Source organism: Odontesthes bonariensis, chromosome 3 (genome assembly GCF_027942865.1).
Source record: "Odontesthes bonariensis isolate fOdoBon6 chromosome 3, fOdoBon6.hap1, whole genome shotgun sequence".
Classification (NCBI taxonomy): domain Eukaryota; kingdom Metazoa; phylum Chordata; class Actinopteri; order Atheriniformes; family Atherinopsidae; genus Odontesthes; species Odontesthes bonariensis.
The window spans coordinates 14,834,988-14,978,414 of NC_134508.1; the positions used below are offsets into that span (position 1 = coordinate 14,834,988).

The 143,427-nt window shown below is 41.1% G+C and overlaps 8 protein-coding genes across 11 annotated transcripts; 4 read left to right on the forward strand and 4 right to left on the reverse strand.

Annotated features, from left to right (window-relative positions):
• Positions 1-5,925: 5,925 nt before the first annotated feature.
• Positions 5,926-12,290, reverse strand: LOC142376834 (interferon-induced GTP-binding protein Mx). 2 transcript variants are annotated; one of them, XM_075460432.1, is made up of 12 exons: positions 12,012-12,290; positions 10,305-10,442; positions 10,037-10,191; positions 8,377-8,515; positions 8,093-8,291; positions 7,935-8,013; positions 7,726-7,848; positions 7,494-7,635; positions 7,260-7,418; positions 7,058-7,134; positions 6,729-6,968; positions 5,926-6,625 (listed from the first exon to the last, which is right to left on the reverse strand). In XM_075460432.1, the coding sequence occupies exons 1-12, from the start codon at positions 12,196-12,198 to the stop codon at positions 6,401-6,403; spliced, it is 1,863 nt and encodes a 620-aa protein (XP_075316547.1). In that variant the 5' UTR covers positions 12,199-12,290; the 3' UTR covers positions 5,926-6,400. The 2 variants fall into 2 exon arrangements, with proteins under 2 accessions (XP_075316547.1, XP_075316548.1); XM_075460433.1 differs by lacking the exon at positions 12,012-12,290 and adding an exon at positions 10,537-10,678.
• Positions 12,291-14,342: 2,052 nt separating this feature from the next.
• Positions 14,343-22,467, reverse strand: LOC142376835 (interferon-induced GTP-binding protein Mx-like). Its single transcript, XM_075460435.1, has 12 exons — positions 22,198-22,467; positions 20,693-20,833; positions 20,424-20,578; positions 19,590-19,728; positions 19,318-19,516; positions 19,152-19,230; positions 18,933-19,055; positions 18,643-18,784; positions 18,332-18,490; positions 17,907-17,983; positions 17,535-17,753; positions 14,343-15,034 (listed from the first exon to the last, which is right to left on the reverse strand). The coding sequence occupies exons 1-12, from the start codon at positions 22,382-22,384 to the stop codon at positions 14,762-14,764; spliced, it is 1,893 nt and encodes a 630-aa protein (XP_075316550.1). The 5' UTR covers positions 22,385-22,467; the 3' UTR covers positions 14,343-14,761.
• Positions 22,468-28,242: 5,775 nt separating this feature from the next.
• synpra (synaptoporin a) lies at positions 28,243-46,336 on the reverse strand. Of its 2 annotated transcripts, XM_075462040.1 has the most exons (6): positions 46,215-46,336; positions 46,012-46,077; positions 31,942-32,066; positions 31,451-31,649; positions 31,105-31,296; positions 28,243-29,806 (listed from the first exon to the last, which is right to left on the reverse strand). In XM_075462040.1, the coding sequence occupies exons 1-6, from the start codon at positions 46,230-46,232 to the stop codon at positions 29,555-29,557; spliced, it is 852 nt and encodes a 283-aa protein (XP_075318155.1). In that variant the 5' UTR covers positions 46,233-46,336; the 3' UTR covers positions 28,243-29,554. The 2 variants fall into 2 exon arrangements, with proteins under 2 accessions (XP_075318155.1, XP_075318156.1); XM_075462041.1 differs by lacking the exons at positions 46,012-46,077; positions 46,215-46,336 and adding an exon at positions 38,176-38,248.
• A 15,396-nt stretch (positions 46,337-61,732) lies between these two features.
• Positions 61,733-67,569, reverse strand: zbtb49 (zinc finger and BTB domain containing 49). Its single transcript, XM_075462042.1, has 8 exons — positions 67,517-67,569; positions 66,957-67,143; positions 65,744-66,864; positions 65,576-65,622; positions 65,414-65,487; positions 63,751-63,833; positions 63,433-63,594; positions 61,733-62,901 (listed from the first exon to the last, which is right to left on the reverse strand). The coding sequence occupies exons 2-8, from the start codon at positions 67,106-67,108 to the stop codon at positions 62,180-62,182; spliced, it is 2,361 nt and encodes a 786-aa protein (XP_075318157.1). The 5' UTR covers positions 67,109-67,143; positions 67,517-67,569; the 3' UTR covers positions 61,733-62,179.
• Positions 67,570-67,817: 248 nt separating this feature from the next.
• Positions 67,818-70,511, forward strand: lyar (Ly1 antibody reactive homolog (mouse)). Of its 2 annotated transcripts, none has more exons than XM_075462043.1 (8): positions 67,818-68,276; positions 68,379-68,493; positions 68,594-68,701; positions 69,037-69,117; positions 69,337-69,652; positions 69,746-69,820; positions 70,033-70,118; positions 70,250-70,511. In XM_075462043.1, exons 1-8 carry the CDS (start codon positions 68,155-68,157, stop codon positions 70,385-70,387), a joined length of 1,041 nt encoding a protein of 346 aa, XP_075318158.1. In that variant the 5' UTR covers positions 67,818-68,154; the 3' UTR covers positions 70,388-70,511. The 2 variants fall into 2 exon arrangements, with proteins under 2 accessions (XP_075318158.1, XP_075318159.1); XM_075462044.1 differs by having other exon boundaries at positions 69,761-69,820.
• A 3,966-nt stretch (positions 70,512-74,477) lies between these two features.
• tmem128 (transmembrane protein 128) lies at positions 74,478-92,192 on the forward strand. The gene is made up of 5 exons (XM_075460436.1): positions 74,478-74,638; positions 76,722-76,854; positions 77,095-77,256; positions 90,319-90,427; positions 91,317-92,192. The coding sequence occupies exons 1-4, from the start codon at positions 74,539-74,541 to the stop codon at positions 90,416-90,418; spliced, it is 495 nt and encodes a 164-aa protein (XP_075316551.1). The 5' UTR covers positions 74,478-74,538; the 3' UTR covers positions 90,419-90,427; positions 91,317-92,192.
• A 5,482-nt stretch (positions 92,193-97,674) lies between these two features.
• Positions 97,675-106,571, forward strand: otop1 (otopetrin 1). Its single transcript, XM_075462045.1, has 6 exons — positions 97,675-99,579; positions 99,801-99,937; positions 100,285-100,343; positions 100,553-100,683; positions 103,349-104,256; positions 105,156-106,571. Exons 1-6 carry the CDS (start codon positions 99,207-99,209, stop codon positions 105,324-105,326), a joined length of 1,779 nt encoding a protein of 592 aa, XP_075318160.1. The 5' UTR covers positions 97,675-99,206; the 3' UTR covers positions 105,327-106,571.
• A 5,078-nt stretch (positions 106,572-111,649) lies between these two features.
• Positions 111,650-113,070, forward strand: drd5a (dopamine receptor D5a). Its single transcript, XM_075462046.1, has one exon. The coding sequence runs from the start codon at positions 111,686-111,688 to the stop codon at positions 113,066-113,068; it is 1,383 nt and encodes a 460-aa protein (XP_075318161.1). The 5' UTR covers positions 111,650-111,685; the 3' UTR covers positions 113,069-113,070.
• Positions 113,071-143,427: the final 30,357 nt, after the last annotated feature.

A 143,427-nucleotide genomic window follows, 5' to 3' on the forward strand; every position in this document is an offset into this window, starting at 1 on the left:
GTCCGGGCAAGGGTACATGGTGTCCAAAAATATTCATCATCATAGGGGTTTTATGAGCTGTATCCACTGTATCCACTAAATGCGCTACTACAGACAGGAGTGGAATGGCATTGGTCAGAAAAATGTGAAAAGGCATTCAATAAAAATGAATTGAATTGAAATGAATTGAATTCGCAGAAACAAAAAGACTAATAACATCTGACGAGCTACTTACCCACTATGATCCATCTAGACCCATCCGTCTAGTATGTGACGCGTCCCCTTACGGCATTGGTGCAGTCTTGTCGCACACGATGGATAATGGACTGGAACGCCCAATTGCATTCGCGTCAAGGTCCCTTTCAAGTGCCGAACGCAATTATGCGCAGATAGACAGGGAGGCCCTTAGCCTAGTATGGGGTATCAAAAAGTTCCACCACTACCTCTATGGCCAAAGGTTTACCTTAGTGACTGATCATCAGCCCCTAGTGTCAATATTCAATCCACGGAAAGGAGTCCCAGTGATGTCAGCCGCGCGACTGCAGCGATGGGCCCTGTTCTTAGGAGCACACTCGTATGACATCGAGTTCAAGGGGACTAAACAACACTGCAATGCTGATGGCTTGTCACGCTTCCCACTGTCAACATCTGTGGAAGAAATGCCATCAAATCGTGACCCGGCTGAAATGTTCCACACAACACTGGTGGACCAGCTGCCAGTTACAAATGCCATGATTCGAAAAGAAACGCGGAATGACCCAACACTTTCAAAGGTGTATGACATCACAGTACAAGATTGGCCCGCCTATGGGAATCCCTGCTTTCCTGAGTTTTCGGCAAGACGTGACCAGCTGTCAGTCTCCCAGGGAACCCTGATGTGTGGATCTCATGTGGTAGTGCCCTCCAAGCTTCGCACCAGAGTGTTGGACAGTCTACATGAGGGTCACGTAGGCATGGTGAAGATGAAAAGCCTGGCCCGTAGCTATGTATGGTGGCCAGGGATAGATAAACAAATCGAGGGCATCACCAAAACCTGTACAGGATGCCAGAGCATTCAAAACGCACCGCCACAGGCTCCCCTACATCCGTGGGAATGGCCGTCTGCACCCTGGCAGAGAGTGCACATTGATTTTGCTGGCCCATTCATGAACTCTATGTTTCTCATATCTGTGGACGCTCACTCAAAATGGTCAGAAGCAGTCCAAATGAAATCCACAACATCAGAAAATACTATTTCTGTCCTGAGAACCATCTTCGCCAGGAATGGCCTGCCTGAGCAAATTGTAAGTGACAACGGCCCACAGTATACTTCTGAAGAGTTTCAAGATTTCATGAAAAAGAATGGTATCAAACATTTCAAGTCAGCACCTCATCATCCAGCAACAAATGGGTTAGCAGAACGGTTCGTACAAACATTCAAAAAGTCCATCAAAGCAATGACAAAAGAAGACATCTCTCTTCAACACAAAATTGACAATTTCCTTCTGGTGTACCGCAATTCTGTCCATGCAACCACCAATCAGACACCTGCAATACTGTTCATGAACAGACAGCTGAGATCTCGCATTGACCTTCTGAAGCCAAACCTGAGGAGAGAAGTGCAGAACAAACAGTTCAGCAGCTTTTCAGGTGAAACAGCAAGAAGCTTCGATGTGGGACCTCGTGACTACCGAGGGGACAAGTGGACGCCTGGGAAAATAGTCACTAGGAGCGGCCCTCTGATGTACGAAGTGGACACTGGCGAGCATACCTGGAGACGTCAAGTGGATCAGCTGTTGAATGCACGTCCACCTGATCCTGGAACCAACTCTGGACACAGTACAGTGATAAGTTCACTTATGGGACTTAAGGACTGAAAAAATAAATAAATAAATAAATTTCAATATATGTTAACTGATTGACGTATTGTGTAAATGCATTGGCAATGTTATATGTTACTTTAGTTATGTAGCATTAATCTAAAAGGGGAGGAGTGTAGTATATAAAGTGGATATACTTAATTCAGCGGAACCATCCCCCTGGCTACTGTGTTACCTATAGGTTATCTGCCAGCGCATTGCTATGTAACATTGAGACTACAGTAAAGTCATGTTCATTCTACCTCCGAGTTGAATCCTTTATTTTCATATACTATGTTGGAGTAAAGACACAACAGTGTGTCACCATAGGGATAGTGTCATTCAGATGATGAGTCACATATTGTGTCACCAAACATGGTGGTCAGAACTCTGCTCAAATAGTTTTTGCTTTGGTTCACCTTTGGATATTTTCTGAAATTGTAAATGAATTCATGATGACTTCCTAATGGGTGGAGCGATGCTGAATTGTGTTTCAGTCGGTTCTATGTCTACAGAGAACATATGAGGCTCTTTCAGTCACCACTGACTTCTTGCTCACACAAATCTATTTGTTCAGTTACTTGGTTTGTTTAGTGGGACAGCCAGACCTAATGGTTGACGGTTGTGAATGGGGTTTATAATTACAAATATCTACAATTCACTTGCAGATATCTGCTATGTGAATTACGGATATCTGTAACTGAATTACGACTAGTTGTAATTCCAGTTTGAGATATCTACAATTTGGAATTTGGTGGAAAATATTTCAAATATTTCCCTGGGTGAAACTCCCAGGGTGGCGTTGTCTGGCAACAAAATTAGAATCTTCACACTGCTCTCACCCATACATCCCTCCTCGTGCCGCCATAAAATAACTTACCGCTTCCTCTTGGCAGAGCCACCCCTGACAGCGCCTCCAGCACAGAGCTCTTCCCCGAGCTTTGGTCTCCTATCACGGCGATAGCGGGCAGCGCCAGGTCCTTCTCTACTCCCAGGGAGCGGAGAGAGTCAATTAAGTCAATGCAGGGACGCACTTTCTCCTCATACTGTTGGTTCAGAGAGTTCATGATGACTGCCTTCAGACAAAATAAATACAAGCGTAACGCAAGTCTCTCACAGGGCACTGTGCGTGTGGCTTGTACGTTAGAAGCACACTAATAGGATGAAACCGGAAAACAAGGCATCAAATTGTAAAGTTAGGTTTCGTTTCCCAGCAATGCAATACTCTATGAAGAGGATGAAAGCAAGACACGTGTGTTAGCTGAGTAATCATGGACTATTCACTTCACTTCAGTGTTTAGAGATAAATAACTTAAAAAGGCCAGGCAAACATATTGCACTATTAGTGGTGATTATTTTCAGAGTTGTTTCATGGAGGTGAAAATAGTTCTGTAAAACCTGTCCTCTAAGAAAGTCTGTTTCGTTTCTTCCTTGCACATCATTTCCCCTGCTGTTGATGAGGAAACGTAACTCTGCTACCAAGAAATAGAGCTTTGTTCAACACAACTTTGCGTCATGAGTTACACACAGTGAAACGTTCTTTGTGTTTCTTGACTTCACTCTGTAACTTTTAACAAAGTGAGATATGTTTTAATATGTTTGCTACATTAGTCCAAATTAAAATCAAAAAGTGAAATAAAAGTATTTGATATAGTATTGGAAATATAATCAGCCACGCCAGTCCAAGGTCTGCACTCTGGAGCAGGTTTTCTTTAAGAATATCTGTATAAATGGCTACATTCACATTTCTGTTGGCTTTGTCTTCCTGTCCTTAATTCTTGTTGAGAAGCAGCCCCAATCCATGATGCTACCACCACCATGCTTCACCATAGACATAGTGCCATTCAGATACTCATAAATCTGCTCAAATAATTCTCGTTTTGTTTGACGTTTAGACCTTTTTTTTTGTGGGCTCTGTTAGTCTTCCAGAGTCTTTCGCAATTTTGACAAAATCCAAATTCGGGTCGTGTCTTTTACTCAGAGGTATCTATCTCATGATGAAGTCCTGATGGTGGAGCTCTGCTGAATGGTTGGCCTAATAGAAGGCAACAACAATTATTCAGGTTACAAGAGTATCAAAACCCAAAGCACTGTGTGGCCTCTCAGTCTATCAAAAGCACATTATGTGTTGAACCAGAAAAACGGTTTAGTGATTTTGCTTAGGTTTCATTGGGGCCTGCCATAGCATTGCATAGGAGAGCACAATGCATGGCAAGGCACCTATTACTATTCCGTTGGCAAAAGTCTATGCGATTTAACATTGAAAACGTGTCTCTTTATATATATATTTATTCTTCCGTCTACATTAATGCACATCCCAACAATATATATATCAAAACGACCGGCTCGATGAGTTTTCGCAGGCTATTACTTTTACTGAAGATTGGAGTTACCATGGCGGCGTAATAAGCAAAAAACAGCCCCCCAAAGCCCCCCTAGGAATAAACAAGGGGGATGACCTGGAAAAATCATAAAAAACCCAAAATCTTGAGTAGTTACTGTGTCATCATGCATTAACCTAGAAACACCATTCAAATGTCAGTTTGTAGATACGTCCGTGCTGTGTTCAGAAGTGAAGACGCCATGTCGATACCTGCTACGGATTTCCCACAGCATGCCTCCAAGCGACCCAAAGTTTTGGCCAAAATCTGTAAAATTAGAATTTTTAGAGCATAACTGCCATTTCATTAGAGTGTGGGAAGAGCAAGAGTTCTGACCTCAGATTCTTTTTCGAATCGCCCTCACGCCTACAAATATCGCTCCAATGCCATTATGTACTGTCGTAATATAGGCACGCATGTTGGGATTCATAAAATGTTTTCATATTTCATCTTGGGCTGACCGTTTGTTCGTAGAGGTTTTTTGGCTCTGAGAAGCCTGAGTCTCATATAATTAGTGTAGCAGCAGCTGGGGCAGCTTAACTGTCAGTTAATTGAGGGAGATTAATTACCATAGAAACAAGGCTATTAGTGGCCCAGCCAGTTCTTTGAAGTTTCAACAGCACAATTAATCAGTGGGCCAGCTGTTTTTGGGCTGTTTGAAACTACAGGTTGTGAAGAGAAAATTTCCTACAATCAAAATGGCTGAAGCAGACAGCTCAATGTAACCCTACAGAGACACAGAGCTGCTTGTGAATGTGATGAAGACGAGCTGATGATGTCGAAGAGCTTCTGGAGGTCTCATTGCTCTGCTTTTCATAATGAACAATGAAGCACATTAAACAACAGCCGTGATTGGTTGAGCGATACGCACACTTTGGCAGACCCCTTCTAAATTTCTTCAGAAATTTTCTAGTTTCCTGTTATTGTTGTAGTTTCAAAGAGGATCAAACCAAACCACTATATACCTTGGCTAATTTACAAGGTATTTTTTTCTTTACTGTGGCAGAACAAATAGAGTAGCCTCAAAATTGTGATTTCCAATTTCCACTGGTACCCATGTCGCCTTCATTCGCCACTGCTTTCCAACTTTCTCCTTTAGCCCATGGTATTTTTCTGTCATTTGAAATATCTACATGTCACTTCTGCAATCTGGATCTGGACGTTCTCCACCACCTTTGATGGCATCTCCCACTGACATTGGGATTTCCAAACCGTACTCTGTACAGATGTTACTGAACACTATTCCCACCACTTGGACAAGGTGTTCGACATGTCGTACCTGCCTGTATCTACCTACCTGGGCTCCTGTCTGCTGTGGTAGATAACGTCTTCTATTGCTCTTATACCTGTTAAGCTGCCATGATTAGTGCCTTTGTGCTGTTTTTCAGACCTGCTTTTTCTAAGTACTGATAGGACTTCTGGATATCAGCCACTTTTCATCCTGTTGGTGGTACATGCCATGCAGAGGCTTATTCTTCCATGCTAGTTGCTTTTTTGGGTTTTGGCTACCTGAGACTGTGAGCAGTTCATCATTGGGGGCCATCTTCCTGAAGTTTTTTTTCGTTCTTTGTTATTTTGTCCCGGTTAGTTACTGTGATGCCCACAAGCCCCCAGCCTCCTTACTTGAATTTTCAATATACAACATTGATAATGTTGTGTATAAATAGAAATGGGTCTCACCAAAATTGAAGCAGAAAAGTTAAGCGATGCAAATAATTCACACTGACTTCTCTGAAAGACTAAATAAATCTCTATTGATACAAATTGACAAGAAAAGAAAAAAACTACAATGAACAAAATAGATTTGGTTTGATACATTTTACCCGTGACAATGGTTTTAATGCTCTGGAATATGTCAAAGTCCCCAGCTGCAACTAAATCACCCATCTCAGAAATATGGACCACGATGTGAGGTGAGGTCCTGGAAAAGATCTGCAATACAATGCATTAGATATGCATTTTGAGTTTTGCAAGGAATGTAGTAGACTACTTTTTTTCTCAACAAAAGGAGTAAATAATCAAGAAGTCCTATGTGCTGACATTGACTTGTTCAGTCGTGATTTGACTGTAAATCAAAAGCAAATTTGTCCACTTTACATTGGACACAATAAAGAAATAAAAGTAAAAGAGTACTACAGCAACAGTCATGCTATGTTTGACAAATAAAAGGTACAGCAGGCTGATGCGAAAAGGCCTTAACCTCTAGAACTCCACCAAGTATGCACGGGCCTGCATGAGGCGTTTGAGCCGACTCTGCAAAGCCGCCCTCTTGTTGCAGATGTCAAAGTCCTCCTTCAGTAAAAACTCCAAGTTTTCCTTGTCCTGAAGCATCTGAAGCATCTCCCTCAGCAGTTGGACGGCAGACTCCTGCAGCATCTCGTAGCGGATCACCAGGGGGATCTGGTCAGCCAGACGCTGACCAGCAATCTGCAGGAGAAGGCAGAAACAAGAGTTTGAGCCATTTAATGATAATCGTACAATCTGTCATAAATGACAGATCTTAAAAGAAATCATTCAAAGAAAGACTTACTTTGTAATAGGATTTAAGATGCAACATCAGTTCTTGAAGCGTTGCGTGATTATCATTGCTGTAAAAAAGGCTCGTTTCAGAACTCGTATCTTCCCCGTCCTGTTCCTCCCTCTTTCTGTCACTCAAACTGACACTGTAGGTCTGGTCCTGGGAGTAAACGAGCAGCTCCATCTTAAACTGAGTCCTCAGCAGGGATTCGGCAGTCGACTCTTTTTCCTGCTTGATGGATTCAATCTTTGCCTAGAAAATGGTGTAAATTATATTTTGACAGCCAAAACACTAAGAATGACAAAAACTGGACTTGGGCCAAACTTAAAGAGGCTCGTTACCTTGGCTGTTTTCATGAGGTTAGGAAATCCAGTGAAGCTAATGTGAGCCAGCTGTATGAACACCTTCTTAACAGCATCTGGAGGAAAACAAAATAAAAGTTACAAATAGTTTCTCAAATTCATCTGAGTAACAAAGCATGCTGGACAAAAAGAACAAAACAAAAACGTACAACTATGCACTAAGAATAATGTGAACACAAACCTCCTATGTGCTTAAGTTTCATGATTGCTGGTTCTTCCAGCTGTTTGATCTGCTCCTTAACCATCACCTCAAAGGTCTTGTAGTTGATAAAGCCCGGTAGTTCCCTTCCACGGTACTTGTCTTCATATTCCTCAACCTCTCTTTCTATTTTCGTGTTAACTGTGGTCAATGAAAGATCATGTCAGCATTGTGGCAACGAAGAGCTGTTGACCAGCTGAAAACTAACATACTCACAGGTTTCCCCTGAGTGGTCCAGGTGGGCCTTCCATTTCCCAAACTCCCTCCTGAGTGTAGAAAACACATTGAGTCTCTCTCCACACTTGAGTTCCTCCCCTGTGGTCAGACTGATGGCATCCTGAGTGAACGCTGTCACTTTCTGCAGCACAGACATGCAACAGGTATTTCAGACCAAAGAATTGGGATGGCGAAAATGGAGCTGGATTAAGTGTTACATAAGGCAGCTCACATCAATGAGGAAGACAAGTCTCTCTGCCGGCTCAGATGGAGGTCCGTTGCCGTAACGATCAAGCTCTGCCTGGGTCTGTTTCAGTTTTTCCTCTATCTGCTCCTCCAGTCTGGGCAGAGATTTCTGGAAGTCACACGACAAGAGTCAAACACCTGACTGCTCGTGATTAAATAATTCAAATAATTTGTTGAGATGAAGTAGTAACTCACCTCGATGTGATGCACCAGCTCCAGTGTGAGTTTTTCTGCCAGATTAGGTACAGTAGCAAGACCTTCATTGTAAAGGGTGCTGCAGCAAGAATAAAAAGCTAATGAATTACTCAACCATATAGACGGTGTAACAACTTTCCTAAAGCAAAAGAACTTACTTGAAATTTGCATGATTTTTGAAGAAGTCCTTCTCTCTCTCTATTGCTTCAGTGAGAGAAACCTTCTCTGTGATCTCCTTCTGACCCCTGCACTTGACGATCATGTAGCCCTTCGACAGCTGGATGACTTCATTATGGACAATTTCAACCACTGTCTCTTCTGTACCTTTGTCCACCAGGTCAGGCTTGGTCAAGATACCTGAGATGGAGAAAGAGGAATATCTACGAGTTGAGTATCTCACCTAAAAGCCAGAGTGTCCATTCCCTAAATCACTTCAGTTTACCCAGAGTCCTCTCTCCATCAGGATCCACCTGCTGTGCCATCATCAAAGCCTCTGTGGTTGCTATGTCAACGTTGCATGGCACCACCACCAAGCTGATGGTTTCTTGTTTGGTGATGAACTTCTGGATCAGTCGCTTTATCTGAAATCAGCAACGTATATTGTGTAAGTTAAAAGGTTGATAGCGATTAAGTGCCAGCTCCACTAGCTTTTCTTCCTTCATAGATCATTTAACATACATGGACATGCATTACTGATGTGTCCTGGGATCATGGTGCGTTTGCAAGTAGTCCTACTCCACCCACTTCTTACTTCTCCTGAGCCACAGCCATCTTGAGTCTACCTGTGCTGCCTTGGTTGCTGACTTGATAGAAACTGGCCTACTGGCCTAAGAACTCTCGAGCCTGTGTACCCTGTGCATCTAACCTGCCTGATATCTCCACTCATAGGCCACTTTATAAGGCAAATTCGCAAAAATCTAACATTATGACAAAAACGTTGAAATTCTATGTCAATTCTATGAAATTGGTAGCCTGGCTGACGCGTCCACAATCTCAATGAGATGGTGGTCTGGGAACTAGGTTTGCATTTTCTCGTATTTGAGGCGTGGTTTACGAATGCCTAGAGCCTTTTATTGGGCGCTACGAATGTCTATCAAATGACGTCAGGTTCTTCCCATGCTGCTTTGCGCGCGATTCATAGCCAATTGTATCACTTATACCAGATGACGACAGAAATTCGACAAGGAAGAAGAAAAAAAAGTTAAATAAAAGTAAACTTGCGCTCTAAGCTACTTAAATTGACAACAAAGTAGGCCTATATGCTATATTCTAATTGAGCAGCCTTGCTTTGTTGTCTACAGTAGTAGATCAACCCTCATCTTACTTTGAAGCTCCCAGCTCCCAGAAGTGACGTTGACGCAGCTTTAGCAGCAGAGAAGCTATCAGGCTTGTGTTGATAATAATAAATTCCTGGACTATGTACAAACTTCCAAATGCATCGTTTTGTGAGTACAGACCATATTTGTACTACTGTAGAAGTTTGGTGTCATGGCATGTGATTTTAGTGTGGTAATTTTGGAGATACTGCCAGGGTCCGTTAGCGCTTGTACTAAGCTATTCGGGATAACTCAGTAACTCAGCTGATGTTCAGCCAATGAATCTACTCCGAAACACTTTCTAAGGCTGCATCGAACGGTAACGTTGTGTCCGCTGTCATGTTGGATTAACACTCTACAAGCTTCGGTGTAGCGCATAGACGTCGTCATCGTCTTGCTACCCCCCCGTTCTGTGATTGGTTCCCAAACTCTGGCAAAAATAAGGGCGGTGGTTTCCAGGCTGACTTTGCAGTGAGAATGAAATCGAGCGCAAAGCAGCATGGGAATTCCCAGGCTATGAAATTGGGTGCTTTTTGTTCAATTTAACATGAACATTAACATTAACATGATATTGTGACCCATTACGCCCTCTTGTGGCCTAAATTATAATTACAAAAACATAAAGAAAAGTGTTTATGACATGTTGACTACTGGCAGGAAAAACAAGTTTGATAGATTTCTATCCTCTTAACCTGGTTAAATCCCAGCTGTCACTGTCAACACTTTTCCCTTGGAACGATGTGCTGGCAAAGAGACTGAACCAGAGGAAACACTGAACTTGCCGACCTGATCACCGATGTTCTCTGGTTGTCCTTTTACAGCCACCCTGGCGATGCCGGGCAGGTCAATGAGAGTCAGGTCTGGAACGTCAGGAGAAGCGATTTCCAGACTGATGAGGTCATCGCTGATTCCCACGCCGACTCCAGCCATTTCATCCTGTGCTGGAGGAAGAGGACAACGATGGAGGTTCTTATCAGTGTATCAATAAGACCCAGGGGCTTTTTTTTTGTTCAGTGTTTTCATCGAGATATTTAAAAATGATGCACTGTTATACCTTCTCTAATCTTTTTCTCCACAGTTGCAGGGTCATCAATCTCTTCCTCAAAATCATTGTAGCTTATCTTTCCATACCAGTCTTGTCCTTCTTTCCTTCTCTTCATCTTCAGTTCGAGAGGGCATCTTGTGACAATGCCTGGAATAATCATGAGCCAAATGCAACAAAGAGAAAACATGTGAAGCGAAATCAACAAGTAGATATGTTTATCTATTTCTGTAGTGCGCCTCACAATTGACTCTTGGGGTCTGTGAAAGGTGGAGGCTTCAATTCTCCTGTCAAGCCTACACACATTCGGGTCACTTTTACTCATGGCTAGTTGTCACAAGCAAGTCACAAGTGACTCGAATTCTGGTGTGAAAGCATTAAGTCAGGGCGGTCGTGGCTCAGTGGTTAGAGTCAGTCGTCCAATAAATGGAAGGTTGGCGGTTCGATTCCCTCCTTGTCACGGCTGAGGTGCCCTTGAGCAAGGCACCATGCTCCCTGGGTGCTTCATGTTGGCATCTGTCTCTGAGTGTGTGTGTCAACAGGTGCCAACCTGGATGGGTTAAAAGCAGAGGACAAATTTTGTGTGTATGCATGACCAATAAATTGGATCTTAATCTTAATTTGATTCGAGTCTAAAGCTGGATTTACAGTTGACGCGTAGCTCACGGCTCGGCCGACCTGTGACGTCAAAATGACGTTTCAGGCCTGGCGCTTGCCTTGAAAAGAAGGCGCGGCGCGTTGTCGTGCACCAGACGATTTTTGTAACTTGGATGCGCCGAGAACGACAAACCGGATGGACCAGTTTGAGACCAGGAGGTGCGTTTGTACAGGCACCTGTACGAAACTGCAGTGAAACAGCACATACACTCCCAAAACTCGTGGACAGAGATTGGCAGAACTTTGGGGAAAGAGGGAGAGTTCTGTAAGAATGTGTGGAAGAAGCTACGGGACAGATACGTGAAGGCAAAGAAAAGGGCAGAGACTCCAAGTGGTAATGGCGGGGGCTTCAGACTTTCACCTCTATTGACTGAACTGTCTTGGCTCACGAACTTCATGAAACACAGAAACGCACTAAGCATTTCATCTTCCAGATACTGCAACGCGGGGGTGTACCTAAACACCGGAACGTACCGAAATTATTGTGATTATAACACCAAATTATTCCATAAAATATGAAAAGTTGTTCAAAACGTTACCTTGGTTTAGGTAACTTTTACTAAAATAAAAGCTTACCTTTTCAACATTCATTACCAATTACTATTAATTACTGGAAAACATCCATAAATATCAAAAACACATCAGCAATACCACAATAGTAAAAAACAGTTTGGTGTTATAATAATTGGATATTACATATACAGATGACTTCTACAAGAGTTCTTAATGTGTATCTGGCTAAATCTGGGTCCGTTTCGGTACGTTTCGGTGTTTAGGTACTCCCCGACGGGGAAACCACAAGCCCCTCGTTGTCACATCTTCCACGTTTGTTTGAAGCGTACCGATAACCCCTCTTTAAATACTAAAATGACACAGCAATGGTGGAAACGGGGAAACATTGTAGGATATACACGGACAGAACAGATAGTTATTTTTCATTTATTGAATCATTCTTCCTTCTTGAAAATATTTTGCTGCCTGTGTCCCAGTCGACGTCACAGCACCTGCTGGCTCTGGCTTTGATAAATAGAAAAAGGCAGTTACTAGTTTGCAATAACTTACCGCTTCCTCTTGGCAGAGCCACCCCTGACAGCGCCTCCAGCACAGAGCTCTTCCCCGAGCTTTGGTCTCCTATCACGGCGATAGCGGGCAGCGCCAGGTCCTTCTCTACTCCCAGGGAGCGGAGAGAGTCAATCAAGTCAATGCAGGGACGCACTTTCTCCTCATACTGTTGGTTCAGAGAGTTCATGGCGACTGGTTGTCTTCTGAAAAGAAAAATGGAATTCAATCTTAACGCAAGTCTCTCACAGGACAACCCGTTGTGTGACTGCTCTGATGCGACTGGTCTGATGAAGCACAGAGCGCTGCAGGGAATTGGAAAGTTAGGTTTCGTTTCCCGTCATTGCGGCAGTTTTAAACTAAATGAAACCAAACCACACAAGTAGCTTAGTTGGATGGTCGGGGTCTGTCCACCTCACTTCAGTGGTAGAGATAAAGGGCTCTTGAAACGGTGTGGCAAACTTATTCTGGTGACAGTGGTGAATATTTTCCAGTTGTTTCGTGGAGGTGAAAAACATTCAATAAATATTTTCTTATTCTAATTCTTATTTCAGTTTCATTTCTTCCTCGAACACATCTGTCCTTACCTGCAATTTATGGGAAAACGCAACTCTGCAGCCAATACAAAAAAGAAAAAATGACAAAGGGAAGTATGTTTTTAGAAATGTTTTGGTTAACTGGGCTCACTAAAAGATACCTTATTCAAACCCTTGAGTTAATTATATGCTGAAGCCACCTTAGGAGCAACTTTTGTCTTTGTCTTAACACTTTTTGCGCTCTTGGATGTGAGTACCTGCCAAGTATTTATACCGTTCCGTCATAGATATTCAGGGATATTTTGGTCTTGACTTTGGTGACTCAGTAACATTCTGAGACTTATCCTGAAGCCACCATTGCTGTTGCGGCTGTATGCTTTGGTTCACTATTGAGCAGAAAGATAATCAGTTGCATCAGCCACAGGTCTCTGCACTCTGCAGCAGGTGTTCATGAGGAACATCTGTATAAATGACTACATTCACTCTTCCCTCTGCTTTGTCTCCATGTTCTTATTTCTTGCCAAGAAGCAGCCCCAGTCCATGATGCTGCCATCACCGTGTGTCACCGTAGGGATAGTGTCATTCAGATGATGAGTCACATATTGTGTCACCAAACATGGTGCTCAGAACTCTGCTCAAATAGTTTTTGCTTTGGTTCACCTTTGGACATTTTCTGAAATTGTAAATGAATTCATGGTGACTTCCTAATGGGTGGAGCGATGCTGAATTGTGTTTCAGTCGGTTCTATGTCTACAGAGAACATATGAGGCTCTTTCAGTCACCACTGACTCCTTGCTCGCACAAATCTATTTGTTCAGTTACTTGGTTGTTTTAGTAGGACAGCCAGACCTACTGGTTGACGGTTGCCGAGGCTTCTGTTATCCTAAGAACAATGAAAGCCTTATTAAAAGTATTTTTTTTATCCCAAGTACTGACATTTGCTCAACAGTTTGTCAGTATGAGTGTTGAGACTTGTGTCACTTTGTTTGTTAATATTATGCAAATTACAGCGTGCAGGTGCCAAGCTCCGATGGGCTCACACATTTCAAGAGCCCGTATGATTGGCTACCGGGGAGTGGACTTCTTGATAAAGATGTGGGATGATGACAGCTGTGGGACTCATCTCCCTCTCCTCCCAACCAGCTGCACTGTTGCTACAAGGCCTCTTGATGTGTAAACAAACTTGTATCTTGTAGTTTGTAGGGGTGGGCTGCCATATTATTTCCTTGAGTTTCTCCTGTTTTATTAGTCTAGGGAGGTAAGTGGTTTTCTTTTGTTTGGAAGTTGCTTTGTTTAGGTCAGCTTCCCTCTTCAAGATAATTTTATTTGTTTGTTGTTTTGGCCTTGGCCCATCCTGAATCCTATTAGTCCTATCTCCAAGTTGAAATTTTATTTCTTATCTGATTTATAAATAAACTTTCATGTTAAAGTCTAAATAATGTCTCCATGGCTGCTTGAGGGTTGAGGAGGGTTGAGCCTGAGAATTTATGTTTTTTTTCTTGTCTTGTCTTGTAGTGTGATGTACAGGATTTTACATGTTCATTTTTCTTTCTGTCACAACCATGTTCATATGTCACTTTTCTTAAGTTTACCCTAGTTAGAGACTCATGGATTAGTGGCAAAAACCACATGTACTGTCCACAGTTTGCATAGTGGAGAAGTTTGAGTGACATGTTTGGTGTTGAACAAATTATAATATTTCTCAAAACATTTTTCTTTGTCAATATAATAGAGCTTATTAAATCCCTTTAGAATTAACTTTAGAATTTAAGAAAAAAAGGAAGGTTACAGCTTTTTTCTTGGTTTTCCACTTAACTTTATTTTCAGTATTGATTACAAATTAGGGTGAACAGGCAACTGGTTTCATACAACACAATAACACAATGCAAAAGCAAACAAAAACAGAAACAGAAAAAAAACACAATTTAGAGAAAAACAAAACTTTGTTTTTCTTTTAAAAAAACCTTGCCTAAAACATCAAATCCTTCTCAGTTGTTCTGAGCTAATATTTGACATGGAACACGTTCTGGCACTAACAAAAAGCAGAAACAGCATTAAAACAAGCAGATTGCACTTTCATGAATATTCTTTTTAATAAAGAAAAACAAAAGATTTTGCTTATGTCCAATTTCAGTATGGCTGAAAAACCAGAGTGAGCTCTGACTGAAAGCTAAACTTATCCTTGGTAACATCAGTCAGATTTATAGGCTTCTGGTTTCAGTCACTGAACCGCACTTGTGTTGTGCTGAAGTCATATATGTTCATAGTAAATTCTCTTAAAAGAATGCGTGCCTTCGACAGACGTTTAATGCTTTTCTGCAGGTGGACTCTGTTGCTTTTTATGCCACCATCCTCTTGAAGCAGGGACTCCATTTTTTCCTTGTCCTGGAGCATTTGCAGCATCTCTCTCTGCAGCTGGGTGGCAGACTCCTGCAGCATTTGATAGTGGATCACCAGGGGGATCTGGTCGGCAAGACGCTGGCCAGCAATCTGATAACAAGGCAGTGGTGAAACAAAAAGCTAAGTCCTGTTCGCTACCAAAAAAATCTCTTCTGTCTGTAACATGAACATAAACAGTAGTATATCTGAGTTTGGATTATTCTACAGGTAAACATGTTTTTGATCAAAAGCTGTTTGAGATTTTCGAGTGTACTTCATAATCTGCAGTAAAATGTATTTTAAAGTTTTTTGAATATTGTTTAGCCTGTTAGCCAACAGTTAACAGCTTTTTCTGGATTCATCTACAAGTGAATTTTGGGATGTTTCACTGTCCTGAAATAGAGCAGGATATTAGAGGCAAAATACAAGTGAAATTGTATCGAGCCAAACTGCACGCTTTTCTTTAAAAACTGATGTGTGAAGTCATATGAAAGGAAGGTAGAGGGGTGGAAGCTTTTTGTTATTTTGGACAAAATTAGAAAAAAAACTCTTGATCCTCTTGCAGAGAGTGCTTACAGATAAAGCTAGTATGCTTGTAAGAGGAAAATTAAGAAAAATGTATGTGGCATTACTCATAAAGCAGGAAGATCTTCTTTTCAGCTTGCAGAAATCTTTACTGCATCCAAATAAAATACTAGTGTTTGTCTTACTGGATGACGCTGGCAGCAGGACTTGTTAATTTTCTTATTTTACTGTTTGACCGGTTCCTTTGCTGTTTCGTTGCCTTGAACTTTGACGTTCATGGGACCTAAATCATAAAACGAAAATCCCAACAACGAAGTTTATTTATGTCATAAAGCTGACAATGCAAAACAGAAATTAAAAAAAGGTTGCGGTTATGCAGGCAAGTTCCGCCCAGCACCTGTGTGCCTGCAGATGTGGCCTGCACCTGACATCGGGAACACCGCACTCCAGCCCAGAGTCAGACCCTGAACAAGGAGGAGCTCCCGAACAAGTTTGACACACTGTCATGCTGGCTGTCACACATAAGCGACTGCAACCATTCCATTATTTAACAAATTTCTTTTCACATCCATGTATTCATTCATGCATGTCTTTATTCAATATATATGATGATATAGAAAAAAATATTTAATATTCATTTGTAACATTGCAATGCCCGAAACTTTTTTAATTAAGATTTGAAATACTAATTTGCTGAGGTGCAGACACAGTGGACACTGGGCTTGTTTGGGAGGTACCGCTGACTTGCATTATTCCATGACTGACAAGCTATTTTAAGATGGTTTCATGCCTTGGAGGCACAAAAAAAAGTGCCAGATTTTTCAGTTGGTCGTGACTTCAGACACCGAAATACGTCCGCTCAAGAACAGAAAACTAAGTAATAAAACCTTTTTGAAGCTTCTCTCTAACCTTCACTACTGGGGTTTATTGGATAAGACTGTAGACACATGCCCAAACAACAAGATTCAAGTGCAGATCCTGTGATCTAAATTTTGCTCTTTGCCCTTGTGGTGAAAATGCTGAGATGGCTGTTAACATTTAATACTTTAGCAGTAAGTCAAGGCAAGGCAAGTTTATTTGTATAGCACAATTAAAAAACAAGGTGATTTACAGATACATTAAAACAGAAGAAAACTAGACCATTCAGAGCTTTATAGACCAGCATCAGAACTTTAAAGTCTATCCTCTGATGGACAGGCAGCCTGTGTAAAGACCTCAGAGCTGGACTGATGTGCTCCACTTTTTTGGTCTTAGTGAGGACTCAGCAGCAGAGTTCAGAATGAGCTGCAGTTGTCTAACTGACTTTTTAGGTAGACCTGTAAAGATGCTGTTACAGTAATCAAGCCTACTAAAGATGAATGCATGGACTAGTTTTTCCAGGTCCTGTTGACACATCAGATCTTTTAACCTTGATATATTCTTAAGGTGATAGTAGGCTGACTTTGTTACTGCCTTAATGTGTTTTTCCAAATTTAGGTGTGAGTCCATCACTACACCCAGATTTCTGGCCTGGTTGGTAGTTTCTAGGTGTATAGATTGAAGTTCTGTGGTGACCTGTAATCGTTTCTCTTTGGCTCCAGTTTTGTTGTTTAGCTGGAGAAAGTTGTGGCACATCCAGTCATTAATCTCCTCAATGCATTTACCAAGAGCCTGTACAGGGCCTCGGTCTCCTGGTGACATTGTAATATATATCTGCGTGTCATCTGCATAGCTATGGTTGTTTATTTTGTTGTTTTTTTATAATCTGTGCCAGTGGGAGCATGTAGATGTTAAACAGAAGAGGTCCCAGGATAGAACCTTGGGGAACTCCACATGTGATTCTTGTCTTCTCAGATGTAAAGTTACCTATTGACACAAAGTACTTCCTGTTCTCTAAGTATGTTTTGAACCAGTTTAGTACAGTTCCGGAAAGACCCGCCCAGTTCTCCAGTCGTTTCAGTAATATATTGTGGTCAACTGCGTCAAATGCAGCACTGAGATCCAGTAAAACTAAGACTGCATCTATTTACTTTCTCATATGACTGTATAGACTGTAAATGGTGTGAACTGCAAGCATAATGTGCTGATGTATTTCAAAAACACTTACTTGGTAATAGGATTTAAGGTGTTTCATCATCTCTCTCAGGTTGGCTCCACCGTCGGGGATGGTCATGGGTTTGACGATGCTTTCGTCCCTCTTCCGCTTCCCTAACTTCTTGCTGTATCTGGAGTCCTGGGTGTAAACAATCATCTCCATCCTAAACTGAGTCCTCACCATCATTTCTGCCATATTTTCTCTCTGGCTCTGGATGGCTTCAATCTTTATCTAAACCACACAGAACATTTTTTGTTGAATATTTTATTCACTAATACTCTTTTTAGTAACATAGTCCTGGTCAGATGTATTAGTCCCGTCCAAAGTGTACATCCAGAATTTGAAAAATTGCAGATTAAAAACGAGTAAGGAAAAATTCGATACCTTAGCCATCCTACTAAGATTAGGCAGCCCAACCAAGCTGTGGTGTGCCAACTCAAACAGCTCTTTCTTCACAATTTCTAAATATGTGGAGAAAAAAAAAAAAACTTAATTCAAACACAAACAAAAATACATAAGAAACTGGAAGCTATAATGTGTGAGGTGAGGCTACAGTTATAAGAGTTATACTGCCATTCCAATTCAATGAAGAACACTGTCACTTCTCTCATGTATCAATTTACAAATATGCACACAGGTTTGGTCAATTTTGGGAGGGCAACACAGCATCACACAGCAGTTAGTAACTGACTATTCACATGATACAACTCTAAAATCTAATAAAAAATTTGTGTTGCAATCAAAACATCAGTCTATGTAATTAAAATGGATAATTGTAGAAATTATAGTAGCAACGCAAGAGGACATGCCTGCCACCTCCTTCAGTTTCAGGACAGCGGGCTCTTCAAGCTGTCTGATTTGCTCCTGAACCATGGCCTCAAAGGTCTTGTAGTTGATGAAGCCCGGCAGTTCTTTTCCACGGTACTTGCGTTCATATTGAGCCACCTCTCTCTGAAGATTCCAATCGACTGCAAAATGGTCACAGTACAATCACTTCAGGTTGTAATTGCAAGTGGAAAAAATGCCCCATTTCTCACAGTGGTTTAAACTGTTTAAACTATACACATTACTGTGTAGAATGGAAGAATTAGTAGACACATTAAGTTGTTATCTCACTCACATGTGGTTCCAGAGTTATCTATGATTCCTTTCCACACTGTAAATTCTTGTCTGAGTTTAGAGAAGATTTTGGACCGGATTTCACATTTTAGTTCCTCCCCTTTGGCGAGATAGATAGCATCCTGTGTAAATGCTGTCACCCTCTAAGAAAAAAAAAACAAGTTAAAAAAAAAACAGGAAAAATTATGCTGGGGTTTTTATTTCTTCTTTTTTCTTCCAGAAGCTCGAATTTTGGTAACACTTTTAGATACAAAATGTAAAAAACGCTTGCTAAACGCTGCTAAAACTCACATCGATGAGGAAACCGAGTCTCTCAGTGGTGTCAGATGGAGGTCCACTGCCCAGTTTGTCCAGCTTTCCCTGAGTCTGTTTCAGCTTTGTCTCTATCTGCTCTTCCAGTCGAGGCAGAGATTTCTACAAATCACAAATCAACAGCATGTATGTAAAAAGTATGTAAAAATACCTGCAGTGACCCACCCATTAATGAATAGAAGTGAGAAATATTGTCACCTGGATATGATGCACCAACTCCAGTGTGAGTTTTTCTGCCAATTTCGGAACTGTGGCCTGACCTTCATAATACAGAGTCCTACAATGCAAATAAAAGGTACAGATTACGTGTGAAATGGCAGCCTACAACACTCATTTGTATGGTTCTTAAATGGAGTGAGCTTACTGGAAGTATGGGTGATCATAGAAGAAGGCTTTTTCTCTCTCTATTGCCTCAGTGAGAGAAACCTTCTCTGTGATCTCCTGCTGACCCCTGCACTTGACGATCATGTAGCCCTTCTTAAGGGGGATGACCTTATTCTGGACAATTTCGACTTTCTGCTCTTCTGTGCCTTTGTCCACCAGGTCAGGCTTGGTCAAGATGCCTGAAAGAGAGATTGAGAATAATTTAATAAAGAGTCTAGTCGTAACTTTCACCTCTAAATCCCTTTTATTTACCCAGAGTCCTCTCTCCCTCAGGATCCACCTCCTGTGCCATCTTCAAAGCCTCTGTGGTTGCTATGTCCACGTTGCATGGCACCACCACCAAGCTGATGGTTTCTTGTTTTGAGATGAACTTCTGGATCAGTCTCTTTATCTGAAATGAACAATTCATATTGTGTACGTTGTAGACTAGTTGCAAATATGCTATTAACTACAAAAAATATGAACTGTATAACTATCAGACTACAAGTTAGTCAGAAACTGCTATGATCGACTAATGAGCAAATATAAAACCAAAGGCAGTCACACGGATGGCTTTGTGATGCTTACATCTTTATATTAAAAAAACAAAACAAACAAACATTACATTGTTGACAATGGAATACAATCGTTTAATCTTGCCACTAGCTGTGCTTTAAAAACATAGGTTACCCACAAATCAGATATTCCAGGTTTTATTACTTTTGTAAAACTTAAATGGCTGTTCACATTTGGTTTAAATTTGTGTCCGCAGAGCTTCCTGAATGACCATTTTGTATATGGAAATTCCTATGTAAACAAACATGTAACCTACATCACAGAGTCAGCTAGTTTGTGATCTTGAAGAGCTCATGGTCAGTACAGCTCTGCGGATAAAGAGGCACACTCTGATGCATTTAACCCCAGAAATTCTGATTAGGGCTACACTGCCTGTCAAAAGAATGACAGAAAAAAGTAACTCTACAGAATCAGGAAACCTTAGGGAAGCAGGCAGAGCTAACATTCACAGTTTAGGTGTCACAGATCCAAAGATTCCATCTCCCCACTCCTTATTCAAGACATTTGACTGTAGATCAGAATATGGCGTACCTGCTCGCCAATGTTTTCTGGTTGTCCCTTTACAGCTACTCTGGTGATGCCAGGCAGGTCGATAAGAGTCAGGTCTGGAACATCAGGGGAGCTGATCTCAAGACTGATGAGGTCATCGCTGATCCCCACTCCCTTCCCAGCCAATTTATTTTGAGCTGAAAAATATAGGCTTATATGGTATGTCATGTAAACAACATATGGAACAAATACCTTTCACCTCCCTCGGTCATAAATCTTCATCACAGACACTATAACTTTCTGTACTATACCTTCACGGATCTTTTTCTCAACTTCTGCAGGGGTTTTTATCTCTTCTTTCTCACAGTCACGGTAACTTATCTTTCCACACCACTCCTCCCCTTCTTTTCTTTTCTTCATCTTTAATTCCAAAGGACATCTTGTCACAATGCCTTTATCCAAATGATGAGACAGGGAGGGGAGAGTTGGAGTTAAATCAATTGCATATGAAAAAGAAATTACACTATAAAGCATATATATTTCACACTCAGCTGCTATAGGTGTTTGGGACCCAGGATGTTTTGGTTTTTTTTCCAGTCTGGTGCATTTTCATTCAATTATTTTTTGCAGCCATTGACAAAACTACAACAACAAACGATTTAAATCGCAGTTTTATGGGGGGGGGGTTTCATAAATAGCAAAACAAAACTAATAGCTTTCAATATGTGGCAGTATGCAGTGATTGGTCCAAGTGACTTTCAGCTGGGTTCGGATCCCAGCCAATCGCTGCATGAGAAAGCCGTATAAAGGCGGTCTATGGCAAGCCATTTTAACATTTAAACTGGATATGTGTTGCAGATATCTGTAATTCAGTTTTGCCTAGTCAAAAAGAATATTTCAGATATCTGCTACATTCTTTATATCCACAATTGTCATTTCAGATATCCACAAATACATTCTTCTTAGGACAAGGACGTCACTTTTGCCATGTGAATGGGATTTATAATTACAAATCAGTGGAAAAAAATTCAACATCTAAAAAAAAAAATTCAGTGGAAAAAAATTCAACTTCAAAAAATTCAGTGGAAAAAGAACCAGACTTAACATCTGGGTAAACAGGGAGAAGCAATTGATCCCTGTCTCAATTCATCAAACGGCAGCCAATCAAGTTATGCTCCATTGAACGGATCAGCCATGTCCACCAACGCGGGTGATGGTGCTTCGGTGAGTGAGTTTACTTTATTTGCCATTTGTGTTAGTAAAATTGAGTAATAGATAGCTGATCTGTCCAATGGAGCGTAACTTGATTAGCTGCCGTTGTTGAGACAGGGATCGATTGCTTCTCCCTGCTTACCCGGATGTTAAGTCTGGTTCTTTTTTCACTGAATTTTTAGATGTTGAATTTTTTTCAAATTCAAAGTCTGATTTTGATGCTGTAAACATTCAATATTAGAAATTCGTATTCAAACTCTGATGGCACAGAAAAACTTCAATAGATAGGCCTATCTACAACGTCATTTTGCCAACCAAAACTTAATTTAAGATATCTGAAAGGGGATATGCAGATTCAAAAGGTTTTCATCCTTTTTAAAGTAAAGTGAATTGGAACCAATAAAATTATATTTTGTATTCTAAACTGCGTCTCCTCTTTTGCAACGAACCTGAGTGCCTCCCTTTCTGTTTTTTGGGGGTGGAAAATATTTCAAATATTTCCCTAGGTGAAACTCCCAGGGTCGCGTTGTCTGGCAACAAAATTAGAATCTTCACACTGCTCTCACGCATACATCCCTCCTCGTGCCGCCATAAAATAACTTACCGCTTCCTCTTGGCAGAGCCACCCCTGACAGCGCCTCCAGCACAGAGCTCTTCCCCGAGCTTTGGTCTCCTATCACGGCGATAGCGGGCAGCGCCAGGTCCTTCTCTACTCCCAGGGAGCGGAGAGAGTCAATTAAGTCAATGCAGGGACGCACTTTCTCCTCATACTGTTGGTTCAGAGAGTTCATGATGACTGCTTTCAGACAAAATAAATACAAGCGTAACGCAAGTCTCTCACAGGGCACTGTGCGTGTGGCTTGTACGTTAGAAGCACACTAATGGGATGCAACCGGAAAACAAGGCATCAAATTGTAAAGTTAGGTTTCGTTTCCCAGCAATGCAATACTCTATGAAGAGGATGAAAGCAAGACACGTGTGTGAGCTGAGTAATCATGGACTATTCACTTCACTTCAGTGTTTAGAGATAAAGAACTTAAAAAGGCCAGGCAAACATATTGCACTATTAGTGGTGATTATTTTCAGAGTTGTTTCAGGTGAAAATATTTCTGTAAAACCTGTCCTCTAAGAAAGTCTGTTTCGTTTCTTCCTTGCACATCATTTCCCCTGCTGTTGATGAGGAAACGTAACTCTGCTACCAAGAAATAGAGCTTTGTTCAACACAACTTTGCGTCATGAGTTACACACAGTGAAACGTTCTTTGTGTTTCTTGACTTCACTCTGTAACTTTTAACAAAGTGAGATATGTTTTAATACATTTGCTACATTAGTCCAAATTAATATCAAAAAGTGAAATAAAAGTATTTGATATAGTATTTGAAATATAATCAGCCACGCCAGTCCAAGGTCTGCACTCTGGAGCAGGTTTTCTTTAAGAATATCTGTATAAGTGGCTACATTCACATTTCTGTTGGCTTTGTCTTCCTGTCCTTAATTCTTGTTGAGAAGCAGCCCCAATCCATGATGCTACCACCACCATGCTTCACCATAGACATAGTGCCATTCAGATACTCATAAATCTGCTCAAATAATTCTTGTTTTGTTTGACGTTTAGACCTTTTTTTTGTGGGCTCTGTTAGTCTTTCAGAGTCTTTCGCAATTTTGACAAAATCCAAATTCGTGTCGTGACTTTTACTCAGAGGTATCTATCTCATGATGAAGTCCTGATGGTGGAGCTCTGCTGAAATGGTTGGCCTAATAGAAGGAAACATAAATTATTCAGGTTACAAGAGTATCAAAACCCAAAGCACTGTGCAGTCTATCAAAAGCACATTATGTGTTGAACCAGAAAAACTGGTTTAGCAATTTTGCTTAGGTTTCATTTCCTGTTACTGTTGTAGTTTCAAAGAGGATCAAACCAAACCACTATGTACCTTGGCTAATTTATAAGGGCGTGTCCTCTTTACTGTGGCAGAACAAATAGAGTAGCCTCAAAATTGTGTGGCAGACATATTGCTCTGGCTGTGGTGATCATTATTTTTAAGCTGTCTATGTTATATTTTTGTGGATCTGTAGGCCTAAGCTATAATGCTTGCTGTGTGAATTCACTTACAGACCTATCTATCCCTCAAGCCATGGTTATGGGAGCATTTTTTTTTTTTTTGTCATGCCGAGAGGTTAAACGGGTAATGAGTTATGGCACCTGGAGTCAAAAGGGAAGCTTTGACCTCAATATGACAGTTGCAGCTGATCGCATTCACGATTGAACCTGCTAAATACAAATCATTTACAAAAAAAAGTTGTCGAAAATGCAACGAAATCTTGAGTTTGTAATTTGTTTGTTTATCAGAGTATAAAGAAATAATTGTCTGTGACTTCACTGACCAACTCCGTTTTTAGAAAATTTGAACAAATCTGGAATATGAAGGAAGTTACACTCAAAAAAAAAAGTTGGGACAGAGATGTTTACCATTCTGTTACATCACCCTTCATTTTAATAGTTTGGAAATTGAATATGGTAATTGTTGCAGTTTTTTTTATGGTGAAATCCATGTCCATTCTTGCTGAATATAAGATTTTTGCTACTCAACAGTCTATAGTCATAGTTGTCCGATTCTCCTCTTCATACATTTTTATTTGGAGGCAGATGCTGGAATGCAAGTCAAACACACACATCATTTGTGAAGCTATGCTGCTGTAAGTCATGCAGATTGAATTATCTGCATTATCCCACTGAAAACAACTTCCTTCTTAGGAAAATACATTGCCTTAATGGCAGCATATTTCCCTCTACAATTAAAATATATGCTTCTGCATCAATAGTGCGTTCAAACTTATGCAAAACACTGACGCTGTCAGGTGTGGGTGTGGCAGGACACGGACTCCAGAGGTGTATGGCAAAAACTGGGTTTTATTCACAAAGTTAACAAAGGGCGTGAGGCTGAGCCGGATGACAAAAACCACTTACAGTATCTTATCTTGAGCACTTATCTTGAACGTGGCATGAGGGGTGAAAATCAGAAAAAGGATTTCACAAAATGACAGGTGTCAGGTTCAAATACCTACAAATTCATAAAGAAGAGAGAGAGAGAGAGAGAGAGACGTTTAGGATTTTTTATACTCACGAGGAGAGCTGATGAGGAGACAGCTTTTCACAGCTTCTTCCTGATCACTCTGCTGTTTCCTCATGCCTCCTCCATTTTATTCAGAAGTGGGTGTGTACAACAGCTCTCAAAAGAGAGGAAAGGGGAATCCAGTTTCAGGCCGCATTCCTTACAGTGGAATTTACGACCTTCACACAAATGAGCAAAGCACAACTTTGCTTAAAACTCTTAATCAATACAAAAGACAGAGTATATGTGGGATAACTAACATAAAATGTATTTACAACTCAACAACACGAGAGCCTGGGAACTAAATACTAAACTGGGAGTGATTGGTGAATGAGTGCAGCTGGGGACAATGAAAAACAGGTGACATGAGTGAAGCTAATGAACTGAGTGAGGGAAAAACAATGGCAAAACATGAACTCAAAAACCAAGATATAAACAACCTAAAACATGATAAAACATAAAACTAAAAACATGGGGAAAACACCATGGACGTGACAGACAGTGTAATCCAATCTGTCCAGTGCATGGCTCTTCAAATGAGTAATTAAGTTGAGCTTCCTTTTAAAGCTCTTCCCACTCATCACCCAAGTTTGGATTTATTCCATCCTGAATGACATGAAAGTAGGATGACACCAAGAATGTTCGCATGATTCAAAGATGTTTGGAAATATGGGTCAGTTTTAGGACACTTTTTTTTTCTTAATATATGCCATTTGTTTAAATTAATAACAATTAGTGTAAGCTTTGTTACACAGTTAGGGCCACACACCCGATATCTGGAGTGTAATTTCAGGCCAGGGAACCAGTGGTTCGTGTTCAGGTGGCCTAGAAATTGCCAGTTTTGGCAGATTCACAGGCAGACTGACTGGTTTCAGAAGTGTTTCCATGCATGCTCACTCGCATGCTTGAATAAATTCCTGGACCTATTAACCGTTTTGCTTGCAATATATATATATATATATACATATACATATATATATATACATATGTATATGTGTAACGCGGAGAGAGGAGGGAGCTGGTTAGAGAAAAGCCAATAAGTTAATTTGTCCAGACAAAAAGGTAATGATCAGTTCTTACCAGGTCCAGGTGAGAATCCAGAGAGAGAGAATATTGGCTGGGGTGCTGAATCGGTGGCAGGACGAGCAGGCAGGTAGGTGAAACGGCAATCCAACAATGAATGCTAAGTCCTTAGCATGGGAATGTGAGGAGAATACATGACGAAAGAGGCGAGGCAAGGACTGCAATCCAGACAGGGCTTCCTTGAAACCTGCTCAGTCCCACTGAAGGCCCAGAAACCACAACAACAACAGCCAAGCATGATAGGGACAGAGAGTTCTGACAGATGTTCATGAACGACAGAACTATGAAAAAGTCTTGATCCATCCTTCATTTCTTTATAGATCACCAGGGAAATAGGAAATAGGTGCAGCTATATACTGAATGTATATATGTGCAAACATGAATGGAAATAAATGGTCCATTTTCTTTTTTTAGGACACACTGCACACCATGTGGTGATATGCCAAGTTTTTTGCTAATACCTCTTTGGGAATCATCTTTTTGGTGCAGAAAATATTATTTTATCTCCAAAGAAAAAGTTTAAAAGACCTTCAGAAAACCTTGAGAACTATTTTTCAAGACCACTTTACAAGATGACAAGAAAGGCTGGCTGCTTGTAAACAGAAAAATGAGGCCTTTGGACAGCAGTGCACAAGCAGAATTTTCAAACCACTTCTCTGAAAGTCAATGTCATTTTAAAATTGGACATTTGGTCAGATGTTAGCTCTTTTTTTTTTTCCCAAGACCCTGCGTGGAATATTCTAAATGATCACCAGCTGCATGGTGGATCTCTAAGTGAAACATGTAATGACATTTTCTCCTGTGAAATGACTAAACTCATCATAAATTGTTATTGAAAACCAGATCAAATCATAAGCAGTAGTCAAAAAAACTGAATACAAACACGCTGACTCTTTTTCAAGTCTGAATTCCTTAAAGTTTTGATATATTTGTACGGTTAAAGGGGTATCTGATTGTAGTTGCATTATTGTGACTTTGAGTCTTATTTACATAAGTGTGCTCAGTGTCAAAAAATAATCATTTATAAATAGACATTTATTCTACTTGATATTTTTCTTTGTTATTTATTTTGTCACCTCTTAGTGCTTGAAGGTTCGTAGCCACCTGGACTGCTCATATCTTCACGTATATCTGTATGTTTTATCTGCATAATAATAGCATGACATTTCATATTGTTGTGCCAAATCTGAGTTACAGTGAGGGCTATCACATTGATGTTGAACAGAAGAAGACTGTGAATGGAGTCTCTGGGAGTTCAACCCAGCTGCTGTTCCTGAAATTAAACAATCAGTTTAATAGTAAGGATCCACTGTAGCCACAAGATGGCATCCTTATTCCAGGCTGTGTTTTCTCTTGCTGTTATGTTGTGCAGTGACTCTAATGGTGCTAGCATTAATAACAATTATAGGAACTTTCTGGTGCTTTGTACAGGGCTCTAAACTGATTCTACATATGGGTCAAAGTTTCATTTTCCAATCCATCTCAGAGGGAAATCATCTTTTATTATTATGTTGATTAAATTTACAATTAATGAGAAGTTCATCTGTGGGAATTTCTGTTTTTCTTAGCAAGAGTATCCCTCTAGGAGCTCAAGGTTGCCACTGTTAAACTAAAAAATCTAAACTATACTTCATACAACAATACAATACACATTAGGGAAGCTTCCTAACTACAAATATTAGTTAAACTCTAATGAGAGATTAATCTTGTCTTGAAAATTCTGTAAATTTTCTAACAAAAGAAAAAGGGCACAGCGTGCTTCTCAGTTTCACTGGAAAACAAGGTAACAGGTCAAAGGATGGAGACCAATCATAACCATCAAACAACTCGATCTGAACCAATGTACAAAGATGAGCAACTGGACAAATCAGTAACTCTTTATTAGCATGAAGTTCTGTAAAATATCATCCACACTCATGGAGCTGTACACATTAGTCATGGAGGTCAGACTATCATACATACATGAATGTTTAATTTACTTTCTTGCACTAATGCAAGCCACATGCGCTGAAGTTCAAAACACAGGGTTGCACATGACAGTATTGTAAACGAACAGGAACCAAGCATCTCTGATCATGACCTTACAGCACATGAACCGCAGAGACTTTTATTGTTGTTCAAAATATGAACTGTGTTGCTAATGTGCAGATGAGCCCACTTTGTACTATTTTTCCTGTTAGCAATGTGGCACTGATGTTTATTTTTCTGCTGTGCTTTTATCAATGCATATTGATACTCATGGACATGCTTTGGAGATGTGTAACTTGTACTTAAAATTTCAAAGCAGTCTGTGGAAATCATAGAAAAGTCATTTGTAGCTGGAGCGGCCACTTGTAAACATAAAGGGAGACAAGCTCCCTCTTCAATATTAAAATCATAGCGTGGTAGCATGTGCAAATAAAAAATAAAAAAAAACATGGAAAGAGAAACTATGTGGTAAAGCGGGTATAATCTTTTTTTTTTATTTTTTATTTTTTATTTATTTTTTTTTTTTACACTAACCCTGTGCCATATACAACCCCCATTCCAAAAATGTTGGGTTTGCTGTGTAAAATGCTAATAAAAACAGATTGTAATGATTTCTTTGCATAATAAAATCTTTAACCTGCATTTGTGGATGGCACAGTGAACTGTGTTTAGAGACAATGACTTCCTGAGCTCATGCAGGGATTTCTATGACAGAATCAGGCCTGTTTTTAATGTAGTGTTTCCATTATTGACTTTCAGCGGCAGCCACATGGCGGTGTGGTGGTCGCCTCACAGCAAGAGGGTTCCTGGGTGTAATACTGGCAGGGGCCTTTCTGTGTGGAGTTTGCATGTTTTCCCCATGTATGTGTTTGTTCATTTAGGTTTACTGGTGACTCTAAATTGGCGCCAGGATGAGCGTGGATGGTTGTTTGTCTTGTTTGTCTCTATGTGGCCCTGTGATGGACTGGCGACCTGCTCAGGAATGACAGCCCCCCCCCATGACACCGAGTTGGATTAAGCAGGTGTAGAAAATGGATGGAGTTTCAGCTGTGTCCATGACACACAGAAATATCTCTAGATTAGATTTTTTTTTTTTGATGAGTTTATGTATTGTAGATGATGGAATATTCAAAGCCTTAGGAATTTCATGTTGAGGAAGATTATTCTGAAATGACTACACAGTTTGTAGAAATTCCAGATGAGCTAATATCTTTCATGGAGCATGGTAGCATGTCTCACTTTAAACGTTTTCTATGTTAAAATATTGGTTTATGAGCTATGGAAATGATTGCATTCTGTTTTTTTGTTTACGTTTTACAGAGTCACAACTCTATGTGAAATATGTAAACTTTCAGACATTAAATGCAATTTCTTTCCCTCCTCGTTTCACAGAGAGCTTACCAGCACACGTACAACATCATGCACTTTGAAACTTGTACATATAACATTTTCTCCCTTCAAGACAGAGTTTGATCTGGTTTAAGAGAGACATCCAGTCAAAACAATGTGTGTCAATAATCAAGCACAAACAGAGAAACTGTCACAAATGTGATTGTAACTACTAAAAAAAATACAACATTTAGCAAACACAACCGTTTGAGACTACCTCTAAGAATTTTGTACAACACCCAACAATACTTGTATCTACAATGGGCATACTTTGACACCAATGGTATGACCATTCTTTTGTTTTTTTTTGCACACAGATGACAAACTCTAACTTGCTCCTTTTCCATCGCCCAAGCCCTGCCTTTGTTAAAGATGCACAGGTGCCGCTCCCAAAATGACAAGGCACGGCTACATTTGATTGGAGTAGGAGGTGGGCCCTCCCACCTGGCTGTACTCAGACGACTGATCAAGGCCTCCCTGGGAGTTGTAACTTCCTGACTGCTCAAAGCTTCCCTGGTTGGAAGGCTGTTGGTTAAAGGTGCCAGCCTGTTTCTCGGATGTGCCGCCTGAAAACCTCGAAGCACCCTTGTGCCAACTGGTCTCCTTGAAGACAAACCAGATGTTTCCAGCCCAGAGAACAAAGTTGAGAAACCCAAACACCTGAAGAGAAAGAAAATGACACAAATCAGACAAGTAGATTCTTTTTTTTTTTTTGGATGCAACGTTGATCTTCAACTTCATCACAGTACAACAACAGAGAAAATTCATTCAAATCTTAAAAGATTCTTTAGGAGCGCTTTCCTTTTTAGAATAATAATGTTAATAAATGTTTCTCTTTCTGTTCTTTCTCTGTTATTTCCAATCTTTTGTGAACAATGCAATTCATTAATTATCATATTTGATCATGTGCACATTAATTTTCTACTTTGCACTTTTCACACCCAACTCACTCCAACCACTTTTGACATTTTAAATGACTTCATCACTTTAGTTTGTTCACTTTCTTTAGGGATTCCCACTCTGGCTGACACCTCTAGCTATGTTTAAAGTGGCGCTTGAGTTGAAGCACTTCAGTCCTTAATAATTGATTTATATATCACATGACTGTTAACATGTAAAACGCCCAACTGAAGTCTGATAATCATGCTAAAATCATAGCAATGCTTCCCTGATATGCTTCCCTGATATTCCCATCCCCTGATATGACCCTGTTGTGGAGTCTATAAAAACTATTGGCTGGGCAGCTCAATAGGTTACGAGAGCCGATTATGAGGGAAAAGTTCTCAAGTTCAGTTCCAGAGGAGATTGTTTCCATTTAGAATGCCAATCGTTGTGACATCTGGGCTTTTGCATGTCAATGTTAACTCAACATCTTCAAATCTTTCAGTTTTAACCCACAAACTTTTTTGGCACGTAAACCTAAAAATATCTGTGGGAACATGACAAAATACACAAAGAGTTCAAAAACTTCAAAGAGCCAGTGCTTTAGATAAACTTCAACGGATAATTTCCAAGGAGCATGAAAGAAATTGGCACTTGAACTTAAACTGTCCTTTTAAAACCTTTCACTGTGTCCTTTCTTTCTTTCCCCACTATCTAGGAGAGGCATCCGACTGATGTCAGGACAGCTGAGTCGCTGCCCATTTTTCGCCGCAGGCTGAAAACCCATCTCTTCAAGAAACACTACCCTGATCCGCCCTCTTAGGACATCACCTGTTTCATCCTAGCTCCTTACGCACATATTTGTTTCCTAAATTGTCTTCCCATTTGTCTAGGTACCTGACTTACCACACTTACTCTAGCACTAGTTATGCTCTTAGCTGTTTGGTTTTGGAAGGAAATGCACTTGTGATTTCTTGTGACCTGAAGTTCTTTTGCCTACCAATGTGGAACACACTTATTGTAAGTCGCTTTGGATAAAAGCGTCGGCAAAATAACCGTAATGTAATGTAACTTACCACTGAGGTGTTGAGACCGGACCAGCGAGGTCCATGCAAAGAGCCGCACTTGTTAGTCTGGATTTTGCAGGCGGGGATGAGGAGCTGCACCTCATCTGGATCAGTGGCCAGTTTCACATCAGACAGGGCTTTAGCCCAAGCAGAGGAACTGACCAGCCACATGAAAGAGAAAACTACTGTCACCACAAAGTCCTGAGAGAGAGAGAAGAGACAAAGGGTGTGAACAAAGTCAGCACATGAAACCAAACCATTGTTTTGTCATTAGTCTGTGAAAGTAGTGTTCAGAGGAGTGTTTAGGATTCAGCTACTGTAAGTGTTAATGTAAGACATCAGCCAATGTACTCACGATGAGCGGTCCTCGACTGTTTTCACGGTACTTGTTCAGAAAGAATATGTAGACGGTGGTGGCCGTGAGTGAATATAGGAAAGCAAAAACTGCGATGGTGACAAAGAACTCAGCAGAGGAAGAAAAGTCTCCAATGAGGAACACTCGATCCCTCCTCGTGGCCTCACACATGGGTGCTTCAAAGGACACCTGGTGCAGCCTGGAACACACACAGGACAGTACAGTGGTGAAACCCTAAAGAGGTCCCACTAACTAAGAATACAATGTTTTTTTTTTTCACAGAAACAACTAGAATATTATCAAACTGCTATACTTCCCATTTAGCAAATGGTGCCAAACCATACTTTAGTGTAATTCTTATGTGCTGGAGTTCTCAAATAAAAGTTTATGAGACTATTGCTGCTCGAGTTCACAAGTTTGAAGGAATAGAATTAAGCTCGCATCATGATCTAGCACAAACTGACAACCAGGCACAGATGAATCCCACTCACCTAAAAGGATAACCAAAGTCAATGCCGATGCTCAGGTTGCTGCTTGCCTTCTCCATGCAGTCCACACTGACCCGCAGCTGGCCCGAGTAGCCACCACATGTCGCAAAAGCAAAGATGGCAAAGAGCTGCAGAGCCACAAAGAAAAGAAAACTACATTAAATGACTGTATGACTAGCATTTTCTGTAACAGTGTCCTATGAACCACACAAATCAACCTACTAAACACATGTTAATATTGCACAGGGTCAGTTTCAGGGCTCTTAACGCGTGACTGAAAACCTACAGTACATGTCCCAATTTGATAAACCCATTTTAGTGGAAGAAATCATCCCATTACTCAACTTCTTGACAGTCTCTCTGATACAGTCAAGTATCTGATACTGTTGCCATGCTTGGGCTTTTTATTATGCATAAATAGTGTTTGAGGGCTTATTTTTGTGCATATTTGTGTTTTGTTGATGCTACTTTTCTAGCATCCCAATGAATGTTACTGCATTATCGTCTTTTGTGTTACATGTTGTTACAGCATGACACTGGCTGAAATCCAAATACACAAAAGATATTTTTGCTAGTTTTTTTTTTTTTTTCTTCTTTTAATTTTGCAAGGCGTTTTGAACTAGTGCGAGTAACCAAAACAATGTTTGGGCTTCAACTCTGGTCAGAATTGATCCGTTTTTTTTTTCTACGCAGATTAATAGATCACAGTGTTACCTTTTTCTTTTTTGTCCACTTGATGGCAGGAAAACATTTACTACAAACACTGCCAACTTTGAAAATTTACATGTATATCGTGACACATTCACACGATTTGAGAGAAGCACTTATATTGATCTGGAGTCAAGTTGAATATTCAGTCGCTTTTAGGGCTACTTTGCTCACCATTATCCCTCTTGTGGAAATATGATGCTCTCAAGCTGCTGTAATTTATATAGAAAAAGAGTTACACTAAAATGTTTCAGCTTTGACAAGTATTACAGCATATATATAACAACTAAGCTAAAAGGAAACAAAAAGTATATTTAGTGAGCCATGAGTCGAGTCCAAAAATCACTCTTACACTGGGTCCTGGTGCAGGCTTGTTATACCAGTGAATGGAATATAGCATAACCTCTAACTTGTATGACTTGTAGGAGATGCCAGGGTATTTTTTTGTTTGCTTGTTTTATGGGCAAAACATTATATCGTGATTAAAATTTAAATACTGTTTTCTATATATGAGGGAAACTGATTCCATAAATGTTAGCCTAAAATATTGGAACTGGAAGGACCCTTTCAGTGTTTATTTCCTTCAACAATCTGCAGAAATCATTTTTTTTATTTTATTTTACTAAATGCTATGATGTCAAATTCCTTTTTGTAGCGCCCCTTTTCTTCTCATTATTACATGAGCTCATTCTTGAAATTGACGGCGAAGCACAAATTGATATGATTTGTTTTCCCTTAGAATGAACATTGTGAACCACCATGAACTTGCAAAGCTGAAGGGCACAGGCCAAGGTCAGGATCATTCAGATGAACATGATTCTCATTAATATCAACAAACATGAACATGCAACAAACAAATAATCACACACACACGCACATCCTCTGCCTTCAATACGCTTGCGTGGCTCAGTTGTCCATAAAAGCCTCCCATGGCCTCAAGAGTTCTCACAACCATAATCACTGTAATCAGAGCTGACGCCTGGTTAGCATGAACTCCCCTCTCCCATATTGCAGGCAGCTGTACATGCAGCTTGCCAGCAGCTGGCACGGATATATATCTCTCAGCCTTAGTGAACCTAACCTCTGGATGGCACTGTCAGATCACTAGGATGGACTATCCACACTCATTCTGGGAATGTGTGCGAGCGTGTTCCTGAGGTGCATGGAAATTAGTTGTGTGCATGCCACGCAGCACAGAAGTTTTATCTGAAATGAACTACAGTCCCACTGTTTCATGTCTAACCGACATTCTGCAAATTCTACCAGGTCTGTGACAAAATTGCTAGGGTTTTGAAAAGGTTGAAATTGAAAAGGTTTTTCTTTTCTTTCTTGCTTTAACAATAACGGCATTTATCAAGTGTTTAGCATCCAGCTATGAAGGCCCACAGAAAGATTTACAGTTAACAAAAACAATAACTACGATATTAGTCATAAAACAGTACAGAAAAACAGAAGTGAACATGCTGCTTGTAACTGTTCAATTAGGGGATTTCGGGGTACAGTTTTACCATAACGACAAAGAAGAGAATTCATTGGATCTAGCTGATCATCTTTGTCATCTCTGACCATTATTGGAAGGAATTTGTTTTCTTTATAAAAAGCATGTTAACAAACTGCTTCTGTGAAGCTGTGAAATCAAACACAGAAAAGCAACTTGTTAACCTACTATGCATTCCTATAAAATGTGGGAAGAAGACAGTGGGGGCAACCCACAAACAACCCATACAGGCATTGGAAGAAGAAAACTAACCGTGGGGTAACAGTGCTAGTAAAACAGAAACAAATGCAAGTGTTTTGAGAAGTTGGAGCCTTGAATGTGTAAGCCAATACATATATTTCAAGAATTCCTAGACTACTACCAAACATACATATTTTGTGGTCACTTACTCCTTGTGGCCTAAAAGAGAATGGTGTTGAGTCGAGGAGGCCCCTTTCCATGCTGAATGCACTGTCAAGTTCTGTTGTGTTAGGATGAACATCTTCTATTGTCCACAGTTTGCAGTTGAATAGACTTAGGGTCTGAACAATCTGAAGTGCAGTCTCCTCACAATTAAGATGATGTCACAACAGAAAAGGGACACACGCTTCAATCAAAATAAATTCTTTACAACTGTAGTTGTTTAAAGGCTAAAGTGGTTGCTGATAGCTCACAGGGGAGTGAATCCTGACTGCACAATACTGATGCTTTGTCGGGCTAATCTCAGTCAGAAATGAGTACGTTTGGTCTGGCAGTGTTAGGTCGGCCCAGATGAAAGCCAAATTCTGGATGATAAACAAAGCACTTCAGTGTCTACTTGTTTCCTGCTGCTTTGGGCCTCAGGTGGAAGCTGAATGCTGTTTACCAGACTGACACAGCTGCAGCCTCTGCCGGAAACCCCTCTACTGAAGTGTTTATCACTGATCTGCTCTGCTTAGGCTTTGGTCGGGTCTGAGATGAGTCTACATAAAAACATGTTTTGCAAATTCTCAAATGCGAATAAATCATCTTCCTCTAAAAGAACTGATACTTACTGGGCTTATGTTAATAAATCAAATGAACAAAAATGACCAGAGGAGTGAGAGAGTAGATACTCCCTTCTAATTATTGCAAAGACCCACAGATACACATCTCTCTGTATGTCTGTCTACTCTCTCCCACAGCTGCCACCTCTGCCTGTGAATTTCGGCCCGGGTTTGGCCCCTCTCATTTCTGGCTGGGGCCTTTGAACAGGAGAGCGTGGCATTGTGGAAGGAGGGTGCATGCTAAGCCCTGTGCTCCCTTTTTATTATCTGGTTCTCCCAGCTGGGCTCCTCTGGGAACAAAAGACAGAGAGAGGTGGAAAAAGTGACAAGGAGAGAGGGAAAGCATAAGAGGGAGACAGTTATGGGGAAGACGAGAGAATAGCCAGAGCGCAGGAATGAAACCCGTCTGCAATGTAAACATAGCTTTGAAACGTTTCAATAAGCCTTCATCTGAACTGACCTACATAGCGCTGAAAATTGCAGTCCTCATGTGAAAATCCTGATATGATTTCAAACCATTTTAACCCCTCTTGCACTTAAAATGGTGACAAATGTAACTGCTGATATTATCTGCAGCCTTAAATGAGTAGGTACTGATAAGGACTGTGTCTGGTAATGTAGCTAGAGCAGGGTGGCAGGCTCCAGTAAAGATGTGAGTGAGCACCGAGGAAAAGTGGAGGCTGGCTGAGGATTATGAAAATGATCCATTGGCTTCAGGCTTGACCACCAGCGATTCAGCCAACTTTCTAGTACACACAGTCTCCACTGGTAGTGTAGAAACAAAAAAGAATCCGGCATAAAATCAAGACAGAGAAAGCAGCAGAGATGCAGGACTGAGTAGCTTTGTAAAACAAAGACGACGTGGCTGCAAAATAAATAAAATAAAGACAAAACTTTTTTTACTATAAAGTGGAGTCTCATTTCACAAGAACATGATACAGGCGGAGGTGCTGGTTGAGGAGGTGTGGATCAAGTTAAGTGGCAAATGAGCTAAATGATATGTTGGCTGATGAGCTCCACTTGACATTTTCACAAACTTCCTCCAGACGCTGCACACACACCCACACCGTCCACCTGCTCTATTCAAGTCGATACGCATTGGTGTGGCATCATTTGGCTGCCTGAGGAGGAGAAAAATGTTTTGGATGTTCATCTGTCTCACTGCTGGGTTGGTAAGAGAGAAAAAACATCTAGGGCACTCTTTGTGAATCCAGAAAGAATAAGCCAGATCAAACAGAGAGCCATACAGAGATTGGGAAACGATGTCTTGTCTCTCATTTTGCTTATCAGCTGCTTCAATTCTAAAAACAACTACGTAGATTGAATAGTTCTAATAAAAAGGAGGGAATACACATAAAACTTATTAGAAAGGGACACCAGTGAATAAAACAGTCCATTTTAAGTCCTCAACAATTTCAGTATGAAAAAATGCTCAGTCATTTCATGCACGTGCCACTAAACCTGCACTAGCTGACAACGGAGGATCTGACATCATTCACAGGTGACTGGTTTGCAAGAGCTGAAGAGATAAACAACCATAATGAGGAAACGGTGAGCCAGTGTGTGGAGTGCGGTAGAAAAAGCTTGAAGACATCTTATGTTTCTGATGCTCTGTACCTGAACTTAAAGATAATATTCAAAGGAAACCGATCAGAAAAATATTACGTTTTTTATTTTTTAAAACGTGACCAGGTCAATGCAAAAAGGGGAAAAACTGACCACCAATTTTTCACTTAAACTAAAAGTATGAGCCAAATAGCTGCACAGAAAAACTGGTTTGAGCTGGAGTGCAGATTTGGATACTTGTTATAGCACCAATCATCGAGGTCTATGGTTTTGGTTCTTTTCTGCCCTCTTCTACTAAAAGTGACAAAGGCTTTTCTTTTGTTATTTTTTTCTTCCTTTGCTTGTTCGCTGTATTTTTGATTGCACTTCACTTGCATTCCATTCGTCATCACATCTGTATATATCTATATTTATACTGACAGGTTTTCTTTCGTTCCTTAACAGCTCCTTGTCTTAGCTACGTAATTGTAACCCTAGCCCATTTTTTTGTTTTTAAATTAAGTTAAAGACAAATTTTTTATTTAACTGCCTGCCATCATGAGTCTGGAATTTCCTTTAAATGAAGATCCAAAACCACAGATTGGCCATAGGAGCCAATAATGTTACTAATGCCACCAAATGTAAAATGAAAATGTTGTGTATTTTCATGCTTGTGTGTAGATCCAGTATTTCTAATGATTTAGATGTCCATGCTTGCGTTTGCATGGCTGCACGTGTGACTTTGAATTAGAATAACTACTCACTGCATGTGTGCATTGGCGTGTTAAAGAACCTAGATGTGTGTGAGCAAATAAATATATGTGGATATAGAGATAAGAAAATATCTCACGCGCTCTTTTATACCCGCAAATTAGGTACAAAACAAAAAGACAAACACGAATCAGAAATAGAAGCACAATTAAAATGAACTTTTGGATAATCATTTGAAGGATAACCCAAACTAATGTGAGATATGGTTTAAAAATAGTTTAATCAAGTTTTAACCTGCTAAAATGTTTCCCCACCAAAGTCGAGTTCAGTTTTTGATTTTTCAGTTAACTTGATAAGAGAAAACCTTTTTTTTCTCACAAGGTTTGCCCAACCTATAAAAACACATGCGCTTATGCTGTGATGATTAAACTTAGCTGCTTCTTTTGCCAAAAACGCCCACTTCCCTGACTATTCAAGCTATTAAACAGGGAAGTAAAGAGTAGAAAACCTCAGTGGAAAGCTGTCTGATCCTGTCACAAGGGGTGGGTGCAAAATAACTTAATAGCTGGACGCACACACAATGGGATATGACAAAGAGTATTTTTCTTTTAATGTAGCTTGAAGGCGAGAAACACTGCAGGATTTGTCAGCATGTAAGTTAGCAGGCACACCGGAGTTGGGTCTGTGGCAGAGGGGAATAGGATACATGAATAAACAGGCAAGGTTTGGTCAAATAGCACGTTCCAAAGTTTGAGGCCTTGATCACACTACCATACAACGTAGATTAACAATCAGGCGATGAGTGGAAGGAGAGTCCAGGTTAAATACTGTCGTAGATGAATGATGATGGTCAGGTGTGCAGGAGAAACTGGGACAACCATGCCTGCTTCTGGGAGGGTACACAGAGTTGATGCTCACGCTCACAGACACACAAGACAGAGGGAGGAGAGTAGGAAAGACAGAAAAGGTAGAAGGAGGGTCAGCACCTGGGACGGCAAGGGGACCATAACAGATCCATGCTTCAGAGGAAGCTTCAGAGGCTAATCCTCTCCTACAAAGGTTGCACTTTGTGCCAGGAACAGCCCAGATTAATCTCTCCTTCTATCTCTCAGCTGATGAACCATACACGAAGGATGTTCATTCAGCTTTTTTATTTTGTTAAAAAAAATGAACAAAACACTGTTAGGTAATAGTTGAACACTTTTTAACACTTAGCTGAAAAAAATCTTTTTTTTTTCATATGATGTAGCGAAAAAAACTGAAATAATGAACTGAAAAAAAAAGACTGCTGATACTGAAATATCATAGCTGACTTCACCATTTTAGACAAAGAGTGGACCAATTTTCAGATATGGAGCAACTGTGTTCATCCTTCAACTATTTGTGCAGTGTGTCTTGTTCGATCAGACATGCCCTTCTTAAAGAAAGGACAGTTTAATCTTTTCCCCTTCGAGAAAAATATGGAGGACTGTCAACTTCAGGTTCAGTGGGAAACAAAGGTTCAAGTCAGATCAGATGTGTCAGTGAAGGCCACATCGAATCCAGGAGCTCTCCGGTTACCAAAACTTACAACCCTGCCAAGCTTGTTCTAAGATCAAATTATTGTCTGAAAACACAAATATTCTACCATCATCTTTTATTCTCATAAGGATATTTTCCGATGATTAAGACACAAGAGATATACCATCTGCTTTGTGAATTTTCCCATCTCAAGGTGTCAAAACGGAGTCGATCGTCAGTGTTAAATTTTAATTTTCACTTTCTCTTTAATGCACTGACATGCTCACAGTGAAAAGCTGATTCTCATTGCGGAGAGCAGCGCAGCAACACTTGGAGAAGCCGGAGGTGAACACATAGTAGAATAGAGCAGAGAAATAGTCGCAGTTTCATTGGATCTATTTCAGGCGATGCAGACTAATTAAAAGGTGCCTGGATTGGTCCTGAAACTGATTGGAAATCCTCAAACTTTAGCTACTAACAAATAAGAGTTGTTTTGCTGAAGAGGATTTTGTGATTGTTATCATGAATTGCTCACTTTTTGCAAACAATTTTTCTGAGAAGGATGAAATGAGATTCTCACTAGTATAGAATAATTATTAACTGACTGAATCTGAAAGTCATCGGTTCTCTGATCCACTCACCCAAAACAAGTGGATACTGCTTAAAATGTACTGTTTGCTATACTACGAGTCATCTTTCAGCATTAACATGGCGTTAAGTTTTTTTTCCCCAGCCTCGTGTACCTCATGTGTTGAGGGTACACGAGATGAGATGAGTTATTTGAGCGTTGAAAAACTCTGACCTGGCAAGTCTCTTGTGATAAGTGTCAACAGCTGTCGCCAATCTCTCTGCCTCTCACTTTCACTTATTTTCCTCATGCTCCTGCACAAATGTTGTGCAGCAATCTGTCGAAGCCAATGCTCTGACAGATTACCAGAGTGATAGGTCAATGAAGAAATGGACAAAAAATGACATTTGAAAAATAGACAGAGAAGGAGCGAGACAGAAATACACAGGGATACAAGAGATGCATCTAATTCTATTTTTGCCGTTGTATTCAAAACGTGTGTAACCTGTGGTGTGCATTACTTGCCTTTGACCTTTTTGCATCTCTCAGAGTAATGGTCTGGTTAGTCTCAACATTGCAAAGAATGAAAATAGAACTCATTTTGCATTATGTGTGATTCAACTCTAAAATGTCTGGCACAATTAGTTATGTTTTAACACAATACCAACGAGGAAACACATCAGCAATGAATACTATAGGAAGGTTTGAAAAAGCCATTTCTAAAGGCTTTTATGTCTATGTTAGCTGAGACTAACTGTACTGTGCTGTGTGCAACCAATGACAGACCAAAACAGAAGAGATCCTTGGTGTGATAAATCCAGTGACCAGCGGGCAGGCTTAATGTCCGATGTTAAGGCTTAATACTATTTTTTATCTAAAATATGATTAAACATTCAGTGCATGCACATTGAATCATGAAAAAAAAAGTCAACTGTGCAGTGTTGGTAGTTGCTTGGCATTGCCCCCTGTTGGGTCTGTTAATATTGCAGTTACAATTTTGGCAATATGGCAACAGTCTCATGGACATTTTTCCAGCTCAAGACCTGTGGAACAATGTGCTTTTAACAGTTTAGACCAAGGTGGAGATGTACAGCATATCCTCACAAACACCTCATACAAACTGTCAAGCACAGTGGTGGAGTGAAAATGATTCGGGCTTGTTTTACAGCCACAGGACATGGGCATCTTGCAAGACCGAGTCTAGAGTCAAATGAGAGGCCATTTTTCTGACAGCTAAGGTTTGGCTTAAACTGGGTCATGAAACAGGGCAAACACAGCAGCAAATCTACAATAGAATCTCTGAAAAAAAGAAAATAATCAATTTGAGGCAACCAGTAGGCAGAAAATAAATGCCTGCAAGCTTCAATAAAATGAAGCAAAACTGTAAAAAAATGGTGCAACAACATACCTCTGCAGCGGCGTGAGCGACTGATTAGGTCGTACAGAAAATTATTATCTTGAATTATTGTTTCTGAATGTCTACCTGCAAGCTGTTGAATCATGGGGTGTACTTAGCATTTCACCCATTGCTTCTGCATTTGGCTTAGATTTTGTTAAACAACTAATGACCCTAAAGTGTCATGCATTATGAGGTTGTATTTCCCTAAATGTAAGACCTGGTATGGACCTGATGATTCTTTTTAATGTTCCGATACATAAAACTTTCAGTACAACAGACTATGTGCATTAATCTAGGAAATATTTCCATTTTAGGAATTAAGATTAATCTATAAACGCTATCCCTGATTAATTCAGCATATGCCATTACATAGCATAACATTTTGTATCATGTAAGTATTTGATGTCATGCATTGTTTTGTGCATGCCAACAAAATATTTTCTTTTTAAAAAAAAAATCATTCTTGATGACTTTTAGCTTGAATGTGTAAAGCTAAACCTTTGTAAACCTTTGGAAAGAACATATATCACTAGTTCTGTAACTATTTCTAATTTAGATTTATATTCAGAACTGTAACAAAAAGGCCAAACCCCAATGATATTCAACTTACAGTGATAAAAATCTTGAAAGTTTTAAAAGAAGCTGAAACTAGTCGATATTTGAAAAATCACTTCACATTTAACCAATCATAAAAAAACAAAAAATTTGGTGACTAATTAGATTTTAGACCCATTTTTTTGTTTGCATGTAATGTAACTTGTTAGCGTATGCATTATTGTGTGTAGATTAAAAATAATAGGAGGGGGGGGGGCATTCTTTATACGAGGTTAGATATCTTCAATAAAACTGAGCTCAAAATGTTAAAAAGTCAATTTGGAGGCAGTTTTGAAATTGCTTTTGCTAACTTCCTTACAGAGCATCAATCCTATTTACACTAACACACGCTACAGCAGATTAAATCAGGAAACGGCAGAGGTTTTTTCAAATGGACACAATGACAGCCTAAAACTGAAAAACTTGCCTTTTTAAACTTCTTAAATCCAGGACAATGTGAATTTCAAGACCTCAAGTCGGACAGTTTAATCATCAAAACTGCAAACCCCTCAACATAGTGTCTGGAATAACCCTCTATCTGGTGGCACACACAAACACACAATTCTCTGATCCCCCCCCAAGGGAAAGAAAACTGGAGTACAGTAGCGCAGTGATGATGACATCATGGAACAGTGGGTCAGACATGGGTTTTGTGCGAGAGGAGGACCTTTGCTCATAAATTAGACTGTACTTGTAGAAGCGCACTGTGTGACATGGCTCAGTAGCCATGCGATGTTTCTAATTGTATTATGTGCTCAAGCAACTGTACAATTTTCCTCTCCTTTTCCCTTTTCCAGTCTCTTTCTCCTGCATGCTTGAGCATGAAGACAGAAACAGCGAGGAGTTAGGGCACATCTCAAAGGACAGCTTCTGCGTGAGTTGGTCAACATTGGATTGGAGGGGACCTTACAGCTGTTTGGAGCAGAATATGCCAGCCGCTGACAGCTTGCCAAACATGCTAAGAGCCTGCACTATATTTGTATGGCCTTGTCATTACCAAAATGGATTCCCTATGCCCTGACCTTTATTACTATTTTTTACAGCAAATTTTTAAACCTTATCATAACCTACTACTAATCATATCCTATCCCTAACAACCAGGGTGTTGCCCTAAAACAGGCCTTTAAACGTGTGGGGTCAAACATTTTAGTACTCACAAAGCTGTCAGATGTTTTTAAGTTTCACAGTAAAACACAGGTAATTGTCTGACAACATGACTGATTATGAATGTGCCTCCCACTTGTAGAGATCTAGCGCCAACTAGTAATTGAGGAAACCTACAAGTCTACAGCATCATCTTGACTAAGGTTGACATAACATTTAAATAACCTTTTCTTTGTCCACACACAACCAATCATTCTTGCAGTCAAGAGTTCATTAGCAGCCAGGTAAATGTCACAGCCTAAACAAAAGAGTTCAATGCCTGGAGGCATGTAAACAAAACAAAGTGACACATCTGTGTCTGCTGGTCTCGTACTGTGGAGAAATTGTACTGCAGGCCTTTAGATTATCACACGAGGGTATTCTAAAAGTAGAAAATACAGCAGCAGGTATGATTTTACAGGCGCTTGCATGAGTGCAGACTGAAGACGAGATGCGGCTTGAACGTCACTCACCTTGCAACACAGCTGAGATTTTGCGAGAGCTCAATCTTGAGAAAATAAATCTTGTCTGGCTCTAAGCTATCAGTTTGTGGGTTGTAACCATGGCAACTGTCAACAACAGCGGCCTTTATTCACTAACCGGCCTCATTAAAACACTTTGTTGATCTGGTTGGTTGAAGTTTGCTCATGACAGTGATAGGTAGATGCTTCGTCCAATTAGCTGCTGTGATTCTTGGGAGAGTTTCCAAAAGGTGCTTCCCCCTTTTCCAGTGTTTTCTACAGAGGACTTCCAGATTAATCATCTGGCACATCAGGTTAGAAAACCAAAATGTTGAAAGTGAGACATTTGACTGTTTCCTGAAAAGTATTAGCTCATCTTCAATTTGTTGTCTCATAGAAGTTAGGACAGGGTCATGTTTACCACTATTTTGTCCCATTCTTGTTTGATATAGGATTATAGCTGTTCAACAATCCTGGTTCTTCTTGGTCTTATTTCGTGCTTCATAGTTGTCCAAATGTTTCTCATTTTGGGAAAAGTCTGAACTGCTGGCTGGCCTGTCCATCACCCAGACTCTTCTGTTACAAAGCCATGCTGTTGTAATAATTGCAGTAGAAGGTTTAGCGTGGGCTGTACGGTCGTGTGGTGGTTAGCACCGTCACCTCACAGCGAGAGGGTTCCAGGTTCCCGGCTGTGCGGAGTTTGCATGTTCTCCCTGTGTATGCGTGGGTTCTCTCCAGGTACTCCGGCTTCCTCCCACTGTCCAAAAACATGCATGTTAGGTTAATTGGTGTCTCTAAATTGTCCCTAGGAGTGAGTGTGAGCGTGTGTGTGGTTGTTTGTCTCTGTGTGGCCCTGTGATGGACTGGCGGCCTGTCCAGGGTGTACCCCGCCTCTCGCCCAATGACTGTTAAGATAGGCTCCAGCCCCAGCGCGACCCGACTGATGGATTAAGCGGCTATAGAAAATGGATGGATAGAGGTTTAGCGTTGTCTTAGTGACGAATTAAAGGACTTTCCTGAAAAAGCTGTACTGGGAGCATGTGTTACTCTAAAACCTGTATATTCATTCCAGTACTGATGGTGTCTTTCCAGTTGTGCAACTGAGATATATCATCAGAACAGTGCTATTGAAGACAGTATCACAATCTGGATGGTCCCTCTTCCCGTCAATTCAGAAGACACAGCTTCTTTGATTGGAAACGTTTCTAAGACTTTGATCTGTTTGGCCACAGAATAGTCTTTTTACACTTCATTTTAGATGGAGTTTATCTAAAATGGAGGAACATTATTCTGTAATTACGCAGCAATTTGTAAAACAGGTTTTTTTTTTTAGATTACTGAACCTGCCTCTCATAGGTGCTCTTATTTATATACTCACTATATCCCATACCAATATTCAGTTATACTCTGCTGTAGCCTTTGTGTAATATTCAAAACATTTTTCTTTCTTTTTCTTTTTATATCTATTTGCACAGCAGGTCCTTCTAGATGGTGAAAAATGGCCATATTACTGCTATAAAAAAGCGCATCAAATATTTGTGATGTTCAGAGTTCCATAATGAAGAAAGTGGATGTGTGGATGTTGTTTTGTGAGAAGCTTCATGATATACTTTTGAGATATCAAAGACTATACTTATTTTGTAATGCAAGAACAGGCAATGTTGCATAAATCGACCCGGACAAGGAAGCAAAACCTTGAATAGTCAAAGAGAATTCAAGATAGGCAAAGGTAGAAAACAGGATTCGGCATTGGTTAGATTTTCGCCAGATGGAAATAGCTGATAAAGAACAAAAGTCTTTGGACTGACACTAAAGTTGCAATTAGTCGACTCGTATAGATGCAGTTTGTATAGTGGGGTGGATAGCATTTGGAATGGTTGCTCTCTCCAACTTGACCGCTAGATGTAAGTAACTTTCGTGATTTTGACCATATCTGTGACAGAGAGTGTGATAGAGAGAAGATGGACAGAAGTTTTTACAATAAATCATTTATTTAACTGAACTGAAGGGCAACAAGAGGATAAACACCAGAAGATGATAGTGTAACTGTCATCATACGGACGCTGATTTGGATCAAACGCTTGTTCTTTGGCTCTAGCCCACAAACGCCCTGGTGAACCTGGTCACATAAACAGCTGTATGTAACCAGCCATATGTAACAGACATCTGTGCCCCCCTGAAAATGTCTGTTGTTGAGAGCAGGGTTAATCGGTTCAGTCAATTCAAAAACCTTAAATGTTTTCATTTTTTGAAAATGAAAACATTTTTTGAGTTTTTCTGCTGCATTAAGACTCGCACACATGCACAGATAAACACTATATGAGCCAAAGATGAATACCCTCATGGCTACCAGTCATTTTTCTAAACTCACATCAAAGAAATTTCCCTTATCTTTTTTGGCTCGGGGCTTCTTTGCACTGTGTAATAAACACAGAAGTCGAAAAGGGGGAGCAAGCTTTGATTCAGTCAGAGCAGGGACACCCATTTCTTACTGCTGATTCCGGTTATATCATCTCACTTGGGGTAAATTGGGAATTTTTTAAATTTTTTAATTATTATCTATTTATTTTTTTGCATAGGGTTGGCACGCGTCGCTTTAATTAAAAAAGCCACAGAACATATGACGGTCTCCGCTGGCTTGTAGTTCTCACGGAGCAGGAAATCCTTACTTAAGCCATTTAGTCACGGCGAAAAAGATCACAGTCAAGACTTGGTTAAGGTGTGGAAATAACACAAACACCACTTCTTAGGCAATAACACCCAACAGATGCAGTAAAGTTTCATCACACGAACGTGCAAATTTCATCAAAACCAAGCGTTCATGCAGCGTTAACAAAAGAAAAAAAGTCAGCTTCAGTGACAGCGCTCAGCCTGAATTGGCTTTATGTATTTACACTGCACAATTAAGACACTGCGTCCAAAATAATTATGTTCCAACTCACCCATTCCAAAACACGGATAAATCCCAGCGGTAATTTGAGTACTTGAAATGTCCCCACAGATGCAAGCTGAATAAAGACAACGAAGGAGGATAAATATGCACATTTCCAGCACTAATTAACGACACATTGGTTAATTGGGGAGGTAATTAGCAACACGGCATTCATTTTACAAGATTTTCTTTTTTATTCGCTTTTTCACTCACCTGATTGGTGGCGTCCATGTCAGCAGCAGGAGACTCTGTTTCGTACTTGTTTGAATGAACGAGAACAACCTCAAACAGAAAGCCAAGAGACCCGACTGATGTGTGTGTCGCGCGTAAACACTCGGGGCTCGGATTCCGACTGTCCGGAAAAGCCCGAACAGCCGTCAATTTTCATTGTTGAGGGACATTGAGTAGGTTACCATGGAGACAGGCACGGATTGGCTTCCTGGAAGAGGTGTGAGGTTTTTATGTTTTGCTACCGTAGGAAACCTGTTAGTTAGTTTCTCAATTAAGCAGTAGTTTTTTTTTGGTTTATGTTGTATATGTTGTATGTGTGATTCATATGAGGTTTGTATATGGTTTTGCTTGGCCTTATGCAGAGTTGTAAGCAAATAGACGTTTTCTTTTCGAACTGAGTGAGATTTAATCCTGAATAAATGGCCTTAAATCAGTGTTAAACTTTTGTGAGCTTATATTGTTGATGAGGCTTATTCAATTGATTAAAAAAAATGCTGGAATCAATTCTGGATGACAGCAATACTGCAAGTATCGAATAGCCAGTTATCTTTGTTATGATTATTATCATTATGATTACTATTATCATTGTTAATACCAACTGTTTGGGGACTGACATTGTACGATCTGTGACAACCAGGAAGAAAATTGGGGCATCATTCATGCATGTTCTTTTTCACGTGTACATGCATGCAAACAGGTCACTTTGAATGATGATCCTTGGCTGTCTTGTATGCCGCTTGTATCCAGGTCCACAGGGAGTTGGAGCGGATTGTCATCTAATGAGCTTGCCAAAGCAAAGAGAGAGCAAGCGTGAGTCTCACTGCAGGCAAGATGATAGAGAGCGAAGAGGGTTTCCCCGAGTCTGCTCCTTCATTTAAAGCCAAGTGCAAACTGCTTTGACAGTGTGGTTAATTTTACAACATCTCTCCGATCGTCCCCCTGCTTACACACACACACACACACACACACACACTCTGCCTTAAGGGTTCTGTCCTTGCAATTAGGGAATTGTTTTTCGTTAGGATCTGTTTCACATAATAAGCTGAGGTTTTGCTGCAGGCTTCCACGAAGATTTGTCATTTGATCTGGCGTCACAATTAGAAAACATGAAGATTTAATTTAGTTTATGACATTTTACGATAAAACAAAGGCAACATCAAACTTCCACCATCAACGTTTCTGCTATGAATCATTTTGCTACTGTTATCTTATCCATAAAGTACCAAAACTAACAAACTTACTTTTTCAACCAAGAAGCATTCCTTAAGCAAGCATGTTAGATTGACCTCATATTGCATCTGTACCTTGCCTGGAAGATTTTACCCAGTAAAAGCCTGAGGCTCACAATAGACAGGTGATACTTAGTCACGGTTTCATGCACAGTTGACTTGAGCTTACAACTTCACTTGGCCTTATAACTGGACCAATATTCAACAGGGAAATTGAGTTAGAAGCTTCTGTCACATATCAGTTGTGCCTTATTGTCATGATCATCTGTGGCTGTGTTTTGAGTTCGAGGTGGGGCTGGGCAGGTCTTCTGAAAGTCTGGGGCGGAGACCTGATTGTTCCTGCCACCACACCTGTTCCTCATCAACCATCACCAGGAGATGCTTATAGGAGCTGCAGGAACAAACAGTCTTTGCCAGATCGTTCCCACTTTACCGTGGTAATTCGGCCTCTCCAAGGTTATTTGAGAATTACTATTTTCCCAGCGTTGCTTACCTTGAACCTGTGTTTTCAGTACTCACCCATCTCGTCATCCTCCGTGTCCAAACTGCATCTCACCTCCCAAGATTGGATCTCCAGCCTGTCTTAAGGCCTGATATAGTCTTGTGGTCTAGGAGTAGAATGAGAGTCTATTTCATAGAGCTGACTGTTCCTTGGGAGGAATTGGTAGAGGAAGCATATGAAAGGAAAAAGCTTAGATATGTGGAGTTGGGGGCAGAAGCAGAGCAGCGAGGATGGAAGGTTAGAATTTGTCCAGTGGAAGTAGGATGTAGAGGATTTGTTGCAAAGTCTGTTGTCTCATTGTTGAGGGAGCTGGGTGTAACTGGACAGAGTGTGAGAAAAATAGTGCAGGAGGTTTCAGATAAAGCATTATAATCCAGTCAGTGGATTTGGATAAGAAGAAGCAATAGCAGCTGGGGGCCCAGCAGGGGGAGCACTTAGGGTAAACAGACTTTTGAAAAAGCAAAGAAGAAGTTCAAGCTATTTAAGTGGAGGGTTTGGCACATGTGATCCTTTTGAAACCAGGCGGCCATTTTGGGTGAGTTGGCTTGGAGTGAGTTGTATGGATTTGTTTTTGCTGGTATTTTAGTGATTATAGGACTATTTAGGTGAGTTTGTCTGCTGAATCTGCTAGTGTGTCTTGTCCTTCCTCCACCTCTGGCACCCTCTATATTTTCACTACCCCTACCCGAACCAGGGTTTGAATCCCATTCCTGCTTTTCTTACCTCTTTTATTTCTTCCCCCTACCCGAACCAGGGTTTGCATCCCCACCCCGCTTTAACTGGTGTGCAGTTGGTGAGAGGCTGAGGTAGATTATGGTCGTTGTGGTGTGAGGGGCAGTGTTGGCTGGCATTAGGGGGGTGACTCTGGGACGCCAGTGGTCATTGTCTAGCCTCCTGGAGGTGTCGTGGGCCCAACTAGACGAAACACTGATGAAAGGAGGTTCCCACCTGATGACCCCAATGATATGTTGGTCAGCACTGCTCATTGATCTATATAATACGGAGTGTAGGGAATTATTCACTGAGTCTGGTCCTTTATTTTATTTTATTTTATTTTTTATTTTCTTTAGCACAAGTTTCTTGTGTTTATATTGAATCTGTCTGTGCCTCAACCTGCCTGCTCACCCCGCCGATCTCACTTGCCTAGAAACACAGCCTGTACCCTGTCCTCCAGCCTTCCCCTCATCTGGATAAAGTAAGGACTCCACTTACCTCAACCCCCCCGGAACCTGGAGACCTCACTTAACTTTCTTCCTCTTCCTGCAGCCTCCCCGGTTTTCTCCTAGATTCAGTCTCCACTCTCAATTCTCTTACTGTCAAATAATAAATAGAACCTTTACCTTATATGGCAACATAACTCCGCTGCTCTTCTATAATAAGGTAAAAGATTACGGCCAAGTGTTTAAAAAAGACATAAATGACAACATACCTTTTGACTTTCTTCTCTTTCATTCATATGGTAGATCTCCCATAGTCGATCCCCTATCCCACAGGTCGAGACCGCCTAGTGGCCTGGCGAACTTCCGTTGTGTTTTGGAGTTTGCAGCGTTTCTCTCTTGCATGTGTTTTGAAGTTTGCAGCGTTTCTCTCTTGCATGTGTTTTGGAGTTTGCAGCGTTTCTCTCTTGCATGTGTTTTGGGGTTTGCAGCGTTTCTCTCTTGCATGTGTTTTGAAGTTTGCAGCGTTTCTCTCTTGCATGTGTTTTGGGGTTTGCAGCGCGTTTTTTTTCTTGCATGTGTTTTGGGGTTTGCAGCGTTTCTCTCTTGCATGTGTTTTGAAGTTTGCAGCGTTTCTCTCTTGCATGTGTTTTGAAGTTTGCAGCGTTTCTCTCTTGCATGTGTTTTGGGGTTTGCAGCGTTTCTCTCTTAATGTGTTTTGGGGTTTGCAGCGTTTCTCTCTTGCATGTGTTTTGGGGTTTGCAGCGTTTCTCTTTTAATGTGTTTTGGGGTTTGCAGCGTTTCTCTCTTGCATGTGTTTTGGGGTTTGCAGTGCGTGTGCTGCGGTCGTTTTTGTGATTGCCGCATTTTTCTCTTGCAGCGTTTTACTGTTGGATTTGTTTCGGCGTTTGCACGTGTCAGCCACCGTAGCTTGCTATCTCATAATTTAATCTATTCCTTGCAGCAGATGTATATTCATGTTTTAAAAAGTAGAAACTGGGGACTTTCATATCCAAGAGGATATGAGGATTTTTGTTTTAAACTAAAGTTTTGTTCAAAATCAATATTTTCTAGAAATTCTATTTGCTTTCTCTCTAGAGTTGATTCAATATTCATTGAATATGGCAATATCAGTTTATAACCAGAGATTAGCTTAGCTTAGCACACAGATCTAAAAATGGAGGAAGCAGTTAACATTGTTTTGTCTAACACAGAATACTACCCTCAGCACTTCCGACACTTCATGTCATAAAGCTCCTTTGTTTCATTCATGTGCTTAATTAAGCTAACTAGGCTCAACTAATGTAATTAACAAAAATTTGCGACTATCATCTTATCTTCATGTCAGCAAAAAAAAGTTATAGTTCTATATCTTTTAGCCCCTTAAAGCTCTTCGGTTAACACACTTGGTGAAAAGCTATTTTGATAATAACAATAAAACTTTATTTATATAGTACTTTTCAGTGCACTTAGCAGCAGCAGAATAAGAAATGGAAGTTACAAAACAACGTAACAAAAGATGAATGCAGAATATATAATACATTAGGAAATTGGAATGTTTTGAGGAAAGATTTGAAGGAGTCGAGATGTTGTATACCTGAGTACGGTGGACAAACTCTTCCATAAGATGCGGGCTCTGATGGAAAAAGCCCGATCTCCTTTTGTCACAAACTGTGATCTTGGGATAGCTAGAGGGGCACTGTGGATCTCAGTGGTGGGGAGGGCACATATCAGGTTAATAAGTCTGATATGTATTTGGGGGTGAGGTTGTTTAAGGCTTTGAAGGTGAGCAATAAGATTTTAAAATTAATACAACATGTAAAGGGAAGCAAGCCCAGAGGTGAGGTTCTCATTCCTATTGCCATACATGCTAGGACATAGAAATCTGCAACTGACACAAAGTACCTGAGGGTATTCCAAATATGGCCAATCATCTTTAAATTCCTCACAGTGTGCTATTTGGAATATAATAAAAAGTATAACTTGTTGCAGGAATGCAGATTACCAACAACATATCTAGCTGCAAAGCCAAGGTTCCATGGCATTTCCAAAGCTTCACTGTATGTGCAGTGACAACCTGATTTCCTTGCTTTAGGGGGAATAACGTGTCACTGGAAAATGTCAAATCACATCCCGAGAAGATATGCAATGCAGACCCATTTAAAAAACACGCATGAGTACTATATAAAGACCAGCGTGTGTTATAATATTTGTGTGGAAGAGGAAAAGATAGTGAGGAAGATGAGCATCAGATATTAAGCAGTAATATGCTGTGACCTCTCCCAGGACAAGACTGTACATGTACAGTATGTGTATTGTGTACTGAATGAATTAGACCCTCAGAGGAAATCTAAATGGTGGCAGCTAAGCGAGTACTCTCTGAGAAGAAGGGAAAAGCATTAAGAAACACAGCAGAGAGGTGACAGCAGAGCAACAGTAGGAACAATCACCATTCTTATCCTCTGCTTAAGCCTCTTTCATATTGTGACACAGAGGAATTATAGCGCAGAGACTAGGTCAGCCACTTATCCATCTCATCCAACACAGCAACAAGCCACATCTCCACAGCAATTACTGCTCAACTGCAACTGCTGCCAGAACTCGTCTCCATCTTCTGGAACTGATGCAGTCTCAAGTGCAGTTATAATACCACTGCAGTAAATGCTTGAAAAAGCAAAAAGCAAATTCATGTCATTAAATAGTGTTGGACAGCTTTGATTTTAGATTTTATTGGACCTGGAAGACATATAGATAATTATTAGGAGGATTTTGTTCAAACAAAATGTTTTATAAACTACCATAGCACATTTAGGAGTAAAAATGATATAAAATGATTTGCTTGAACCTGGCTGCTCTTTTTTCCTGCAGTGAAATGTCACAGCTGGTCAAATTTGGATAGATTCATATATTTCACACTCACTTGTTAATTCAACCTATCCTCACATGCTGGTAACACAAAGCAGTGAAACGAGATTAGATTTTGGAACAAAAGACAGGCTTTGGAAATGTTTCTCCATAAAATGGCATTAGACTGGGTCTCATTTTGCACCGGTTAGACAGCACACATAATCAGGATTAACTTTAGTGTGATGGGGGGAGAGAGGGAGCAGCACGGAGAGAGGCAAAAAGAGGGGCTCATGGGTAGAAAGGATTCACCATCAAAGACACCCTGGTGTAGTTAATTAATATAGGTGTACCCCTTTTGTTGGGGTGCTTTGTATTTCAAGCATAACAGACTCTGTATGTACACGAACATGCAGTAAACATAGAGCATCGTTTCACTGCATTTACTGCCATTATAATTGGTTAAATTATGATTCTGATTCAGTCATAGGTGTGAACGTGATTGCACAGTTGTATGTCTCGATGCTGTGATTGACTAGCCATCTGTTTATTGTATACCAAGCCTCTCATCCCACAGCAGCTGGGAAAGCCTCCAACCCGCTGCGAGCCTGAACACAATAAAGCAGCTGTAGAAAATGGAGGTGATTTCTACCACTGAGCTCTCACATAATGTTTATGTATAGATATCATGCTTTTGGATTTTTTTTCAATTCCCTATAGTGTGTTATACATTGTAACTCTGTGTGCTTGAAAAGCAAAGTTACAAAGCTAAAATCTACGCCAAAAGGCGCTGTTCTCCTCTACAGAAAAGAAATCATTTCTGGACTGCGTGAATATCCTTTGGCCTCATTTATCAACCATGCTTATGCACAGTGTGCGTAATGAATGCATAACAACATTTCCAGGCAAAGTGAAGAAATCCCCAACTTGTACTTCAGGAATGTGAGTGAATATAAGCACAGCGCTGACCATCCTTACACACAGAATCTAGTGGTACAACAGGAAAAGTGCAAACAGAAAGTCTTACTGGCGTCACAGCATAAAAACCCACATACATTATGTATGTCTTATAATTACTCAGTTATGTTTAGTTAAAGAACTGTAGCCCAATTGGTGTCCAAACATACAAAAGACACTAGATGATCTGGTGTTATTTGAAGATTTTGCAAAGCTTGTACTACGGAGTGACTGCGTCTTCAGAGAGCGATGCTGATCTGAGTGGCTTCTGAGCAGACACTGCTTCCCAAAAGAGAACCTGTTAGATATTAGCCATGATTTAGGACCAGCGTTCCAGAGAGATACTAACTGCTGACACAGCCTTGGTCGAACACAGAAACCTTTCATTGCCAACCAGGTCCATATCAGAATTAAAGAATGATGCATCAAATCTGGAGAGATCCTTGAAGCCCAAAAGTCTAATGCAATCTCTCCCCCACTGGGGGTGCTTCTCCCCTAAAACCTTCCCCTATTTGGTGAGCCTGGGTGGGCTCGATAGTCAGGCTGAAAGATATATGTATATCCCTGGTGTGCCTGTCCTGTACATGCTTAACTGAGGGAGTTAAAGGACAAGACCGTTTTTTTTACATTGGGCCCTTGATTTCACATTATAACATGATGTTCTACTCACCCCTGCTTGTTGTTGGTAATTTGGAGCTGTTCCGAAGATATTCGAGAGGCATCTGGCTGCCTTCTTGAGATATTCGGCCATGAAACGGTTTCCTATGGGCAACGTTGTACAGGCACAAACTATGCTGTTTATAATTTATTAATTACTGTACACTAGCACTGATAACGCTTACTTAAAAAAATCCGGGTTACTGTAATTTTGAATTTTTGTCGTAAAGTGGGTGTTACTGACGTCATCGTCGTGCTACTACCACAGACAGCCCACAGACCTGCTGCCTATTTATTCATTCGGCTAAAATTCAAAATTACATTAACCCGGATTTGTGAAATAATTTATGTACTTATGTTACAGGTAATCTTATATACCTATGTTACAGGCAATCTTGTATTCGTGTGATGTGTGCTGTACCAGACACTGAACTTTTGAACTGCCATACACTGAACTTTTATTGAACTTTGCCTCTGCGTAGCAACAACATGATATTAATGGTATAATCTGCCCAGCAACTTGCAACCTGGAAACATCTGGTTCCTTATCTGTAGGTTTCATACGTGGGATGCGCTAGCCTAACTGTGTGAACGTCCTGTTGATTTACGTTAAAGCTACATCATGCACCTCACGAGATCGCGCCTCGCGTGCCTGACAGGAAATAACTCCTTTCTGTGTAACTTGTTTGTACCACTGTATAAAAGCTTGTGTGACGCGTCGTACTGGCAGAGATCTCTCCATGTATGAGCATGTATTTCGAATAAATCAACTACCAAGGCACATAACGGACTTAGTTCATTTATTTGACTTAAGAAAGAAAGATTTAGTCCTCCACAACTTGGTGGCAGAAGCGGGATGCCTCGTTCGCTCGTCGGGACCGGGAACCAGAGGCTGATCACCTAAAATCCTCAAACCTCAAATAGACCTTCGAGAGACGGGGACAGGAGTTCGCGGTCTCGATCAGCGGCGCAGGGATCCTCGAACCACCCAAAATCTCCAAATTAACGGTGAGATGTATATTACCTTTAACTAAAGTGCCTTTGTGGTTGATTTCGTGTATTATTATGTTAATAATCAAGAACAGGTGTCGACATTAAAAGTCCCGTGAGATTATTCAGGAAAGTACCAGGTTAAAACGTGCGAGATAAGCCCAATTCTTTGAGCAGTTTTAACATAACCGTGAGGTTATTCAGGAAGGTACCAGGTTAAAACGTGCAAGATAAGCCCAATTCTTTGAGCAGGTTTAACATAACCGTGAGGTTACTCAGGAAAGTACAGTTCCCCAGGTTAGAACGTGCGAGATAAGCAAAATTCTTTGAGCAGTTTTAACATAAGCAGTAAAATGGGGACTGGACAAAGTAAGTCTCAGGGTCCGAGGCCAGATACACCGATTATGGCGTGTATGAAAGCCAAGTATGGACCACAGTCATGCGAGTTCTTGTCTTATTGGGAACACCACGGTTTTCCCGAAGGAGGCTCGCTTAGTAAAACTCAACTGGCACAGTTGAGAAGAGCTCTAGAAAAAGAAAAAGAACAATTGTTTAAGAAAAAGAAACTCATGAGTAAAGATGTTGTGAAAGTTGAATGCATGAATAAATGTTTGCAAATGTGGGAACGGGAATGTGACGCGCGGGATCGAAAAAATACTCAGAAAGAAATGACCTCTCTTAAGAGTAAACCTAAAGAATCTGATAACACAAAAGGGTCTTTTTATCCATCTCTCCAGGGCTTGAGTGCGTCTCTGGCAACGGTCGACCTCCAGGACTCCTCAACCCCACCCCATCAACAACTCCCACCCATCGGAGGTAATCCTGCCGGCTCTCCACTGTCGCCCGCTCCCTCCGCACCCTCCGCACCCTCCGCACCCTCCGCACCCGACAGCTCCTCTGACCACCTTCGAGCCGCCGGTGGATCAGGCACGCCGCCCAGCAACGGCTCTCCATCCTCTACTACTGGAGGAAGACAGGAACTGCCGCTGTTCCTGGACTTCAACAGCCCTTTAACAAGTCCCGTTTCAAGCCACCTCAGAAGTCGAGACAACGATCCGGTCTCTCAACTACCCATGGTCCAGGTCGCTGGTCCTGACGGTCCTATGTTCGTCTTTCGTCCCTGGACCTTTGACGACATCGTCCAATCAGCCAAGCACCTTCCATCCCCCGATAAAGGTGGACAAAAGTTGGCAGATGAGCTCCTGGAGTTCATCACTCAATTCACTCCCACAGCCCATGAAATGGCGCGAGTTTTGGCTCGTATTCTCGCCCCACCCCAACTGACTCTCCTCCAGGAACACTTAAACCAGAACCATGCACCAAGAACCCCAAATTGGCAGACCTCCACTGATCAGCAAGATATTGACTATCGCAACTGGATGACAGATCTTATTGCAGCCGTCCGAGCGAGGTTCCCTGTTGTCTGTGACATGTCCAAAGTCGGAGCATGTGTTCTGAAAACAGGTGAAGACATCATGGAGTACTTCACCAGACTCCAACAAATCTTCGACACCCATGGAGGAATTGAACGTTCTGACGGTTATCCCGGCAATAACCCTACCACCTACGAGTGCATGCTCAAACAATGTTTTCTGGTTGGACTTGAGACATCATTGCTGAGCATGGTCCATGATTCCTGTGTCGAGGTGGATAATCCTAACACCCACTTGACTTATGTCCTGAAACATGCAAAACACTGCCAAAAGAAACTGAGAAAGAAAGCCACCTCTGAGAAGAAACACAGCACTGATGCTAAACAACGTTTAAACCTCGCCCTCCTCCACCAACCTCAGGGGATTGGCCCTCACCTTGATCCTACCCTATACCTGCCCATGCGGCAGCAGGCGGCGAACCCTTCCAACTCACAAGACGAGTGCTTCTACTGCCATCAACGCGGACACTGGGCCCGCGACTGCCCGAAAAAGCGGAATCAGAGGCGGGGACATGGACGAGGAGGCAGTTATCAGCGCGGGCACTGCCCATCCAATTCAGGCCGAGGCCGCCCCTTTCAGGGCCCCTCCCCTTCCGAATGAGAAGAAAGGGAGATGGGTGGAGTCCGGGAGGTAGGCCCTGCTGGAGATTCTCCGCCCATGACAGATGGTGACAGCTCTCCCCAGACTGCAGCTGAGGGAAGTGACACACACACATACACACTCATTTTCTTCTTTCCCCTCTGAACTTAGTGTTCTAAGTTTACCCTCGCTAACTATTCATGTTTGTGGTCACCCTGTTTCCTTTATTGTAGACACTGGTGCCACTTGTTCTGTCATCACCACTTCTGCTCTGCCACATTCGCCTCCCTTATCTGAACGTACTGTTGTTTCTGTTGGAGCCTCTGGCTCACATGTTAGTGAACGCTCTACAGCCCCTCTATCAGTTACCTCCCTTTATTCCCCTGATTCAATCCTCCATTCCTTTTTGTATTCACCTTGTTGCCCCTTCAACCTACTCGGTCGAGACTTGATTCTCAAATTTCAGATTAAACTTGTGCCCACACCCGACAGGGTTAAACCCGTCCAAAGAAATTACTTTACCTACTCTATGATAAAGCAAACTCTCGCCTCTCCTCCGTCTCCGCCATTGTATATTTATCAATGGTGGATCAGTTTCTCTCAAGCCTCTTCCCTGATCACCACTGCTCAAGACAGGCTTGGACCAAGTGCTGAGTTTATGACAGCTGATGCCCTTCACTGTACTGCTAAAGTCAGCTCTGAAGCATGTTCAGAATTTGAAGCTGAATTATTTTCTGACCTTAATGATTCCCTCCTCACCCTCAACCTTTACTGGTCTGCGAGGCCCTGCGCTCTATCTGTTTGTTTGGCTCCCACACAATTACAGTTCTACGAGATTCCTTTTAGTGAGCCCCATGTTTCCCTGGCTAAGGGTCCCACGGATCAGTGGCGACACTTGGGCCCTTGGGTGAGGATGTGCAACAGCCTGACTGATTGGTGTCCTACCGCGAGTCCTCTTGTGCTCCACTCTCCCTCAGCTCAGGTCTGCTGCACCTCACACCCACTCCATTTGTCCGCCCTTAGATCAGTGTATCTTTTGCAGACCTCATCACTCTCCACCCTTGTGTCTGCTCCTGCAGACTCTGATCCGGACCTCGATTCTGTCCCCTCTTGTGTTTGGGCTCAGTCCAAGTCTGATGTTGGCCTAATAAAGAACTGTGAACCACTTGTGGTCACCCCTAAATCATCATTTCGCCATAAGCGTGCCCAATACCCACTCCACCCTGAGGCTGTGGCAGGAATTCGTCCGGTCTTTCTGTCTCTGCGCACTGCTGGTGTAATACGCCTGTGTGACGACTCTCCTGTTAACACCCCCATCCTATTAATGGTTGACATGTGGTCCAAATGGGTTGAAGCATTCCCCACTTCTCAAGCTGACACATCGTCAGTGGCTAGAGCACTATTAGGGGAATTCATTCCCAGGTGGGGATTCCTAGAATACTGTCTAACGACAATGGTGCTCATTTTGCTAATCAGGCGATTAACCAGATTTCTAAATACCTTGGCATTGACGCTAGAAAACACTGTGCCTATCATCCTGCCAGTGGAGGTGCTGTGGAGAGAGAGAACGGAACATTGAAAAACAAACTAGCTAAATGTTGCCAGGAAACAGGACTTGCATGGCCAAAAGCACTCTCAATAGTTCTCATGTATGTGAGAATGCGCAGGCGAGCTAACAACAATCTCAGGCTGCGGCTACACGGAAACGTTTTTCACTGTAAACGATACTTTTTCTTATCGTTTCGCTGTCGCGGCCACACGGAGCCGGCGTTCCCACTACCCCAAAACGATAGTTTTTGAAAACGGGTTCCAGAGTGGGAAAGTTTGAAAACGGCCTCGTTTCGTTTCCATTGTTACAGCTAAAACGTTTTTGCGTCAGTCACACGTTGACGCTGTGAGCCAATTTTAACACTTCTCTATTGTCTCACAGCGTGGCGTGACACAGTGGCGTGTGTACTGCATCGTTTCATCGTTTTCGTCTGGACAGCAGCGCGTTTCCGTGTGGTCGCAAGAATTTTCGTACCCGTTTTCAAAAAAAACCTCGTTTCATTTTCGTGTAGCCGTAGTCTCAGTCCCTTTGAAGTTCTGTTTGCAGGCCCTCCCCGGCTCGGTGTGGGACCTCCCAGGACTCCTCCTCCGGACACTTCCCTGTGTGAAAGTGATGTGCTAACTTACTGTGTCAATCTGTCCAAAACTGTGGCAGACATTCGTTTACAGGTTGCTGCGGCGCTGCCCACCCCTGCAGACTCCGTCCTCCACAACCTGAATCCTGGAGACTGGATCCTCATTAAGAACTTCAGACGGAAGCAGTGGAACGCACAGCGCTGTACTGGCCCCTTCCAAATCCTCCTCACAACGCAAACGGCTGTCAAAGTCGCCGAACGAGCCACTTGGATCCACGCATCGCACTGCCGGGCCGTCCCAGCCCTAAATCCTGGTGTCTCGCCCTCTACTGACGCTCCACCCACCGCACCCTAATAAGATCAGTGTACGAATTGTGCGTGCACTGCCACGTGAAGTGCCAAGTCACCATCAGCCATGGGATATCCCGGACCACTGTGTTGCTTAGGACTAGTGTCCATAGCTGCTGTGTTAGCCATCTTGTTTCTCCCTTCTAGACCTATCACTCAGCAATTCTTGTGTTATGTGGTTGTTGTTGCATTCCATGCCTCAGGTCTCTCATCCAGCGCCTTATTACCAGTGCCATCGGGGCATACCACCCCCACCTCGCCTATCTCCCTCTACCTTCCCGAGATCCCCCTCCCAAACCTCTCGCCTACTCTCTCTCTGATGACTCCGCATCAGAAGCCGTAGACACTGTTTAACTCTGCAGCCTTTATGATGTGATGTCTTAAACCTTTGGGTGTGCCATCTCTGATGTTATTGCTGCATTTTTTTATATACATTCTTTTTATGCATTTTATACTTTTTATACATTCTTTGATGTTATTACTACCTTTTTTTATAAATTAATTTAGCATGTGTTGATCCAGTAGGATCAAAAGTAGGGAAATGTGAAAGAATTTATGTACTTATGTTACAGGTAATCTTATATTAGTGTGATGTGTGCTGTACCAGACACTGAACTTTTGAACTGCCATACACTGAACTTTTATTGAACTTTGCCTCTGCGTAGCAACAACATGATATTATTGGTATAATCTGCCAAGCAACTTGCAACCTGCAAACATCTGGTTCCTTATCTGAAGGTTTCATACGTGGGATGCGCTAGCCTAAATGTGTGAACGTCCTGTTGATTTACGTTAAGGCTACGTCATGCACCTCACGAGATCGCGCCTCGCGCGCCAGACAGGAAATAACTCCTTTCTGTGTAACTTGTTTGTACCACTGTATAAAAGCTTGTGTGACGCTTCGTACCGGCAGAGATCTCTCCATGTTCTGTATGAGCATGTATTTCGAATAAATCAACTACCAAGGCACATAACGGACTTAGTTCATTTATTTGACTTAAGAAAGAAAGATTTATTCCTCCACACCCTTTTTAAGGATAAGATTAAAATCAAGATGAGGTGCATTTGAGAAAATGTAATGGTGTCTTATTAAATACATATGTACAGTTCATGCAGACGTGCGTGAATTTATGCAGAAACAAATTAATAGGCGTGCTTTGATAAAATATGGAACTCAAGTTTGGTTTCGATGTGCTGCTGAGCTCTGCCTGCTTGTTGATGGGATGGACAGACGGGGTTTCTTCACACATTTCTTCTCACACTTTAGTATTTGCTGTTAAGTGATAACAGGCTCAAGCTGGCCACAATTTGCCTAACTTCTCCTATTGATGAAGTCTCTGGAGCTGACATCGAAGGAAAATGTAAGTATAAGATGGAAAAAAAAAATACACATGATCATAATATTGTAAGTAAAAGGAGAGAAGAACGATAAATGCAAATAACACATTATATTCTGACAAACCCACTCTGTAAATCAGGGTCAGGGACACTTTCCTACCAAACGTTGCTGCTCAAGTTCAATAATAGTTTGCAGATCCAATGTAAAGGGTAGTGAAGGAGAATGGACACCATGATAACAGACTTAGCCTATGTGTTGCTAGGCAACTAATCCAGCAGGCATGGAATAGCAGGGCTTGTATGTTGTGACAATGATGGCCAATCATCAGCAGTCCATCTCAGAGCAAATGTCTGCTCATTGCACTCTTTGCATGTCCTACATCCTGCAGTGGGGTTTGCACAATGATTACTGGTGCGCAGCATTCACCGGAACTGTAGTGAATGTGATCTTCATTTGTGACAGAAATATTCACCAACAGAATCCATGACAGCAAATTATTCACATAAGCAGCGTTCATACCTAAAGACACATGGTGGAGTGAGTGAGTAGACAGACATTGCATTAAATGCTAATTTTAAGCTGTTTCATATTTTGTCCCAGTTTTTCTATTCTGCACGCAAGATACGCTTTAGATGAGCTGATAAGAAGAAAGCCTGACAGATCTGGCAGGGTATCAGTTTGTTTGTGGTGGGGCGGGGGGTGGGGGTTCTGCCAAACTGGATGTTTAGTCATTAACAGTAAAATGTAGTTTCTAGCTCCCTCTGTGGCCTTTACAGCCACATAACATCGACTTGATGACTGGATGTATTTGTTGTTCATTCAAGCTGTCGAAAAGACTGATATAGCGACCTCATGCTACAGCAAAAATTAACCGGTCCGACAAACCTTGGATGCTTCCATCTTTGACAGAGCTAGCAGAAAGATTTTTCCATGACCATAATTCAACAGTTCAAAGTAGTTACAATATGCATAAAATCTGATCTACAGGGAAACGGCAACAGCAAAAAGATCAATAAATAATCATTAGAATACAAACCTTAAGTACACTGACAAAAAAAAAAAAACAATCCTTACCTTTTTAGTATGGAGCCCTACTGATCTTAAAGCGTGTTCACCATTTATATATTCTTTATTTATATATCAACTATAGCAAAGCTGAATTAAAATTAGCCCTTTAAATGTGTTTGTCACTCATATAAATTTAACTTGCTTAAATGCTGTTTATATAAAAATGGCCTGTGTAAATGCAACCTAGCGAATGGAAAATGATGAGTTATTTTCTATTTAGAAAAAGACAGCAACAACATAAATAAGACATAGTTATTTTATTGTTCTATGAATATAACTCTTGTGCATAAAATGTACATAGATCATGAAAATTTGTCAATATTTTAAACATTTTACATTTTAAAGTGCAGAGCAGTATATACAAAGATAATCCATTTAGATTTTCTTTCTCAATTAGCAGTCATTCTTATGTGTATACATAAAGCATCCAATTTACATTACACCACTAAAGGGTACACCCAGATTGATACACAGAGGTTGGAAAACAGCTGTTCCACTGGTGGAATCACCTTCCAAGATCCATAAACTTTGGACGCCCTTTCATTTTGTGTCACTCCAGCTCCACATAAATCTAGAATTCGTGTTATTACTATTTCATCCTCGCTTCCTCCCACAAGAAACCATTGAGGACATCCAGATCAGTTTGATCCAGGTGGTAAAAATCCAATTATAACTGATTAAATCTGGCTATGCTGTGCTTATCTGTCATAAATTCAATATTTCACTGCTCCATATCATTGTCATTCTGTAGGGTTTTCATTGCCAGTCCCCAGAGAGTTACACTGGAAATAAATTGCCCTTCACTGGACCTGTAAGGCCTGCTGGACCCTGTGATGGAACTGCAGTGACTCTCCGTGGGAGGCAGGTAGGGTCTCCCCGCTGAGTCACTGTCAATAGACATGTTTCCATTCTCTATATATGGACCATAGACAGCCTCCTGAGTCACATAGGGTTTGGCTAACTTTATGCGGTCTGTTGCGAGTAGAGCTGCACTTCTCTCCTGGTGGCTGGACGACAGGAGGTGATGGGGGACCAGGGAGCGCAGCTCTGGAAGGGGGGTCGGTGCTGGGCTGAGGTTCATGCTGGGAGGTGGAGTGTCTATATGTGATGTTGCTTGTGGTGTTGAAGGAGAAGGCGGTGAGGATTTATCTAACCCTGTGTTAGGCATCATGGCAGCGAATTGCTGCTCAGTAGTAGCGGCAGGTGGTTTATTGTGACTGACGGCTTTGGCGAATGAGGCTGCTCCGTCTGAGCTGTGCGTCTGCTCAGAGCTGGTTGTGACCGGGCTGTCAACTGGAGGTCCTTTGCAGTGCAAGTTGCTATGTCTCCTCAACATGGCAGAGCGGGTAAAGCTCTTTCCGCAGGTATTACAGATATAGGGTTTCTCGCCAGTGTGTGATCGTATATGACGCTGCAGGTCCCCTGAGCCAATGAAGCACTTCCCTGCATGATATAATGACAAATCTTGAATGTAAAACACTCTACAGACAATAGCTATTACCCATGCTAAATTAGGTAAACGTGAATTTCATGAAAAACTTTGTTTTGACACTAATAGGATGAGCCAATGACACGGCCTCTCAAATGCCACATGCATCTTATTTTAATGGGAACATCCATGTTTACACAGGGGGCACCATACGGGCACCATGTTAGCTGCAGCCACTCCTTTGCTTTGCCTGTACCTCTGCAGGATGCGGTCAAACGAAGTTTAAGCTGTGTTTTCCCACGTTTTGGCAGGACTCATGGCCAACACATTCAGTATATGCTACAGATCCCACTGATGAGAGTATAGCATGAGAAAAAATTGGAGGTGTGAGCCTGCCTGCCTAGACACCTGGACTGATCATAAAATAGGTTTGCATCTGTTGTGTTAGATGTCAGCAGGCTAACACATGTAACTTTGTCTCTTAAGTTATCTACAAAACTAGAATTTCAAGAATACTTTATACCAAGACAGAAACCACTCCTCACCACAGGTGGCACAGCTGTGTGGTTTTTCCCCAGCATGGCGTGCCTTGTGCTTAAGAAGCTTTCTGTGTGTGTTAAAGGACTTTCCACACTGGTCACAGGTAAATGTCTTGTCTGTTGCATGAGTCCTCTTGTGTTCCTTAAGATTACTTAAGTTATTGAATCCTGAACAAAAGACATGGCAAGGAAAACATTTGAAGCCATTTCAGCAGACAGCAGAAGATGACTTTCGGAATTATGCAATCACAACTTAGCAGATATTCATTTTATGAATTGACAAGTAATAAAGACTATGGGTAATATAGGAAAGATGTCACATACCTCGTCCACATATATCACACAGATGTGGCTTCTCTCCTGTGTGAACCACTTTGTGACGATGGACATCCCCAGATGCTGTGAAGCTGGAAAATACAGAAAAACATTTTCATTCACTTCAAGGCAACATGAGGACCATATTCTAAGGGCTCTTATATGCCAAACTGATGTAAAGAGCCAGCAACAATGACAGGAACCCCTGCAGATTCTCCTATCCATGACAGCGCAGGAGTAAAACAAAACCATGTTTGTAGAAAGTCAGATCATTGGTCCAGGTTTTAGTATCCTACATAACTCTAGCTCAGTTAAGCATGTTTTTTTTTTATTATCATGTTAAGACTCTAAAACCCGTGTTTCAATGTGAAATGCCGAATTACACTGGTGGTTTTGTACAGTAAGAATTTAAAGGCGGGGTAGGGGATCTTTTTCTGGAACATTTTTTTACATATTGCTTTGAAGTACTCTTCACACCCTCATTGCAACGAATTAATTAAAAGTTTTGACACAAATATGAAAAGTTTTAGTGGCCTATAGAACGTACAATCTAGGAAAAACAGTGTCCAATCATTGTGAACGGACCGTTCACAATGATTGGATACTAATGCCGTCTATCAAACTGCAATCTGCTCCTCCCTCCCCCTCCCCCTCCTTCCCCCTGTGCGCGTACCCTGCTCCGTGAACGTCCAGAAGCTTGGCAGGAAGCTAAACAAGAGCCAGCTTGGCTAGCACCTAGCATTATTAAACGTATAGTTAGCATAAACTAAATACTAAATACTAAATACGGCAACGATCGATGCTTGCTGTCAGAACAGCGCTCGTGCACCTTCGTGCTCGTGCGCGTTCATGTACTCTAGAGGCGTGCCTTCGGGGGGAAAGTGAAAAAAAGGGTTGGGACTTTTTACCTGTGTATTTTCAAAATGCAGCTTCGCTGGACTCAAAATCCAGGATCTCCTACCCTACCTTTAAGTTAATGACACATTAACGAAAAACCCAATCCCCAAAATGTGGTACACAGTGTAAAATGGCAAAAGAAAAACAGCGCCTGAATTTGCAAATCTCATAAAACAATATTTAATTCACAGTAGGAAACATGTCAATTGTTCAAAGTGAGTGACACTTGGTCCAACTAAGAGAAACCCACAGTTTAATGGAGAGCTTATAAATATCTCTGATCAGCCCTTTGGTTACAACATTCTGTTGAATTAGTCCAAAATAGCTTTGAAAATATCCAACAGAGCCAATGCGCATTGGCCCTCGTTGATGTGTGTATTACACCTCAAAATAACAAGAGACAAAGATGTTCACTGATGGCCAATTGTCAGCTTAGTGTAAAAGGTCCCTAATGGACAATATCATATCTTGTGTGCACTATATTGTACCAAAACTGCTACAACTGGAATTACACAGTGTGATTTCCTTCAACTTGGCTAATCCTACCAACAATTTCTTGTCATTGTTTGTCAAGTTGAAGATGATATAAATAGAAAAAAACTACGTCACTGTATTGCAGGTAATGTGCCAAGCCTTGGAAAGTATAAAGCACCTTTTCTATTAATAAAAGCACAAGAAAACAAATATAGACAGATCAAAATGCCTAAAGAAAGCGCACAAGAAGGATAGAAAAAGAGCTACAAATTAGCACGAGGTATAAAAGAGGTATATTTACCTTTTACCACATAACTCACAGATGTATGGCTTCTCTCCAGAGTGTCGCCGCAAATGTGTCTGTAAATTTCCAGCCTGTCACACAAAACAGTGATGATATGGTCAAGATGATACCGCCATCGAAAAACAATTGAGACAAAGTACAAGGAAGCACCAGAAATACCTGTGAGAAGTTTTTCCCACAAATATTGCACTGAAAGGGCTTCTCACCTGCAATAGATAATGTAAAGTATGGGTGATAAAAAAAAAATAAAGCCATACAATTAATTCTCAAGATCAAATGTTTTACTGTGTGTCGGCTTGATTATTCAGCAGTTTAAACATTTTATACCAGTATGTGAGCGCTTGTGTAGCTCCAGGTTGCTTGGGTGTTTGAAGATCTTCCCACAGACCTCGCAACAATACTGCTTGTGTCCTGTTTGCTGTGGAGGTTCTGGCACGGGCTTCAGATTTTGCTCCTCGTGGTTTACAGGAGGAGGACCTGGAAGCTGGACATCTGCTGCCCCAGAAGACTCCTCTCTACCTGCTGCGCTGCTTTCTGCAGGAGGTTCTGGAGCTTCAGTTTGGACCACAGACTCCTCCTGATGGCTCTCTTTGGGACAGCTGAGGACGGGATCGGTGACTGACTCGGCACACATCTCCTCCAGAGCCATCTGAGACCGGAGGTAGTTGTATTTTTTCAGGTAAACTGCCTTCTTTGGGCGGACGGGTTTGTTGTCCATGGAATCAGCTAAATCAGCGTTAGGGGGGTTTAAATTATCTGAGGGCATCAATGAGGTGACAGGGTGTTTTTCCACTGCAATAGATGTGGAAGAAGGGTTAGCATGAACTGTATTTCCTGAGCTCACAGGGTTGCTGTTGCCTCCCTGGCTGATTCCGAGTTGACATTGCTGCTCTTCCAACAACACCAAAGGTCCGGGGCCTTGATTTGCGGCTGCGCTGCTGGTCTGAATAGCACTTTGTTTGAAGTACTGCTTACTATAGAAATTACGGAGCTTGTATCCGTGAACCAGCTGTTTTTCTGCAGGTGCCTGCGAGCTGCTTGGTATGTCACAGTTTGAGCTGCTGTTAGGAGCAGCAGACATCCTTCTAGTGTGGTCCATGTCACTATAGAAGCCAGGCCTCTGGGGCTCAGAGGGACAGTGGAGGTCAACATCATGAGAAAGACTACTCCCCAAAAGGCAGTCGTGGTCTGAAGCCAACATGCCAGGAAGAGAAAAAGGAGGTATTTCCACGGGTGGGGGACAAGGCTTAAGGAAAGCATTACACATGCTCTGCACATTTGGAACCTGCAGATTCTGGGCAATGTCCAGGAGTGCTTGTACATTATCCTGGTTAATATCGAGATGGGAGGTGTACATGTAGTCCAATATTTGCCCGATGCCGCTGACATCCTGGATAACCAAGTTGAAGACATCATTCTTCTGACTGGGAGAGTTTTGGAACAGAGACCTGGAAAAAGCAGTCATAAATTTGCACATTCGGTTACTCTGTAACAGTTCAATATACAGATTTATCTTCATGGCATAAAGAAAGTGAGGCACCTGAAATAAGAGCTGAAAGCAGCCAGGACATTTTTGTGCGCTTTGAAGCAGACACCTTTCACGACCAGCATACAGTCACAGAGCAGCCCCTGGATCCTTTGCTCCTGAAGCTGCTGGAGGAGGTAGGAGCTGTGGTTGGACAGAGGGTCCATGGTCACTGGACCGCGGGACCATCTAACTCCGACCACTCCATAAAAAACATAATACAAAAAAAAACGTCAAAGGGGACAAGTAAAAAAAAAACAAGTGACTTAACGGAATTGATATATATTCCCCTTATCTATCCAAGTATGCTGAAAACATTTTTAAATTAAAACATTTCTTCACATTGTTCAACAACAGTAGAAAATCCAGTGTGCGCGTGCAACGAGACCACCCATGCAAAAATTGGACGAGAACTGTGGAGCTAATTACAGAGCTATGCTAACAAAACCACAGCCACGAGTGATGTGAGCTGATGCGGCACAAAACTCTTTCAATAGCAGACGTATTTCTAAATATAATTTGTTTAGTGAAGTTAGCCAAAATATTAGCCAAAAACCCTAATTCAAAAATTCCACCTTTTATTGGGATGATGGGTCACTTTTGACTGTAAAAAAAAAACATACGTCACTTCCTGGTACAACGGGTATTTCGAGCCCCTGAAACATGAAGCAGACAGGTCGAACATTCATGTAAATACGTAAGAAAAGCAATAGTTTGATGCGTTATATTGTGTCAGATTATCGTAACAGTTAATTTAATTAAATTAACACTGTACTAAATAATTACAAACAGCGTTGTGAAAGCATTGTTGCAGTCCTAAACGGAACTGTTCTGTGGTCGTCTTTGCTTTCGGAGCATTAATAAAGTAGCGTCTAACGACGGATATAGTCACGTGTGTTTTTAAAAGACTATTTTATGGAAGAAACCCTGAAACCATTTGGCAACGATTTTGAAGCAAGAAAGTTTGATTTAGAAACTCACAATATCATAGGTCTTTGAGAGATCATCTGCTATTTCCAGTAATTGTTTTTGTTTTTTTTACATTCCCTTGCTTTGGGTTACAGCGGCACGGTCAGCCTGGTCCCACTTTCGCATGAGGTTTACACCGATTTCCGTTTGTTTGTTGCGACTCCTAACTTAAATTCTAAGTTGTGTTTAGATAGTTAGAGCAGCTGCAGTTATCGCTACATAATAAACAAGGGCAGTCTTTAAAATGGTGTTTTTCACATGCAACGCGTGTGGTGAATCCCTGAAAAAAGCCCAGGTTGATAAGCATGTGAACATGTGCCGTGGGTGCCAGGTCCTGTCCTGCATCGACTGTGGAAAAGACTTCTGGTAATGACTGACCGAGTGTTTACAATCTTCTGTTTAAACACTTCCAAACCTGTGTGACAGTAAAGAAGATACCTAAATGGTGCATCTCTGCGCGTGTTGTAGGGGCGATGACTACAAAAACCATAACAAATGTATCAGTGAAGATCAGAAGTATGGAGGCAAAGGCTACGAGGCGAAGGCAAACAAAGGAGATGTGAAACAGCAGCAGTGGATACAGGTAAATAATGCACATTTAACATCAGTGAATTAAAAAAAAAAAAAAAAAATCTTATTTTTTTTCCCCCCTTTTGACCTACTTTCTCTCTCTTTTCCTTTAGAGAGTCCATGAAGCGATGGACAAACCTGGAGTGAGTGCCAAGCTGAAAGACGTACTCAGACAAGTTAGCACATATGATAACGTACCGAGGAAGAAAGCCAAGTTTCAGGTGGGTGTTCCCTGAAAAGCTAGTAATGTTGTGTTTTTACGGTTTATACTTTGAGAAATCATTTTCAGTCAGACATAAATGCTTTATTGATCAAGAAAGACATCGAGTCGCAAATAGAAACAAACTTTTCCTGTTTAAATATATGGAAACAATGTTTGTTTTTTCAAGTCTATGATGCAGATGTTCAAATCTGCATTTTAACAAAAGATTCATTGACTGCCTATTAAGTGACTTGAGTTTTGTCTTCTTGAAATTAATTTTAACCTGGAGAAACTTGAGCAACATAGGAAGTTGTCTGCATGAATTAAACTGCATGCTTGTGTTATTCCCCTTAGAACTGGATGAGAAACAGTCTTAAAATAGCAAACACCAGCCTCCATGATGAAGTGTGGGACGTCCTTGCTGCAGTTGACAATGTAAGTTACTCTTGCTCTTTGTGTGACTGCGAGCTTAGTAGTAACGTCTAGGTTACCTGATGCTTAATTTTGTTATCTGAATATGTAAATGTTGCCAATAGATGATGAAAAGCATTGCAGCGACGAGTTTCTTTGCATGCTGTATTTAGTTGTGAGTCTTAGGAAAACATAGTTTTTATTATATGAATTGATTTTTATTACCCATCCATCATCTTTCAGGCTCCAGAGGCCAAACAGCCGACTAAAGAATGTAAAGAGACGGTGGCTGAAGTCCCAGCGGGTACTAATGGAACTGAAAAGCAGGATGTTGAAGCAAATGCTGAGCTAAAGAAGAAGAAGCTGAACAAACGCGAGCGTAAAGAGGCTCGTCGGCAAAAGAATGGAAATGCTGCAAACGGTGATGAACAGGCAGTCACAGAAGAGCAAGACACAGGCAAAAAGAGAAAGGGCAGGAAGAGGAAACATGGACACGAAGAAGATGAAGAGCAGAACGGAAACTGTGCTGAAAATACGACTTCTGTCAAGAAAACAAAGAGTAAATCTGATTTTTCACCTGTAAATTTTGGGTGAAAAGTATATAGAAGAGCATGTCAAATTTTGATACAACATCAACAACTCTCATTGTCAGCTTTACATTTTTCAGCAACAAATGATGCTGATGTTCTCGCGTCAGACGAGACGGAGGATCAAGCTGCTTCTCAGGGTAACATGGCTCTACATACTTCTTACACTGACATACAATCCCATTCAAATAGCAAAGTAGGTGTAAGCTTTCAACTGGTATTGTAATTTAGTAATTAAGTGATAATGTGTTATTTAAGAAAAAAAAAAGCCAGCAGAGGTCAGTGTTGCATCATTGACAGTGTGGAAATGATCACCCGGAAAGGTAATTTATATTTCTGATCCAACTTTTAGGGAAATTCAACTGGAAGGGAAACATCAAGGCACTGCTAAGAGAGTCACCTGATCAGGAGCTGCCACTGAAGAAACTCAGGAAGAGGGTGAGGCGTGATATGGAGGAAAATGTGAAGTCTGTAGTTCTCTGTTTGTACAGCAGATTTCTCAAATGTAATTTCAAAGTAAACCTTGTCCTCAGTTTGTTATGACGTTAAGGTCTTGTTCATCTTTGCAGATTGTGGCAGCCTACTACTCTTTCACTGGTGACAGGAATTTTAAAACGGAAGAGGAGGTGTTGGCGCTTTTCAACCAGAAGCTCAACAAAAATCCCAAATTTAGAGTTTTGAAAGATCGAGTTAGACTTGTAAAGTGATTTCCTCTTTTGGCATGTCACATGCTGTTTATAGATTGAAAATTGAACACCTATTGTGGCCGTCTTGCCTTGTATGATTTTATACAGTTGACAGTCTTGACAATTAAATGGATTTCTGACTGAATTGTGTTTCCTGTTCAGTGTTCCTATTAAATCTAGTGGGCCTGGTCAGTGTAATTTATTCACGCTTCCTCAGAGCATGCCATTGATGTTTAATGTATAAAATGACAATTGTGGTGGGAGACTTCACTGTTGCACATTCCAAACCCACAGTAAGGCTGGGAAATGGCACCTTATATGTGGGATTGGATGTTCAAGTGGGGGAAGGGAAACGGGAGAGGTGTACCTGAGGTGAATTTGACTCTCACACGGGACGAAGCTAATGCACATTCCTCCACAGCCCGAACGGGGTTCACTTGGCCAGGAACACAGAAGCTCCATAGAAGCAGGACGCTTGGTGTCAGCCTCAGGTGAAGTTTTAATGCTTTCTGATTTTCCACAGCTAGAATGAGCTGTCTCTTTACCCATACACACACACACAACCGGAGGAAATCTGCCCAGCTTTATGAAGCTCAGCTAATCCCAGCAGGTTTAACACTGACACTCATTCATCCCACTGCTTACTTGTAATAGTATATTGCATACTCTGGGTTTTAGTCAAGCTGTTACTCAAGTTTGCTGGTATTAAACAATGTTTTCTAGTCCAGTGGGGCTCAGTAGGGCTTAATTCTCGCATTTTAATCCAGACCTCACAGGTAACTGAAATCAAACCTACCTCTACTGATGCAAATAAATAAGTAAATCAGCTTCTAATTTCTTCCATCGAATACTGTGGGATGAACTGTGCTTTTCAGGAACAAGTCGGTGTCTGCTTACTTTTGATATCAGCCTGCGACTTTGTAACATGAGCAGGCAGTTTCATAGAATTTTTTTTTTTTTCCCCGAAAGCAGCGGTACTGGTTATTGCCCTTTGTAAATAAAAATAGGATAGAGGAAATAAAGTCAGCAAACTGAAGAAAAAAAAAAAAAAAAACACTTAAACACTTAAAACCTTTAGAATATGTTACAACATTGTTCCAGAAAAAGTTTACTTTGACTTTTTATTTCAAGAGTTGTGAGAAGGAGAGTCGACGTGACAAAGTAGTAAAAGCATGTGAAATCACTTGAGTTCCTACTGGAATGTCTTGTTGAAAAATGCATGGAAAGGATGAAATTGTTAAAGGGATAGTTCGCCTCTTTTGGCATGAAGCTGTATGACATCCCATATTAGCAATATCATTTATTAAATTTGACTTTGTTTTGGCATCACAACGATTTTGTGATGCAAATGTATTACTCTTTTGAACACATATTATTTTGAGAAGCAAAAGGCTTATTTTTTAAGCCCCAGCCAACTAGCCGGACTACCATTGTTAATGCCAAAACGAGGCCGGAACTTGGCTCACAGGACGCAGCGGGGGGTAAGTCAAATTTAATAAATGATATTGCTAATATGGGATGTCATACAGCTTCATGTCAAAAGAGGTGAACTATCCCTTTAAGGCAGTATTGTTGTTAAAAAATGTCAATGTACTTTTCTGCATTAAAGGCATGGTTGGTAATCCTGTTCAGAAACACATTTTGTAATACTGGGTGAAATGGTCCGTCTGTCCTGAGAGAAATCTATACAAGATGTATTTAGAAAAAGGGACGAAAATAATCAGACCTCTGTGGCAGCTGCAGGACTGAGAAAAAGCTGACCAATCCGAGATCAGCGTCCCGCTGATCTCGGATTGGAGCGCCTACAAAAACCAATCAGATGCCTCTGCTTTCTGCCTACGCCCCCCTCTGTCGGCTCCCTGCTCCGTGTGCGCATGCGGTTCTACCGGCTTTGGATGAAGCACTGACGGAATGGGGAGGGGGGGGTGGAGCTTAGAGGAGGGGACACTTTCGAATCTTGCTAGCTCTCTTGCTAGCTCTCTAGGATTACCTACCATAGCTTTAATGTTGCCACAACAGATGTGAAATGAGTTTTGCCAAGAGCATTGATCATGGCATCTAATGGCAGTCTGATCCTATTGCTCATCAGAGTCCAGTTTAAGCTTGCATCCTTCCCCATCATCATATCATCCAGCTTCCATGAATAATTTGGTGATATTATGCACAGTTGAGGGATAATATGCAATTCCTTTACCATCTCTCATTGAGAAACATTGCTTTCAAACAGTTCAATGATTTTCTCACTCATTTGTTGATTTTGTCAAGATCCTCTGCTCATCTTTGGTCCTCAAAGAGTCAGTCTTTTGTGGATGCTGCTCTCATACCAAATCATCTTGATTATAAAAACCTGTTCATCTGATCACCTCATTACTATCCTAAATTAGCTTTGTTCCAACTTTTATGGAGTGTGTTTCAGGCCTGAAATGCAAGAAAGATATTAACAAAATAGATTAAGTTTACAGGACAAAACACGAGATATCCTGGATTCAAACTCTGTAATTAAACAATTCAAATCCTTTTGTTTTTATTGTCCATATCCCCCCAACGTTTTCTGATAAGTATGTACTTAATTACCTGGGAAACAACTGGGAACAAATGAGACAATTGTAACACTTTTGCCGCTGACATAAATAAATAGAAGCGATCGGCTCTGACATTTCCCTTTCTATTCAATGCAGACTCCCTGTGTCTGCATTGCCTCATTGAAAGTTTTTACTTCAGAGAGTACAGAAGATGGGCAACAGTATCAGCAGTGTCCAAGTCTTTCTCCATGTAAAGGTATACACTGAGTTCAAGATGCGCCCTGACATTTAACTGACCAAATATGCACTTTGCAATAATAATAAAGGCTGGCAGCAAATGAATTATATTAGAAAATATTTTTAAAATGTTTATTTTCATTTAATTTTTTGCTTTAATATGATGGCTAAGTTTAATGAATGTCTGCATATACACTATATTGCCAAAAGTATTCGCTCATCTGCCTTTACACGCATAATAATTTAATATGACGCTGGCCCACCCTTTGCAGCTATAACAGCTTCAACTCTTCTGGACAAGCTTTCCAAAAGGTTTAGGAGTGTGTTTGTGGGAAGTTTTGACCATTCTTCCAGAAGCGCATTTGTGAGGTTAGATGCTGATGTTGGATGCGAAGGCCTGGCTCACAGTCTCCACTCTGATTCATCCCAAAAGTGTTCTATCGGGTTGAGGTCAGGACTCTGTGCAGGCCAGTCAAGTTCTTCCACACCAAACTTGCTCATCCATGTCCTTATGGACCTTGCTTTGTGTACTGGTGCGCAGTCATGTTGGAACAGGAAGGGGCCATCCCCAAACTGTTGTTGTTGCAATAACTCATTTTGCCAGCTACAAGTGCACTGTTAGATAATGTTAGTCCAAATGAATGACTTGAGTAAACAAGTTTAGATTACAAAGAAAATAAACATAGGCTACTTAAAAATGAGGGAAAATCCACAGTATGATTAAAGAATACTCTATCCTCAATTGGAGGACATCAGTTGCTGTATTTCAGACATCCCAAGTCTCCGGAAGCTCCGGGAGTCTCCCTGATATTGATAGTTAATCACGGATGCCCGCGAGTCGGATAAAATATCCCGGATTTTAGACTATTCGAGGGAGTTTTTTTTTTTTTTTTTTTTTTCAATGCGAGTGAGAGCGTGCAGGCAATAAAATAACTCGTGCACCATGCGCGCTTCGACTGCGCAGGCACGAGAGAGAGAGTGCTGTGGGGAGAGGTTGCTTGTGAAACCTGTGCGTATCTGTCCAAAGCAACGCTCTGTTCAACGAGCGTCCAGTCTGACGACTGCTTGTCGGGGGGGGGGGGGGGGGAGTGGGAGTGGAGGAGGAGGACTGAGTCATCTCCCTGAAATGAGTTTTTGGAACTTGGGATGTCTGTGTATTTACATTGCACTTGAAATATGTCCTTCTTTTTTAAAATAACATTTCAGCTAAAAATGTTTGTGTTTTCTATTTCTCATTTGCAGTAGTAAAAGCTCTAGAGTAATACATGTGTCACTCTGCAGCTCTGGTAAAAGTAGCTCTGTTAAGAACTACGCGTCGGTTTTAAGTGCGTCACAAATAAGCGACGCTGCGTCTTAGCAGGAAGTGCAATCCAAATAGATAGTTAGCTTGCGAAGCTAATGTGAGTCGATAAGATGCTTAATGACAGCGAGTTTGCGACGCTGCGAAATAGATTTAAGAGAGATGCGGAATTTCTCATGCAAACAACGGCGTCGGCTGCTGAGGATGAAAAGAGTAAGCTTCAGAAATGTTATGCTGACTAACGAGATATCTGACTTTTTTGTCAGAGCAACTAACACTGGGAGGCTGCCGTTATAAAGGCTGTTGACGCCAACGTTAGTTTTGAGTGCGGCTCGTCATATCGAACATGTGCAAACTGTAACTTATATACCTGACACAAACTGTTGTTAAACCGTGATAAACTTCATTGTTGGAGAAGTGGCTATTACATGCAAATTAGACAGACTCAACCACAAACAGGAAAGTGACAAGACAAAGGGGAATGGGTATCTAAAGTACATAAATCGATCTGAATAAAAGCACAAACGATTTTTTTTTTTTTGGAATTGGAGATAACCAAACACCTTCTGGTTATTTTTCACCATTTGTGTATATTGTTGTTAAACTTACCATAACACTCTTAATTTTAAAAATGTTTTTCCACTGTATGCCCCATTTCCCCCCCAAAATTTTATTTGCAAATCAATAAAAGATGACAAAGACAGGTGACAATTGACAGCTTCATGTTAAACATAGGAACAAACAAACAGAAATAGCACAGTTAAGGGGATAGGGTGGGTTGTACCAGTCATGGTGGGCAGTCTTAGGAGACCAGGTGTTTTTGTTGTTTGAAATTTAAGTCAGTTTTCTTGAAAATTGCATGATCTGTTAGCAAGTTGAGCCATCGGTTTATTGGTCATTTTGTTCCGTTTTTCCAGTTAAGTAAAATAGTGTTTTTGGTGATGGTTAAAGGTATTAAGATTAAAGTTGGGAGGTGTTCGGGCATGGTCAGTGAGGATAAATCGCCTTCAAGTCAAACAATTTAACATCTTACATCAATGGTCAAATCGAAAGAATTTGACGTAAATGCTTTGATAGAATAAATGTGCTGTATTTTGTCTGGCGTCAATACAAAATACACAGGTCAGAGAAAGTGTAAAGCAGTTCATTACATGGATGAAAGGTGTCATTTTAACACATTTTAACTGCTGACATAAATTGTTTTTGTAAGTATAATTCAGGAACAAATTCTGTTCCATTTAAATCAAATTATATCATGTTCCAGTAGTGTTTTCAATGACAGGTTGGAGTGTAATGGATTGGCAGACTATTTATCTGCTACGTTGTTTGTTAGATCCCAGCACTCGCTTGCAGTGGCTGACAACTTTGTTTCACTGGTTTTATACTTGAGGTTTTCCTTCACAAACTGTAGCTAATTAAACACAAAACCTCTAAGATATAGAAGAAAATGTGGTATTGTGTCTGCTGGTGTCTTGTAGTGAGTTTGTACAGAGGACAGTTGTTCGACTGAGGCCCTGACTGGCAGAATTCCAGCAATTCTTAATTGTTTTGACTGTGAACAAAGGCTGTGTCAGCTTGGCAACATGATACAGTGAAACTATTCCTACATCCACTCATGTCTTTGTCAGAACACACATGTATGTGTATAGCTATGTATGTTTACACATACACATAGAAGTCCCTCTGAGAAGGAGATTTATGATAATGCCATAGGTTGGAAAGGCGATGAGCTCATAGGTATAACTTTAAAATGGCGGTGCGGGGCACCTGCTCGTCTAAGCCGTTGAGTTCATTGCGAACGCTGAGAAGTCCAGAATGCTTAACCACTTCAGCAGCCAAAAACAGGCTTTGATACGTTTAATCATCCAGTAAATTATAGAGATTAATAGCTTTCTGAGGGGCAAGATTATCTCGAAGAAACCTATCAGTTTCACCTCAAAAGCTGCTTAAATCTGAGCGGAGGATATTTTGCACATTCTATTGAGGCAGGATAAATCTCACATTCGGTTGTAATTGTAGGGACAGATGGAGAAAATATGTCCATGCAAAAGCCATGTAATCATTCTTGCTGTATTTTACTATTCACTTTTATCTGTGCGGTTTGTTTGCATTGAATGTTACAAGGATTTTGCCTGCTATCTGAAGATCTGCTCTGTGTAACGGATATATTTATTGGCTCTTGAATTATCAAGTAAAAAAAAAAAAAATAGGCAATACTTGGTGTAAACCACTTTGTTATTATATGAACGCAAGTCTCTTTGATATGTTTGTATCATAACTTTGTTTTACCTTTCAGGCCATGAGGAAAAAGATGTGAAACCACTCCCTCGCATTAACAAACACTCTGTTTTCTGGATCGTCGCGTCTGTCGCTGTGACCTACTATGCAGACTTTCTCCGCATCATCATAGATAATGATGATATCAAAAGGTGAATGTGTTATGAGGTTGACACAGGGTTCAGCCACAGTTATTGTGTAATATTAGGTTTAGATAAATTAAATTAAAAGCATGTGTTCAGTACTGTGCTTCGACTTCCTCGCACAGCAAATAGACAACAGTAACATTGAGTATATTTGTCAAGGCTTTCTTTGAAAGCTTTTGTTGGTTTGCAACGACAGCCAAGGTTCCTGATGTCTTTTTCTGTGAATATTCTGTTTTGTTTTCCCAGCTGGTGGTTTAATGTTGGTCTGGTACTCCTTGGGATCTGCTTGTCGCTGGCAATGTTTTGCATTGTGTACCTGGAGTGGTTCAAAGGCATCCAGCACTATGACCAAGAGTACCCTGCCATTCCTCCCATCACCACTGCAGCCTTTATTGCTGCATCATGCAGGTAAAAATTTTGATGTAACAGAAACTTCAACAAAGTGCGGAAGTAGCGAATAATCTGTTGTAACGGCATAAGACTAATTTAAAAACTGTAATGTGTATTTTCTCTTTAAATGTGCTTCCATGTACAGTTTTAGTCAGTTTGGACATATGATGAAAGGCAATTTCTAGCTCGCTGGCTTTACAATTTGGAAAGGGACATATAACAGAAATGGAGCAGAAAAATGTGTGATTAATACTTTCAACTCAATTAAAAGCGGACCTAAAAGTGATCTTAAAACACAACAGTACTGTGTTCCATGTAGATAACAGACAACAAGGTTTACTGAAGCTTTTAAACCCTCTGAATAAAGACCACATATGAAATGTTGAAATTGAGAGATTTTAAACTCAATCCAACAACACATTCCAGTACTTGCAATGCTGAATGCTATAAACAGTTTTTAAAGCAGTTTATCTTTCCATCCAGATAATGTCTTTTTCAAGGAAACCCTCGATTGTTTCTGGAAGACGGTGTCAAATCCCAAATTGCACTAATATAGTATAACAGCATGGCTCCATAATAACAGCCCAGGTGCTAAATTGGCTTGCCTGTCACCTGCCATGGGCACATCATGAAGCAATAAGCTGCTTATCTCCCGTATCAAGCCAGAAGAGAGAAAACATTCAGCTTTCAGAACTACAGGAACTGGTCAGCAGCAAAACACATTCATAAACACTTTTGATAATGTATGAATATCATTTTGTGTCTAGTCAAGCCTTTAAAGATGGCTTTATTCATGAGGAGTATGCTGCCCGCTGCGGTCAAAAAGCTGACCGAATATCTGCTTGTATTCAATCATTCCACAGCAGCTTTTGAGGTAAAATGACCGTTAAAGAGAAATAAAAATGTAAAAATGTAGCCTAAAAAAGGAGGAAACAGTTTAAAATTCTCTGCCAGTTGTAACATTCTTTGGAAAATTACTGTTTTTACCTGTAATTACAGAACATGACTCACCTTCATAATTGTTCTAGGACAGGGGTGGGCAATTAATTTCTTCAGGGGGCCGCATGAAAAATCTGAAATGTGTTGGAGGGCCGAACCAGCAATGACTCAAATTTAATATTGACTTATGTTTTCTCATTATATTTCTTTTATAATAAAATATTTAAATCAGATTATTTTGGTAATAAATAAGAATATTTAAATATTTATAAACATGAAGATATCCAAGGCACTCTTCTTCTTTGTTAAAAAGCTTTTAATAAACTGAGCTAGTTCATACTAGAACAGATAAAATTGCCAACATGTTTCGGCCTGCAAAGGCCTTCATCAGGGCTTCAAACAAATTCAAAATCACCAACCACTTCCCTATAATCATGTAAATGTAATGTTCAGGTGCGCGTCGTCAGGTCTCCAGACCGTGCGCGCCTGTGAACATGCGCGCCCTCTCCAGTCTGTGCTTGCGCAGGTACCCAAATCAAACATAGTGGACACATTACTACCCATACCACAGTATTCAAGAAATAAATACATCACACCAAACTCCCAAAACAACCACCAGAAATACACACACAACACCAAATCAAAGAAACGCAATCATATCAATGCTATCGTTTAAACCCGGGTGTGACATGGCGTTTAAATTATGAATCCATCTGCTCTCTTTTTGGTTAAGAAGTCTTTGTCTATCCCCTCTTCTTGTGTTTATGGGGATGTGGTCAATGCCTATTGCAGTGAAAGTGGCAGTTCCATTGGGATGTGCTTCTGTAAAGTGCTTTACAATGGCGTAATCGCAATTGCCACTTCTCGCTGCATATTTGTGTTCCGCCACACGGTCCTTCAAGCGCCTTTTGGTGCGTCCGACATAAAAGGCATCGCAAAGAGAGCATCTCAGCATATAAATGACATGAGTAGTTTGGCAGTTTATAAAATGTCTTATATTAAAAACCTTGTGCGTATTAGGGTGCGTAAAAACAGTAGATTTCCTCACAATGTCACAAATCTTGCAATGCCCACATTTATATGTGCCATTGGGCTTTTGCGGGATCCACGTTTTTGGTTGTTCCCTGGTGGATATGTGATGTTATGGAATTATTGTCTTAACTCCCTATTAAGATTTTGCTTACCTTCCTATTACATCTGATGAGAAGTGAAATATAGACTTTCAATGTTTGTGCCGGCCGGCCACGTGTTTATTTTCTTCTGCAAAAGAGGTCAATCCTCACCAGTCAGCGTTCGTGGTGAGAAGAGACCCAGAACAAAGGAAATACGATGCATTTATACAGAAAGAGGAGGGTTTGGTTCTTTCAGGTGACACCTGAAAGAACACACCGTGTGTATTCTCCAACTGTCTCCTTGCCACACCCCCTGGGGGAAAGTCTCGCACTTTGGGGAGATGCAGAATCCGGAGACAATGGTCATTTGAATGATTATTGTCAATGTGTTAATCAACAGACACATGGTCTGCAGACATTGGGTCTACAACAAGGTGTCTTTTAAAAGACAAGTGGTTAGCAGACATCAAATTTACCATAACAGTGACTGCGCACTACTCTGTCACCTATTGTTGGGGCTTTTTTAAAAGAGAAAATTGGGGGTTCCTTAAAAGTGTCCCTTAATGCTTCATCACATTGGAGAAGGCTCCAGTTTTTTTTGATGATCTTGCGGATGTCGTTGGCCTCTGTGCTATAGCGCGTTGCGAAAAACATTCTGTTGTTGTCGTTGCCTTTCTGTTTTCTTTTTAACAGTTTGCTTCGATCCTGTGCTTGGGCTTTAGCAAGGGCTGTGTTCAGTACATTAGCTGGATAACCCCATTCTCTAAAGCGATCCAGCATCTCTTTGCTTTTCGTCTCAAAGTCGTCTTCCTTATCGCAAATTCTGCGCAGCCTTTTAAATTGTCCATAGGGGATGTTGTTAATTAAGGAAGGAGGGTGAAAACTTTTTGCATGTAATAGTGTGTTTTTGTGTGTCTCTTTTCTGTAGATAGAAGTATGTAGATGTCCATTCGTGTCTTTGGTGATTTCCAGATCTAGGAAGTTGATTTTCGTTTTGCTGTACTCCAATGATAGTTTTATATTTGCGTTAGTGTTGTTCAGATAGTTATGAAAGCCTAACAGCTCCTCTTCGGTGCCATCCCATATCAGTATGACGTCATCAATATATCTTGACCACCAGGCTACCTTGTCTTTGTAGATATTGTTATGTCCAAATACAAAGTCCTCTTCCCATTTTCCCATAAACAAGCCGGCATAAGACGGACTAAAGCAAGCACCCATAGCGCAGCCTTTGATCTGTTTGAATAGTTTCTCTTGGAATAAAAATATATTATTATTCAATGTCCACTCCGTTAAATCCATTAGAAATTCAGTAGGTGGGTTATGTGGGTATGGCCTAGTATTCAGAAAGTGCTTAAGAGCTGTCAAACCCTCTTGGTGGTCAATATTTGTGTAAAGAGCTTCAACATCCATAGTGGCTAGAATACAATCTGAATTGACAGTCATGTCCTTGATTTTTACATAGCACCTCAGTTGTGTCTTGTATAAATGCTGGCAGTGTGGGGAGCAGCGGCTTAATAAAAAAAATCCACATACTTGGATATCGGCTCCAGTAGACTTTCATTGCCGGAGATGACTGGTCTGCCAGGGGGGTTGGTTATGTTTTTATGCACTTTGGGTAAAAGGTAGAAAGAGGCTATCCTTGGGTATGGCTTGTATAAGAATTCAAATTCTTGAGATGAGATTAGGTCGTCATCCTTCGCTCTTAGTAATCGCTCTTGAAGTTCTTTAATTAGTGTTTCCATTGGGTTTGTTTTCATAGGTCGATAGAACGTCTCATCATTGAGTTGTCGTTGTGCTTCCTTGACATATTGTTCGTATCCCCAAACCACAATAGCTCCTCCCTTGTCAGCTCTTTTTATCACAATGTCTTTATTGTTAGTTAATTCTTTGAGTGCATCACTTTCATCTTTAGACAGGTTTCGTCTGTACTGGGTGTTTTTCTTTGTGAGCACTTGCTCTATCTCATAGCTGACTTTCCTCTCAAAAGTATTCAAGGTGGCGTTTTGTACTATTGGGCAGAAAACTGATTTGGGCTTAAAAGGTGTATTAGAATAATTGGTCACTGAGGGCCCAGATGGATTCAGCTTGTACCATGCTTTAATGTGTAAAGATCTGTAAAACCTATAGAGGTCAATTTTTACGTCAAAGTTATCAGAGGAAGTTGTGGGTGAAAAAGTAAGTCCTTTCGACAGTACACTGACTTGTGCTTGTGAGAGGGATGCGTCTGAGAGATTTATAACTAAGTCCTGCGGCTCCGTATAGGATAGGGACTTGGGTCGTTTACGGCCTCTTCTCGTTCTTTTCCTCTTCCCCTTCCTCTCCCTCTCCCTTTTCCTCTGTTGTTCGTTATCTTGTGTCTTTCTTTCTGCATTGGAAAATTGTCGTTTCCCGAATGGTCACTTGTGGAAGTGTGCGGCATTGCGCGATCTTCTTCATCACTAGTGAAGTTAAAAGACACAGTACGGGGTCCTCTTTGTTGCGCGCCATGATGGAATGGATTTTTGGTCTTGTTCCAAAAATACACTTTATTTTCCTTGTAGTCTTTTTCGTCTCTTTGGAACTTTCGTAGTTTCTCCTGTTTCAGTTGTTCTTTAAATTTACAGATGTTTTCATCCAGTTTTTTACGTAGATCCTCTATATCCTTGTTTGAGTTAAATTCCTCCAGTTTTTTGTTCAAATCCTCAATTTTCTCTTGGATGACATTTCTGTCTTTTTTCGCTTCTTCTATCAGTAAAAGCATTAAATCAAATGAGCACTTACTTAGTATCTTTTCCCACTTGATCTTGAATTCACTTTTATCGGTTACATCATATGCTGGGAATTTTTTAATTCTAAGGCCACGCGGGGTATATCCTTGCCTCCAGTAATCAGATAGGGTAATGGCGTTTAAGTCCAATTTGATGTCTTTCTCCTGTAGGCGTTTCAGTTCCATACATATCTCTCAGGCTTGTTGGTTATCCACGGTAGTCGTTAGTCCCGCAAAATCCAGTAATGAAGCACTTGTGATAATCCGCTTCCCATCTTCTTCTGAATACGCAAAAGTAGACGAATCCATATCCAAAGTTATGTAAATCTTCGGTATAAGTTGACGCTCAACACTTCAAACAAGTGGCGCTCCTCTGATGCAAAGTGAATCAGACAAAGACGGTAGGTCAGAGGGCTTCGGCGTTCAATTTAGTAGTGCGAAGGTGCTCTTTGGTTAGACTTACTTGTCACAAAGGTATGAAGATATCCAAGGCACTCTTCTTCTTTGTTAAAAAGCTTTTAATAAACTGAGCTAGTTCATACTAGAACAGATAAAATTGCCAACATGTTTCGGCCTGCAAAGGCAAAGGCCTTCATCAGGGCTTAGCTCTTTGTCTGATTCACTTTGCATCAGAGGAGCGCCACTTGTTTGAAGTGTTGAGCGTCAACTTATACCGAAGATTTACATAACTTTGCATATGGATTCGTCTACTTTTGCGTATTCAGAAGAAGATGGGACGCGGATTATCACAAGTGCTTCATTACTGGATTTTGCGGGACTAACGACTACCGTGGATAACCAACAAGCCTGAGAGATATGTATGGAACTGAAACGCCTACAGGAGAAAGACATCAAATTGGACTTAAACGCCATTACCCTATCTGATTACTGGAGGCAAGGATATACCCCAGCATATGATGTAACCGATAAAAGTGAATTCAAGATCAAGTGGGAAAAGATACTAAGTAAGTGCTCATTTGATTTAATGCTTTTACTGATAGAAGAAGCGAAAAAAGACAGAAATGTCATCCAAGAGAAAATTGAGGATTTGAACAAAAAACTGGAGGAATTTAACTCAAACAAGGATATAGAGGATCTACGTAAAAAACTGGATGAAAACATCTGTAAATTTAAAGAACAACTGAAACAGGAGAAACTACGAAAGTTCCAAAGAGACGAAAAAGACTACAAGGAAAATAAAGTGTATTTTTGGAACAAGACCAAAAATCCATTCCATCATGGCGCGCAACAAAGAGGACCCCGTACTGTGTCTTTTAACTTCACTAGTGATGAAGAAGATCGCGCAATGCCGCACACTTCCACAAGTGACCATTCGGGAAACGACAATTTTCCAATGCAGAAAGAAAGACACAAGATAACGAACAACAGAGGAAAAGGGAGAGGGAGAGGAAGGGGAAGAGGAAAAGAACGAGAAGAGGCCGTAAACGACCCAAGTCCCTATCCTATACGGAGCCGCAGGACTTAGTTATAAATCTCTCAGACGCATCCCTCTCACAAGCACAAGTCAGTGTACTGTCGAAAGGACTTACTTTTTCACCCACAACTTCCTCTGATAACTTTGACGTAAAAATTGACCTCTATAGGTTTTACAGATCTTTACACATTAAAGCATGGTACAAGCTGAATCCATCTGGGCCCTCAGTGACCAATTATTCTAATACACCTTTTAAGCCCAAATCAGTTTTCTGCCCAATAGTACAAAACGCCACCTTGAATACTTTTGAGAGGAAAGTCAGCTATGAGATAGAGCAAGTGCTCACAAAGAAAAACACCCAGTACAGACGAAACCTGTCTAAAGATGAAAGTGATGCACTCAAAGAATTAACTAACAATAAAGACATTGTGATAAAAAGAGCTGACAAGGGAGGAGCTATTGTGGTTTGGGGATACGAACAATATGTCAAGGAAGCACAACGACAACTCAATGATGAGACGTTCTATCGACCTATGAAAACAAACCCAATGGAAACACTAATTAAAGAACTTCAAGAGCAATTACTAAGAGCGAAGGATGACGACCTAATCTCATCTCAAGAATTTGAATTCTTATACAAGCCATACCCAAGGATAGCCTCTTTCTACCTTTTACCCAAAGTGCATAAAAACATAACCAACCCCCCTGGCAGACCAGTCATCTCCGGCAATGAAAGTCTACTGGAGCCGATATCCAAGTATGTGGATTTTTTTTATTAAGCCGCTGCTCCCCACACTGCCAGCATTTATACAAGACACAACTGAGGTGCTATGTAAAATCAAGGACATGACTGTCAATTCAGATTGTATTCTAGCCACTATGGATGTTGAAGCTCTTTACACAAATATTGACCACCAAGAGGGTTTGACAGCTCTTAAGCACTTTCTGAATACTAGGCCATACCCACATAACCCACCTACTGAATTTCTAATGGATTTAACGGAGTGGACATTGAATAATAATATATTTTTATTCCAAGAGAAACTATTCAAACAGATCAAAGGCTGCGCTATGGGTGCTTGCTTTAGTCCGTCTTATGCCGGCTTGTTTATGGGAAAATGGGAAGAGGGCTTTGTATTTGGACATAACAATATCTACAAAGACAAGGTAGCCTGGTGGTCAAGATATATTGATGACGTCATACTGATATGGGATGGCACCGAAGAGGAGCTGTTAGGCTTTCATAACTATCTGAACAACACTAACGCAAATATAAAACTATCATTGGAGTACAGCAAAACGAAAATCAACTTCCTAGATCTGGAAATCACCAAAGACACGAATGGACATCTACATACTTCTATCTACAGAAAAGAGACACACAAAAACACACTATTACATGCAAAAAGTTTTCACCCTCCTTCCTTAATTAACAACATCCCCTATGGACAATTTAAAAGGCTGCGCAGAATTTGCGATAAGGAAGACGACTTTGAGACGAAAAGCAAAGAGATGCTGGATCGCTTTAGAGAACGGGGTTATCCAGCTAATGTACTGAACACAGCCCTTGCTAAAACCCAAGCACAGGATCGAAGCAAACTGTTAAAAAGAAAACAGAAAGGCAACAACAACAACAGAATGTTTTTCGCAACGCGCTATAGCACAGAGGCCAACGACATCCGCAAGATCATCAAACAAAACTGGAGCCTTCTCCAATGTGATGAAGCATTAAGGGACACTTTTAAGGAACCCCCAATTTTCTCTTTTAAAAAAGCCCCAACAATAGGTGACAGAGTAGTGCGCAGTCACATATCCACCAGGGAACAACCAAAAACGTGGATCCCGCAAAAGCCCAATGGCACATATAAATGTGGGCATTGCAAGATTTGTGACATTGTGAGGAAATCTACTGTTTTTACGCACCCTAATACGCACAAGGTTTTTAATATAAGACATTTTATAAACTGCCAAACTACTCATGTCATTTATATGCTGAGATACTCTCTTTGCGATGCCTTTTATGTCGGACGCACCAAAAGGCGCTTGAAGGACCGTGTGGCGGAACACAAATATGCAGCGAGAAGTGGCAATTGCGATTACGCCATTGTAAAGCACTTTACAGAAGCACATCCCAATGGAACTGCCACTTTCACTGCAATAGGCATTGACCACATCCCCATAAACACAAGAAGAGGGGATAGACAAAGACTTCTTAACCAAAAAGAGAGCAGATGGATTCATAATTTAAACGCCATGTCACACCCGGGTTTAAACGATAGCATTGATATGATTGCGTTTCTTTGATTTGGTGTTGTGTGTGTATTTCTGGTGGTTGTTTTGGGAGTTTGGTGTGATGTATTTATTTCTTGAATACTGTGGTATGGGTAGTAATGTGTCCACTATGTTTGATTTGGGTACCTGCGCAAGCACAGACTGGAGAGGGCGCGCATGTTCACAGGCGCGCACGGTCTGGAGACCTGACGACGCGCACCTGAACATTACATTTACATGATTATAGGGAAGTGGTTGGTGATTTTGAATTTGTTTGAAGCCCTGATGAAGGCCTTTGCAGGCCGAAACATGTTGGCAATTTTATCTGTTCTAGTATGAACTAGCTCATAGTTTATTAAAAGCTTTTTAACAAAGAAGAAGAGTGCCTTGGATATCTTCATACCTTTGTGACAAGTAAGTCTAACCAAAGAGCACCTTCGCACTACTAAATTGAACGCCGAAGCCCTCCAACCTACCGTCTTTGTCTGATTTATAAACATGAATTGTGGTTTAGGTTGACGTGAGAATTAATACTACTTCTATCATTTACCTCAGCTAAGAGATCACTCCCCGTTGTTGTCCCTTTCAATGACCGCATGTCTGCCAGCTCCTCTGTGATTCTGAAGTCTGCATTGATCCCGCGCATGAAGATGAGCAGCTGGGCAGTGCCCCGTATATCACTCTCATCCAAAGCCAGGGAAAAGTACTCAAAGTCATTCACGCGGTCTCTCAGTTGTAGCACCAGGTTTTTCGCGATGTCCTCAATCCTCCTCATTACGGTGCGGCGGGAGAGGGAGACGTTCTCAAAAGCGTCTTTTTTCTCGGGACATATTAGCGCAGACGAGTACACCAAACACCAGGGTCGTTTCTAGCTTTGTGGGGGCCCTAAGCAAGATACAGTTTGGGGGCCCCTAGTTTGTCAAACTACAATGAAGAGATTCCTAACCATTTAGATGGAACACTAAGATCTATTACACTTTATGAGCAAAACAGGCTAGAGTTTAAATTAAACATCTTAAGTTGAACCACTCAGGCAAGTTAAACTAATAAGAATATATAATACAAAGAAAACAATAAATAAAAGATTTTGAGTTTTTTTAAAATTTAAAGATTGTACCCAATTACAAAGTAGATAGATACTTTATTGATCCCGAAGGAAATTCAAGCATCTAGTAGCAAGACATAAAGCGATAAAAAATGTTTATACAATTATAAAGACTTTAAAAACAATCTTAGAATTTAAAAAACTATTTAAAAAAACAGTTTAAAAATCTAAAGTGACCAGTAAAATAAGACCAAAGTGAAATATAAAGTGACCAGTGAAATACAGAAGCGCCATCACTTAAAGCTTTTGTACATCCTGATGGCCAGAGGAACAAAAGAGTTTTTGAAGTTGTCACTTTTAAGAAGTTTCTGCATTCATCTACACATTGTACTAGTTAAAGCTGCCGTCGGCAGGTTTTCAAAATTTCGAGTCTAAAGTCGGAAAATTCGAACTGATACAACTTTCAGGTCCCTCCCCCAACCTCTAACAAGCTCCGAATCACCCCCCCCCAAACCCCTCCCCCTCTTGTGCACGTGAGTTCACACCAGTGTGAGCGCACACAAGCTGGGGCAGACTCACGCTCAGCAGCGTGTGCACAAGCTGTGATTGACAGGTAGGATTCCTCCACCCTAACTTGATTGGTTAAAAACAGCCGGGAGCGCTCGGCTTTTGCAAGCATGATTACAGGCTTCAGAGGGAGCTACAGATTTCGTTATTTTTCCTAAACAGCCTATTTAATATTCTACTTCCAGAATCCCATGACAGTTCAAGCTAATATGACTAAAAAAAAGTTGCCGACCGCAGCTTTAAAGTAATAAAACTAAGAAAAATTATCCACTGCCACAATATTCTAAAATAATCAACAGGATGCCTAATATTTGTATACCACTTAAAAAACTAACAGTAGAACACTTCTAATTAGAAGCCTATAAATAACACACCAAACTTAGTAAATTAATCCTAAGTAATGCCAAAATCGTGTCAAATACCTGAGAGACAACTTCCACTGAGCAATGACAGAGCAGGACAACAACATGCCTCCCTCCCTGCTAGAATCTGAATAAACTGGAGTCAGTCAGTCTTTCCCATGGCAGGACTGACTGCTCATTCACGTGTGACATACTCATCTTATATAAGCAAACTTTCATGAGGCAAACACTGAAGCCGAGTTTATAACGAACAAATCCCAGCCAGCTACACAACATTTATCCGAGACTAGCTAGCAGGACAAATAAACACAAAAAAACGTCCCACCTCCAGCTATCCAGCCCACATCACCCAACACATGCCTTACCTTTATCCTCAGGCCGTTTTTCTTCCTCAATTTTTCCATGCCACTAATATAACGTCTTTATGATGCCATTACGGCGTTTGTCTCGCTTTTTAGGGGAATGATGGGTAGATGTTAATCATTCCCGTCACACCTGTTGGCGGCCTGCTACGCCACTCAACGTGTGACAGTGCTGTACTTTACACAAACTCTACACACGGTCGTCAGCATTCGTAGATTTTGTTCGTAACTCCAAACTTTTCGGCAAATCCAATCGCTAACCAAGCCTAGGTTGCTGAGGTTAGCTGGCAGCAATATCACTGAACGTTAGGTTAGCAAAACAATTACACCAAAAACACGAACTTACCAGCAAGGATTGCACGAGCGTCATCTCTCCGTTTTCTTTTCTTTCTTTTGTCAGCGCCAGAATCATGTGGCCCTTTACTTGACATTCTAAATCTTCTTCACTGTTAACGGGCATAACTCGGAAAACGTCAGGTAGGATGATGCTCCACCACCTCTGATGCGGTAACTTTGAAGACTGTACCATTCAGGAACCATTGTACCATTTCAGGAAGGGGGGGGGGGGGGTATAGATAAGGTAAACACATCTAATTTGCCCGAATCGAGTAATAGGGCAGACAATTAAGAAAAACAACGCTGGGCCTGTTCATGACTAATTTATATAATTTCTTTAATGTAATAATATAATAACTATCATGAATTTTTTTTAACAACCTTAATTTTGCGGGCCCCCCCCGCCAGGTACTTGGGGCCCTACGCGCTCTGCGTACTCTGCGTATGCGGAGCGGCGGGCCTGCCAAACACTCCTTAATAAACTCTCCATCAGAGAAGGGTTTGCTTTTTCTAGCAATCTTGTGCAAAATAACAAAACTTGTCTTGACTGTAGCACCTCTGGATGTCAAACGTTTTGTAAAAAGTGTTTGTTGAGATTGCAGCTTGGCGAGCAACAGAGACGACTCAGCTGCGCACTCTTTTTCTGAAAAGTTCTTGTATTTCTCCCCGTGTTTAGTCACGTAGTGACGGTGGATATTATACTCCTTTATAACACAGCCACTGACACACCACAAACTAAACACACAGCTTTACCTTTTACCTCTGTAAACAAATATTTCGCTGTCCATGCCTTGTTGAAAACGCGGCATTCTGAATCAACTTTTCTTTTTTTACCGTGAGACGACATTTTGTGTGGATCAGGGATTCGGATGCTAGCCACCTGTCACTGTCACTTATGCATGCATTCATAAACAATGCGTCAGACCCTTTCAAAATAAAAGACAGCTGCATTGCATGCACACCAAAATCCGTTTTTATTTTTGACTGGAGGGGGCAGGGGGGCGCGGGCCAGACAGGGACAGGCAAAGGGCCGTATCTGGCCCGCGGGCCGTAAAATGCCCAGGTCTGTTCTAGGAGATGACTGAAGGCAGTGACTGGGAAGCTCCTCAAAGGAAACCATAAATTCAAGGGCTTTGACTCTAGTTACGTTCTCTGAGCCCATTTATATCACACTAGCAAAAACTCAATTATTGTGTCACACCGCAGTCAAACAACATCAAAGCATAATGTCGTTGCTGCATGTATCTGCTCAAATATGTGTATGGGTCTATATGAACTTATATATGTGGGTTTTTTCTCTGGCGTCCTGCATTTCCACCACAGGAACCAAGTACACACAGTATCAGGTAGATAAGTAGTTCTTATGATACTCTTGTGTGCTTTAGATAAGTTTTGTTCTCCCGATGTTTTGTTCTCGGTTTCGGTCTGTCATCTCGTGTCTGATCCCAGACATAGTTTGTATAGCTATAACTCTAAAGAGCTATTGTATCTTAGGAAAAAATGTTACCCTTTGTGGACACAACATTTAAACTCAGACAACGTGAGCCGTGGTGGTCAAACGGGCCAAAGAATGAACAAGGGAAGGGAGCAGCAAATGTGAGGACAAAGCAGCAAAAAAAAAAACAGAGGAAGAAAATAAAGTTACTTCCTGATTGTTTCACAACATTATTGTTTCAGTGTTTAAAGCCAATATGTTTTTTTAAGCAGGCATCGAGTGCATTGACAACTTTTTTTAATTTTTTTTTTTATCACATTACCTTTCAGAGGCTTTGTTAAATGCATCACCTATGAATGCTTTGGTATTTCATTGCCCATCCCATTATTCCTCCTCAACGTCTGTGACAATATGTCAGAGCAGCAGCGCCCGTTCTGTCTTAACCTTTTGGTATGTTTCTCCTGCAGCTTTAACATTGCACTTTGGCCAGTGTGGTCCTTCTTCACGCCACTTATTCTCTTCACCCAGTTCATGGGCGTGGTCATGTTTATCTCTTTGCTTGGATGAATGTAAAAGGTGAGTGTTGCTGTTTTTTTTAATTACATTTTTTTTTCTTTATTATAATTTGCTTTAAGTTTTTGAAGAGGGACAGTAAAAGGTGGGCTGAACGCTTGACTGGTCTCCATCGATAAAGTATACCTTTTTTTTCTTCTATGTATTACGTTAATTGAGTCTAATTTTTAACTGTTACATTTGTTGGCAGTTCCAGTTTGATCATAGGTTTCCAGCCAGATTTGAAGTGTTTCAGATATCGACCAGTTTTGCGCAACTGAGCGAACTCCAGAATGTAACCGTGCAAAGTGTTTCTGAACAACGCAGCTAAATGATGCATTTAGTTCAAGTAAATTCGTAAAGAAAGCGAATTTATGCAAACAAAGGATAACATTTTCATTCCAAACAAATTCCTCTCCTCAAATCAGTAGTTTTCTGATATTTTCAGCAGTGTAATTTGCTCATGTTGTTTTACTCATTAAAGAGTAAATATTTCATTTATTTCTTCTATAATCACAAGCTTTTTAGCTTCTGTTCAATTTGATCTATTCTGAAGAATGTGCAAATAAACAATGTTACTTGATTTATTTTTGTGACTCTTGTCTGCCACCTCAGATCTCTCACGAGCCTTCTTATGTTGTTTGATCAGTGGCGGTTTTCATGAAAACATTGGGATTGTGATGAGACGACCAAGAAACGTAACCATGTTCAGAAAAAGATTGAGTTCATATGAAAATATGAGTAACTATTGATGGAGATTCGTCATCTTGGCAACTTTAAAAAAATATCAGCCTTTGGCCCACCACCTAAAGTGCTTCCATAAAAGTTTGCCTTGCAAGCGTTATGAGGATTGTCTGTATGTTCTACACTGTACTTTTTGTGAAATGAATCTCATCTTTTTTTTGTTTTGCAGCTTCAGAATCCATCCCCCATCAACCACAGTGTGTTATTCCATAGCCAGCACATGGTGTGTCTATGTTCCAAATGTGGACATGCTGAAAAACTTAAATTATTAATAGAAATAAACCATTAGAACTGCCATGACAACGCAGGTCCACCCAGTGCTCAGTTAAGAGTATCAGTGGCAAGATGACACGTGTTCTGTGCGTCTGTGCCGTCTTCTCAGTGAGCCTCCTTCATGCCTGAGCTGGTCCACAAGTGCTGGTCTAATTGTGAAAACACTAGAGCCATTGACCATTGGTGGTTTGAACTGCAGGCCAGTCAACACTCTAGAGTTACTGTGGTGGTATGTGAAATTTAATGATGTGGGTGTATGATTTTTCCATTTTCGTGTTTCTCCAAAGAAAGGAAGTGAATCATTTATTTGGTGCCCCCTCTTGTAATTTCATCATTCCCAAAGAGCCCTCACTGTTCCCTTGTTCCACGACAGTGTCGGTGTGAACTCGTCGACCGGCTCTACCACCATACTCTGATACCATCCTTCTGTTTCAACCCTCTGGGAACCAAGCACGAGGCAAGGCTTTCCCCACACTGGTCCTCTTCCTCTGGAAATCCCTTCTGTTTGCTTTAGATCCGCGGCCTAATCTAAACGTACAGTTTTTGAGTTGCTTTAACATGGCAGATGTTCTACTGTATATCGAGTGCCTCCTACATTTTGTGTTAGCAATCTTTTTAACTTTTATAAAGTCTTTTGACTACAGAGCGAGGAAATGCACAAAGTTCTGAAGTTGTTTTTGTTCCTCTGAAACCATTTGTGGTAAAGAATGTTGAGATGTCTTCTCATGTTTTCTGTACAATGTTTCTTTCCATAATAAACCGGTGTAACCAATTTCACTCTCTACTCTTTGAAATGGCAGATTTTGTCCTTATCACAATTTAGAAGCATACTTTGTTTGAAAAAGATCGCCTGAAAGTGATCTGGCATGGATGTCATTTTCACGCCTAACAGTTTGGAAAGGTCTACTTGCACACAGCATAAGTAGTACATGAGTGTTTTTTTTAATTTTTTTTTATTAAAGAAATAATTGTGACCAGCTGAACTTTATTTTTTGGCTCCTACTGACTGTTTCTTAACAGTAAAGTATGAATACTTAAAAATTCAAGACGGTTTGAGTTTATGGTGACATGGTGTACAAATCTTCCTCAGACTACACTATTGTCTGTATTTGTATATATACTGTATTGTCATCTTTTCTCACTGTGCACCATATATTTGTGAGGACAGAAGTTCTCAATACATAGGAAGAAAGCCTTGTGAGTTTACTGCCATCTCCATGAATTTCAGTGATCTTGTTATATTTTCAAGTATAATTTTTTTGTATTCGTTGCCATTCGACGTTACACCGTGAGGTAGGGGCTAAACACGTGAACACTTGAGGCCAGACCATTTCCTCTCCCATTGCACAGCTGATCAATTCTAATGAACAATTAACATTTATCAAGTTTCTTTGGTCTGCACATCAAAGACAATTGATATGGGTCATTGTAAGGTCATAATACGTCCATCCATCCATCCATCCATCCATCCATTATCTTCCGCTGGTCCGGGGATCGGGTCGCGGGGGCAGCAGCTTGAGCAAAGAGACCCAGACGTCCCTGTCCCCGGCCACTTCCACTTCAACTCATTTCGGCCGCTTGTATTCGCGATCTCGTTCTTTCGGTCACTACCCACAGCTGTTGACCATAAGTGAGGGTAGGAACATAGATTGACCGGTAAATTTAGAGCTTCGCCTTCTGGCTCAGCTCCTTCTTCACCACGACGGGCCGGTGCAGAGCCCGCATCACTGCAGACGCCGCACCAATCCGTCTGTCAATCTCCTGTTCCATTCGTCCCTCACTCGTGAACAAGACCCTGAGATACTTGAACTCCTCCACTTGGGGAAGGATCTCATTCCCGACCCGAAGAGAGCATTCCACCCTTTTCCGGCCGAAGACCATGGTCTCAGATTTGGAGGTGCTGATTCTCATCCCAGCCGCTTCACACTCGGCTGCGAACCGCTCCAGTGAGAGCTGAAGGTCACGGCCTGACGACGCCAACAGAACCAAATCGTCCGCAAAAAGCAGAGACCCAATTCTGAGGTCGCCAAACCGGACCCCCTCAACGCCCTGGCTGCGCCTAGAAATTCTGTCCATAAAAATTATGAACAGAATCGTGACAAAGGGCAGCCCTGACGGAGTCAAACCCTCACAGGAAACATGTCCGACTTACTGCCGGCAATGCGGACCAAACTCTGACACCGGTCATACAGAGACCGAACAGCCAATATCAAGGAGTCCGGCACTCCATACTCCCGGAGCACCCCCAACAAGAGTCCCCGAGGGACACGGTCGAACGCCTTCTCCAAGTCCACAAAACACATGTTGGGCGAACTCCCATGCTCCCTCCAGGATCCTGCCGAGGGTATAGAGCTGGTCCACTGTTCCACGGCCAGGACGAAAACCACACTGTACCTCCTGAATCCGAGATTTGACTATCCGGCGGATCCTCCTCTCCAGTACCCCCGAAAAGACCTTACCAGGGAGGCTGAGGAGTGTGATCCCCCTATAGTTGGAACACACCCTCCGGTCCCCCTTTTTAAAGAGGGGGACCACCACCCCGATCTGCCAGTCCAGAGGCACTGCCCCCGATGTCCACGCGATGCTGCAGAGGCGTGTCAACCAAGACAGCCCCACAACATCAAGAGCCTTAAGGAACTCAGGACGGACCTCATCCATCCCCGAGGCCTTCCCACCGAGGAGTTTTTTGACCACCTCGGCAACATCAGCCCCAGAAATGGGAGGTCCCACGTCCGAGCTCCCCAACTCTGTTTCCTCATCGGAAGGCGTGTCGGTAGGATTGAGGAGGCCCTCGAAGTATTCCCCCCACCGACTCACGACGTCCCTAGTAGAAGTCAGCAGAGCCCCGCCCTCACCATACACGGTGTTGACGGTGCACCGCTTCCCCCCCCTGAGCCACCGGATGGTGGACCAGAATCTCCTCGAGGCCATCCGGAAGGCTGCGTTCCGCTTGGCCTGTCGGTACCCATCAGCTGCTTCCAGAGTCCCACTGGCCAAAAAGGCCCGATAGGACTCCTTCTTCAGCTTGACGACCTCTCTCACCACTGGGGTCCACCAGCGGGTTTGGGGATTGCCGCCACGACAGGCACCGACCACCTTGCGGTCACAGCTCTGGTCGGCCGCCTCAACAATGGAGGCACGGAACATGGCCCATTCGGGCTCAATGTCCCCCACAGGGGATTCCGCCAGCCGTTCCCAGCAGACCCTCACAATACGTTTGGGCCTGCCAGGTCTGACCGGCTTCCTCCCCCACCAGCGGAGCCAACTCACCACCAGGTGGTGATCAGGTGACAGCTCCGCCCCTCTCTTCACCCGAGTGTCCAGGACATACGGCCGCAAGTCCGATGATACGACTACAAAGTCGATAATCGAGCTGCGGCCTAGGGTGTCCTGGTGCCAAGTGCACATATGGACACCCTTATGCCTGAACATGGTGTTCGTTATGGACAATCCGTGACGAGCACAGAAGTCCAACAACAAAACACCACTCTGATTCAGATCGGGGGGGCCGTTCCTCCCAATCACGCCGCTCCAGGTCTCACTGTCATTGCCCACGTGAGCATTGAAGTCCCCCAGCAGGACGAGGGAGTCTCCCGGAGGGACTCCAAAAAGGGTGGCTACTCTGAACTGCCGTTCGGTGCATAAGCACAAACAACAGTCAGGACCCGTCCCCCCACCCTAAGGCGGAGGGAGGCTACCCTCTCGTCTACCGGGGTAAACCCCAATGTACAGGCGCACAGCCGGGGGGCGATAAGTATGCCCACACCTGCTCTACGCCTCTCACCGCGGGCAACTCCAGAGTGGAAGAGAGTCCAACCCCTCTCGAGGAGGCTGGTTCCGGAGCCCAAGCCATGCGTCGAGGTGAGTCCGACTATATCTAGCCGGAACCGCTCAGCCTCACGCACCAGCTCAGGCTCCTTCCCCAGCAGAGAGGTGACGTTCCACGTCCCAAGAGCCAGCTTCAGTAGCCGAGGATCAGACCGCCAAGGTCCCTGCCTTCGGCTGCCGCCCAGCTCACATTGCACCCGACCCCCATGGCCCCTCCCACGGGTGGTGAGCCCGTAGGAAGGGGGACCCGTGTCGTTTCTTAGGGCTGTGCCCGACCGAGCCCCACGGGCACAGACCCGGCCACCAGGCGCTCGCCGGCGGGCCCCACCCCTGGGCCTGGCTCCAGGGGGAGACCCCGGTGACCCGCGTCCGGGCAAGGGAACACGGCGTCCAAAAGTATCACTCATCATAGGGGTCTTGTGAGCTGTTCTTTGTCTGGTCCCTCATCTAGGATCTGTTTGCCATGGGTGACCCTACCAGGGGCTTAAAGCCCCAGACAACATAGCTCCCAGACTCATTGGGGCACGCAAACCCCCCCACCACGGTAAGGTGACAGCTCAAGGGGGGAGGTCATAATACGAAGAAAAAAAAAAAAATTATTTCAAGGTGAAAGTTGATTTGCTATATTTAGTTTACACTTTTTTTACTTGGATGGATTACTGCCTTTGGTGCGCTCTACTCTATTATTTTATCAACATGTGAAGAAGCTGTGAAGGTGACGTTTATATTTTCGTTACTTGTTGCCTTTTGACAAGTTTTAGGCTCAGATGTGTTTTTCTTTGGTCACCTCTGTAACGACTTGTGCTAAGTCACTTCAGAAACCAATCCCTCCGTTATATTTCCTAATTCTCTCACTTTCAGAGCAAGTGGCATTTTATGTTGAAAGGGTTTGCAGATCAGCTGCACCCAAAATGTATTGGAAAAATGGCACAGACACAAAATATCAACCTTTTAAACCATTTTAAGATTGATCTGAGCAGCAGCAACTGTAAGGGGCAGTGGAATGGCGTGATCTTTGTGCCACCAGGTTGAGCGCGCAGTGACACTGATTTGAGGGCACAGATCTATCTGAAGGAACAATAATTTTAAGCGTGTGCGTATGAATCTCACACACGCTCGCCCATAGGTGCTCGGACACGCGCTCAACTCTGACAAACTGCTCGCTCGAACGGCTCACTCTGCTCGCGCTCGGCTCTATCTCTGCGCTCGCTCGCGGCTCTGTTAGTTGTATGTAAATGAGCCACACCACCAGCCAATCACAGACTGGTAGTTTTCACAGACTGGTATTTGTGTGATAAATAATAAAAAAATAAAGAGGAAGAATTGTAATAATCATGTTAAAACTGGTGTAGTTGGGTGCTAACGGCCACACAGCCTTCACAGAGAACTCAGAGGAAGAGGGGGCGACGTGGCTCTCAAGGCAGTGAGGCATACAGTCCATATGAATTCAGTGAAGAGCAGGAAGTCCCTGACATTCAGGCTGGCACCCCGAAACCAGCCAAGGCGCAGCAAGCTGAGGAGCCCATGGAGGCCACATCACAGGTTGAAGATGCTGAGCTCTCTGCTGAGAGACTTAAGGAGTTTAACCTAACATCAACTTTTTTATTTGTTTCTCTTTGTGTTCTTTTTTTGTATTTTTAATGCTTCTTCCACTCCCTGCTGCAATGCTTTTATTTTATGTAAAGCACTTTGAATTGTTTTGTACATGAAATGTGCTACAAATAAATTTGATTTGATGTGGATTTGATCAAAATTTAAAAGGTAGAAAAATAAAACTACACCAGCTTAGGAAATTGTATGTTTGAAGTATTGAAGTGGTTGTTTTTACCTAGTAAGTTATGAACTATAGCAGCTGACCCACAGTGGGTTTTTTAAACTTTTAAACTGATCAATTGTGTTATTGGTTTAATCTGTAATGGTTACTGGTTTGACAAAAAAATATAACATCTAGTTTAATTCCTTTAGGGTGATAGTAGAAGTTCAATTGAGTCTGCACTGCAGACTCTGCAGTGATTGGCTGGTGGCTTGGCTCATTTACATACAACTAACAGAGTTGCGAGCGCAGAGACAGAGCCGCGAGCGAGCAGTTTGTCAGAGTTGAGCGCGTGTCCGAGCACCTATGAGCAAGCGTGTGTGAGATTCATACGCACACGCTTAAAATTATTGTTCCTTCAGATAGATCTGTGCCCTCAAATCAGTGTCACTGCGCGCTCAACCTGGTGGCACAATTATCACGCCATACAGTGGTTGCCACAGTCTTAGTATTGAATCCCCTCCCTGTTGTAAAAATCAATCAAAAACATGTAAAAGCACTCATGGATTCATGTTCTTAAGCTGGTCTAAAAAAAAGTTCTGTCTAAATTTACAATTTACAGGTCTGAAACCACACCGAAATGGAGTCAATTGTGTTACTTTCGCTGTGATGTTTTGTGGGTGTGCGACACAGTTAGTGGGCATTTCCAAATTCCATCAACATCTTTAGTCTTAATCTATTTTCCATTAAAGTGCCCTGATACTGAATAAAGCTTCTCTTATTGTTATCGTGCCGATTGTCAGTGATTAATTAATCAGCTGGTTTTGAAATGGAGCGTTAACTCGATTATCTTTCCAGTCCTATTGATGCTTCTGTGGAGGAACCGCTGCGATAAACTTATGGGCATATCTCGTCTCAGCCTATGAGAAACAAAGGATTAGCCAACTTCAGAACACATTGGGCACACGCGTCCATCGACAAACGCTCAATCTTCCGGTCTCAAGTTTAGACTGAAGTGGATGTGTAACTTATTAATTGACAGGACGGAAGCTACCTGATAATGTTATCATTCAGAAATGATAAAGTGGAAGGCGGTCAGGACCAGGACCGTTTGCGCAACAGCACGTCTTGATGAGCTGTCGTTATTTTTCTTTCTTTCTTTTTGACTTTTTGCCCCCCAATTTCCATTGTTCACAGTCTAATTAGTGACTTAGCTGTGAATATAAACTTTATTCATTCAGATTTGACCTAAAATTATTAGAATACATTGTGCTTATATTTTGACATAGACTTGTGGATATATCGTCCTAAATGTAGTGCCCATCCCCTATTTTCACCTCTCAGTTTATGCAGGCACTCCTCCCTTTGTTATTCTAATTGCACGCATCCGCCCATTGATCATATCCTTAAAAGGTCTGTGTTCCAATTTCCTACATGGACTTCTTGATATCCACTCACAAAAGTTATTGTGATTTAGGCAGTTTTCTTCCCTTTTTTTATAATTTGACAGCAAATATCAAAAGCGATAAGCATTTGAGTTGGTTTTACTTGGATTTGAAGAAACCACCAAAACAGGTCACATGTCTGCTGCCTGTAAAAAAAAAAAAAAAAAAAAAAAAAAAAAAAAAAAAATCGCAGATTGTGGGAAATACCGTGTTCCCTTTCATCTGATCTACAGAATGTACGCTTAACATCCGAGAGCCAGCTTGAAAATATTTCAGGGGTTGGAAAGAGTGTCTGGAAGAGTTTGGTAAAGCTTTTCTTCCCTGTTTTTGTGGATAACTTTACGCTTTGAGTTCTTTTTTTCTTCAAACATTGAATGGTTGGCACAGCAAGCTCAACTAATTTGTCTGTAGCATATGTGGGTTTCAAGAAGACGGGGGTCCGGGATCACCAATGAGTGAAACGCGATACCATTTTCTGTGACTCAGCGAGCTTGTCAGAGCAACAGATATTTCAGTTTCAGGGATAGAAGGTGACACTGGCATCTATCAAGCCCATCCACGGTGAGGCTGGACATTGAAACTGTGCGTAACCACTGAGCCGGACCTTGAAGATTGAATTCATGTTTGGCACAATACCTGTCCGTCTGAATCAGCACCTTGTAGAAGTGAGTTCCGCACCTGGCCTCCCTCAAATGCACTTATAGCGCACCGCTTTGACTTTTCTCGCAGCGCAGCAATTGCTGCAAAAAAAGATCTCACAATGGTGGAACACGGTGGCCTGGACATTATGTGTCTGAACAAGAACTGTCACAGCTCCTCGTCGTCGACGAGCTCCGACCAAGACAAGAAGATTTTCACCAAACTAAAACTTAGTTTGTCAGCTGACTATCCGAGGAAAAACGCAGAGTTCCTCAGCGGGCAGTATGGGACCAATCTGCTGCTGATCGGGGTAGCGCTGATGCTGGCCATTGCGCAACACAACCGGTCTGTTGAGGAGCGGCACCTGCTGTCCTTCGCCACCTGCCTCATGATCCTCCAGCTGATCTGGATGATGTGGTACATCCTGGCGCGGCACAGGCAGAAGAACTCACGAACCGAGAGAGATGTGAATGCCACCACATGTTGGATAAGAGGTGAGATTACGCAGGGAGTTTAATGCGTAAAAAATCCCAATTCGTGCCGTGTGATTAGAAGGTACAGCGTTTTATTTGTTTAAGCTTGTTTCCATTCAGACCATTAAACCTCAAGTTTGATATCCAACAACCCAGAAAGGACTATTAATTGATTTGATAATGCAACATAATCATCTTTCAATTAACAATCAGGTGTGCAACTTGAATCTTTTTCTCGGTAGGTGGTTTGACTCTCCTTGCTGTCCTCTCACTGATCATGGACGCCCTCCGAATCGGGTATTATGTTGGCTATAGGTCTTGTGTGTCGGCTGTGCTCGCGGTATATCCTGTCATCCATGCAACCCACACCATAGCACAGGTAAGTTTACAGACCCTTAATCTCAATAAAGTGATAATCTTTCATCAGCGTTAGGAGCTGGGTCTTTATTGTCTGTGCACCAGTGGAGGGCTTTGGATAATGTTCTCTTTGTTGCAGCAACAATATAATCCTATCTTTGTCCATGTTATTTGAGTGCAACTTCATATGGCAAGGGAGGACTTTGTGGTAAAGGAACTTAAACAGTCAAGTTAAGATTAAAATGTAATTAGATGCAATAAGGAATGTAAATTGGTATATTCTTGGCATATTTAGGATGTTATTTTTTTCTGTTATTTTTTTTCAAGCTATACTATATATTTTGACTTTTGTTTGTGGGTTTTCTTTAGGTGCATTTTCTCTGGTTTCACATCAAGGATGTCATCAAGAGCTTTGAAACATTTGAGAGGTTTGTGAAATCTTTGATCTTATCATTTTGGAAGACTTTAGCCGTTAAATCACGCTACATTTTTATAAAAACAAAACCAAAACAATGTTCTTTTCTTACTGGGAACTAAGGAATGTGTTAAAGATTGTATAATATGTGTAGCAAGACAAGTGATTCCTCACTTTCAACATGCTATCCAGTGACTTCCAGATAACTGTTTCTCTACTTAGATTTGGTGTAATCCATGCAGTCTTTACCAACCTCCTCTTGTGGTGCAACGGAGTGATGTCAGAGGCTGAGCACTTCATGAACAACCATATCAGAAGACTTTCTGCCCTGGGATATGAAAACCTCACTATAGGTAAGGACCAAGGGGTCGATTGCTGACTTGTACCTAGAAGAAAAGTACAATGGTCCACTTTAGAGCTCACTTCAATGGATGAATGAAAAATGAAAGGGATGGGGGTTTGTTAAGGGAAGGAGGTTAGCTCAGCCACCCAGTGGGTCTTGTTTGTGTTGAGCACCTCTCTATTGGGTTTCACAAGTAACACAGATTTGGCAGTGCATAGAGCCCCTCCCTGGTGCTGTCATGATCTGTGTTTTTGTGCTTTGGTTTCTGAGTTTGTATGTTAGGTTTTGTATTCTAGTTATATTTCTGTCAGTTATTCATCATCATCCTGTATCTCACTTTCCTCGCTTCCTGTTTTATTTTGTTGAGCCAGCCATCTTTCTCATGTTTTCTGTTGAGTTTAGTTCCAGTTCACTTCAGGTCATCAGTTTCTGATTGCCACACCTGATCCTTGTTTTGTTGTCAACCCCCTCAGTATTTATTCTCCAGGTTTTCTTTTGTTCAGTGCAAGATCAGTGTAGGATGTTTTTGCTCTCCCAGTGTTATTCGATCGTTCAGGTTTTTTTTTTCAGTCAGCTTGTCCCGCCTTGGATCTGTTTAAGTTAAGTTTGTAGTTTTTTGTTTCTGCCTTGGCAGTACCTTAAGTTTAGTTTTGAATAAAGGCTTTTGTTTTTCTCCACTGCCAGTCATTGCCTCCTTCCTGGTAATCCAGCATTTGGGCCCTCTACCTCCCGCTCCTTCGTGACCTATGACAAGCCCTCTCCCCACACTTCAACTACCACGCCCCCTTCTTGGCAACCCCCCTCTTGACCTCAGACAGCTTTGTCTACTAGCTGCTTAGTCTCAAGGGTGCTGCAATTACAGTAACTGATACATCTAAGCCTAAGGTTGAGGGGTTCGGCTGCTCCTCCTCATATCCGGCTGACTGTGAGGGTGGCTGCACTCTGTCTGTTGCTGCCCTTTTAATTAAAAGGTGCAGTGGTATGGTGGTGGCCTTTTAGGGGTTGAAGGGTAGGAGGAGGGAAGGGGCACACGATGGGATTTTTGCAGAGTAGTGACCTAGATAGGGAACTACAGAACCATAGTGTATCGTGGTGGGCTTTACAAGGAGTGAGTGTAAGTGAGTACAATAAAAAAATCTATAAGTGTCAGCAGCTAATAGGGGAAATTTCAAATTGCTAAAGTATGATTTACAAAGACAGAAAATGGAAATTATGCTGGCGCTTTATGCTGCATTGAGGTGGCTGTCTCCTCTTTTAGAAAATGCATCATAGGTGAAACTTTGATTTTATGTGTAGCTTCCTATAAAGGGATTTAATAATAGGTGGAAGAAACATTCAGATCCTTTATTTAAGCCAAATGAGTTACTTAGGAATGTAAAAACACTTAATTGAAAGTATGCCTCATGTCCTGCATGAGAAGTCCCACTTAAGTGAAGATGCATGGGTATTAACACCAAAATGTTGTGAAACAATTAGAGTACGAGTATATTTAAACCTTTTACTCATGTGTTGCATATGACGCCCTCAGATTTTTAATTCTGAAGCATCTGTGCAATTCTATACTTTTGTTACTATTAATAAAGTGGAGCTAGTTTGATATTCTTGATAAAATTCTTAAAACAAATGTTCACTCGCTTTCAGTTCCGAAGTTTTATTCTTCGTGACACAATTGAAAAATATGATCCGGTGATCCAAGCTTTCATAGGAGTAAGTTAAGAGTAAGTCACAGCCAGGTTCTGCAAACCAAATGGACTTGATTAATTGATCATTAGGAAGTATTATCACTTCTATAAAGCATAATGTTTGTCAGTTTGCTGGTCTGGGGCATTCAGGTGTATGTTAACACTATTATCTTAGAGAAGCAATTCTAGCTGCCCATCAATCTGAGACAGGTTTGAGACACAATTTGGACCCCATTCTACAGATTATTCACAAGTGGAAAACAGACCTCTCAGTAGTTATTGCTGCTGATGGTATTTCCAGAAGCTAACAAATCGTGGGGTGTATGTTTATTGTTTGTCATGTCCTAGTGTGCAGAATCTTAGAAAAGACAAAGTGTGTATCTCTGTAAATTTCCATTACTCTTGTTTCGTCTTCACAGATGTATTCCTTAGTGAAATTAATATTTAGTGAGTATGCCACAATGTTACGTTGCTTTGTCACAAGCCAAAGAGTTGGTAAACACTTTCCAGAAGGAGTGTCTAGGACTGTCTGACTGACTGGTGTTGTAGTAAAAAGATGTCAAGACTTAACCATCTCGAATGTAGTTTCAGTGCTTTCATATAATCCATATTTGAAGGTAAACAAATCTGATAGGATGAACAACAGTTTTTCATCCATTCAGTCTCATCAATACAGTCATTTGTAAAAGGTACATTACTTTTTGGCCTGTACATTTAGATGTATCTTAATTCATGATGAATTGCTTCTCATTTTGATTAACTTATGTTGCTGTCAGTACCTTAATTGTTTACTATTTATTTGATTTTAAAGACTCAGGTTTTTGGTCACCTACTTATCAGTATACGTCCTGATACCAGGGTGGAATTTTAGTGCTGTTATTTATAAAGGAAAAAAAAAAAAGATTAACAATATTAGAATTGTTAATCATTCTGTCGTATTTTCATAGAGGCTCTCTCATTTATTTACACATTTCTTTTTTACTTGTTTTACAGAGGAATCAAAGCCACAATGTAACTGCACCACGAGCACATGCTCCCTGTTCTCCACCAGCCTCAAATATCTCTTCCCCTTCAATATCGAGTACCATATATTTGTCTCTGCATTGCTTTTTGTCATGTGGAAGAACATCGGACGCACCATTGACCTCTCTTCAAACAGAAAAAGTCTGGTTACCAAAACCCAGGGCTTGACTGTAGGCCCTATTCTTGGTCTACTTGCACTGGCCAGCACCATTGCGATACTGGTGGTCTATATCACCCGTGTAGAAGGGCCCCTTGAAATGCGTCAGTCAGCTATTTCTATGTTCTACATTTATGGCATTACCATGCTGGTGGTAATGTGCTTTGCTGGTGCTTCGGGCCTGCTCATATACCGAGCGAACCACATGCCATTGGACACATCTAAGAACCCTTCGAGACAGCTGGACACTGAGCTGCTGTTTGGATCCTCCATAGGCTCCTGGTTCATGTCCTGGTGCAGCATAGTGGCTGTGCTAAGCAGCAACAGCAACCCCCCTTTTCGATGGACCAATCTAATCTACTCTGTGCTTATTGTTTTGGAGAAATATGTCCAGAACCTCTTCATCATCGAGTCCCTTTATCGCCAGCAAGAGAGTGTTGAGAGGGCAGATCCAGAATTGCCAGCTGCTCCGGAGGTCTTTTCGGTGACTTCCTCTCTGGCTCCACCCTTCAATGGCATCATCAACAGAGCTTATGAGGCAGCGGACAGGTCCTGCATCTCCATGGAGAAGGAGCAGGAGGAGAGTGGACAAGTGTATAGATGTCAGCGAAAGCATTCTGAGGTGCCGCTGCATGTGGGAACTCAGGCTGTGGAGCCCCTAAATATGAAGAGGCTGATCCTAAAGAACATAGCTGTTTTGATGATAATGTGCAACATTTCGGTGAGTGTGTGTTTATTACTCCAAGAGTTACTGATAAATTAAAAAAATATATAAATTCAGTTAGTACTGCTTACACCCATGGAAACCAGCAGTTTGTAACACATAGTTTTAACATTAACTGAGGGTGTTTTGTTTTGCTTCACTATATGTCTGCTCCAATGAAAGACTTTCTATTCTAAAAAAATCCCTGTAGTGATGACTGTTATGCTGCAATACTGTTTAGTACTCAGTACTGCTGTTTCAGTGTTTTTCACTTTTTCCATTTAGTTTCAGTCAGCTTTGTTTTCAAAAACTGCTGACAGCTGTTTCCACCTACAAGACTCTAGGAATACGCAAAATACACCATGAACAGACTCAAACAACAGAGTTAGAAACTATCCGGTGGGCACAGAGGATTATTTAGACACTCAATAGCCCCACGTTTCCCTTAAGAAGGGGTTTAAACGAAACTAAGCTAAAGGAGGTGTAAATATTAGACGGATACATGACTTTACATGTCTTGTTTGGAAGCCACAGATTCCTCACATGGAGGAAAAAGCGCTTTGAACCATATACCTTTGTTAGACGAAAGATCAACATATGACGACTGCTTTTTACAAAACATTTTTTAGCTATGATGAGGCAGTAACATGACAACGCTTCATTAAAACACCCGACGGTTAGAAAGACAACGGTTAAGGCTGAAATGTTATCCTTTTTACAACATCGCCCTCAAGGATGCTACTTCACATGCAGTTGCTCTTACAACAACTAAAGATTATATATTCTTCCAACTAAATTATAGGCTGCACTTGCCTGCATGACTATGTGGCCCTTGGACATGTTTTGATTTGAGAGGGACAGTCTCCAAAAATCAATATATTCTGATTTAACAAATGACCTATCTTTCTTTCTTTCAGTTGTGGATCCTTCCTGCCTTTGGCTGCAGGCCACAGTATGACAATGGGCTGGAACAGGAGACATTTGGCTTCACCACATGGACCACAGTTCTCAATTTTGCCATTCCTTTGAACCTTTTCTACCGCATGCACTCAGTAGCCTCCCTGTTTGAGGTGTTCCGACGAGTCTGACAGAAAAGCAAATGAGTGACACTGCCAAACAGAATGCACAGGAACACCTGTCAGCACCAGCTCGCAAAAGTGTCTCACAGCGCAGGTCAAGTGTTCACGAGGCAGTCAGGGTCACTCTGCAACAGACTTGAGAGCAAGCCATGGAGAAAATGTAGGTCCTCAGTGTGGGGATAACACAAGATGACAAACATATTAGCCTGAGTTCCTTGAAGAATCACCCTGTATAACAGGAGGCTTACTAGAGATGGTGGCGAAATCATTGTTATCAATAATTTAGATGGGCCATTTGTACTTTTTGTTCTGTTCTCACATTTCAGGAGGTTTCTAACTGTTCGGTCATTGACAAAAAGATCTGACACACAGTTTGTACTGTTTCATATAAGTAAACAGGTAGACTACTGACTTGATTACAATATCCGAAAATAACAGTAAAGCCACTAAAAAGCTGAAAGTTGTTAGTCTCAGTAAAGTAATAGTACTGTATTTTTAATCATATTTTATATATTACTGTGTGACTAGAGCCACAAGTGCACTGGTGTACCATTTGACCCATATTTTATCTTTAATTGAAATGTGCATACCGATAAAGTTCTCATTTACTTCTCTTAGTGCTTTAGTTTAAGTAGATTAGCAGAACAGTATACACACTCAACCTCAATGCTAGCTATAAACTCATCAATATATCTGTCATCATTTTTTTTTTTTTAGTAGGATTTTAGTTCTCAGAAGTTGCTCCTTCCTCTCTCAGAAGTTAAATTTCACAATTTTCACAATGTTCTGTTGAGCTGATGGAAAATTATATTCAAAGTTGTTTTTCAAAGTTTCCCATATTGAACCACATACTATTTAAATTCCATATCTTAATGATAAAGATGTAGTCGGACTCTCACATCCAACATGTAAAACATACATTGCTATCTTGACAGCTCACCAGAGACTGATATCTACCCCTGAAGGATCAGCTGTAAAAATGATCACAACCTTTGTTTGCACTGTATACGTTTTTATGGAAATCTGCATAGAAATTCAGTCAGGTGTTCAGCAAGTTCTCAGCCTGGTGCTATTTTCCCTCTGGGTTCTCTGTATGTGCCAAGTTGTGGGAAACAAAAAATCCTTTTTTTTTTCTCTCTTTTTTGTAGATTGCAATAGTATTTTAATTTTGTATATACTGCTATTCTGATCAAAATCACTCAGATACAGTGATATGATTTTGTGAATATTCCATTATATTGTGCTGATGAAAAACTGTGTACATTAGTTATGAAATTATATAATTTTCCTATTGAAATAAAGAAGAGTTTTCTTTTTTTCAATCTCAAGAACTATCACATTTTTGTAATGTCTTCATTTGTTTGAGCCTTTTCCAATAGACACAAGTGCAAAGGAACAAGGGTGTCTTTACTGACAAACTTAATTTTAGATTAAAAACGTAAACAAATTTCAATTCTAGCAACACACTCAGAAAAGTTGTTAGAAGGTCGAAGATTAAAAAAAGTAAAAGCTTGCAGATTATACAAATAACACTTTCCTGGAAGATTCTACAATCATCAGATTAACTGGTGACAGGGTGTCAATACTGAGTATAAAAGAGCATGCATCTAAGGCCGAGTCTCCATGCAAAGCTTAGCTACGGCTTGCCACTGTGCTAAACCCCTTTAGAAAATAATCCATCAGGTCCAAAAAAATAAATAAAAAAAATTGCCACAAACACAGGTCTCTCAACTTCCACAGTGCATAATACAGTGGAAAGATTCAGGGAGTCTTGAGAAATCTCTGTGCTAGAAGGCAAGGGCAAGAAAACAGTCTTGGATGTGCATGGCATTTGAGCTCGCAGGTGGTGCTGCAAGAGAAACTGTCATACCACCATGACCAGTTAAGCCACTTGTCTTCAGGAGTACTTTGGAAAACCATATCCATTCAACAATGTCCGCCATAGCATCCAGAAATGTAACCCAAAACTATTATGCAATGAGGAAGCCACTACTCTGCACCGAAACACTGCCGCGTTCTCTGGGAAAGAGCACATCTCACAAGGGCTAAAATACAGAGAACAATTGTTCTGTGCTCAGATGAATCCACAATTTCCTCTGCTTTTTGGAAAACAGACTTCTTATTCTATGTACTAAAGATGAAAGAGACCTTCCAGGCTGTTGGCAGTAAAGGTCTAAAAGCCAGTCTCGGTGATGGTATGGAGGTGCATCAGTGTCCATGGTGTAGATGACTTACCCAATGAAAGAATGTATCATTTATGCTGTGGCATGTATTGGAAATTTGAAGAGACCTACAAGGTGACATCTTTTCTTAAGAGGGAAGTGGTTATTTCAGCAAGAAAATGACAACGTACTCCATGCAACTTACAACAGTTTCATATGCAGTGTGCGTACATGACTAGCCTGCTCTCAGTCTAGATCTGTTGCCAGTTTAGAATGTAAGCAACATTGCGAGGGAGGGAACCACAGACTGTTGAGCAGCTGAAATCTTGTATTGAGATCTCCTTTTGGCCTCCGATGGTGGATCTGTGTCTGTGCTTGTCCTGTTGGAACTAAGTGCTGCATTTGATACAGACGATCATAACATTCTATCACAGAGGCTTGAACATGTTTTTGGGATTTAAGGAACCGCATTAGGCTGGTTTAAGTCAAATCTCACACTCACACTGTTAGGAGGCTTGGGTTTGGGTTTTTGTTTTGTCCACTAGGGGGAGTTCTGGAGCCTACCTGGAGGACGGTCTGGGGATAATTGCTCACACCTGCCTCTTGTCAAGAATCATCAGCAGCAGGATAAGAGGAGCAGGTTGCCAGTCCTTCGGCGCCTGAGTGTTAGCCATACATGGTACTCGGAGCCGTTCCTTGTGTTTCCTGGTTAAACTAGAATTATCTTATGAAGCTAAACTTTGCAGGCTTAACCCCTCTGTGTTTCTCATCAAGGTTAGCTCCCCGTTGTCTCCTGATCTCAATCATCTCAAACTCTTCAGTAATCTCGTGCCTTCATCGACCTCAACTGGATTCTTGGATCCATTTCCACGGCTGGCGTAATCTGCTCCTCCTCCCTGTGAACAACCCTGCAAACCCTGTCTGTCCTCCTACGCACACCGATTGCAAACTCCCTCTGGATTTTCCCAAGGATCCTCAGACTCTCTGGAACTCACCTGGAAACCTCCCTTTGACCCAAGCCCCTAGCTTCCACTCGCCTCTCCCTGGCGGACTTCCAGTCATCACATGCAGGTCCTTCTTCCACAACATCTTCCTGGCAAAACTTTCTGGAACTCACATTCTTCACTTCCCATTGCAGAGCCCAAATAACTCTGACCTCATCACCAGCTGCCCCAGACAAAGAGACTCTTCATCATTTCATTGTACAATAAACTTTATTAACCATCTTCTACATCATGAGAGAATCTTTTGCTTGTGGGTCAAATAATTACCAAAAACCATGACACTCACCATGAGTGAGTCATGGAGTTCTGCTGGGTCCAATGCTTGAACTAATTATTTTCAATCTATACATGTTTCCACTATGGAATATTATTTATGAATGGGCGTGGCATAAATTTCCATTTTTATGTTGATGATAATCAGATCAGCTATACTTACCCATGAATCCAGATTAAACTAATCAGTTGGTTTGACTACAAGCACGTTTTAAAGTTCCTGCTTCTAAATTCAGACAAAACAGAATTTTTGTTGTATTTGGACCTCAGGAAGAAACTTTCTGGCTGTACAGTTACTCGAGATGGCATTACCTTGGCTTTTAGTACTACAGTGAGTTATATTTATTTATATTATATTTTTTTTACCAGGATCTGTCCTGACTCTTTCATCATCACCTTCATAATATTGACAAAATTAGGAACATCCTGTCTCAGAAGGATGCTGAAAAACTGGTCCGTGCATTTGTTACTTCAAGACTGGGCTACTGTAATTCTTTATTATTGGGCTGTCTCACAAATGATCTGAAAAGCCTCCAGCTGATCCAAAATGCCGCAGCATTATCCAGTTTTAGCTTCTCTTCGTTGGCTCCCTGTTGAATTCAGAATAAAATTTAAAATTCTGCTCCTTGCATATAACGCTCTTCATGACCAAGCGCCATCATATCTTGAACAATATAATAGTTACTTTACTTGTGGTTCCCAGAGTATCTAAAAGTAGAATGGGAGGTAGAGCCTTTAGTTATCAGACCCCTCTCTGTGGAACCAGCCACCAGTTTGACACCCTTTCTACCTTCAAGAACTGTCTTAAAACTTTATTTTTTGAGAAAGCTTATATTAGGGATGGCTCAGGGAACTCTGAAACATTACGCTGCCATAGGCCCAAACTGCAGGGACACCTGCTATTATACATTTTTCAGATACAATAGACTTGGCTAGTGAAGACACTGAAAATCTTTTACTTGTTTCAGCTTTGGACCTGTAACTGTTTGATAAAGATAAAAACGAAATGATAAATTACAAATCTGAGCTTTTGTTGAATTTTAGGAAATGTCACAATTTATTTGGAAATCTGGTTTAGTGCTGTTTATATGCTGGGGACATGACGTTGTCAACAGAAACTGCAGTAAATGTTTGAACCACTGGATGGAGCCATATATTCAAGTTTTTAAAAGTTCTTAAAAGTTGAAGCTCCTGCAATACTGAATTGTGAAGTCATGCGTGCTTCTAACAAACCTGTTTTTTTTTTTTTTACTAAATACTTGCCAAAATAGAATACAGTTACATCTTACGCAATAAAAAGTATCCATACAGATGCTTATAATAATAATAATAATAATAATAATGATAATGACATTTATAGATAATAATGTAACGTAGTTATATGAAGAATATCTCATTCACAAAGAATAGCCGTATTCAACATGAACACATGCCACACATTCCTTACAGTCCTTACTTATTCTTTTCTTTTGTCATGGAAACATCCAAATGCACCAACATCTGTGGGAACATCTGCAAAGTGAATACGTGAGCCGAAATTCTGTGTCGGACACAGGTTGACTCATGACGTGACGAGATCCTGAGATTATGGGTCAGACTACTCCAGAGAGTTTGGCATAGGGCGTCAGGGGATTATTTAGACGTAGTGTCAGAACGATTTGACAGGCACGCAGACACGTCTAAAAATAACCATGACGTTTGGAAGGCGGAAACCACACTGCGGCTACTGCTCTGACACACGACGACACGGAGCTCCTGTCTTTATTTGCCCGCTGTGAGTGTGAATATGACTCACCTGTTCAGATCCGCAAAGTGGGTGAGCTTTGACCTCCAGTCGTGATTGTTAGAGAGCGACAAACCGCCTGTGTTTGGTCTGAAAAGTCAGAAAGACTCAATTTAACTATATTATTTCAAAACTAGAAATATTACGCCAACTACTACATTATTAATATTATACCAGCCATTTTTTTTCCAAAATTCGATTAAAAGTGTATACGCAAGGAACATCGTTTTGTGCGTTTAGTTAGATGTATCATTAATTTAAGTTAAAAAAAAAAGTAGTTTGTGGAGAAAAGATAAGCTTATTAAGAGTGAAAACTACATTATCGCAGAATAGATAGACACTTGCAAATTCCAACAGACGCTTTTATCCAAAGCAATTCTACCGATCAGTAGAAAGCCAACCTGGATTCAGATAGATAGATAGACCGACTATGAATGCAATGTCCTGCAGGCTTCCTGCGTTTCAGCACCATGGACAGTGCTGTAAATGCAGACGTCAGTCCCAATTGTCTCTAATCTATTATGGGAACTGACTTTTATCCAGAATAAATGTTGGAAAAAAACTAAACATTTTGAATGCACATACAATGCAGTCCACATTCTAACCCGTGTGTCTCTTTCTGGTCACTCCAGTTTGGTGTCAAATAGATTAATACCACAGGCAGTTATGGGCTGAACGAAACCTCTGAATTAATTTGGAGCTTTTAATTAAGCTCAAACCCTCAAACTGCTGAAGGTTTCCGCGATGCTTTGTTGTGCGTAACACTACGCACAAAGAAGGCGTGATGGTGCATGCGCCCAGCCCAGCCTGGTTGGGTTCGTGTGCGTTACACTGTCGGGAGTCCCTCTTCACCCACAGCACACTCCGGATACCTTGGACTGAGGGATCCACAGAGGCAGCCAGGTCAGACAACCGGCAAGGTTTCAATATGCGCCCGCCACTGCGTGCTGCCTCTCAGTCCCTCCGCGCTCCTGACACGTCGCTCGGTTTAGTTTTAACATGCTCAATCCTCTCTTTTAGTCTGTTTTGCACTCTGCATCAAGCTGGCAGCTCAGTGGGTCACTTGGGACTATTCGGTGACTGGCTGATAACTGAGCCTGTCCCCGCGCACGGAAAAATGGATTGCAGTTTTACTTGAAGCGCAAAATGGAGAATCCTGCCAAATATCTCTCTTCGGTGCAGGGAATTGATTCTGTGCCGGCCCCCCTTGGAGAGATTATGTGGAACAGCACTGGAACAGAGGCAACAAGCGACGGGAGGAAGGATATGGTGGTGCGTACGTTGACGGGCTGTATCCTGTCCCTGCTCATCCTATGGACCCTACTGGGGAACATCTTGGTGTGCTCCGCAGTGCTGCGCTTTCGGCACCTGCGGACAAAAGTTACCAACATTTTCATTGTCTCTCTGGCTCTGTCGGATTTATTCGTCGCCGTCCTGGTGATGCCTTGGAAAGCTGTGGCAGAGGTGGCGGGATACTGGCCATTTGGCACTTTTTGCAACGTCTGGGTGGCTTTTGATATCATGTGTTCCACTGCCTCCATCCTAAACCTCTGCATTATCAGCGTTGATAGATACTGGGCAATCTCGAGCCCCTTCCGCTACGAGAGGAAAATGACCCAGCAAGTTGCCTTTGTTATGATTGGCATCACTTGGACGTTGTCAGTGCTCATTTCATTCATACCGGTCCAGCTAAACTGGCACAAAGCCACCGCTGAGGATGTGGCTGGGGCGCACAACTCTTCCACGACTCGACATGTGGAGGAGAACTGCGACTCCAGCCTGAGCCGAGAATACGCCATATCCTCCTCATTGATAAGTTTCTATATTCCCGTGGCAATTATGATTGTAACATACACCAGAATTTATCGGATAGCACAAATACAAATTAGAAGAATAGCCACACTGGAGAGAGCAGCAGAGCACGCACAAAGTTGCAGGACCAACAGAATAGAGTGCCAACACCACAACACCTTGAAAACGTCGATTAAGCGGGAAACCAAAGTGTTCAAAACTCTGTCGGTGATAATGGGCGTCTTTGTGTGTTGCTGGTTACCCTTCTTCGTTCTGAACTGCATGGTCCCGTTCTGCAAAAGGCCGGCCACTGACCGAGACGCAGGTTTGCCGTGCGTAAGCGAGACGACGTTCGACGTCTTCGTGTGGTTCGGATGGACCAACTCATCCCTGAATCCCATCATTTACGCTTTCAACGCTGAGTTCAGGAAGGCCTTCGCCAGTCTGCTGGGCTGCCGTTATTTCTGCTCCAACACACCTGTGGAAACCGTAAACATCAGCAACGAGCTGGTTTCATATAACCAAGATACCCTCATCCACAAGGAAATCGCAAACGCTTATGTCAACATGATCCCTAACGTGGTTGAATGTATTGAGCACGAGGAGACTTTTGACCGGATTTCACAGTTTTCTCACAACAACGACAACGCGACCGACTCCGTTTGTGACCTGGAGGACTGCGAGGCAAACATTAGTCTTGATAGGATGTCACCGTTCACACCTAACGGATTACACTGACTCCACGCTTTGCGTCTCCCCCGTGCGTGACTGGATGTATTGATAATGTCATCGTTCATTCAGCCTCTTTATCTCGGAAGCTCCAGGGAGGCCACAGGTCACGGTTCTTTCAGCAACCCAACAGGGGCCCTCAAGTGGCAGTGGGTTCTAGTGACCTGCTCGTTGACATTTCAGCAGGAAGCATGTCTCAAGCCACAAAGCCACCCTGCCATCGCTTTGCGTAGTGTATGAGATGTGATGTTGTTGTCCTGTTCTGAAAAAAGTGACGTGTAGGTGTATAGTTACATGACAAGTAAAGTCTGTGTTATTTCGTTCTAAGGTTCAGTGTTGGTGACGCTGTTGTTTACTTAAAGACTTTAGTTGGAGCATCAGTGTCTAATGTCCACCCACTTGGAGGGAAAATGTTTGTAAAAGCTCATAGAGGATTCTAAAAGGAAACTCTGCTGCTTAATAACCTCATGTGTATCCAGTGCCCGCCTTTCCATTGAGTATGAAAAGTGAGGGCAGCCTTACAGACAGTACAACTGAGATAGTCACATGCAGTCATTTCAGCGCCTTACAGCTCAGAGAAAAAAGACGTTTGAGGCAAGCAAGGAATGTGTCTTTTGGAGTTTAAGTTACATGATGCCAAAATGCATTATTAAAAGTTTCACCACTGCAACCACTCAAATGACTCCCTCCGTACACCTGCTCTGCTCCACATGGACTTTTATGTAGTTTGATCCAGACATGGAAAGCCACATGCTTTGACGGAATGAAACATGATGCAAAAGCACAATATCTAATGTGAAGAATGGATAAAGTCAGCCTGCATGTACGGACATCTCTAATCAATATTGAAAAAACTGAATTTAATCAGTGGAGGCATTTTAACACATTATAATTGCTACTCTTTTCTATTTCTGTTATTTTTAATTTGATATTGAAGCCAAACTGCCATAGTGTTTTATGTTTTTCAGGCATATCTAACTAATCAAACAGACAAATAAAATAAAAATAAAAAACAGAGAGGGACTAGAGTAATTAAAACTGTCTTACATGACCAAAGACTTCAAGGAGTGAATCAATAACTGACGCATTCAGTCTACACATTTTTGTCAGTTGGGTGAATTCTTTCTATATAAAGCACACACACATGTGAGGCCAATGGGCCAACATAATTGGATGTCATACGTCACCTCTCCCACATCTTTGTACTGTGCAGATGACCTGATCTGAATGTACCACTGTGGTGAAGTGTGTCATCATTTGTCTAATAAAATGCTGTCTTGCTGAGAGGAACACAGTGCACTGGTATCTTCCTGAATGTCTGTAATTTGGTTTCACAAATGGACAAAAACTGCAGGTTGGTGAATTTTCACCCTAATGTTAAATTGCATTAGTAATCGCCTAAGTGGTGAGCTTCCTGCTAAATGTCTGTTTGTGTTTTTTCCAAACATTTCTTCTTTTGGTATTTTGTTGTCTTTGGGCATTCCTTGAGCAGATAGCAAGCGAAAATGTCAGCATACAAACAGAGACTGAGAGGGACAGCATGCAACAAAGATCCCCAGTGGGCTCAGGGGACATTGTGGTTTTGGCGTGCTACTCCTAAGGACACTTTATTAGTCTGACCTGTTTTCCATGGGTTCAGAAAGCAGATCTTTCCGCTGGCTTCTCCAATGGTTTCTCTAAATCCTGCAAATATGTGTGGCACAGATGAGCATGGGAAACATGGGAAAAAGAAATTCATCACTGCATTGTTTTTTGTTGACCAGTGCTGAATATTATCATTTTATTTTCCTTTGGACCAATTCCAGAACTTTATGTAGAAACCTAACAATACACAGAGCATATGTCTTTGAGTGACCAGTAGCGTCCATTAGTTCAGCCTGTCTCCAAACAAGAAATCCACTGTGTGCAAATCACTGTTTCACCACTGTACCTAAACACATGTGAGTCAACAAACAGAATATGCAGCATGGAAATATATGAAGCTAAATGCATATGAACTCACTTCTCTCATATTATGTGTTCCAATCTTTGTTGGAAACTGATTTCTACATTTCTGGATACTTCAACACCAGCTTCAAAGCTTTCAAAAAGGCATGGATGATTGACAGGTACTGGGTTTATTAATATGTTTAGAGAGCAGGATTAACAGAGCAATCCTTGTCCAAGAGACATTTCAAAGAAAAACTATAAGGGTGCTTAGAGAGCACAGCCCTCTGCCAAAGCCCAGTCTAGTCATTTTAAAGAATGCAATCCAGACCCACTCCAGATTCATTGGGTATGTCCTTTGCGCATCCATTTCTCCAGCAAGTACTTTGGCCTGGTATTCCTTGCATAATCAAGCTGGGAAAAGGCCGACAGATAGTTAAACAAATGTCAAGGGAAGAAAGAAATCTGTGCCAGTTATCTCAGGTGCCATCATCATCTATTTGAAGTGTGATTACCCCATTCAACATATTATGCTCACGTACAGCATAAAATAACAAAACAATTAATTCTCCCAAAAAAATTGTATTGCTGTGTTTACTCTTTTCATCTGACATATAAGGTGGTAAATGTATCGCATTTAACTAGCACTTTTCTCATTTCCCATTCATACACACATTTATAAACTCAAGTAATTTTCAGTATTTTGCCCAGGGACACTTTAATTTGTACACTGGAGAATTTTGTACTCAATTTTCCGTTATGAAATCAACTTAAAAGGTGAGTTACAGAGCAGATGTACAAAAAGGACAGTGTACTTTGAATTTCAATGCTACATTTTAAAATCATAAAAACATATTGGTCAACACATAAATTGCATTCTGCTGCTTTAGTTGGCATGGGACACTTGTTTTTAAATCTAACGGAGCAATGTTGAAACACATTTGTCTGTGAGTTACACAATTTATAGGTTAGCCTAAATTAAAAATGTTCAAGTATAGTAGAAGTAACTTGTGTTATTGGAAATCTAAAGATAATCAATCATTTCCCTTGTCGGAGACAAAATAACCTTAAGAGGAAGTCTTTAAACTGAAGTCCTGAGTTTGTTCTTCTCTGTTTTCACCTCCATACTGTTACGTATCAGTGTCTCTCCCGTGGGATGAGAGACATTAAAAGATGTGCGGGGAGTGTTCAGCGGAGCAGGTTGTGTCTGTCGGATCCTAAATGTAGGTGATACCTCAGTGACAAAAACATCAGGTTATGATTAAACTCCAGATCCCAGGTGCTGGTGGACTAAATTCTAAACGTCAGGCCTCATTCTAATGGTGTAATTAAAAGAAGGAGATCATCATTTTCATTTATAAAGCCAAACCTGCTGTATGCAGCTGCAGCTAATTTATTAAAACTGAGACCAGAAGGTTGACACAAAAGCTTCAGCATATTTCCCCTTTTCAACATTTTTTCCATCCATCTTTTGCAGTATTTAAAAAAAAATAAAAAATCTGATTAAATGAGTGAAAAATGGTAAAACAGCAGCCTTCCCTGTGGGCATGCTGTTGACATGTTCTCTGTGTTGTGTCCTTGCAGTGCCAGGCAGATATAAGAGGTGGTTTGACCTCGATATTCGGCCATGACAAGAGTTGGAGAGGATGAGGAGGCAGGCTTAGGGGGGTAACACCATCCGTCAGGGCGCATTCATCAAAATCACTCCCTTTTCCTCTGCACACATATATGCGTACACACAAGCAGCACACCCATTTAAAACACATAGATGCGCTGTTGTTTGAAGAGATTTATTTGATTCTTATTTCACTACGTATTTATTCTGACAAAGTACAAAAAGACAAAAAGCAGTTTTCGCCTTAACTGTCTGCTCTCAGTTCTCAGCATGCTTCTCTTCTAGTTTATCTTCAAACAGTCCAGTTATAAAAGGAAAAGAAGAAAAAAGGTTAAGCTTCATGTTTTGTTCACCTTTCAAACTGACTTAATTCAACCTGTTGACATTTTTTTTAGCCTTCAACTGTTGTGAGAAGGGAAAAGTTGTTTGTTTGGGTTCTTTAGGTTAAGTATTTTCAGGCCTCTTGGTCTGAAAACTGAAGTCGATAAATAGGTTTATTTTATTCACATCCTTCTTACTATTGAGGACAGGTCTGAATGTACAAAAGTCTGTTCCCAAATGAGTTAATGGGAAAAGGTTTTTATTCATTGCAGCTCTGGTCTCATTTAGAGTAAAATAGACAATCGGCATAATTACGTGCACATTTGAGAGTTGAGCTATGGTTATAGCTCAACTGTGTCATTTAACTGGACCACCAACCTTATCCCCGCATGCATGCACAGGAGGGGAATTGAGTTATTGACTGAAGTATGTCCAACATTATCAACTGTGTGAAGAAACGTTCAAACGTTTTTAGAAACTGTGGGAAATCATTGTACTTGTAAGTGTAGCAGAATTCACTGAAGATATGTTATTTTAAAGTTACTTGAATTGTGATCTTTTTCAGATGACATTATAGATCTTACTAAATCAGGATTTTATAAGGGTAGAGTGACAGTCTGGAAAGATGATACAGAAGAGTTTATAGATAGTCTTAAAGGGCTGATTTGGATTCACTTGAAAATAGTTAGCCACCTGAAAAAGAAAAATATGTGAGTCAGAAAAGCTTTACTGGAAATTCAGCTGTACTGATGTACATGCACTACTGATAGACTTTGCAGATTTAACGAAAAGATGTGAAAAAATGTAACTTTGAAAAAATATAGAGAGCTACCATGTCAATTTAAATTGAGCTGAGTAATGGAGGAGTGATTTGATACCCAACTGCATTACTTAGGTGTATTAGGATGCTTTTGAGAAGGCAAGGCAATTTTATTTATAGAGCACAATTCATACACAGGGCAATTCAAAGTGCTTCACAGCTACATAAAATCACAAGAAAGCAATAAAATCATTAAAAAATAAATAAAAAAAATTATTTTCTATTTTTAAAAACCCATTAAAATAATCATTTAATTAATTAAAAAGTGAAGTGAAAGCGAAGAAGCTTGATTTTGTACAATTTCAGCTGAACAAACGTGTTTGCATGTATTTCAAAAATACAGTTTTGATTGGATTGCCGCACTCATCGTTTTTTTCTAGTGTCATGCAAAAATGCTTTGTGAAGCACGATAGGATTTAAAGCTGTGGTCCCCATCGACCAACACGAAGCTGAAAAGTATTAATCAGTGTATCAGCAAGAAAGCAAAGGAAAAATGTAATTACCTAGCTTAAATTATAAGCACATCACAAAAGATGCTAATTCAAGTCGATGGCCCTAAACACAGGGCCATCGACCAGCACTAAGCCACAAACCATTTATGAATGGATCGCTAAGAAAAGGAAAAAAATTGAATTACTTACTTTAAATGATAAGCAATGACATTGAAAGCTGCTTTGTCTGAATAGCTTCACCTTAAGGGCTAATGAGCAGTCACCTGCTTCACTGTACAAAGAATTTGACAGTTGCTCCGCCACCAGATATGACCCAAGAAGTGCAAAGAATCCACGACCTTAAGAAATTAACTCCATGCAAATGACAGCAGGTTGAAAAAAATGTTTGGATCTCTGCTGGCATTATGGATACTCAGTCAGTCAGTTTTGATATTGAGCCACTAGAGTGCAGAAACTGTTGCTTGAATTTCCAACAAGACACTGCTACAAAGCAAACATTTCTGCTATGAATGCAACTAAAACCAAACTGCTGAACACAATAGAGCTGTGTCCTTAAATGTTATAATGATGTTGATAAACTTTACATCTGAAATAGTTTTGTCGGTATAAAATTAGTCTACTATACAGCAAAGGTTAGTGACCCCTGCTTATCATTGTAGCTACCTTATGAATGACTATTTGCAATTGTATAAGTTTCATGCTCCATTTTATGTAACTCGATGGTGTAAGGTTGGACCAAAAACAATAAAGTTGTGTATAACTGAAGCTAAAAGGTGAAAGTCTTTACCACTACCCTGTCGTGAACATGGGGGTCTGGTGCCATGTTTTTAGTTTTGTGTTTTAGTTTCTCATGCTTTGGTGGTTAGTCTTTAGTTTTCTAGTCCATGTTTAGTCAAGTTTTGCCATTTGCTTTTCCCTCACTTCCCATGCCAGGTCATTAGTTTCATTCATGTCACCTGCACTCATTTTCATTAGCTGCACTCATCAGTCCCCACAGTACTTAGGTTCCCTGTTTGCTATCAGTCATTGTGAGATCCTTGCGCCTTGCGCCATGCACATGCACAGGCACAGGCACATGCACAGGCACAGGCACAGGCACAGGCACATGCACAGGCACAGGCACAGGCACAGGCACAGGCACAGGCACAGGCACAGGCACAGGCACAGGCACAGGCACAGGCACAGGCACAGGCACAGGCACAGGCACAGGCACAGGCACAGGCACGCCACGTCTTGTCTTGTCTTTGCCAGTTAAGTATTTATCCATGCCATGTTAAGTTATTTGTTTTGTCTTTGTATTCACAGTTTAGTTTTTTGAATCCGGCTCAGCCGCGCTTTTTGTTTGAACTTTGTTTTTTGTGTGAAAAAAAAGTTTGCCTTTTTGAAAATCTGCATCCGTGTCCTACCTCACCACCCCCACTCTTACATACCCAGAGTTGTTATAGCACCATCATGCTCTGGCTCAGATCCAACACAGCAATTAGCCTGGGAATTCCCATGCTGCTTTGCGTGCGATTTCATTCACACTGCAAAGGCAGCCTGGAAACCACCGCCCTTATTTTTGCCTGAGTTAGGGAACCAATCACAGACGACGTCTATGCGCGACACCGAAGCTTGTAGAGTGTTAATCCAACATGGCAGCGGACACAACGTTACCGTTCGATGCAGCCTTAGAAAGTGTTTTTAGTAGCTTAGAACGCAAGTTTACTTTTAAAAAAGAGCAAAGCGTCTTGTTCTTCCTCGTCGAATTTCTGTCGCTCTACATACGTCATCTGGTATAAGTGATACAATTGGCTATGAATCGCGCGCAAAGCAGCATGGGAAGAACCAGACGCCATTTGATAGACATTCGTAGCGCCCAATAAACGGCTCTAGGCATTCGTAAACCACGCCTCAAATGAGAGAAAATGCACACCTAGTTCCCAGACCACCATCTCATAGAGATGTGGACGCGAAACACGAAACAGCCATAAGGTAAAGAGAGGTAACACAAAACGCTACAGTCATTGCCTACAGTAAAGTTTCAATACGGGAAGATATAAAAAATAAATAAATTGAAAAAAAATCCTATGAACAAACTATAATAACTTCATATGAATAATGTAAGTAAGTATATAAGTATGATATAAATAATTTTTTGTGTAAGTTAATGTTACCTCATTCAATTAGCTGGTCTGTGTCACTGATGGTTACCATGATAACACAGGTCTTAGTTCTGAGTTAGCCAGTGTGAGGGGTTGTTTTAGCACAAAGATAAAACATTCTATGTCATCATGAAACCGCCTGATCTGCATCTTACTAATCCCAGGGATATGAACGTGTAATTACCTAGCTTAAATTATAAGCACATCACAAAAGATGCTAATTCAAGTCGATGGCCCTAAACACAGGGCCATCGACCAGCACTAAGCCACAAACCATTTATGAATGGATCGCTAAGAAAAGGAAAAAAATTGAATTACTTACTTTAAATGATAAGCACATCACAAAAGACACTAATTGTTCTGTAATGACATTGAAAGCTGCTTTGTCTGAATAGCTTCACCTTAAGGGCTAATGAGCAGTCACCTGCTTCACTGTACAAAGAATTTGACAGTTGCTCCGCCACCAGATATGACCCAAGAAGTGCAAAGAATCCACGACCTTAAGAAATTAACTCCATGCAAATGACAGCAGGTTGAAAAAAATGTTTGGATCTCTGCTGGCATTATGGATACTCAGTCAGTCAGTTTTGATATTGAGCCACTAGAGTGCAGAAACTGTTGCTTGAATTTCCAACAAGACACTGCTACAAAGCAAACATTTCTGCTATGAATGCAACTAAAACCAAACTGCTGAACACAATAGAGCTGTGTCCTTAAATGTTATAATGATGTTGATAAACTTTACATCTGAAATAGTTTTGTCGGTATAAAATTAGTCTACTATACAGCAAAGGTTAGTGACCCCTGCTTATCATTGTAGCTACCTTATGAATGACTATTTGCAATTGTATAAGTTTCATGCTCCATTTTATGTAACTCGATGGTGTAAGGTTGGACCAAAAACAATAAAGTTGTGTATAACTGAAGCTAAAAGGTGAAAGTCTTTACCACTACCCTGTCGTGAACATGGGGGTCTGGTGCCATGTTTTTAGTTTTGTGTTTTAGTTTCTCATGCTTTGGTGGTTAGTCTTTAGTTTTCTAGTCCATGTTTAGTCAAGTTTTGCCATTTGCTTTTCCCTCACTTCCCATGCCAGGTCATTAGTTTCATTCATGTCACCTGCACTCATTTTCATTAGCTGCACTCATCAGTCCCCACAGTACTTAGGTTCCCTGTTTGCTATCAGTCATTGTGAGATCCTTGCGCCTTGCGCCATGCACATGCACAGGCACAGGCACATGCACAGGCACAGGCACAGGCACAGGCACATGCACAGGCACAGGCACAGGCACAGGCACAGGCACAGGCACAGGCACAGGCACAGGCACAGGCACAGGCACAGGCACAGGCACAGGCACAGGCACGCCACGTCTTGTCTTGTCTTTGCCAGTTAAGTATTTATCCATGCCATGTTAAGTTATTTGTTTTGTCTTTGTATTCACAGTTTAGTTTTTTGAATCCGGCTCAGCCGCGCTTTTTGTTTGAACTTTGTTTTTTGTGTGAAAAAAAAGTTTGCCTTTTTGAAAATCTGCATCCGTGTCCTACCTCACCACCCCCACTCTTACATACCCAGAGTTGTTATAGCACCATCATGCTCTGGCTCAGATCCAACACAGCAATTAGCCTGGGAATTCCCATGCTGCTTTGCGTGCGATTTCATTCACACTGCAAAGGCAGCCTGGAAACCACCGCCCTTATTTTTGCCTGAGTTAGGGAACCAATCACAGACGACGTCTATGCGCGACACCGAAGCTTGTAGAGTGTTAATCCAACATGGCAGCGGACACAACGTTACCGTTCGATGCAGCCTTAGAAAGTGTTTTTAGTAGCTTAGAACGCAAGTTTACTTTTAAAAAAGAGCAAAGCGTCTTGTTCTTCCTCGTCGAATTTCTGTCGCTCTACATACGTCATCTGGTATAAGTGATACAATTGGCTATGAATCGCGCGCAAAGCAGCATGGGAAGAACCAGACGCCATTTGATAGACATTCGTAGCGCCCAATAAACGGCTCTAGGCATTCGTAAACCACGCCTCAAATGAGAGAAAATGCACACCTAGTTCCCAGACCACCATCTCATAGAGATGTGGACGCGAAACACGAAACAGCCATAAGGTAAAGAGAGGTAACACAAAACGCTACAGTCATTGCCTACAGTAAAGTTTCAATACGGGAAGATATAAAAAATAAATAAATTGAAAAAAAATCCTATGAACAAACTATAATAACTTCATATGAATAATGTAAGTAAGTATATAAGTATGATATAAATAATTTTTTGTGTAAGTTAATGTTACCTCATTCAATTAGCTGGTCTGTGTCACTGATGGTTACCATGATAACACAGGTCTTAGTTCTGAGTTAGCCAGTGTGAGGGGTTGTTTTAGCACAAAGATAAAACATTCTATGTCATCATGAAACCGCCTGATCTGCATCTTACTAATCCCAGGGATATGAACGTGTTACGTGGGTTCACCAATGTATTTCCTCCTCATATCCCTCTGACTCTTCTCACATACTTTCATGTGCCTCTCACATGTTAGGTTTTTCAACTCTACATGCATTTGAATGATTTCATATTTTGTTGTCAAGAAAAAAGAAACCATTTGATTGAAGCTCTTCCTTTATTTCTGGAATGTTAAAGCAGAAACTTCCTTCAGATCACTTAGACATTGTTGCATCTCAGTACGAGAATAGTGCAGCTTTGAAGATCTGTCGTTTCTGCTTTGGAACTGCTTCTTTCACCTCTTGCTGCCATCCCATCCGCTTCCTATCTCTGTTGCACTCTGTGGTTTTGAGTTACTTCTTGTGAGCCTGAATGGAGAGAAAGGCCGGTGTCTCTTACCCCAAAAGGCTCTGAGTATTATCTCTCAGGTAAGCACACACGTGAACAGAACAAAAAAACTGTCTCAGTGACACAGAATGCTCATATATGCAAATGAGTGAATCATTTGTTGTTTCAGTTTCTCTTTTATTCTGTGATGTTGAGAATATGCATCATTATTTGCCTCTTGAGCCTACTGATGAACTTCACACTTTCCTTTCATACCATCGGAGTTGGTATGGGGTCCTGTCACACCTCTGCAACCCTGAACAGGACAACAGGAGCATGGAGATTAGATGAATGGCTGGGAAAAATAGTGACCAACAGGACAGAGTCTGACTAAGGCTACGTGCCCACGACAACGGTAACGACAGATAAACGCAGAACATTTCGAGAGATGTGCCTATCTTGCACACGGCGACGGCGTTTTTAGGAGTTCAAAACGGAGAAAACGCAAACGCCCTCCAGAGTGGAGATCTTGAAAACGATCCAACCTCTCGTCGCCGTAGGAACAGTTCAAAACGCAGAAGTGCGTTTTTTCCACACGTTAAGTGGGTAGTTCTCCATTAACGACTCAAATATCTAACTATATTTATTTTGGACACTCTCCCAATCCACATTATCCACTGCCTTCCTGGCTTTGTAGTTCAGTGTCGTGTTCAGGAGCAACTGGACCTCATCATCTGTCCAAAGTTTGAAGGCGTACTGTTGTTGCCGCCACGCTTCGCCATTTTCTTCCAACTGACACGGAGGAAGTAGCCACAAAACAGGCATTTCTCATATTTATTAATATATAACAATGTAACTCATATAACAATACCAAAGGTATTATTGCTACTGCCACCTACGTCCGGGGCGTGCATACTACATCGGCAAACTGCGAGTTTTATACGTTTTCCCTGTTCCCATGGGTAGACAGATATCCACCCCAAGACGCTCGTGAGAACGCAGATAAATTGTGGAGGGAAAAAAACGGACATCTGCGTTTATGCTTCAGAGCGTTGTCGTGGGCACGTAGCCTCAGGCTACGGCTACACGAAAACGAAACAAGGGTTTTTTTGAAAACGGGTACGAAAATTATTGCGGCCATACGGCAACGCTGCTGTAAGGACTCAGGTCCAGAAGAAAACGGATGATAACAGATGAAAACGATGCAGTACACACACCACTGTGTCACGCCACGCTGTGAGACAATAGAGAAGTCTCACAGCGTCAACGTTTGACTGATGCAAAAACGTTTTCGCTGTAACAATGGAAACGAAACAACCTCGTTTTCAAATCTTCCCACTCTGGAACCCGTTCTCGAAAACTATTGTTTTGGGGTAGTGGGAACGCCGGCTCCGTGTGGCCGCGACAGCGAAACGATAAGAAAAAGTATAGTTTACAGTGAAAAACGTTTTCGTGTATCCGCAGCCTAAATGTTTGCATACAATCATGAATCAAACATTTGTGAATACCTCCTGGTGGTCAGAAGCACACAGAACACTGCTCAGCTTCAATATCTGATTAAATTAGATTTTCACTTGTCACTTTGTCTGTTGTTATACATTGGAACCTTATAAACCGTGCTGGTCTGCATGAAGCTTTTCCTGCAGCTTAAATCGTCAATTTTGTAATAAGGCACACAAAAGCGAAAAGGTGCACTTCTTTTCTTCTCATAGCTAGATTATTTTCTCGTAATTATAATAGCCAATGTAATTATGAGGTGCTCTGCAGATCCTTCCACCGTCCAAAAACATGCATGTTAGGTTAATTGGTGATTCTAAATTGTCCCTAGGAGTGAGTGTGAGTTGAGCGTGCATGGTTGTTTGACTCTATGTGTCCTTGTGATGGACTGGCGACTTGTCCAGGGTGTACCCAGCCTCTCGCTCAGTGACAGCTGGGATACGCTCCAGCTCCCCCGCGATTCTGAATTGGATTAAGCCTGCACAGAAAGTGGATGGACGGTGCTCTACAGAGATTAATGTGAGACCCATGGTAATAAATGCATATGCATTTGCAATGTTTATCATATTGTTTTAATCAGCAATAAAGTGCGCTGAAAAAATTTAAATAAATCAAACACACATTTAATTGGGAACAAATCTGATAAAGAAAATGGTATCCAGGTCTGTTGTGTCTCTGTGTTTCTTTGGCTGGACCACTGGGTAAATTTCATGCACAGATTCAACATCAGAGCACAGGCAATGAGGCGAGAATTGTTTAGCTTTATGAGAGAGGTGAGAACACTTAATGTAATAAAATACTGCTCTCTGGCTGCTGAAGGAAGGGCAAGCATGAGCCGAGCCTGCAGTGTAAAGAGCTTTGGGTCAACGACTTAAACACCTCCAGTGGTTGTAAAGTCAATGCCCTGTGTATCTTTTGCTTGTTGACTCAGCGTTCCTCACTTTGATCAATCAACAAACATCAGCCAAGGACAAGGTCACATGACACGATCAGCAGCAACCCATATCAGCTCTGACAAAATAATGCAATAATTATGTACTCAGGTATATCAATTTGATCTAATTTAAACATGAAATGTCTCCCTCATATCACTATGTGTGTGAAACATCAACAGATTATGGTGTGGCAAGAGGGTTCCTGGATCAAATCCCGACTGGGGCCTTTCTGTGTGGAATTTGCTTGTTCTTTTGTACATGCATGGGTCCTCTCCACCATCCAAAAACATGTATGTTAGGTTAATTGATGAGTATGAGTGTGCATGGTTGTTTGTCTTGTGTGGCTCTGTGATGGACTGGCGACCTGTAGAGGGTGTACCCTGCTTCTTGCTCAATGGCATACGATATGCTCCAGCCATCTCTGTATGTCTGAACTGTAGGTATATAAAAAGGATGGATGGAGATTACAGTGTAGGATTTACCTATGAGCCATAGCTATGAAGTTTTTTAATGCAGCTGGATATAGCTTTGGTCAGATAAGACAGAGGAGATGCATGTCTTCTGTAATGAAATTAAATCAGGACATCCACCTTTGAAAGAACAGATTTTGTATTGCCAAAACAAATCTGGAGGGGAAAAAAGGACAGCATTAAACAGAAAAACAAATAACTTCCTTTTTACGTTTTATAAATGAATACATTAAAACAATCTGTCAACATTTCTAAGTATTAAGCCTTCCTCAGAGGATAAATGACATAATTCCATTAGCATTGCAGTTAAAAATCAAACAAATCCCAATTTGTTTTTTTCTTTGACCAACAGGAATTTTGGAACAAGGGCCAACAGGGGTCCGTTTCACGTAGCAGGTTCAACCAACTCTGAGTCTATTCCTGATCTCTGAGTTGATCTACTCTGAGATAGAAAACCCTGAGTTTTCGGTTCCAGAAACGCTGATTTGAGTGAGGTTAATCAACTCTGAGTAAGTTCACCTTGAGTTTAGCGCGTGCACCACAACTTTAAAAAGCCAGCATCAATGGAGCCCCGATTCGACGAGTCACCTTGGCAACGGGGAAGAGGAGGGGCTACGTTTTTCACCAACCTCGAATTGGAAATCTTAATGCGCTCAAACGGCGAGTTTCAATACGTTTTTAGAAATAAGTGCAACACCGCTGCTGCTGCAAAAGTGTAAGTTTAAATGTAGTCCTTTGCAATCACAATAATATTACAGGGAAACTGCTTGAATGGTAGCCCATTCATTTATTTCATTTAGGTGCAATCCCGCAGGGGAGGAGCGCTCTTGGCAGCAGTTTAAGATGAAATATAAAAACATTGTTCAAACAGGTGAGACCTCGGCATGGAGGTACCTCATTTTGATCATGTTTTACACTGTAAAATAAATATTAAGTGGCTATTTGACTGTGCAGTTATTTTATTCCCAACATAATGCTGTTTTCACACACATAAACTATGTCTTCTCATCTATATCATCCATCCATCCATCCATTATCTATACACCGCTGAATCCGTCAGTCGGGTCGCGGAGGGGCTGGAGCCTATCCCAGCGGTCAATGGGCGAGAGGCGGGGTACACCCTGGACAGGCCGCCAGTCCATCACAGGGCCACATAGAGATAAACGAGACAAACAACCATACACACTCACAGTCACTCAGAAGGACAATTTAGAGTCATCATCCATATCTTGTTCTGTTAAATAATTAAGCCTATTTAAACTAACACAGACTTTTACTGAGCCAACAGAAAGAAGGCAGATGCCCGTAAAACGGGTGGTGCCCAGCACCACCACCTCTAACGGGAGGCCAGTGGCTGAGGGAATCCCCGGAGGGAATCCACCCCCCACACACGAGTGCCTTTATAAAATATAATAGGCATATATATGTCTTTTTTAAGCCTATTCATACAAATATTTATTTGTCTTTTATGTCTTTTTTTTCTTTTGTCCCAACACATTCTGATGGTGCCGCTCAAAAAGATAATTGTCTGTCAATGCAAAAATCTATGCACGGTCTGATAACCATCTCCGACGAATATTTATTTCTCTGCGCAGTAATGCTGCACCTTCATCCACGGGATCATTGTCAAAAGGACATGTTCGTGAAAAAAGTTGCCTCCTACTGTGCCTAATGGACTTCTAGAAGTAGAAGAACTCGCTCTGCTGACTGAATGAATGAGGAAATCAAATGGCGTGTGTGGCTGAAAGAGGGCGGAGACAGAAAGAAACTCAAGGTTTCTTGAATAAAACCTGGTCCCGACCAGGTTAGGTTCAGAGAGTCTGTTACTCTGGTAACTGACCGTGAGGTTAAGTTACCTCTCTTTGTGAAACAGGCTAGAGTTACCCCTCTTTCTCGGGGTTGAGTTACCTCCCTTTGTGAAACGGAAAACTCAGTGTTTCCCTCATTTCAGGGTTAACCTACTCAGAGTTTTCACTAAACCTGCTACGTGAAACGGACCTCAGGTCGTCTCGGGCACACAGGGGTAAATATTTTCTTTTTAAACCTGTCATGCGTGCCCTGGAGAAGGCTTGAAACTGTAGGCAAGGCAAGGCAAGGCATCTTTATTTATATAGCGCATTTCATACCACAGGCAACTCAATGTGCTTTACATAAAGACAAGGCATTTAAAAGAACAGCATAAAGCAGCAATTTAAAGAGAAAAAAATAGAATGAAAATTAAAAACACAGTTAAAAGCAATCAAAGAAGAGGGAAATAATAAACCTTCTCTGATTTGTTTTTGTTTGTTTGTTCAAACTTTGTTGTGATCAATAAATTCTCAATTTGTCAGGTTGAAAAGATGATAACCTTTTCCACCTGAAGCGTGTACACAGGGCAGCGAGTTTGCTTTTTCTGTAAGATTTACGATGAGTGAAATGTGATGAGGAGGAAATTCCACATGACGTGCTTCCGTTACAATTCTGTTATGAAAAGCAAAAATCTAAAGAGAGTTTACCCCTTCATGAAAGTATCGTGGAGGACATTCAAGAAAAACATGATCTCGACCATCTTACATTTTCGTCCTGCAGCGGGTGGGGCCAGCCGCCATCTTGTCAAAGGAAACTACACAACACTCCCTGTCAGACAGGTCATTCTCTTAAGGTTATTCGCACGCAAACACAATGACTTGCTGAAATGAGACAGTGACAAATGTGACAGCAACTGCAGCCATACAGCACAATGATCCATTATCATAAATGCTATTATCTCAGTGCAGTCCAGTATGAGTCAGTGTCTCTTTCTTAATTTATCAGCATAAGACCATGAATGGACCAAAGTGTGTGTTCCTTTGCTGAATGCGGGCAGGAAATGGACTCTTGAACAATATAACGGTTTCCAGTGGAATTATATGCTTGGCATGTTCTTGGTCCTGCTGCTGAAATACAACTCCATAATTCCAAAATTAGGATGATGTCTAAAAAGATGAATGATAAAAACAGAATGCAATCATTTACAAATCTCATAAACCAATATTGTATTCACAACAGAACAAAGAAAAATGTTGAAAGTGACACATTTTACTGTGTCTTTACTGTTACTGGACAACATTGTCCAAAGTGTACATCTGAGGGATCTGGGGATACAGTCCCACATGAAGTTACTTTATTAAAAATGAATCCTCATCTTGCTTTAAGGGGAAACATTTGTATGTCCTCTGTGTCTCTGTGTGCTGATGATTTCAATATTTTTGAGTGAAAGTCAAAAAATCCCTCTGGACTTACCAATAAGCCGACTCGCGCTCCAGCCAAAATTATTCAGCTAATGTCAATATTCTTTCTCCCACAAGGTCTCACGGTCCTGTTTAATATGCTGTTGAAGGTCTGCAAAGAGCATCTGTCTTTTTTCTCTGACAGGAAACTCCGTATAAATTGAATTATTGCATTTTAATGGACATTTACCCAATGACTAAGGTTCCCCTACCATGCTTAATGTGTGCTGGTGAAGAATCAAAGAATCAAATGTAAATGTGCGAAACAGTGTTGTGTCTTTAAACAGTTCAGGCTATATATGTCACTTTGACATTTATCCCTGTAGCATGTTGGAACAATTTCATCTTTAAGATGCCCTTGTCCTGTGAAACTTACTTTTTATATAAAGGGCTTGAAAATTTGCAGTTAATTAGAATTCTCTTACAGAATGTAAATCTCATCAGTAATGAAAATATTTGAATTCAGATTTTTTTTTCATATCAGCTTATGGTTTATATCATACCAGAAACTGGGGCAGATACAGTATGATGCTAATCTTCAGTAATCTTTCAAACTCCATGTGTTCAGCCTTGTAAGGACACTCGAGAATAAATCCTGCTCATGGTCTAAAATGGAAATGTTTAAATTTGAGTTTGAAATTAAAATTGACTCAGTATTATCCAGGCTTCTATATCCATCGGGTTCCTCATCAGCGGACGATAATGGGCAATCTCACGACCTCTATTTCAGTCCAGTGATTTCCTCCAATACTTCCACGTATCCAGCTGAGTTGTTTACAACAAAGAAGATGCTGGCCATTATCGGTTCAACGCTATTGACAGATACAAGATGGCTCTCAAAAATTTTCTGTATATATCACAGTCTCATTTATGTATAAATACAAGGATAATTATATATATACTGTACATGTATAACATATTATTGATGACATCACCTTTTGTTTTTTTTATAATAGTCTCACACAAGCATCAGGAACTCGAAATGTCTGCAAGGTTACTGGCAAAACGTATTGGAATTTTGTTGGACCAGTGCAGTACTTTGTATCAGGATAGAATAACAGAAATTGGTATTTAGAGGAAAGTTATCTTGATACCATATGGTCTTCTGTTAATGAAAATCTTGATGACGCCACAAACAAGATGGCAAAGACAGGAAGAGCTAAAAGGAGATGGACAGTGCTGAGCATGAATAATTCATTTCAGTTCCGCAGCCAGAAAACAAACTTGATGTCCATACGGTAATGATTCTTGGAGAACCCTGTCCCAAACTCAGCAGACTCCTCTCTCTCACATTGCATCTTCAGTTGAAGTCACAGCAGGTTGGTGGGGGAAGTTGACAGGGAATAGAGTTGGTGTAACTAAATCCACCGTGCTAGGCTGTCTCTCTGAGTGCTGACCTGTGACGACATGGGGAGTCAGCCATGTTTTATCGGTGGCAGGTTGGCGGATAGTGGCTAGTGCTTTGATGCCTTCTGAAGCCTAGGAATTGGGTTGCAAGCCCTGTCAACTGACACAGCAGCAGATATTTTTGCATGTAGGTGTTTGTTTGTTGGAATGGCTGCCTGAACGTAGTGGGTTGAGTGTATGCATGTGGCTTTGTTTGCTTCATATAAACACATTGGTATTGGGATATAAAGTGTATATACAGAGGAGACAGTACTCGGTGCAGGAATTTTAGCAGTTGTACTAGTCCCTTGCTGACTTTAGGTCAGGTAAGGAAAACAAAATATGTTAAACTGAACTAAATTAACTCAATAATAATTTTTGTTTGAATAGGGTAAAACCCCCAGAATGGATCCTAATAAAGCTAATGATATAACTAGACCCTCCAGAAAAACACGGGCATAAATCCTTGATTACGCGGGCTAAAATTCTTGATCTTGCGGGCTAAAATCCTGGATTTTGCGATTGAATATACGGGTTTTTTAATGATTTTATGAAATTGCGAGAAGTTGTGGAAACTTTCAAATTATGCAAAAAGTTGTGAATTATGCAAAGTTGCAAAATATGCTGCTACTGAATGAAAAAGAGTCATTTCAAAGACCTCCTATGATAAACAAGCATACTGGAACCAAGTTACTTCACAGAAGGTTTTTTTATTTTAACAACTTGAGCAGTTTCACAATACATACACACGCGCGCGCACACACACACTTCTCGGTCTCATTCTGTTTCATTTATTCTATATTTGGCAAATTTCAAGCTTGTACGCTACTCACCTCGTTTCTGGTAGCCCTCGCAATGGTTTTGGAGGTTGATGCCTCGGTGAACGTCAGCTGTCTGGCTTTGGCTTTCCTTTCCGCAGCTGCAGCTGCAGAAAGCATTTTCAAATGTTTCGCGCTGGTAAAGTGGCACGTCACCGACGATTTTCTTTTATGCTCCAACACACAGTTGCACGGTGTGCAGAATAGTTTCCCCCCGTTTTCGTGCAAGACATCGGGGTACTGGTTTGCCCGGTCTTTGGCAGTAATGTGCGTCGGTAGGTGAGATCGATTAGCTTTTTTCATTTTGTCTCTCGTTAATTTTTCGACATTTTTTTTTCTTCCCAACTTTATGCAGAAAAGTGCGGAGATTGTGAAATCAAGCGAATCCTGCATATTTCGCATATTTTGCGCAGAAAATGTGATTATTGCGGTGAATATGCGGCTTTTTTGAAAAATATTGACCCCCGCATAATCAGCGGTATTTTGCTGATTTTGCAATAAAATCAGCGATCGCAAAATCGCGTTTTTCTGGAGGGCCTATAACATGTTTACATGTATATTTGAAAGTCCTGCGGTGGGCTAACACAGTCATTCATGTTTTCATACTGTCATGTAAATGTGCTCTTTAACAATTGTATTCAATTCTTAATATTTCTTTCTTGATCTGTTACCATGGTAAAGGCTTTCCTTAAGTCCATGGTCTCAGCCAGTAATTACAACCAGCAACTTGTTACAGTTTTAGCAAATGAAGCGGCTAGCGTAGCTAGCTCCATTAGCCGCCCCCAAGCAGAACCCGAGCAGCCGGGATCCCAGGTTGGCTAGGTGACTGTCAGGAAGAGGAGGCATAGCCCTACAGTCAAGCCCGTTGTTCACCATCGACCTGTCCACGCTTCAAATAGATTTTCCCCACTCAGCGACACACCCGCTGATGACAAAACCCTGGTTATTGGCAGCTCTATAGTCAGAAATGTGGCATTAGAGACGCCAGCGACCATAGTCAAATGCATTCCAGGGGCCAGAGCGTGCAACGCAGAATCCTATTTAAAACTGCTGGCTGAGGATAAGCGTAAATACAGTAAAATAGTTATTCACGTCGGTGGTAATGACACCCGGTTACGCCAATCGGAGGTCACTAAAATTAATGTTGCATCGGTGTGTAATTTTGCCAAAACAATGTCGGACTCCGTAGTTTTCTCTGGAGCCCTGCCAAATCTGACCAGTGATGACATGTTTAGCGGCATGTCGTCCTTCAATAGCTGGTTGTCTAGATGGTGTCCAGCAAACAACGTGGGCAACATAGATAATTGGCAATCTTTCTGGAGAAAACCTGGTCTAATGAGGAGAGACGGCATACGTCCCACTTTGGAAGGAGCAGCTCTCATTTCTAGAAATATGGACGAATTTATTAGTCATCCAAAAACATGACAACCCAGGGTTGAGACCAGGATGCAGAGTTGTAGTCTTACACACTTCTCTGGGGCTTCCCACCTGCTGCTACCCCCCCAATCAATAAATACAAAAGGAGCAAATCCTCATGTGCAAAAAAATTAAAACAAAAACTTTAACTGAACAAAAACATCAAACTATTAAATGTGGTTTTCTGAATATTATATCTCTCCTTTTGAAGTCTCTGTTAGTGAATGAGTTGATTTGTGATCATCATAACGATATATTGTGTCTTACAGAAACCTGGCTGCAGCAGGAGGATCATGTTAGCATTAATGAATCAACTCCCTCTGACTATTTAGATGTTCATGTTCCTCGAACCACAGACAGAGGAGGAGGAGTGGCAGCTATCTTTAGATCAGGGTTACTAATCAGTCCTGGACCCAAGATTAGCTTTAGCTCTTTTGAATCTCTGATTCTCAGTTTTTCCAACGCAAAGTGGAAATCACAGAAACGTTTTGTGTTTGTTGTTGTGTATCGTCCACCTGGCCCTTATTCTGAGTTTCTGTCTGAATTCTCAGAGTTTTTATCCCAGTTAGTGCTGAGTACAGATAAAGTCATTGTAGTGGGTGACTTTAATATTCATGTAGATGTTGAAAATGTCAGCCTAAATATTAACTTTAATTCTATATTAGACTCTATTTGATTTTCTCAAAGTGTTCACAGACCTACTCACTGCCTTAATCATACCCTTGATCTTGTGCTGACTTATGGCATTGAGAGTGAACAGTTAACAGTGAACAGTGCAGAGACAGTTGATGAACTCTTAGATAACTTTAACTTGAAAATCTCAAATGTCATGGATACTGTTGCACCTGTTAAAAATAAGATGATCTTGAGCAGAAAGCGAACACCATGGAGGAACACTATGATGATAAAGGCCTTGAAAACAGAATGCAGGAAAGCAGAGCGTAAATGGAGAAAAACTAAACTTCAAATTCACCATGACCTCTACAAACAAAGTCTTTGTAATTTTAACCACGGGTTACTCCGGGCTAGACAGCAACACTTATCTGAAATGATTAATAAGAACATCAACAACACTCGTGCTCTGTTTGCTATGGTTAATAAGCTGACAACCCCCCCAAAACAGATATTTTCTGAACTCTGTTCCACAGAAAAATGCAATGAATTTGCTTGTTTTTTCAATGAAAAAAATCAAATCTATAAGGCTAAATATCAACATAAATCAGCAAAATAATAAAATTACGCAAACCTTAAAACCACCTAGGAATCAATCAACTATGATGTCAGAATTCAATACAGTTGACCAAAAAACCATAGAAGAAACAGTCCAGCATCTTAAACCATCGACATCCTGTCTTGACACAATGCCATCTGACTTCTTTAAAACTATTGTAAGCTCTGTCCAAACAGATTTGCAGCAAATAATAAACTGCTCACTTCAATCAGGCACGTTTCCTAAACCCTTAAAAGTAGCTGCCATCAAGCCACTCCTAAAAAAGACAACATTGGATGCTTCCATTTTAACCAACTACAGACCCATCTCAAATCTTCCTTTTATAGCCAAGATTGTTGAGAAAGTGGTTTTTAATCAACTCAGTAACTTCTTGAACTCCAGTGGACTCCTTGACAAATTTCAGTCAGGCTTCCGACCTCACCACAGTACAGAAACGGCTCTTATTAAAGTGTTAAATGACATAAGGTTGAACACTGACTCAGGCAAGGTGTCACTTCTGGTATTGTTGGATCTCAGTGCTGCATTTGACACTGTGGATCACAGTATACTGCTGAACAGGTTGGAAACCTGGGCAGGACTCAGCGGGACAGTCCTAGAATGGTTCAGGTCCCACTTGGAGGAGCGGAGTTATTTTGTGACTATTGGAAGTAATCAATCTGATCGAGTGGCTATGACATGTGGAGTTCCTCAGGGGTCAGTTCTTGGACCCCTTCTGTTCACCCTATACATGCTGCCTCTGGGTCAAATTCTGAAGAACTCTAAAGTCAACTACCACAGCTATGCAGATGAGACAGATATATCTCGCACTGTCTCCAGATGACTGCAGTCCTATAGAGTCATTGTCTGACTCTTAGAGCAAGACTGCTTAGAGCAAGTCAAAAAGTGGATGAACCAAAATTTCCTTCAGTTAAATCAAGAAAAAAATTAGGTCATTGTGTTTGGCAACAAAGAGAAGAGGTTTGCTGTCAGTAAACATCTTGAGTCTCTGTCTCTAGAAACTAAAGACCAAGTCCGGAACCTCGGCGTGCTGATAGACTCAGACCTGACCTTCAACAATTATATCAAATCAGTCACCAAATCAGCCTTTTATCAACTTAAGAACATATCCAGAATTAAGGGTTTCATGTCCCAAACAGATCAGGAGAAGCTGATTCATGCTTTCATCTCCAGCAGACTTGACTACTGTAACGGTCTTCTGACTGGACTCCCCCAAAAGAGTCTCAAACAACTGCAGCTCATTCAGAACGCTGCAGCCCGAGTTTTAACCAGAACAAAGAGATCAGATCACATCACCCCAGTTCTCAAGTCTTTACATTGGCTCCCGGTCAGATACAGAATAGATTTTAAAGTTCTGCTGCTCGTCTACAAATCACGGAATGGATTAGGTCCAGAATACATGAATGACATGCTAGCAGAGTATAAACCCAGTAGAGCTCTGAGATCTGCTGACTCAGGTCAGATAGTGGAGCCCAGAGTTCAAACTAGACACGGTGAAGCAGCTTTTAGCTGTTATGCTGCACACAACTGGAACAAACTACCAGCAGAACTGAAATCAGCCCCAACTGTAAACACTTTGAAATCCAGGTTAAAAACATTTCTCTTTCGGTGTGCTTATGGTTGAGTTTATATTTTTCTTTTTCCCCTCTTCTTTGATTGCTTTAATTTTTATTCTGTTTTTTTTTCTCTTTAAATTGCTTGTTTTTATGCTGCTTTATGCTGTTCTTTTAAATCCCTTGTCTTTATGTAAAGCACATTGAGTTGCCTGTGGTATGAAATGCGCTATATAAATAAAGATGCCTTGCCTTGCCTTGCCTTAACAGTGTTCCCTCATAACCCTGTCTTATCTGATAATTTTTTAATAACCTTTGAGTTTAAATTACTTGACTATACAGTTTCTGAGAAAAAAATTACATATAGAAGGTATCTATCAGAGGATGCTGTAACCAGATTTAAAGAATTAATTCCATCACCCTTTTCTTCACTGCCATGTACAGATATGACAGACGACTACTACCTAAATTTCACTCCAGCAATACTTGACTCTCTTGTTGACAGCACTATAGTTTCAATGCGTACAACACTGGACAATGTTGCCCCTCTCAAAAGGAAGGTAATCAGTCAGAAGAGGTTGGCTCCTTGGTATAATTCACAGCTGCGTGCTTTAAAGCAGACTGCAAGAAAGCTGGAGAGACAGTGGCGTTCCTCTAATTTAGAAGAGTCTCAATTAGTCTGGAAAGATATTTTAATAACGTATAAGTAAGCCCTCCGTAAAGCTAGAACTGCTTGTTATTCATCATTGATAGAAGAGAATCAGAATAATCCCAGGTTTCTTTTCAGCACTGTAGCCAGGCTGACAAAGAGTCCGAGCTCTGTTGAGCCAGGTATTCCTTTGATTTCATGAGATTCTTTATCAATAAAATTGTTTCTATCAGAGAGAAGATTGATGGAGTCCTTCCCACTATTATCCTTGATGTATCATCAGGTACAGCAGCTTTAGAAGTATCTTTAGAACCTGATTTGTATTTAGACAGCTTCTGTCCAGTTGATCTCTCTGAGCTAACAACAGCAATAGTCTCTTCTAAACCATCAACTTGTATTGTAGACCCAATCCCAACCAGACTGATCAAATCCAATATGGAAGTGTCAATTAAGGGGAAACCCTCCTTGAACAATCTGTCTTTGTTGACAGGATATGTACCTCAGACTTTTAAGGTTGCTGTAATTAAACCTTTACCTAAAAAACTTACTCTTGATTCAGAAGTGTTAGCTAATTATAGACCTATATCCAATCTCCCTTTTATGTCTAAAGTTCTTGAAAAAATAGTTGCAGCTCAACTTTGTGATCATTTACATAGAAATAATCTGTTTGAAGAGTTTCAGTCAGGATTCAGAGTGCATCATAGCACAGAAACAGCACTGGTGAAAGTTACCAATGATCTCCTCTTAGCCTCTGATAGCGGACTTGTGTCTGTGCTTGTCCTGTTGGATCTCAGTGCTGCATTTGATACGGTCGATCACAGTATTTTATTAAAGAGACTTGAACATGTTTTTGGGATTAAAGGAACTGCTTTAGGCTGGTTTAAGTCATATTTATCTGATAGATTTCAAATTTTCAGTTTCTTGTATATGAAGAATCTTCCTTACACACCAGAGTAAGTCGTGGAGTTCCCCAGGGTTCTGTGCTTGGACCGATTCTTTTCACTTTATACATGCTTCCATTAAGTAACATTATTAGACAGTATGGCATAAATGTCCATTGCTATGCTGATGATACTCAGCTGTACTTATCTATAAAACCAGATGAACCCAATAGGTTGGTCAGACTACAAGCATGTCAGACCTGGATGACTCAGAACTGTCTTCTTCTAAATTCAAACAAAACTGAAGTCGTTATCTTTGGACCTGAGCGCTCTAGGGAGAAATTGTCTAGCTATGTAGTTACTCTAGATGGCATTTCCTTGGCTTCTAGTACTGCAGTGAGGAACCTTGGAGTTATTTTTGACCAGAATTTATCATTTGACTCGCATATAAAACAGGTTTCTAGGACTGCCTTCTTTCATCTTCGTAATATTCTTAAAATCAGGAAAATCTTGTCTCAGAGTAATGCAGAAAAACTAGTCAATGCATTTGTTACTTCAAGATTGGACTACTGTAATTATTTATTATATTCACATATTCTCTGAAAAGCCTTCAGCTGATCCAAAAGTTCTGATGAGAACTAACAGAAGAGATCATATTTCTCCAGTTTTAGCTCCTCTTCATTGGCTCTCTGTTAAATTCAGAATAGAATTTAAGATTCTTCTCCTCACATATAAAACTCACATATAAATGACCGAGCTCCATCATATTGTAGTGTCTGACACTTAGCAGAGGTCCAGAAGTGCATCAGGTTCAGTGTGTCCAGACAGGAGATGAATAATGGTAAACATAAACATCTGGAGAAACACCCCATAACACCCCATGCGTACATGCCTGATGAGCGAGCCCACTCAGGGTCACCAAATAAGGGAAGGTTTACCCTACATAAGGAGAGAGAAGCACCCTCAGTGGAGGAGAGATGACACAGACTTTCGGGCTTTAAGGATCTCTCCAGATTTGATGCATCATACTGTAATTCTGACACCGACGAGGTTGGCAACAAAATACTTCTGTGTTCGACCATGTCTGTGTCAGCAGAGTTCTTCCTTTACCCTCTACACATAGTCCGTTTGAAGGCGACCATCTCTTTCTTATATACTACAATATCTTAAAGATCTCATTATAGGATATTTTCCTAACAGAGCACTTCGCTCCCAAACTGCGGGTTTACTTGCGGTTCCCAGAGTTTCTAAAAGTAGAATGGGAGGCAGAGCCTTCAGTTATCAGGCCCCTCTCTTGTGGAATAAGCTGCCAGTAAATGTCCGGGAAGCAGACACCCTTTCCACTTTTAAGACTAGGCTTGAAACTTTGAAAAAGCTTATAGTTAGGGATGGCTCAGGTGATCCTGAAACATCCCATAGTTGAGCTGCTATAGGCCCAGCCTGCTGGGGGGCCTCATCTGTCACACTGTGACACTGTGTTTTTTTCCCCTCTTTTCTGTCTTCTCAAACCCCAGCTGGTCGAGGCGGATGGCCACCCTTCCTGAGTCTGGTTCTGCCAGAGGTTTCTTCCTGTTAAAAGGGAGTCGTTATTTTCCAGTTGCCTCAGGCACCCTCAGGACAGGAGATTGGACTGAAGACAAGTTTCGGTGCAATCTCTTGGTTTCCTTAGCCAGGAAATTGTTTTTGAAATGGCTCCATATAAATTAAATGGATAATTTAGAAATGAATTATGATTACAATGTATTGAACTCCAATTGGCTTGAATTGAACTATATTATTTAAGTGCCTTGAGATGACATTTGTTGAAATTTGGCGCTATATAAATAAACTGAATTGAATTGAATTGATTTGAATTGAATTTAATACAAGATTCACAAAACTGAAAGACAACACATTGTTATTCAAACCACGTGTCTTTGTACCATTTATTTTGTTTCTGTGCATTCCAAAGACAAACTGGACAAACAGTGGCACATACGGCCAACTTTGAAATTACACAAAGCAAATAGGGTCTTAGCTTTGTAGAATAAAATAAACAAAACTTGGTAAAAACAGTTATATTTAAAAAAGAAATAGCAGTATATTCATGCCTAAGAAATTAAGCTATCAACTTTTGGTATTTTTCATGAGAAATGACTTGACTTGTTGCCAAACATCCTTTTTAATCTATGCGCATTACTGCAGTAAGCCTATTTAAGAGTAAGAAATTAGTTTATTCTTACTGTTGCAATCTGTCAAACAGTTTCCCCAAGAGTCACCATTTAAAGGCTTATAATTCAATATTTTCTCCTGAAAAGGGATGCCCCTTGACTCCACATCCTACTCTTGGCCCCAACAACTTATTTTATTTGTCACACTGTGATACATGGTTGCTGTAAAAGCAGGGCTCTACAATGAGTTCAAGACCGATTTACATACACGTACCTATGATTTTAAAAAAGAAGCCATTATAAGCTCTAATTGAGAACAAATTGTCTTGAAAGAAATCTTTCAAGTTAACCATTTAGAGATTTATATATATGTCATGATACGTCTTTTTTCCACCACATACATGGGGAAAAACAATTATTTCAGATGGTGACAAGACAAGAATAAGCCATAAGTAATACAAGATGAAAAACTGAAAGATTGAAGACCTGATTAAAATTACAACTGAAAGAACTGTCCATAGTTCAGATGAATAAGCTCTGCTTCTCTCATCTCTGCCCAATAAAGATTGCCTGTTCAGTTGTGCGAAGCATTTCTTTGACAAATGAAGCCTGATATTACTTTGTCACAGCAAAGTGTTTCCATAAAGCTTTCAAATCATTTCATGTAAAGTACAGATCTGGGAAGAAATGGTGTGCATGGTGTGCATTTGTCTCACAGAGACAGCAAATAAATGCTTTCTGTTAACACTAGAAACAAATGCTTTTCTATTCATCAAAGTGAACTTAATGATGAACTGATAAGTTTCCATTGATCGTCAGATGAAATAAATCATGCAGCTTTTGTTCAAAGCAGACAAACACAAATGCAACCAGTAATATATTGGATCAGGATAGAAAAAAAGGAGGGCACTTTCTTACTAGGATTGGGAGCAGGTTTGACATTCATTTGAGGTTTATGAGACATACAATAGATGTCAGATAACGGTCTTGAACTGAGTTGGAAGCCTTTTTCAGCCCTGTTATACTAAAACTATAACCCACCATATCTGACAAAGGAGTTTTATAGCTGAGCTCTAACATCCTTTGCAGGAAGGGAACAAAGAAGCCAATTTCCGTATCATTTTGTGTCAATTGTAAGTATTAGGTTGTCCATCATAGCGTTAATACAATGGCTTCAGTCCAATTGTCTGATCAAAGAAGGACGGATTTTACCTGGTACCTAGGTGCTGTCAGCGTTAGCAGTGATAAGCTTAACGGCTGTGCTCTGCTTTACTTTTGCCTTATTTATTTATTTTTGGGATTAGGGTAAACTCACATTGCCAGCAAATGGGACCTGAGACTGTATTGCTTTAATAATTTACACATTGATTATTTCTCAACCTTAAACCCAAAAACGTAATGCTAAGAGCAAAAACCTTACACAGACTAGCTCTACACTGCCATACAATGCATTGCAATCTTTTTATACAATGTTTGCTCTTAACAGGCCTTGAAATGGTGAGGATATCACGCCAGATGAAAAGGTAAACTCATTTGTAAAATAAAGTGTCAGCTGTAAAGGTGGCCCTTCTCCCTGGATCCTAAGATAGCAAGTGATACACTAAAGAAGAGTGTGATGGCTGAGTAAATCAGCTGTGTAAATCCTTGCATGCCAAAAGTTGATATGCTTTGCTTCTTTAAGGACTTCAAATATTGCATGACCAAATTCTACAGCTACTACACAACAGTATCTCAGAGGACATTATATGTTCAGTCCTTAAGATTCATTTAAATGTTTTAGCATCATTCTGGGGTCTCGGATGAGTCTACAACCAAACTATATGTTTTAAACAAACACAAGACAAATAAAATCCCTTGTACTCCTATTCAGTTTGTTTCTTATCTGGGGGCTCAGATATGCTTCAAGCCATTTTTGTTATGTTGTTAGGGGACTTCTTATCTTTGGTTTTCCTTGTGCGAAGAACCAAGAACCCTCACCTGCCTGACACACACTGCTGGGCTCCCTTGAGAAACAAAGTAGAACTTAATGATAAGGTTTGGAAATATTGATTACAAGGTTTCTGCAGAAGAGTTTTGGCACCAGTTTAGGTCTCCAATGCCCACAGCTACTATACCACTTCCACATATCTCATATCCACCAGGTATCCTACTACAGGTATTCCCCTAGTTATGAGTCTTATAATGAAAAATATTGTCCATTTAATGCATTTTACTGCTAGTGCGTGCCTAATATATTCACTGTCTAAAGTATTTTCTGTTAAAGTGTGATCTTTAACTAAACTGACCTGAAAATTGTTTCCCATTGTCTCTTTATCAATTAAAGTAAATTAATTAAACTACACATTTCATAAATGACCAATTTCTGACAGAGAGATTGAATTGTGAAAATCCTGTTTCCAACCCTCAGCTGGGCTCAGGGGTTGTTTTAAATCAATTGTCACCTCTTGTTGAAGAGGAACCTTTTCCTACTTTTTTTTCTACTTATGGACAAATTATTTATTCAATGAGCACTGCCATGCTGGGTGGGCAGTAGGGAGGGTTTCAATCTCAGTTACTATGTAATATGGTTATAGGTGTGGCTGAACCTGTGACTGAAGGTCACACAACAGCAGTCTAAGATATATTTATTCAGCTATTTGTAAAACATCAACAAAATCAGCAACAATGGTTTTCGACTTGCAGATCTACAATCGCAGTAAAGAAAAAAAGATGGAAAACAAAATGTAGTTATGAGATGTAATTAATTTAATTTATTCATTTACAGACGGTACTTGTTCAACAATAGAAGAAAGAAAGAAATAAGCCCGATATAAAAGTCCTTTTCATTCAACAGACAAATTAAAACTAAATAATTATAATGATCAGCAATAATCTATTTGATTCTCATATTCTTCTCATATACTCGAGTGAATCAACATATTGTCATTGAAATGTTCCAATTTTCATCTCTAAATCACACAAAAAAAAGTTTCAGTGTGCTCCTTTGTATTCATATAATTTACAGAGGTTCTTGTTGATTTCAGAGACAAAAGGGATATCTTTGCTCTTTTCAGTATCTTATGATACTTAAATGCCTTTTTGTCACCAGTGGACCGATATGGTGTTCACAGACCAGCTTTATTTTTCTGCTTGACTTGAGCTATTCTTGCTCTCTAAAGGTCTTCTTTTTTCTTTTTTTCTTTGAGTCTCTTTTGGCCTCTTTCATGCCTGAGTCCTCCAAGACTTCGATGCTCTTGCTTCTTCGTGTCTTTGATAGTTCCTTGGCACTGGACACTTTGATAATCTTTCACGCCTTAAATTCACTAAATCTCCCTTGGTTGTTTTTCTCTCTGACTGTACTGTATGCTTTCAGATTTTTTTCTCCCCTCTTGGTCCCTCCCCATGTCAAACAATGTCTAAAGCTTCACTCGTGTTTTTGATACTCATTGATTTTTATTTCCCACTGTCTGATGCAACAGTAGGTCACAGGCCTGATCCAAACAAATCTAAGTTCTGTCTATCCAAAGATGGCATTCACATTACAGTAAATGGGTTTGGCCCGATGTACAAGAAATCTATGAAATTCATTAGACTTAGAATTATAATAAGTCAGCTGATTGGAAAGATTAAATGTTAGTGTGTGTAGAGACCTTCATTTCATTAAAATCCTGTGTCACTGATACATTCTCAAACATACAACATATTGGGTCATATCAAATGTTTATGTAATTTTCCTATGCTTGAAATTGTCTTTGAACTACTCTGGCCCTAATTTTCCTGTGTTACTGAATAATCAGGAACCAATCAGTGTCAAGCAGGGGTTTCCAAGTTCATGGAGTGAGTTACAGACAAGGCCAGTAAAATATGGCTTTGTATTGCCTTGTTAGGTTATTGTTGTCCTTAACTTCGAGAGTCAGGATTTTTTTTGCAAGTGTGTACATGCGGTAAAGAGGAAAAGAGCAGTTTTTGGTCTTATTGTTCTTTGACCACTGTATTAAAATGACTGAACACTGTCGTCATGAGGTTTACCAGTGCTAATGAGCTAGCACTATGCTATTCAGGAGGGAGCTTGTTGAGCATGGAAGAGAAAGGTTTTCTAATGTTTCTGGGT

Bases quoted from the DNA above. Each gene is read 5' to 3' on its own strand.
- tmem128 (XM_075460436.1), top strand. From the start codon at position 74,539: ATGCTTAATGACAGCGAGTTTGCGACGCTGCGAAATAGATTTAAGAGA. The intron at 76,855-77,094 runs GTGAATGTGTTA...TTGTTTTCCCAG, and splicing joins GATAATGATGATATCAAAAG to CTGGTGGTTTAATGTTGGTC. The intron at 77,257-90,318 runs GTAAAAATTTTG...TTTCTCCTGCAG, and splicing joins TTTATTGCTGCATCATGCAG to CTTTAACATTGCACTTTGGC.
- LOC142376834 (XM_075460432.1), bottom strand. From the start codon at position 12,198: ATGAACTCTCTGAACCAACAGTATGAGGAGAAAGTGCGTCCCTGCATT. The intron at 10,443-12,011 runs GTAAGTTATTGC...TGATTATTCCAG, and splicing joins GGCTCTGCCAAGAGGAAGCG to GCATTGTCACAAGATGCCCT. The intron at 7,135-7,259 runs GTTTGTGTTCAC...GTTTTCCTCCAG, and splicing joins GAAACTTAAGCACATAGGAG to ATGCTGTTAAGAAGGTGTTC.
- synpra (XM_075462040.1), bottom strand. The intron at 31,297-31,450 runs GTGAGTACATTG...TCTCTCTCTCAG, and splicing joins ACAGTCGAGGACCGCTCATC to GACTTTGTGGTGACAGTAGT. The intron at 29,807-31,104 runs GTAAGTTACATT...CTTTCTCTTCAG, and splicing joins CCGGTCTCAACACCTCAGTG to GTGTTTGGGTTTCTCAACTT.
- otop1 (XM_075462045.1), top strand. From the start codon at position 99,207: ATGGTGGAACACGGTGGCCTGGACATTATGTGTCTGAACAAGAACTGT. The intron at 100,344-100,552 runs GTTTGTGAAATC...TTCTCTACTTAG, and splicing joins AGCTTTGAAACATTTGAGAG to ATTTGGTGTAATCCATGCAG. The intron at 104,257-105,155 runs GTGAGTGTGTGT...TCTTTCTTTCAG, and splicing joins TGATAATGTGCAACATTTCG to TTGTGGATCCTTCCTGCCTT.
- lyar (XM_075462043.1), top strand. From the start codon at position 68,155: ATGGTGTTTTTCACATGCAACGCGTGTGGTGAATCCCTGAAAAAAGCC. The intron at 68,494-68,593 runs GTAAATAATGCA...CTTTTCCTTTAG, and splicing joins AACAGCAGCAGTGGATACAG to AGAGTCCATGAAGCGATGGA. The intron at 70,119-70,249 runs GTGAGGCGTGAT...TCATCTTTGCAG, and splicing joins TGAAGAAACTCAGGAAGAGG to ATTGTGGCAGCCTACTACTC.
- drd5a (XM_075462046.1), top strand. From the start codon at position 111,686: ATGGAGAATCCTGCCAAATATCTCTCTTCGGTGCAGGGAATTGATTCT.
- LOC142376835 (XM_075460435.1), bottom strand. From the start codon at position 22,384: ATGAACTCTCTGAACCAACAGTATGAGGAGAAAGTGCGTCCCTGCATT. The intron at 19,729-20,423 runs GTACGCCATATT...TGTTCATTTCAG, and splicing joins CAGAAAACATTGGCGAGCAG to ATAAAGAGACTGATCCAGAA. The intron at 18,785-18,932 runs GTGAGTTTTAGC...TTTTTTTCTTAG, and splicing joins GACTCGGTTTCCTCATCGAT to AGGGTGACAGCATTTACACA.
- zbtb49 (XM_075462042.1), bottom strand. From the start codon at position 67,108: ATGGACCCTCTGTCCAACCACAGCTCCTACCTCCTCCAGCAGCTTCAG. The intron at 65,488-65,575 runs GTATTTCTGGTG...TTTGTGTGACAG, and splicing joins GTGGGAAAAACTTCTCACAG to GCTGGAAATTTACAGACACA. The intron at 62,902-63,432 runs GTGAGGAGTGGT...TATATCATGCAG, and splicing joins ACACAGCTGTGCCACCTGTG to GGAAGTGCTTCATTGGCTCA.